Source organism: Oncorhynchus nerka, linkage group LG25, assembly GCF_034236695.1.
Source record: "Oncorhynchus nerka isolate Pitt River linkage group LG25, Oner_Uvic_2.0, whole genome shotgun sequence".
Taxonomy (NCBI): domain Eukaryota; kingdom Metazoa; phylum Chordata; class Actinopteri; order Salmoniformes; family Salmonidae; genus Oncorhynchus; species Oncorhynchus nerka.
In genome coordinates this window covers 21,618,744-21,762,922 of record NC_088420.1, presented here as the reverse complement: position 1 = coordinate 21,762,922, position 144,179 = coordinate 21,618,744, and the positions used below count along the sequence as shown (strand labels likewise).

At 42.0% G+C, this 144,179-nt stretch overlaps 7 protein-coding genes across 17 annotated transcripts; 2 read left to right on the top strand and 5 right to left on the bottom strand.

Moving 5' to 3' along the window:
- Positions 1–18,774: 18,774 nt before the first annotated feature.
- LOC115109206 (Krueppel-like factor 2) lies at positions 18,775–21,413 on the top strand. Its single transcript, XM_029633889.2, has 3 exons — positions 18,775–19,152; positions 19,433–20,363; positions 20,486–21,413. The coding sequence occupies exons 1-3, from the start codon at positions 19,075–19,077 to the stop codon at positions 20,659–20,661; spliced, it is 1,185 nt and encodes a 394-aa protein (XP_029489749.2). The 5' UTR covers positions 18,775–19,074; the 3' UTR covers positions 20,662–21,413.
- A 6,658-nt stretch (positions 21,414–28,071) lies between these two features.
- LOC115109205 (epidermal growth factor receptor substrate 15-like 1) lies at positions 28,072–63,057 on the bottom strand. 5 transcript variants are annotated; one of them, XM_029633884.2, is made up of 25 exons: positions 63,003–63,057; positions 61,865–61,906; positions 61,594–61,683; positions 60,987–61,034; positions 60,769–60,864; positions 60,423–60,488; positions 60,057–60,242; positions 59,611–59,856; positions 59,356–59,513; positions 59,090–59,267; positions 54,295–54,357; positions 53,403–53,491; positions 51,522–51,594; positions 49,590–49,751; positions 49,209–49,406; positions 47,203–47,367; positions 45,729–45,834; positions 44,768–44,824; positions 43,819–43,976; positions 43,140–43,212; positions 41,642–41,802; positions 41,189–41,282; positions 36,874–37,035; positions 32,769–32,785; positions 28,072–32,316 (listed from the first exon to the last, which is right to left on the bottom strand). In XM_029633884.2, the coding sequence occupies exons 1-25, from the start codon at positions 63,027–63,029 to the stop codon at positions 32,170–32,172; spliced, it is 2,862 nt and encodes a 953-aa protein (XP_029489744.2). In that variant the 5' UTR covers positions 63,030–63,057; the 3' UTR covers positions 28,072–32,169. The 5 variants fall into 5 exon arrangements, with proteins under 5 accessions (XP_029489744.2, XP_029489743.2, XP_029489745.2 ...); XM_029633883.2 differs by lacking the exon at positions 32,769–32,785 and having other exon boundaries at positions 36,827–37,035; XM_029633886.2 differs by lacking the exon at positions 32,769–32,785 and having other exon boundaries at positions 32,224–32,316.
- A 4,309-nt stretch (positions 63,058–67,366) lies between these two features.
- On the bottom strand, positions 67,367–78,838 carry LOC115109202 (UV excision repair protein RAD23 homolog B-like). Its single transcript, XM_029633881.2, has 10 exons — positions 77,728–78,838; positions 76,197–76,278; positions 72,409–72,488; positions 71,756–72,120; positions 71,592–71,638; positions 71,363–71,490; positions 70,913–71,054; positions 70,539–70,756; positions 70,180–70,326; positions 67,367–70,055 (listed from the first exon to the last, which is right to left on the bottom strand). The coding sequence occupies exons 1-10, from the start codon at positions 77,794–77,796 to the stop codon at positions 69,942–69,944; spliced, it is 1,392 nt and encodes a 463-aa protein (XP_029489741.1). The 5' UTR covers positions 77,797–78,838; the 3' UTR covers positions 67,367–69,941.
- A 151-nt stretch (positions 78,839–78,989) lies between these two features.
- Positions 78,990–85,785, bottom strand: LOC115109203 (calreticulin-like). Its single transcript, XM_029633882.2, has 10 exons — positions 85,764–85,785; positions 84,231–84,368; positions 83,573–83,674; positions 83,087–83,290; positions 82,662–82,756; positions 82,352–82,561; positions 81,706–81,819; positions 79,790–79,933; positions 79,613–79,705; positions 78,990–79,465 (listed from the first exon to the last, which is right to left on the bottom strand). The coding sequence occupies exons 2-10, from the start codon at positions 84,322–84,324 to the stop codon at positions 79,268–79,270; spliced, it is 1,254 nt and encodes a 417-aa protein (XP_029489742.1). The 5' UTR covers positions 84,325–84,368; positions 85,764–85,785; the 3' UTR covers positions 78,990–79,267.
- Positions 84,527–89,759, top strand: lg25h19orf44 (linkage group 25 C19orf44 homolog). 4 transcript variants are annotated; one of them, XM_029633878.2, is made up of 9 exons: positions 84,530–84,977; positions 86,242–86,400; positions 86,535–87,197; positions 87,301–87,703; positions 87,875–87,957; positions 88,157–88,637; positions 88,757–88,855; positions 89,037–89,203; positions 89,417–89,759. In XM_029633878.2, exons 2-9 carry the CDS (start codon positions 86,254–86,256, stop codon positions 89,504–89,506), a joined length of 2,133 nt encoding a protein of 710 aa, XP_029489738.1. In that variant the 5' UTR covers positions 84,530–84,977; positions 86,242–86,253; the 3' UTR covers positions 89,507–89,759. The 4 variants fall into 4 exon arrangements, with proteins under 4 accessions (XP_029489740.1, XP_029489738.1, XP_029489739.1 ...); XM_029633879.2 differs by having other exon boundaries at positions 84,530–86,051; positions 88,766–88,855; XM_029633876.2 differs by having other exon boundaries at positions 84,530–86,051.
- A 107-nt stretch (positions 89,760–89,866) lies between these two features.
- Positions 89,867–100,746, bottom strand: LOC115109200 (calcium homeostasis endoplasmic reticulum protein-like). Of its 4 annotated transcripts, none has more exons than XM_065009672.1 (18): positions 100,555–100,746; positions 99,933–100,106; positions 98,797–98,835; positions 97,951–98,114; positions 97,562–97,699; positions 97,319–97,470; positions 97,025–97,136; positions 96,843–96,932; positions 94,811–95,003; positions 93,497–93,654; positions 92,787–93,221; positions 92,345–92,599; positions 92,077–92,210; positions 91,918–92,004; positions 91,370–91,504; positions 91,055–91,210; positions 90,360–90,640; positions 89,867–90,248 (listed from the first exon to the last, which is right to left on the bottom strand). In XM_065009672.1, exons 1-18 carry the CDS (start codon positions 100,577–100,579, stop codon positions 90,211–90,213), a joined length of 2,766 nt encoding a protein of 921 aa, XP_064865744.1. In that variant the 5' UTR covers positions 100,580–100,746; the 3' UTR covers positions 89,867–90,210. The 4 variants fall into 4 exon arrangements, with proteins under 4 accessions (XP_064865744.1, XP_029489731.1, XP_064865743.1 ...); XM_029633871.2 differs by having other exon boundaries at positions 92,345–92,592; positions 92,786–93,242; positions 100,555–100,745; XM_065009671.1 differs by having other exon boundaries at positions 92,787–93,242; positions 100,555–100,745.
- A 6,696-nt stretch (positions 100,747–107,442) lies between these two features.
- LOC115109199 (retinal homeobox protein Rx1-like) lies at positions 107,443–129,717 on the bottom strand. The gene is made up of 4 exons (XM_029633869.2): positions 129,420–129,717; positions 122,219–122,605; positions 114,815–115,068; positions 107,443–112,501 (listed from the first exon to the last, which is right to left on the bottom strand). The coding sequence occupies exons 2-4, from the start codon at positions 122,490–122,492 to the stop codon at positions 112,058–112,060; spliced, it is 972 nt and encodes a 323-aa protein (XP_029489729.2). The 5' UTR covers positions 122,493–122,605; positions 129,420–129,717; the 3' UTR covers positions 107,443–112,057.
- Positions 129,718–144,179: the final 14,462 nt, after the last annotated feature.

Genomic DNA, 144,179 nt, shown 5'->3' with positions numbered 1-144,179 from the left:
GTGGGAACAGCAGACTGGTATAGGGATTGATTGAATATGTCCGTAAACACACCGGCCAGCTGGTCTGCGCATGCTCTGAGGGCGCGGCTGGGGATGCCGTCTGGGCCTGCAGCCTTGCGAGGGTTAACACGTTTAAATGTCTTACTCACCTCGGCTGCAGTGAAGGAGAGACCGCATGTTTTCGTTGCAGGCCGTGTCAGTGGCACTGTATTGTCCTCAAAGCGGGCAAAAAAGTTATTTAGTCTGCCTGGGAGCAAGACTGGTTTTGTAGTAGTGCTTGGCCACGCAGCCGTGGGTGAACAGGGAGTACAGGAGGGGACTAAGCATGCACCCCTGAAGGGCCCGCGGGTTGAGGGTCATGTGTTGTTGCCAACCCTCACCACCTGAGGGTGGCCCGTCAGGAAGTCCAGGATCCAGTTGAAGAGGGAGGTGTTCAGTCTCAAGGTCCTGAGCTTGGATGGCACTATGGTGCCCCTTTTTGGGGCAACCCGACAAAATTCACATGTGAGTTAGAGATCTGTCATTCTCATTGAAAGCAAGTCTAAGAAGCACTAGATCTGTTCTGTCTATACTTCCCATTTCTAAGTTTTGTTTTGCTTCTTTTACTTTCGTTTTTGTACACCAGCTTCAAATATACAATATTTTTGGTTATGGAAAATATATTTCACAGCGGTTTAGATAGTACAATGATTCTCTACACTATACTTGTTTGTTTTGTAACATAAACTGAAATTAGGCTAACTATTAGAATTTTACAACCAGGAAATGGTGGAGTGATTTCTGCATAGTGCAACGTAACTTAAACATTGTATGCATGTCATCACAACTGAGCATATTTAGGGTTTTGGAAACCTATATTTTGAAAAGTATCCACACTGTTCCCACAAGCTAATTAAATGTTCTGGGAACCTTTAAAGAACAGACGCAACAAAGCATCCTTCACTCATGCTGCCAAACATACCCTTGTAAAACTGACCATCCTACCAATCCTCGACTTCTGTGATGTCATTTACAAAATAGCCTCCAATACCCTACTCAATAAATTGGATGCAGTCTATCACAGTGCAATCCGTTTTGTCACCAAAGCCCCATATACTACCCACCATTGCGACCTGTACGCTCTCGTTGGCTGGCCCTCGCTTCATACTCATACTCATTCTTTGGCCGCCTCTCCTTCCAGTTCTCTGCTGCCAATGACTGGAACGAACTACAAAAATCTCTGAAACTGGAAACACTTATCTCCCTCACTAGCTTTAAGCACCAACTGTCAGAGCAGCTCACAGATTACCGCACCTGTACATAGCCCACCTATAATTTAGCCAAAACAACTACCTCTTTCCCTACTGTATTTATTTTATTTATTTTGCTCCTTTGCACCCCATTATTTTTATTTCTACTTTGCACATTCTTCTACTGCAAATCTACCATTCCAGTGTTTTACTTGCTATATTGTATTTACTTTGCCACCATGGCCTTTTTTGCCTTTACCTCCCTTATCTCACCTCATTTGCTCACATCGTATATAGACTTGTTTATACTGTATTATTGACTGTATGTTTGTTTTACTTCATGTGTAACTCTGTGTCGTTGTATGTGTCGAACTGCTTTGCTTTATCTTGGCCAGGTCGCAATTGTAAATGAGAACTTGTTCTCAACTGGTTAAATAAAGGTGGAAAAAATATATAATAATTCAACCAACTTTTTTAACCTATTAAAAATCATAAAATGTGTTTTCTTTGCATTTAAAACAAGTTTCAGCTGTATAAAAGACCCTTGTAATATCTTAACATCTGTCTCCAATAGTGATAATGCTTGGTCAGCCGTTGAAGCGATAGAGTACATGACAGTGTCATCAGCATATAAATTAATTTGACACTTTCTTATCTCATCACCGATATTGTTTATGTAGAGTGAACAGTAATGGACCAAGTATAGAACCTTGTGCGACCCCTTTAACCAACTCCAATGGCTCTGACTGGATGCCGTCGACTCTAATAGCCTGACTTCTATCCTTTAGATAGTTATGAAACCAACGACAGGCATCCAGTCCCAGTCCTATTGATGACAGCTTACCCAAAAGTTTTGCATCGTCTACAGTGTCAAAAGCATTAGATAAATATATGAACAAGGCGGCACAGTACTTTCTATTATCTAGGGCATTAGTAATATCATTTACATTTACATTTACAACACGTACAGTGGCTGTAATAGTACTGTGTTTAGGTCTAAAGCCAGATTGATTACTAGAAAGAATATTGTTAACAGTAAAAAAAAAAGATTGTAGTTGCCTATTCACCAGTGACTCTAGAATTTTAGCCAAACAGGAGAGCTTAGAGATGGGCCGATAATTATCCAACTCACTACCATCACCTCCCTTGAGGAGTTGTAAAACAAAAGTGTTTTCCCAAGATTTAGGAATCTTTCCTACGACAAATGTTTGATAAAAAATATGCGTCACTATACCAGCAATAATAGGTGCCGCACACTTGAGTAAATATGGATCCAGATTGTCAGCGCCTAATGATTTCTTAGAATCTATAGCAGATAGTGCAGATAAGACCTCATCTTCTGTGACTTTTGAAAATGAAAAACCGTCTTACTGTTTTCCACATCAGCTAAAGGCAGAGGGGCTGAAACAATAGACCGGTCAAGATCATGTTGGCCATTTTTTCTTTCAAAAATAAAACCAGCAGAAATAAAATGCTTATTAAAAACATCACAAATTTCAGTTCGGTCACTGATGATCCCAGATTCCGATGTAATTTGCTTCGGCAGGGATGTCAAGGAGTTTCCTCGTTTAAGTGAGTTAACAGTTTTCCAGAATTCCAGATCACCAGCCGACTCTGTCAGAGCATCAAGAAAATACCTAGATTTAGCCTTTTTTATTCCTCCAGTCCATTTATTTCTCAATTGCCTAAAAAAACAGCCAATCAGCTGTTTCACCAGTTTTCCTTGACAAGGCCCATGCTTGATTCTTTTGCAGAAAAAGGATTTTCAAATCACGGGAGAACCAAGGATTAGTTAGATTTTTTACCCTAAGTCGCTTTAACGGGGCGTGTTGATCAGCCATGAAGGTAAAAATGTATGAAAAGAAAGAGAACGTTAAAACTGGGTCCATTATGCAGTTTACGGATAAAAGCTCTGAATAATAAAGGTCATGGATAAAGGCTTGCTCTGAGAAGTGTTTATAGTTTCTCTTTAGAATTATACGTGGGTCAGGGTTTTTTAGCCTAGTATCTCTGATACATGCAATAGGGCAGTGGTCACTGTCATTAGCAAATAACCCACTAGTTATATATTTGTGAGGTGTATTTGTTAAGATAAGGTCTATTAATGTAGATTTTTGGGGGTCTTTTGGATTAGGACGGGTAATTCAGAGTTTAATTCTGAGTTTACATAATTAGACATTAACTCAAACAATTTGCTTAGTGCAGATACCGGAGCTGAGGGTGGGCGATAAACTCCCGCTAGCGTTAATAGTGCATTATGACCAAGGACCATATTTAGAACTAAGCATTCATACTGTTTCGGAACAGAAGTTGAAATGGACACAGTGACATCTAGGTTGCATTTAACATATATGGCAATACCTCCTCCTCTACCCACTCTGTCTGCTCTGTAGACATTATACCCAGCTAACAGAACATCTGAGTCTGGAACAGAGACACACAGCCAGGATTCAGATATAATCATTATGTCAACATGTGATTGTGAGACCAGTATTTCAATCAAATCAAAGGTAATATTAGATGAGTGACGCTTCCTTGTGTAACTACTGACAGGCCTGAGTTGGATGGAAATAATATTACTTCTAACAATACCCCTCTGCCTGTGCGAGGAAGTGGCAACAAGGTACCTTGACAGTAGTGTAACAATAACATAAAGTCCATCAAAGGTTTCATCCATGTTATCAGCACCTGTAGAGCTATTTAAAGCTATAGGGGGAGCAGTCAGTATAGCCTGATGGGGAATCAACCAATTCCGAGTATCAACCCCCAGTGTACCTGTGTTCTGAGTTTGTCTGTTGCCAGTTCATTTTGTTAGTCAAACCTTATGGACTCTGATCTGGATTACTGCGGTGAGGTCGCTAATGTGATAGGGGAGTATAAGCCCATTTGCAAAAATGGTTTCAACAATGTGTTGTTGGTCTCTTCCACAGATGGTATCTAGATGCATGTAAGGGATAATATGAATGAGAACAGTGTGAGCCTCACCCCCTCTAAAACCAGCTGAAGTGATGGCTACAATGGCGTTCACTATGGCCCTGTCCTTCACCACTTCTACCTGAGACCTGAGTCAGTCAACCTGTGCACAGCATCCAGTCAAAGTTATCCACTGCCTTTTCTCTCAGGAGTGTGACAGGAGTCCAAGTGAAGTGAGCATGGAGAAAGATCCTGTCCAAACTTCTCTCATGCTGCTGGTGTACTGGTCGGTAAATGGACAAGACATAATGGACCGTAAAGGATGGTGGCGACTCAGGTGAGATATTTGTCTGCTTGGCATATTTGTCTGCAATATTCCCCAGATATTGGGATAAGGACATTATCAAGGGCCATCCACTTTGAACATGTGCCATTGGGAGGACGAACTGAAACACTACCTGAAGAAGAACATGAAGAAATGCCAGAAGAATGAGTGCCAGGAAGGAGGGGGATGATCAACCGTGCCCGTAATTGATTTAGGCTTGTCCAAAATTGTTTGTTTGGGGTATCAGGTTGATTGTGGAGGTCTGCACACTGAGAAATGTATAGTAATTTAGAATAAAATGCATTGAGATACCGATCTGTCATTAACATGCACACGCAACAAAAGCGCCAGCTGAAATGTCATTGCCAGAATCCATCAATTAAATTGTGAAATGAAGCATATGTGTAACTGTATGACCTATGGACATAATCTGAGTCTACAGATCCCTTGTATCTATTTTAAATTGTACAACACAGAGTGAAATGTTTGAAAGGATGAAGTGTCTGGTTTTATGTGTTGATTTCACTTACTTTGATAAAAGTACAGAACCTCCTTTTGATAGAAGCTTTAATCTAATGCTTACCTTAATATTTAACGATAATGATCACATGGTGATAAGAGGAGGGAATGTGAAGGAAAATGTTATGTTTGTGCTTTTCTCATAACCAATTTGACTGGGTTAATGCAAGTGACTGATTGGTCGTGCCTGAGAGGAATCCTCACTATCAGTATAAGCAATTTGGCAGTACACCCAAGAAATTGCTTTGAGAACCGAAAGGTGTATCTCAGTTTCAAGGTCTCAACTTGGAGAGAGGAAGCCTCGTGGGGAATTGGTTGGTCACATGCATGAACCAAACGTTAATGATGAATTAATGATGAATAACTAAAAATGTAAATCATGCGAATAAAACAGGCGAATGTTGTATACAAACATTGTCTATTCATCAGTACGACTGGACAGTTTTTGTGTTATGTGAACATTTGCTGGAATCTAACGAATGTTCTGTGAACTTTCACAGAACCAATTTTGGTTTGCCGGGAAAACATTACTGGTACATTGTGTTATTACATTACCTGGAAACCTATCTGTGGTTGTTGTTACAGATGTTGTGTACAACATTTTTGTGAATATTCCAAGGATATTTAATTTAAAACACATTTATTTATCATTTTTTTGTACTTTTCCTCCTAAATTTTGTGATAACCAATTGGTAGTTACAGTCTTGTCCGATCACTGCAACTCCCCTACGGACTTAGGAGAGGTGAAGGTAAAGACATGCATCCTCCGAAACACAATCCTGCCAAGCCGCACTGCTTCTTGACACACTGCTCGCTTAACCCGGAAGCCAGCCGCACCAATGTGTTGGAGGAAACATCGTCCAGCTGGCGACTGAAGTCAGATTGCAGGCACCCGGCCCATCACAAGGAGTCAATAGAGCACGATGAGACAAGGAAATCCCGGCCGGCACAGGGCCAATTGTGTGTCGCCTCATGGGTCTCCCGGTCACGGCCGGCTGTAACACAGCATGGGATCAAACACAGGTCTCTAGTGATGCCTCAAGCACTGTGATGCAGTGCCTTAGACCTCTGCGCCACTTGGGAGGCTCTTAAATCATTTTTGGGGAGAGAAAACAAGATTGTCATCCTAATGTTAGATAAAACTCTAACTAGAAATGGAAATCTTAGCTAATGTTCTATTACTACTGACATTTTTAAAAATGTTAAATTTCATCTTTATTTAACCAGGTAGGCCAGTTGAGAACAAGTTCTCATTTACAACTGCGACCTGGCCAAGATAAAGCAAAGAGCTGCAACACAAACAACACAGAGTTACACATGGGATAAACAAACGTACAGTCAATAACACAATAGCAAAATATATATATACAGTGTGTGCAAATGTAGTAAGATTAGTGAGGTAAGCCAATAAATAGGCCATAGTGGCGAAATAATTACAATTTAGCAATTAAACACTAGAGTGATAGATGTGCAGAAGATGATTGTGCAAGTAGAGATTCTGGGGTGCAAAGGAGCAAAAAATAAATAAGAATATGGGGATGAGTTGAGGGTGGGATATTTACAGATGGCCTGTGTATAGGTGCAATGATAGGTAAGCTGCTCTGACAGCTGATGCTTAATGTTAGTGAGGGAGATATAAGGCTTCAGTGATTTTTGCAATTCGTTCCAGTCATTGGCAGCAGAGAACTGGAAGGAAAGGCTGCCAATCGAGGAGTTGGCTTTGGGGATGACCAGTGAAATATACCTGTTGGGGTGCGTGCTATGGGTGGGTACTGCTATGGTGACCAGTGAGCGGAGATAAGGCGGGGCTTTACCTAGCAAAGACTTATAGATGACCTGGAGCCAGTGGGTTTGGCGATGAATATAAAGTGAGGGCCAGCCAACGAGAGTATACAGGTCACAGTGGTGGGTAGTATATAGGGTTTTGGTGACAAAACCGATGGCACTGTGATAGACTACATCCAATTTGCTGAGGAGAGTGTTGGAGGCTATTTTGTTAATTACATCGCTGAAGTCAAGGATCAGTAGGATAGTCAGTTTTACGAGGGTTTGTTTGGCAGCATGAGTGAAGGATGCTTTGTTTGCGAAATAGGAAGCTGATTCTAGATTTAATTTTGGATTGGCGATGCTTAATGTGAGTCTGGAAGGAGAGTTTACAGTCTAACCAGAGAAGTAGGTGGTGAACCAGGCGAGGCAGTCATTTGAGAAACCAAGGCTGTTGAGTCTGCCGATAAGAATGCAGTGGTTGACAGAGTCAAAAGCCTTGACCAGGTCAATGAATACGGCTGCAGAGTATTGTATTTTATCGATGGCAGTTATGATATCGTTTAGGACCTTGAGTGTGGCTGATGTACACCCATGACCAGCTCGGAAACCAGATTACATAGCGGAGAAGGTACGGTGGGATTCGAAATGGTCGGTGATCTGTTTGTTAACTTGGCTTTCAAAGACTTAATAGCTCCTTTATAAAATGTTTAACCTACATTAAACCGCATGATGACTTGCTGCTCTTGAGTTTGAATACTTTGACAACGATATAGATGACCAAGTAAGAAAATATAATAATATCAAAGGATCTCTCAGATAGCATTTGGAGGAGTATTCCACTAAAAGGATAAAGGGGTGTTGCAAAATTTCTCCTCCTCTGGGCCAAGGAATGTCTCCTTAATACGTGGTTTGGTAACATCAGTTTTTTAGGTGCATAAACGCCATAGTGCATTACAAGCAAGAATCGCACGATGGTGAGTTCAAAGTGGGAATCAAAAAGAACCTGTGTTTGAGTCAAGGCTATAATATTTATACAGCTGGCACAGTTTAAGGCGACATGTTCAAGTGTGTGAGAGTTTGTGGTCTTAGTTGTGTATAAAAACTCTATGCCCTGCCTCTGCTTTAGAAACTCAACTCTGCAATGTAACGAGTCGCTCTGTAATTCCCATTCCTAAATAAAAAAGAATGAGTGTTTTTGGCAGATCCTCCAGCAATCCTGTGGTTTCGAGACAGAACGGACGGGAATCTAGAGCACTGAAATTATACAAACGTTGCCAAGTTCAACTCTAAAAAATCTCAACCCAAGCTTATGATTCCCTATTCTAATTGTTGAAACCCTTTTGCTTTCAGATTCCTTGTTCCTGTTTGTATAATAGAGACTCATGTCCGCTCCACAGTATTGCTATAACGGCTGTCCAAAACAAACTGTTGAAGTTATTGCCTTTTGACTGGATCTCAGTTCACTCTCTCTCTCTAGCTTTTACCTCACCATCACGGGAAACGTCTCTGGTCATTGGACGTATGAGGATCCCCTCTTTCATATTTGTGGGATAACACCATAGCATTGCGTGACCACTATGGAAGGAGTTCTCAAACAGGCCCCGAAAGAGTTCATACAGATGTGTACATTGTTGACACACAACTCTGAGAGAAAACAGAAGGAAAACAGAAAAAAGTAAGCCTGTCTGTTTTCATTATTTCAATAGAAGGCCCCTTTTCACCTTGCGATAATGAAAACATTTCCAACAGCCAGGATTACGATATGTGTCCGTGGAAGACCTGTATGATTTGGAGTTTTAACAGCTAATAAAATTGCCTTATTCTCCCCAGTGAATAACCAAACCAATTAGATCCACATGCACCCACATGCACTCTCTAAAACATGCCAATCATGCAAGGCCTTCCGTGTTGTTCTGGCACGTCCTGTTTTGAAAGGGAAGGAGGTCTCCTTAGTGTGCAGCAAAAACAGACCTACACTGTAGTGTTTATAAAAATGCCCCAGTGTTTCACTCAAGTTCAAACCAGATACACATTTCTGAATTCAGATCGAGGTGCTGTTAAATGGCTAACCCTCCTGTTGAGTTTGCAAACCCTCCTCCAGTACACTGTCCAATTATCTGGGCCTTGTATAAATGGCCTCACACCTACGCACTACATTGAGTGGCTTAATCCAATAAAAAATCCCCCCTTTAAATACTTAATAACCTCAAATTGTTAACAGACATGTGAATCCTTAAAAACATCCCAGAGTTAAACACTATAAAATATGACAAATGAGGGACTTTTAAAACAGATCATATGTTGTTTTGGACCAATTTCACATATGAAACCATTCACTCAACTCAGCTAATAAAAAATGGTTACCTGGGGTGGTAATAACAGAATAGAAAATACACTGGCTGATTCATTTCTAACCTGTTCGCAGAATGGGCCCCTATACATTCCTTAAAACCATGAATACAGCACTGTATAACGGTAATGAACCCATCCAGTGTAACACACTACTCTCCCTCCCATTTGTTATTATGTTTTTGGACACAGAGTCTCCCGCCTGCCTCAGCAACAGTAGAGGAATCTCTCTCTCACAGACAGACAGACAGACAGACAGACAGACAGACAGACAGACAGACAGACAGACAGACAGACAGACAGACAGACAGACAGACAGACAGACAGACAGACAGACAGACAGACAGACAGACAGACAGACAGAAAGAAAGAAAGAAAGAAAGAAAGAAAGAAAGAAAGAAAGAAAGAAAGAAAGAAAGAAAGAAAAAGAAGGAAGACATGACAGACAGACAGACAGACAGACAGACAGACAGACAGACAGACAGACAGACAGACAGACAGACAGACAGAGACAGACAGACAGACAGACAGACAGACAGACAGACAGACAGACAGAAAGACAGACAGAAAGAAAGAAAGAAAGAAAGAAAGAAAGAAAGAAAGAAAGAAAGAAAGAAAGAAAGAAAGAAAGAAAGAAAGAAAAAGAAGGAAGACATGACAGACATGGCGCATGAAGGATTCCCCCAGGGACACAAAAATGTAAACAGGCGCAACCACCAGTCTGACAATTATCTGTGCCACTGTGTCAGACAGAGATACTCTGAGAGAGGTGCAATTTAAGGCCTGGAAGAGCCGCTGAGACCCGCTCTGTCAGACTCTGTACATGTGCCAGGCCAGCCTTTTGGGGAAAAATCCATCCCCCTTTTTTTCTCCTTTTTTTCCTCCTCTCGGAGCCTGGCTGTCTCAACGCTATCATTCCCTGAATCCCTTTGAATCTGCCCGCGTGTGAGCAGGATATGGAGCCAAGCGGGCTTCCTGAGCGGCCCGGAGAGGAAGCTCTGTAATAAGCCAGGGGTGTGTGTTTAAAAATAACCCTCCTATATAAGAGGCGAGCAGGAAACCCACTCACTCTCAGAACTCTTGATCGCTCTTTCTGGCTCCAGCAGTGGCTCTCTTTCACTCTCTCTCAGTCCAGCGCTCTCCATCTCCCTCTCCCCAAAGCGCACACACAGAAAACGAGACAGCCTTCCTGCCGTGCAGAGGTAGGAGGAGAAGTAGAGCAGGTGTTTCCAAGAAGTTTAACAAAGACATAAAATATGCACCGTGGGGGCCCACTTTATCCAAACCAGGCATTCATAACTCTCAGACAGTGAGAAAGTCAGAGCTGTTTCAAATAAGAAATCAGGACACAGATAACATGATTCAGCCTTTTGTAGAAATGCTTTAACATTGATTTCATTCACTTTGTACATAACCTGAGCCTTCTTTTTTTTAAAGCTGAAGAAGATGCATGGCAGCTTAGATAGTAGACCCTAGGGCTTCAAGTCCAGAGTTGTAAATCTATGTCAAAACTATGACATGGACACTCATTACCACATGTGTAAACCATCTAGCCTTTGGAGGCTCCAGCCCTTTACACATGGCAATCAACGCTGACACAAAGTGACATCACTCAAAAACACGCAAAAACATACTAAGTCAAAACCATTGGCCATCGAGTGATGTGGTGCTGCTGCCTTGGGACACTTAAAGTGCCTAAACGTACGGACACGATTATCAGTGAGGGCTATGAGGACAGATGCAGGTGGTTCAAATAGCAAATATAGTCTTTCACTTTAATGAACCACATGGTTTGGAAACACAACACGGAGGACAGAGATGGGACTCTCTTCAAGAAGATATATTGATTCTCATATGACGTGCCAGGAAACTGCCTCTATGCCAGAGCTGTAAAGCACATGCTGCAACATCACATTCATATGGTGACCAACTGGGAAAAGGTGTTCAACATGCTATCCATTAATAATACAAAAGATAGTGTCTGGGAAGTTAACTGTACATGGGAATGTACCTTTTTTTGTTGTTGCTTTTACAATGCTTATCAGAGTATGTCATGTTCTGTCCTGTTGTGCCACAGCGAAAGCAGATAATTAGCTAGAAACCCAAATGCAGCATGAATGACTAGAGATATCTCCAGTCATTCATGCTACATTTGGGTTTCTAGCTAATTATCTGCTTTCGCTGATGGATGGCGGCTTGAATAATTTACATTAAGACACCACTCAAGTAGCCTTCCCTCTGAAAGGTATGTGCCTACATTCATGTAGCACTAATCACGCTTAAGCACCGAGCAGTGAGTCAAATTCCTCCTAATCTCCAACAGTTTAGGGTTTTACCATATCAGGTCATCTATCAGAAGTTGACACTCAGGGCCAGTGAAAAAGTTCATGCTTGCTGTCTGATACTACTATGTAAGTGCTTCTGAATCTTGGACTGTATGTCGAGATTGGCTCTGTGCTCTTCAATACTGAAATTACTTATAACCTAAATAGGTTTTCAGAGATAAAAAAGGTCAGACTGGACATCATTCTAAGGAAACAAGTGAAATTGGATACACATGTGGTAACAGCTGTTACCGATACCTGTTTGCTATCAACAAAAAGATTGATACCTACCCTATGTGCTCTCCTATAGCAACTTTCATGGATAGATATAAATAAGTGAAACATTTCGAGTAGCCTAGTGACCGTAATATTCTATGGGTCATACAGATGCTTTGACTTGTGAGTCACTGATACAACTGCTCATCACTAATGTTGCACATCAATCTAACCACTCTACCAATCACGAGTTGAAGGATAACTTGTGTCCTGGTAGACGAACGTAGACGTTCACCAACCGTCTTATACACTGGAAACAATGTCTGGCCGCCAAACAAAAGTCACCCCGCATTGTAGAACATTGTTGCGAAACCTGATTTAATAGAGACATCCTTTCTAATGACGTTGGAATGTCACACATGTACGTACAGCATATGCAAACCACATCATCCCAGCCTATAATTAATACACCAAATTTATGTTGGCCTGAGGAAAGAACACATTGTGAAGTACAGATTAAAGCCTCACCGATTTGAGGTTGGCCTGAGGGAAGAACACGTTGTAAAGCACACTCCCCAGTCCCTGCCGGTGACAAGCGCAACCATAACATGATGCTGCCATCGCAATACTTGATAATAAAGTAAGGATGTATGAAAGGAGCAAAGCCCAGATAAAAAGGAAAACCCGCCTCAGTCTTCTGAAAACCTACAGTGCCTTCAGAAAGTATTCAATACCCCTTGACTTATTCCACATTTTGTAGTGTTACAGCCTGAATTTAAAATGGATTCAATATAAAATGTTTTACCCATCTACCCACCATACCCCATAATGACAAAGTGAATACATATTTCCAGAAATGTTTGCTAATTTATTTAAAATGAAATACAGAAATATCTTATTTACATAAGAATTTACACCCCTGAATGAATACATTGTAGGAGCACCTTTGGCGGCGGTAACAGCTTTGAGTCGTCTTGGGCATGTCTGTATCAGCTTTGCACGTCTGGATTTGGAGATTTTCTCCCATTCTTTCTTGACGATTTTCTTAAGCTCTAAAATTAGATGGGGATTGTCAGTGAACAGCAATATTCAAGTCTTTCCAGAGATTTTCAATGGAATTCAAGTCTGGGCTTTGGTTTGGCCACTCAAGGGATTTCACATAATTTTTCTGAAGCCATTCCAGCATTGCTTTAGCAGCATGCTTGGGGTCATTGTTTTGTTGGAACGTAAATCTTCACCCCAAGTCTAAGGTAGATTTGCACTCTTGAAGCAGGTTCTCATTAAGGATTGACCTATATTTGGCTCCATTCATTGTTCACTCTATCCTTACCAGTCTCCCAGTCAATGCCGCTGAAAACCATCTCCATAGCATGATGCTGCCACCACCATGCTTCACGGTAGGGATGGTGTTAGAAGGGTGTGAGCTGTGCAGTGTGTGGAGAATGTTGTTCTTCTGGCAGAGTCTGGGTAGTTCTATATTTTTTTCCTTTTCCCAATGATGGAGACCACTGCGCTCTTGGAAACGTTCAATAGTCTAGATATTGTTTTATACCCTTCCCTTCTTGGAGATCTATGGACAGTTCCTTGGACTTCACGGTATAGTTTCTGTTCTGACATGCACTGTCAACTCTGGGACCTTATATAGACAGGGGCGTTTCTTTCTAAAATCAGCAACAATAAAAAAAAATTAAACTCTCACTGTCAACTGCGTTTATTTTCAGCAAACTTAACATGTGTAAATATTTGTATGAACATAACAAGATTCAACAACTGAGACATAAACTAAACAAGTTCCACAGGCATGTGACTAACAGAAATTGAATAATGTGTCCCTGAACAAAGGGGGGGGTCAAAACCAAAAGTAACAGTCAGTATCTGGTGTGGCCACCTGCTGCATTAAGTACTGCAGTGCATCTCCTCCTCATGGACTGCACCAGATTTGCCAGTTGAGAGTGTTACCCATACTCTTCCACCAAGGCACCTGCAAGTTCCCGAACATTTCTGGGGGGAATGGCCCTAGCCCTCACCCTCCGATCCAACAGGTCCCAGACGTGCTCAATGGGATTGAGATCCGGTCTCTTCGCTGGCCATGGCAGAACACTGACATTCCTGTCTTGCAGGAAATCACGCACAGAACAAGCAGTATGGCTGGTGGCATTGTCATGCTGGAGGGTCATGTCAGGATGAGCCTGCAGGAAGGGTACCACATGAAGGGAGGAGGATGTCTTCCCTGTAACGCACAGCATTGAGATTGCCTGCAATGACAACAAGCTCAGTCCGATGATTCTGTGACACACCGCCCCAGACCATGACTGACCCTCCACCTCCATATTGAGCCCGCTCCAGAGTACAGACCTCGGTGTAATGCTCATTCCTTCGATGATAAACGCGAATCCAACCATCGCCCCTGGTAAGACAGAAAACCGCGACTCGTCAGTGAAGAGCACTTTTTGCCTGTCCTGTCTGGTCCAGCGACAGTGTGTTTGTGCCCATAGGCGACGTTGTTGCCGGTGATGTCTGGTGAGGACCTGCCTTACAACAGACCTACAAGTCCTCAGTCCAGCCTCTCCAGCCTATTTCGGACAGTCTGAGCACTGATGGAGGGATTGTGCGTTCCTGGTTTAACTCGGGCAGTTGTTGTTGCCATCCTGTACCTGTCCCGCAGGTGTGATGTTCGGAGGTACCGATCCTGTGCAGGTGTTGTTACACGTGGTCTGGCACTGCGAGGACGATCAGCTGCCCGTCCTGTCTCCCTGTAGCGCTGTCTTAGGCGTCTCACAGTACGGACATTGGAATTTATTGCCCTGGCCAAATCTGCAGTCCTCATGCCTCCCAGCAGCATGCCTAAGGCGCATTCACGCAGATGAGCAGGGACCCTGGGCATCTTTCTTTTGGTGTTTTTCAGAGTCAGGAGAAAGACCTCTTTAGTATCCTAAGTTTTCATAACTGTGACCTTAATTGCCTACCGTCTGTAAGTGTCTTAACGACCGTTCCACAGATGCATGTTCATTAATTGTTCATGGTTCATTGAACAAGCATGGGAAACAGTGTTTTAATCCTTAACAATGAAGATCTGTGAAGTTATTTAGATTTTTACGAATTATCTTTTTACGAATGAATTGGCCACAGGCGGACTCCAATCAATTTGTAGTGATCTCTCAAGGATGATCAAAGTAATTTGGATGCACCTGGGCTCAATTTGGAGTGTCATAACAAATTGGTATGAATACTAATGTAAATTAGATATTTCTGTATTCCATTTTCAGTACATTTGCAAAAATGTCTAAAAACATGTTTTCACTTTGTCCTTATGGGGTATTGTGTGTAAATGGGTGAGACAAAAATGTAATGATTTTTTAATTCAGGCTGTAACAAAACAAATGTGGAATAAGTCGAAGGGGTATGAAAACCTTCTTAAGACACTGTAACCCTGGGATAAAGTTGTATTTTTCAGCGGGACAATTACACATTTTTTTATGCCAAAGACACACTACAATGGCTTTCCAAGAGATGCTGAGTGTTCATGAGTGGTGCAGTCTCAATACTGTCTTAAATTTGCTTGAAAATCAGAGACAAGGTTTGAATATTGCTTGCCCATGAATGACTTCCAACCAAATTTACTGAGCTTGAGAAATTTTGACAAAACCATTGGATAAATGTTCCTCTAAAAGTTATTCAAAATGATTCACAGCTGTGATGACTACCAAAGGTGCTTCAACCAAGTATTATTAAGTGTGATGACATATGTGTGAGCACCAAGTGTGTTCCACCAAGTGTGATGACATATGTGTGACCACCAAGTGTGTTCCACCAAGTGTGATGACATATGTGTGACCACCAAGTGTGTTCCACCAAGTGTGATGACATATGTGTGACCACCAAGTGTGTTCCACCAAGTGTGATGACATATGTGTGACCACCAAGTGTGTTCCACCAAGTGTGATGACATATGTGTGACCACCAAGTGTGTTCCACCAAGTGTGTTCCACCAAGTGTGATGACATGTGTGACCACCAAGTGTGTTCCACCAAGTGTGATGACATATGTGTGACCACCAAGTGTGTTCCACCAAGTGTGATGACATATGTGTGACCACCAAGTGTGTGACCACCAAGTGTGTTCCACCAAGTGTGATGACATATGTGTGACCACCAAGTGTGTTCCACCAAGTGTGTTCCACCAAGTGTGATGACATATGTGTGACCACCAAGTGTGACGACATATGCAATCAATACTTTTTTTATTCAATTTGGACAGTTTATATTTCTTTCACCTTGAAAATGTGCAGTATGTTGTGTAGATCGATAGGAATTAAATGAAATGTATCCCCTTTTGAGATGTAATTTTGAGGCAGAAAAATGTGAGGACTGTGCAAGGAAAATGTGAGGACTGTGCAAGGAAAATGTGAGGACTGTGCAAGGAAAATGTGAGGACTGTGCAAGGAAAATGTGAGGACTGTGCAAGGAAAATGTGAGGACTGTGCAAGGAAAATGTGAGGACTGTGCAAGGAAAATGTGAAAAGGAAAATGTGAGGACTGTGCAAGGAAAATGTGAGGACTGTGCAGGGAAAATGTGAGGACTGTGCAAGGAAAATGTGAGGACTGTGCAGGGAAAATGTGAGGACTGTGCAAGGAAAATGTGAGGACTGTGCAAGGAAAATGTGAGGACTGTGCAAGGAAAATGTGAGGACTGTGCAAGGAAAATGTGAAGACTGTTCATCAACGCACTCCCACTAAATGCAGTGAGGACTGGAAGTGTAGAGAGAAGTAGATGTGTCTAAAGGTGCAGGTTTACTGGGAACCTTTAGAAATATCCTACAAACCTCAAGATGAGCAGAACAATGTTTCTAGAATCTAGCAAAAGCTCAATAAACCACAACTATGAATTGCTGTCTAGGAAAAAACCTATGTATTAGGTAGGTACAAATAAAGAAAACAAATACATGTTTGTTTACTCCAGTCCATTCTAAAACATTGTTGCGACACCTAATAGAGTGATACAATATGTATGACATTCTTACTAGTGATGTTGGAATGTCACACATGTACCTACAGCGTATGCAAACCACATCATCCTCGCCAAATGCAATGATAATCTGTACCATACAACATGTTCTTTCCTCAGGTCGAATAATATGGCCTATGGCCTGAGGAAAGAACACACTGTAAAGTACAGACTGAAGCCACACCCATGTTTCTTTAGTTGTATGCTTGTTGTTCACAATATCATTTATATAATAGAAGTGTAACTAACCGCTGCTCCTTCGTGCCACAATCAGATCATTTCTATATGTTCTTTATGTCTCTCATTTGTTGAAAGACTTTACAAGGGTTTTCATGCATGGTTGACTAGGGGTGTTTCAATTGAGGAACAGAAGCAGTTACCATGTTTTGGTAACTGGTTTGCTGGGAAATCTTGTATAAATAAGTAATTGGCCAAAACCAAACTCTGAATTGCCAATCAGTTAAGCCAAAATGTAATGGCACAAAGGAACCAACATTAGCAGGAGCACTTTGGCATTTTAAATGAGTCCTACAAGATAAACAGGCAAATAAAACTTTAAATGGCAGTGGTTACTTGTAGACTTACGGCATCGGAAGGACCATATTTGGTTGGTTGATTAGGGAAACTCAGATTACTCATTACATGGCGTTTATGGTTTAGGTTTAGAAGGATGTGGATTATGTAAGAATGATGATAAGGTATTCATTTACTGACCTTCCCCAACTATTCACTGTAAACAGAAGAACAGATAGAAAGTGAGAATAGTACTCACACATGCACACATGTGACATAGAACCAAAAACACTTCCGCCCAATTGTGAGAAAGGAAAGGTATCATCCTGGTACACCTGCATGGACATGGATGTTACAATATACGTAACAAAACAATTATCTGCATTTAGCTGAAGACTGTTTTGTGAAACTGGCGCAAGAAACCCGATACCAATGTGAATACGTCGCTGGACAAAGCAGGCTCAACAGCCGCTCATTCAGCCTCATTATTTGCACATGAATGGTGCTTCATAGAGGTTAAATGCTTTATTAGCGCGTGTTTACGGGAGCGTTTGAAGAGGTGAAAAGTTTCTGATGAAGGCCTACCTGGCGCCTGGTGGCTGCGCCGTTTCGAAACGCCTGTTGCGTTGGGTAACTGGGTTTATCACAGGCTGATAATGATTGGCAAATGACCTGAGAAGACCGAGGAGTTGATCAGGTGATGGGAAGCCAACTGATCTGCCAAATTAAAGGTATTATATATAGGCCTATGAGAAAAACGAATATGGGGTTATTTTTTTATATATATATTTTTTATATATACTTTAAATGTGACTTTATGGAATAAAATGCAGTGTATTCATATTACAATGTTTAGTCTATTATCGATAACGCAAAACATTACCAATAGCCTATCCTGTCGGCCTTACCTCACGTGTTGTCCTAAATATGCTGCTCGGAAAACATCCATGCACCTTGGACATGTCTTTCATATGTGTTTGGAGATAAAACATGAGTGTCGGTTTTTGTGTTTGTTATTTATATTGGGTTGAATGATAATATATGTAATATGAATTTCCTAATGTTAGCCTATTTTGAAAGAAAAGCTGTGCTTAATAATATTCTATCCAAATGGGTAACTTTGTCTCTAGTGTTCATATTTTGGTTACCTTACCCTATTCGTGACACATGCATTTACATTTCATATATCGTATGCTACTCTGATTATTACCTATGCATAGTCACTTTACACCTACCTACATGTAGATATTATCTCAATTACCTCGACTAACCCGTACCCCTGCACATTCTCTCGGTATCGGTACCCCTTGTATATAGCCCCGTTATTCTTATTTTATTGTGTTACTTTTTTCCCTTGAGTTTATATAGCATTTTTTTTAAACGTTTTTTTCTAACTCGACATTGTTGGTTAAGGGCTCGTAAGTAAGCATTTCACCTGTTGTATTCGGCGCATAATATTTTATTTTATTTGCCATAATATGTTAATTGCTTACTAGATGAAGTTCTGCAAGGGGCGGTCTTTGCCTAGCGCGTCATTACGGGTTATACTTGTTAAACTCGTTTCTATGCAGGAAGGGGCGTGTGTATATGTGGCTTTAAGACTTTAAAGCTCGCACAAGCGCATGAGGGAAAGCAAAGAGACTGCAAGGCTCACTGGCTTAATATAGGTGCCTGTTTCCTCCGCTTCGTACAATAGGTCCAGCTTTTCAGCTACAATATTTATAAGGTATATAGGAACTCCTACCAATCAAACTTGCACATGACACTGAAACACTATTTCAAGTGAGGAGATATAGTGATTTACTACTACAACTAGTTTCTCGCGTGGACTCTACATCGCTTTTGCTGATATTCATAGACAGAAAGAACGTTTTTTGTTCAAGAAAAAAACTAATTTATTTTGTCATTACAACGTATGGAAATGTCCTTAACCGGGACCATTTTACCATCCATCGCCACATTTGCGAATCAAAAGGAAAAATGCTGGGAATATGTAAGTATACTGGTTTATGTATTTAGAGATTTTTGGGGTTGTTTTACCTGTAGTTGATATATGAATCTAGTATATATTTGGTGTAGTTAGAATAAAGCAATAGCATTTCAGTCCAGATGTAGAGTGAACCCGTATGCTGTATCAGTTAGGCTTCTTACTTATTATTTGGTTACATATTGCTTTTACAGTTTTTTTATGTAACAAATATGAATGTTCCATTTTTTGTACAGAGTATTTTTTTACATGATCTTTTCACTAATGGCATATTGTACTATTGCAGAGGTGGAAGGGCGAGATGGACAGGTCGGTTCATTCCAGCTGTGCCGTGGCTGAGGGCATGGACATCTGCATGGGCATAAAAGACGAAGAGGAGCTAGATAAATTCCTGGATCTGGAGTTTATTCTCTCTAACTCCACTGGCACAGACAGCAACACTCCATCCTCCGGGACAGAGGGAGAGTACAGGCTAGCAGAGCAGAACAACATGTATCACTCCGTGATGCAGTCTACCTACACGGTGCCCGAGATAAACATTCCACCTCCGCCGTACAACAGCCTGATGGCTGAGCTCCTGCGCAATGAGCTTGACAGCAGCTTCTGCCACCAACCCTCTGACAACAGCGTCCATGGGAGATTTCTAGTCAGTTCGTCTGCTTTCCCAAATCAGGACTTTCCAGACAACATTAAGGTCGAGCAATCCATGGACAGTTACCGACCAGTTATGGAAATGGTACCTCAGAGCTGCCCAAAAATCAAGCAGGAGGGGAACGTTTCGTGCATGATGTCCTTCGAGCATCCGAGACTAGCCAACTCTCCGCAATCTGCGGGGAACATGACACCACCTCTCAGCCCAGACGACCTGATGAGCTCCGAGTGTCAGACCCAGATGTGCCACTCCCTGACTTTCCCGCAGAGCTACCGCTCCGCAGCGTGCTACCCTCACTCTCACCCGCCCCCACAGATGCAGCTCTCGTACCAGAGCGCACATCAGTTCGGGATGTACGAAGACGGAATGGGTATACAGCACACCAATCAGAGAGCGCTGCTCACTCCACCGTCCTCTCCGTTGGAGATGATGGACTCAAAGCCAAAAAGGGGTCGGCGTTCCTGGCCAAGGAAGCGCACAGCGAGTCACACTTGCACTTTCGCTGGATGCGCGAAAACCTACACCAAGAGCTCGCACTTGAAAGCGCACCACAGAACGCACACAGGTAAGGAACATTCCTCAATGTCTTTGTGCTTTTTGGAAACTAGAAATATTTGGCTATATGTTCCAAATGACTGTATTTTCTGTCAGTATACCCATGGTATTTTCCCCTTTGTCGTTCAACAGGAGAGAAACCATACCATTGCAGTTGGGAGGGTTGTGGCTGGAAGTTCGCCCGCTCTGACGAGCTGACGCGCCATTTCCGTAAGCACACTGGACACAGGCCGTTCCAGTGCCACCTGTGCGAGCGCGCCTTCTCCAGGTCCGACCACCTGGCGCTGCACATGAAGCGACACATGTGAGAAATCACATACGATTGAGAACTTTGCCAAATGAACCAAGAACGACATCAAGAAAGATATCTCCAAAAATATGTATTTTGTATTTTTGTTTGTTTATTTAACGTTTTTTGAGGAATAGGAAAACAGCATATGAAAATAAAACATCGTCATAGGAATTCTATATACAAATACTATTTTAAAAATATGTAGCTGGTACTACTTTGTTATTTTTTATCGAATAATATTTTGTAAAAGGCTTTAAAAAGTGCATTACACGGAGTTGGCATTTGTGAATTCAAGTCAACATATCAGGTTGGCTCTAAGTACACCCCTGACACAACTGGAATCTTACAATAACATTGTTTAATATGATGTGTTTTGATATTCAAGATAGTGCCTTCTATTATATGCATCCTACGAGTGCCATATTTTTTACTGGCAAAAAAGCAACGTTTATCTATGTGTTATAACTGTAAACAGCACATGAAATAAGCTTTAAGACAATGTTTTGATCTAAAACTGCCTTTCAGTCTTCAGAGGCTTGAATTGAATGTTCTGTGTGTGCATTTACCTGTTGAATAACATTTAATGTCAGGGTCTTTAAAACTATGGAAATAAGAGTAACCATCTCAACATGACAAAGGGCTAAAAGTTTTGTGACTTAATGTTCTTTTTGGTTTTCTGAGTAAATGTATTATTGCCATGTAAATATATTTTATATAATGTAAATAGTTTATTTTAATGTACATATTAAACTAAACTGAACAACATAATTCTTCACTTTGAGTAAAAATCCTTGTGGCTTTGGAAAATGGAACAGCCCTGACATCTGTGTATCATTATCACACCATACTGTAACATCACACCAGTCATAAACTCCTCAACAATACATCCATCTCTTTACATCAACCATGATCTTTACATCAACCATGAACCAGCTATCCTACAGCACCAGTTCAGGCCTGAGCAGTTTATAATATGATTTCTGAGTGCAGGGTTTTCCAGCTGTCACAGGGCCACTGCCAGAGTCTTGCGGCTCATGCAGCCTATAAATACAAACATTACATTTACATAATTATAGAGATTCAATATAGATGTCCCCTCTCTGGGTCTGGGCACAGGGGCACACCGCACTGAAAGAGAGAGGAATCCTGGTCGCTGCCTAAATGACAAGACCCAATGGGACAGGATGGAAAGTTCAGTGGGGATGATAAGAGAGAGTGACACAAAGGTTATACATCTGGTAGCCTGAATTTGAGTCTCACAATGAATGTATTCTGTAAAATCAAAGCTTTCACTTCCAGTAGTCCCCTGGGTTATGTCTTATTGTCTTGTTACTTCAATGTTCATAAAGCATGAAGCAATATTAAACAGCTATCACTTAAACATGGTTGCATATTCTTAAAAGTGCATTTTTAGGTTGGTATGCTACCCAACAACAAAGCACCTCCACTGTGGAAGGAGAAATATGTTAAACGAAGAGGCTCAGAAAACCAATATTTTACCCATGATCCATCTCTTAATCAGGGGCCTTCAGCCTGTGTATCTGGGTCACATGACAGCATCCCTGCACAATAAAGTTAGGTGTAGTTGCCTTCAGAATAAACTCCTATTCACTGTGTTAGGGGCCTAATTATGTCACTTGACTACTGTATGTGTAAAAACAGGCAGAGAGAGAGAGAGAGAGAGAGAGAGAGAGAGAGAGAATTCACTGTGTTATGGGCCTAATTATGTACTTTGGCTACTGTATGTGTAAAAACAGACAGAGAGTGGGAGAAATAGAGAACGAGAGAGAATTCCCTGTGTTATGGGCCTAATTATGTACTTTGGCTACTGTATGTGTAAAAACTGAGCGAGAGAGCGAGCAAGAGAGGAGAAAGGGTCCACCTTTGTGAACTCTGAAAGTCCACAACAATTTCTTCACATTGGCTCTATGGGGAAGCATAAAAGAGAACCCTTTTCTTAAAGTGTTATAACTTTTTAGGGACCGCATCATCTTCTGGATGCCCCTGCCAGTTTAGAGAAAAGAGGAAATAAGAATGCCTCTATGAATAGCCCATATACTCAAGTGAAAAATGGAACATTCTCATTTCACTTTTTGCTCTTGGTGTAATAATAACTTCTGGAGAGAGTGTGGGAAGATTGAACCATGAGTTAGGGCTCAGAGGTAATATCATATGGTTTATCCATTCGGTCAGCCATGCCTGTCTATCTATAAACAAAACAGATAGCATGTTTTCCGCATGCATTCATTGCTATCCGGTTTCCCCTTTAGAAGTCTCAAATGACAGGCTTTACTAAATGTTTACATTTATACCTCCTCACATATACAGCACAGTAATTCAGAATCATCTCTGAATCTGAATGATAACCCTCAAGTTACTCTGCTCCCGTTTCAACCGAAGATGATCTGTATTTCCTAGTATGAAACCATTCATAATCATAACACGCAGCATTCGCTGGCTCTTTGCCATGGCACACCTGAAACTCCATGACAGAGATCCAAAATACCACTAACAGAGCCAAGACAACCAAATTCTGCTCTACCTACTTTATTTGTGAATTAAGAGGGTGTATAAAAGCTGTAAATCCAGTTGCAAGGACTGTTCTTAAAGGTCACAGGAGGTTATTATCATAGTTTGGGGACTAATGTCAACATGATATAAGCAGATATCTCTTAAAGTTACCATCTTTTATGCAAATGTATCTAGGCCTATTCACATTTCTTTCATATTAGATATACTTTAGCCTGAAGTGAGCATCAGGTCAGAGAAACTGTCCTTATCAAGCAGAAATACTTTACACAGAGTATCTTCAAAAACAACAGCATCATTTTAAACAATTCTACAAGGACGGTTACATAAAAAGGCAATAAAGAAGTAAGTCCGTAGAGAGAACATGGAGAAGACAGCTTTTTAAAGCTCTACAGTACAAGCTAGATACGTATGATTGAGCTTTATATGAAATCTCTGAAAGAGGTGAGAGTATTAACTGCTGAAAATCAAGGGAGCAGTTCAGTGTGTGTGTGTGTGTGTGTGTGTGTGTGTGTGTGTGTGTGTGTGTGTGTGTGTGTGTGTGTGTGTGTGTGTGTGTGTGTGTGTGTGTGTGTGTGTGTGTGTGTGTGTGTGTGTGTGTGTGTGTCTGTGTGTCTGTGTGTCTGTGTGTGTGTGTTTGTGGAGATACATATCACAGTTGGCCCCCAATGGGCAACAGAACACACACAAGTGCCCAAATTTCAGTTTCCAGTAATAACGCTCAACAGGATATTCACCAAGATTTTGAGAGACACAACAGGCCTGGCCTCCATATTCAATGTAAAGCCCCAACATCTCATACTAAGATCCTGTCTGAGTCAAATGTATAACATCGATTATACCAGGAAAGAGTTGATCTCCTAGACTTCACGGCAGCCAGAAGCCAATTACCATGTGTGGGAAAAGTGGGAATGTCAAAGGATGAGTACACCATCTACTGGAGCTGTTTGGAAGCTCCTCAGTGGAAGATGCTCATCTGGTCTATGGATGAACAACATGGATTAACATTGGTACTGGCTAAATACAGTCCTATGTAGAATGATACTGTGTGGAGTGAAAGAGTGGGGTCCTTTGCCAACAGACACATGGTGAGCACAGTCACCACTATCACTTGAGGCCGGAAATGCACAACTCAATTTCTAAGGCACTTGATATATACAGCATATTTTTGTTCCTTGATAAATATGTTCATGTCTCGGTTCATTTCGGGAAAAACACTTCCATACCAACATCAACTTCGTTGTATATTTACGATACAAAAACCATCTCCCCTCCCCAGCTGTATGTAGTCCTAGTACTGCTTCAGTGCATACCACAATATATATTTCTCAAAGATAAGCATCAGACTAATGGTGAATTATATGGAGTGACAGAGTACCAGAGAGGGTCCATCTGGACTGTTTTAGTCAGCATTCCTCCCCTGACAGTCAGTCATATTGGAAAACATGAACACTTTCCCCTGGTCTGTACCACAACATTCATGGGTCAGCCAGGCCAGGCAGCCCTGCTCTAGAGCAGCAAGCCCCACTCCTTCCCTCACCAACAGCTGATTAAATAGACTGGGCCAACGGGACTGGGTCTGCTACTCCTCAGGTCCAGGGCAGATTATTTATTAACTATGGCAGATTGGTTAAAGGAGACGGGGTTCTCTTAACTGCTTTCCTAGGCTTTTCTAGCATTGGGGTGGCAGGTAGCCTAGTGGTTAGAGTGTTGGGCCAGTAACCGAAAGGTTGCTAGATTGAATTCCTGAGCTGACAAGGTAAAAATCTGTCATTTTACCCCTGAACAAGGCAGTTAACCCACTGTCCCTAGGCCATCATTGTTCTTAACAGACTTGCCTAGTTAAATACAGGTTCAATTAAATTCTAGCTCTTGGAACTAAGGCTAAAAAACAGAATGCCCCCCAGCTAGCTGTCAGAGAGTTGGGGTCTCCATGTATCGGCCCCAACAGGGAGAAGGCATACGGGAGATCCCCTTACAGATACCTCTGACAACTATGGACCCCCAACTCCCCTATAAGGGTGTGTGTGTGTGCACATGTGGAGTGTAAGCATTCTCCAACATCATGAAGCATTAAACTAGCACTGGAGACCCTCCACAGCTGGCAAGGCATATCCCATTATTTCCAGAAATGCTCTTTAAAGAGGGGGTAGCACAATTGTCCTAGTGAAAACACGTGCTTTCTGCTCTTAACATGTCAATTCAGTCACTCGTTGAAAAAGTAAAAGACAACACTAGTAAATACCCCAAAAAGAATGCACAAATATAGATACAAATATTGGAGGGGCAATTTGTGAGACGAGCATATCTTCATTACGTCTCCATGTCCCATTTTCATCCTTAAAGGCAAACAGCATTTCATTTCCGTACTTCCATTAGTATAAGGTAAATACAAACTTACCTAGGAATTTCCTGTTATTTCATACGGAGACAGTTAACATTCCGAACACAGGACTTGCTTGGGTTTCAAGTAATATGTCCAGAAATGAGTGGTCTGTTGGCACAGAATTATTTTCACACGTGTAGCTGTATCCTTGAAATATAGACGGCTGTAATTCACAGCCCATTTTATTGCCTGGTGTTGCTTTTTGGCAGGTCTGGCGTTTGGGGGACCATCAATGAGCATCTTGTCTAGTGGTTTAGATCTACAGTATTTACTAATTTGAGGGAGTTTTAATTCAAAAGGTCAAGAAGTATGAACCAACACCCCTGGGGTGTATTTCAGATTCTTCAAAGTATCCACCCTTTGCCTTGATGACTGCTCTGCACACTCTTAGCATTCTCTCAACCAGCTGCAGGAGGTAGTCACCTGGAATGCATTTCAATTAACAGGTGTGCCTTGTTAAATATTAATTTGTGAAATTTATTTCCTTCGTAATACATTTGAGCCTATTTGAGCCAGTTGTGTTGTGACAAGGTAGGGGTGTATACAGAAGATAGCCCTATTTGGTAAAAGATCAAGTCCATATTATGGCAAGAACAGCTCAAATAAGCAAAAAGAAATGACAGTCAATCATTACTTTAAGACATGTAGGTTGGTCAATACGGAAAATTTCAAGAAGTTTCTTCAAGTGCAGTCTCAAAACCCATCAAGCGCTATGATGAAACTGGCTTTCGTGAGGACCGCCACAGGAAAGGAAGACCCTGTGTTACCTCTGCTGTAGAGGAGTTACCAGCCTCAGAAATTGCACCCCAAACAAATGCTTCACAGAGTTCAAGCAACAGACACATCATAACATAAACTGTTCAGAGACTGAGTGAATCAGGCCTTCATGGTAGAATTGCTGCAAAGAAACCACTACTAAACGACACTAATAAGAAGAGACTTGCTTGGGCCAAGAACACAAGCAATGGACCGGTGAAAATCTGTCCTTTGGTATGATGAGTCTAAATTTGAGATTTAGACTCATGCTTCACGGTGGGAACCACACATGCGGAGATCGTCTCAAGACACTTGTGAGACTCGGATGATCTCCGCATGTGTGGTTCCCACCGTGAAGCATGGAGGAGGTGGTGTGATGGTGCTTTGCTGGACACTGTCAGTGATTTATTTAGAAGTAAAGGCACACTTAACCAGCATGGCTACCACAGCATTCTATAGCGATACGCCATCCCATCTGGTTTGCACCTGTTTTTCAACAGGACAATGACCCAAAACATACCTTCAGGCTGTGTAAGGGCTATTTGACCAAGAAGGAGAGTGATGGAATTGCTGCATCAGATAACCGACCTCCACAATCACCAGACCTCAACCCAATTGAGATGGTTTGGGATGAGTTGGACCGCAGAGTGAAGGAAAAGCAGCCAACAAGTACTCAGCATATGTGGGAACTCCTTCAAGACTGTTGGAGGGACCGCTGAGTGCTGAAGCGCGAAGCAACACTCACTACCGAGTTCAAAACTGGAAGCAACGTCAGCACAAGAGCTGTTCGTCGGGAGCTTCATGAAATTAGTTTCCATAGCTGAGCAGCTTTTTTCCGGATGTCCCAAACAATCGGAAAGGGGATTCATCAGAGAAAATTACTTTACCCCAGTCCTCAGCAGTCCAATCCCTGTACCTTTTGCAGAATATCAGTCTGTCCCTGATGTTTTGTCTGGAGAGAAGTGGCTTCTTTGCTGCCCTTCTTGACACCAGGCCATCCTCCAAAAGTCTTTGCCTCACTGTGCGTGCAGATGCACTCACTCCTGCCTGCTGCTATTCCTGAGCAAGCTCTGTTCTGGTGGTGCCCCGATCCTGCAGTTGAATCAACTTTCAGAGACGGTCCTGGCGCTTGCTGGACTCTCTTGGGCGCCCTGAAGCCTTCTTCACAACAAATAAACCGCTCTCCTTGAAGTGCTTGATGATCCGATAAATGGTTGATTTAGGTGCAATCTTACTGGCAGCAAAATCCTTGCCTGTGAAGCCCTTTTTGTGCAAAGCAATGATGACGGCACATGTTTCCTTGCAGGTAACCATGCTTGACAGAGGAAGAACAATGATTCCAAGCACCACCCTCCTTTTGAAGCTTCCAGTCTGTTATTCGAACTCAATCCGCATGACAGAGTGATCTCCAGCCTTGTCCTCGTCAACACTCACACCTGTGTTAACGATTGAATCACTGACATGATGTCAGCTGGTCCTTTTGTGGCAGGGCTGAAATGCAGTGGAAATGTTTTTGGGGGATTCAGTTAATTTGCATGGCAAAGAGAGACTTTGCAATTAATTGCAATTCATCTGATCACTCTTCATAACATTCTGGAATATATTCAAATTGCCATCATAAAAACTGAGGCAGCAGACTTTGTGAAAATGTATATTTGTGTCATTCTCAAAACTTTTGGCCACAACTGTACTCAGTGCACGTGCAAAAGGAAAATCAATTAAATAAAAAAACACCACAAAAAAACATGAGACCTATTTATTTAAATGAAATGTTTATTCTAGTAAACAATGACCATGTACATAGGATTAACATTTAAAATAAATCCAAGCATTAGTGTATAGTCATATATCCTCAAAATGTTTTAAGTTGTACATTTTTTCACTTCTTATGGGACAAATATAACAGACATAATATACCGTTTAAGACAGCTTTGATTATTTATTCTCATCTACAGCGGAAAGACAATTAAAGGCAGACCAAAAGAAAAAGGAATGCATCGAGCTTCAGAAGACAGATCAGTTGTCAGAAAAACAAAAGATAAGTCCTCTACAATCTCTACAATCTGTTTAGGCTTGTATTAGGCCTCTGCATGTACCTCTGAATGTATGATCAAACTCAGCCAAGTTGGGGCAGAGGGCACTCGTTTTAAAAGCATAGACATATTAAAAGTCCAATGGGATTCACAGGTGTTTTCAGCACACGAACAACGAGAAAAATACGAAATAAAATCTATTGCACGATGTAGGTATCAAATACAAAATACAGCATGAGTGGTAAGTATGTAGAGAACACTAGGTAGTGTTGGGCCCTATTTCAATACTCTCAAAATGCATCCTTCCATCCTAATCTGACATGATTGGTTGGGTGATTGGGATACATAATGGAACCCTTTCTTTCACCAATCCAACAGTGTCAGATCAAGGGAAGACCTATTCAGTTGCACAACTGACTGATTTCAATCTAAATGTGTCATCCGCATTTAACCCAACCCCTCTGAATCAGAGAGGTGCTGCCTTAATTGACATCATCGGCGTCCGGGGAGCAGTTGTTGTTGGGGGTTAACTATCTTACTTAAGGGCATAATGACAGATTTGTTTCCACCTTGGGGATTTGAACCAGCAACCTTTCAGTTACTGGCCCAATGCTCTTAACCGCTAGGCTAACTTCAAAGAATGGAGTAAGAAATTATGGATGTATTTTCAAGGCATACAAAAAGGGCCATGAAATGACCAATGAACAGAGAGCTGTGGCTGAGTCTCCGGCCAACCAAACACCCTCACTGTGGATTTCCCCTAACCTGAAGGTACACTACAGGGGTTCTGACATACAGCATGCTGGGTAAGGGCGGGAGTGTTGGCATCCCAAGCTTCGAGAGTCTGACCTGTGATTAAAACACCACAGGTAGGGCCAAAAAGGTCAAGGGTCAAATGCAGACGACCACAGGTTACCTCCCCACTGTGCACAGACATCAGTTCAACGTCTAGTTTTGATTTACATTTGGTTGAGTTGTCAACTAACATGAATTCAACAACAAAAATTCAACATGTCATTCGATTTACGTTAAAAGTTAGGGTTAGGGGTACCCTTAACTCCTCCTCCACATTTACTGGATTGGTTGAACAGTGCAGAAGAGAACCTCCCCCAACAGTTTTTTTTCTTCTCGTCAAGACCAGTGCATCTTGTTTCAGGCGTTTCTTTTACCCCTGCTTCGTTAGGTTACCCTATCCTTAACCCAAAAGACCAAATTCCCTCACGTTGATTACTTTTTTCTACGTTGACTCAATGTCATCACATACATTTTTTTGTTAAAATGGAAACAACATTGATTCAACGTGGAAACAACATTGATTCAACCAGTTTTTGCCCAGTGAGTCAGCTATATACAGCAGCACAGTTAAAGGTCAGATCTGTACCAGAACAGGTTTTTCACATATAATATAATTACACTGTTTTAACCACTAAAGCAAAGAAGTTTGATATGTAAACATTAACAAATAAATGTTGAGAGATGGTTTCTATTTCCACCTTGTGGCAGTGTTAATGGCCCATACCACTGAATTGTAACTTAAATCATGTCCTTTCCCAACCCAAAGGGGATGTAACTTTCATAATGCATTTTCACAACATCCCATATAGTTAGGTGAGGTCTTTTCACTCAGACTAGTACAATAGTAGGTGACAACAATGACATTACATGGAAGCTTATAAAAGTCAATGTAGGACACATACAGTTCAGTACAACAGGAAAAGACAGAACACAGGGGCAATTAATGTAAGTGTCCTTTTCATATGGTTAGGACCTCAGCTGCTATTATCATCATCTCTATTCAGTTCAATTCAAAGCTTAATTAAGGTGAAAGTGAAGTAAAACCCACAGATGTAATGTGCTAAGCAGGCAGTACCATCAGCAAGGAGTTTCAAGTAAAAGACAAAGCAGCTATAAATAAAAGTGGTTGAGCCCAAGTTGTAACATCAAACTATGACACACTGTACCGTAAACAGCGGAATATTCCAGTTATAGCTGTGAAACTCATGTGACCTAATGAATTTGCATATTATTGATGGTTAGCTGAAAAAAACCACAGGCCATTTCTAACTTTCTTTAACCTCTGCAGCTTGTGCTTGTAGGTTTGTAATTTTTGGCAGCTTTTTTTCAACTAGAATCGTAATAAACAAAATGTTTCTGTCTTTTAACAAATAATACATAAAATAATAAAATAACACATCACATAGTGAAAAAAAATATTATAAAAAAACTCTATAATAAAACTTGAAATAATTTCCCTCATCTCGCCTTTTTTGGTTGTTGTTTGATATACATCACAGCTTTGTGAACTTACTTGAACTTTCAGAGGAGGCACAGCTAAGTACCCATTCCTTCTTCCTATCTATGTTCGCTGAAGAAGCACTGAATTATTGTCAAAACAATGCATCTACTATCTCACACTCAAAGAGAAAGAAAATATATCTGTACAGTTTGTTCTGGTCCATACAGACCTCTCTCTCACACAACACTTACAGTAGCCAGTCAAAGAAGAACCCTGCCACTGGCTTGCCACATTCACATAATAAACCAATACTAAAATAATGTCTCAATCTTAATAAGCATTCCAGCATAACCTTTAGGTATTCCCTTCTTCACATCTGTCAGAGCTCCAGCTGCGATTCATGCTCATTCACCAAACCAACACATATTATGTTCATCTTTACATCTTTCATGTTGAGCCAGCCTCTATAGTGCATTTAAACAGTGCATCAGTTAATTCTAAAACCACGGGTCATCATCTTTTCCCCTCCCCACCTATCAATTAAAAACAGTAAGAGAGATTGTGATTGTTGGCTTCAATCTCCCACTCCAACTCCAACCTACCACCGTAAAGTCAAATCCAGTTCCATTTCCACCAGTGATGTAGTGGTAAAAATATAGGTTGGTAAACTCTGATCACCGGTCGTGGTGAAAAAAGTAATGCATTTGTCCGCAAAAGGTGGATTAACTGTCACAAAAAAATAAAAAAGGTTGGTAAACTGCATTTACTTGCGTTTCCCCTCCACTACACCACCACACCACTGGTTTCCACAGGGCCCAGGATAACCCCAAAAGTTCTGTTTTGTATTTTTTTTTGCTTTGAGAGTTTGTCCATCCAGAGATTGTGTGGTGAGGTGTGTGTTTCTGTGTGTGCGTATCAGATGGTGTGTGTATGTGTGTTGTGGCGGTGGTGTGTGTCTGTGTGTGTGGTTAAGGAAGCGGACATGTGTTGGGCACATCGGCCCTGAGAGAAATGGCCAGCTCCAGGTCCTTCACAGTGTGATGGGGTATGGTGTGTGAGTCGTACACGCATGTGTATGTGCACGAGTAATGCTAGTAAGAGTATGTCTATCTGTGTGTTTGTCTATATGTGTCTGTATCTCTATGTGTGTGTTTCTCTATATGTGTCTGTGTCTGTATCTCTATGTGTGTGTTTATCTATATGTGTCTGTATCTCTATGTGTGTGTTTGTCTATATGTGTCTGTGTCTGTATCTCTATGTGCGTGGGCATCCCACTGGGCACAGAATTCAGTTCAACGTCTAGTTTTGATTTACATTTCTTCAAGTTGTCAACTAACGTGAACTCAACATGAAATCAACAAAAAATATGTCATTGGATTGGATTTAGGTTAAAAGTTAGTTGAAAAAAAATACTAAATACCCTTATGTTACTGACTTTTTACAAATCCAATGAGTTTTCAACATTAATTCAATGTCATCACATGTATTTATTTTTTGTTGAAATGATGTGGAAACAACGTTGATTCAACCAGTTTTTGTGCAGTGGGATGTGTGTGTGTGTGTGGGTGTCCAGTCCAGTCCAGGTCACCCGTGGGACATCTCGGCCTTGCTGAGAGCGATGGCCAGCTCTAAGTCCTCTTGCTCCTGCTGCCGGAGCCTCTTCAGCCGCTCCCGCTCCGCTCGCTCACTCTCTCTCTTCGCCCACTCCAGTTGCTGAGCCTCATTTCCAAACTACAGAGAGAACAGGAGAGAGGCATTTAACATACAAATGATTCATCCCTCACACCATATACAAAACACATACATTAGAAGGTGTCTTGACAGATTATTGCATTTTAGTGAACCTTACACTGTATATAAAGGGTAAACTTCCATGTTTGCCTGGCTACAGTAAGAGGATATACATGACTGTAGATTTCATAGTCACCATCTAATCTGCTCTTATAACTATACACACATATTAACACACATCAGCACACACACAAAATATACACACCACTAGACACACACTAACTGACCTATCCCTATCCTTACTTTAATATTCAATTCAAGTGTGTTCTGCTGTTGGAGGAAAGGTGCTTCTTATTGTTAAACCTAAGTGGTTGTGCTCAGAGCCTAAAGTATGAGACCAAAACACAAAACAAGCCACTATTCAATTTGACCGCATGTTCAAACATTCTTACCTTAACCTTTTCTGGCCCTGCGAGAGAAAAATGAATGATAAAACACCAAAGAAATAATTCACCAATCGCACATCACCATCCATTTTACACCGAGCACACTTCGAAACACCACAAGATACAACTAACTATGACAAAGCAACATGGAGGACTTTTCAGTTTGGTCCCAAGTGACAATGAACAAGCAACTAAAAGCATATTTAAGATATCATGCAACAGTGACATGCAGGGAGAAAATGGAAAGGAAGAAAGTGACATTTTCCTAATCTGTTAAATTGATAGTATGAGATCTAGCCTGTGTAAGGATCACAGCAAAGTCGAGCTAGGAACTCTCCCATGCATACCAAAACACACATATCAGGAGACACTGCTTTACCAACCTTAGATCTGATTCAGATGTCAGACTCAAATGAGCGCCTTCAATTCTGACTCACCAAAATAAGTATGGAACAGAATCCATTGAGGCGTTTAATAGATACATTACATTTGTTTCAAATGATTCATCATTCAATTCAGGGGCCAAGTTAATATATGATTATTATATTATTATATGATATGGTATTTTTCTAGATAATATCTTTATTGTGGAACACCATGCCTCTTTAGTTTCAATAAAATCCAGGCAGCTGATTCTGTTCAAAATGTTTTGGTTACTTTGGGAGTAATTTGGCACAAGTCAGAGATGGTAAAGTAGGATCTATGCTACCAATGTCATGCAGCAGACCAACACTAACCAGGCTGAGCAAACTAAGCCTCAAGAAAAGACAAACTGATACTGCATCTACACACTAGTAGGACACACATCACTGATACACACCATAGACATGCTGGGTAAGAACTCAGGACTGAGAGCTGAGTAGTGATACTGCTGCTTCCCATGTCAACAGATCCCACAGCCAGACCAGTGACCTGGAGCTGTCAGTCACTAAACCACACCGGATTGGCTTCCCTCTCTGGCCTAGCCTGGCATTAGGGCACACACTGACTCACTGACTTACTCACTGAATGACTTAATAAGGGACTGACTTACTGACTTACTGACTGAATGACTTAATAAGTGACTGACTGACTGACTGGCTGACTGAGTGACTGATTGACTGACTGCTGATGATTGGAGCTAAGTATTCAAATATGAGTATGCTGGATTATGGCTTCACTGAGTACATTTACATGCACACTAATCATTTTAGATTAAACTGATTATGGTAGTAGGCCGAGTATGGTAATAGTCATGTAAACACTTTACTCTGCTTATCTTAATTGGCGTAAAATTAAAAAAATAAAAAACGAAGTAAGCATACGCCGCTTATAACACCTAGTGCAAGCCTCCCTCTTATCTGCGAGTGAGTTCAAAAAACTGAATTATGCATCTTAGAAACACACTACATGGCCAAATGTATGTGGATACCACCTCAAATGAGTGGATTTGGCTATTTCAGCCACACTCGTTGTTGACAGGTGTATAAAATCTAGCAGACAGCCATGCAATCTCCATAGACAAACATTGGCAGTAGAATAACCTTACTGTAGAGCTCAGTGACTTTCAATGTGGCACCGTCATAGGATGCCACCTTTCCAACAAATCAGTTTGTTAAATTTCTGCCCTGCTAGAGCTGCCCCGGTCAACTGTAAATGCTGTTATTGTGAAGCGGAAATGTTTAGGAGCAAAAACAGCTCAACCGCGAAGTGGTAGGCCAAACATAAGCTCACAGAACGGGACTGCTGAAGTGCGTAAAAATAATCTGTTCTCGGTTGCAACACTCTCTACCGAGTTCAAAACATTCTCTGGAAGCAATGTCAGCACAAGAACTCTTAGTCAGGAGCTTAATGAAATGGTTTTCCATGGCCAAGCAGCCGCACACAAGCCTAAGATCATAATGTGCAATGCCAAGCTTTGGCTGGAGTGGTGTAAAGCTCCTCGCCATTGGACTCTGGAGCAGTGGAAACGCATTCTCTGGAGTAATGAATCACGTTTCACCATCTGGAATTCCGAAAGGACGAATCTGAGTTTGGCGGATGCCAGGAGAAAGCTACCTGCCCCAATGCATAGTGCCAACTGTAAAGTTTGGTGGAGGAGGTTCAGGCTCCTTAGTTCCAGTGAAGGGAAATCTTAACGCTACAGTATACTATTAGATTCTAGACGATTCTGTGCTTCCAACTTTGTGGCAACAGTTTGAGGAAGGCCCTTTCCTGTTTCAGCATGACAATGCACCCGTGCAGAAAGCAAGGTCCATACAGAAATGGTGTGGAAGAACTTGACTGGCCTGTACAGAGCCCTGACCTCAATCCCATCAAACACCTTTGGGATGAATTGGAACGCCAACTGCGAGCCAGGCCTGATCGCCCAACATCAGTGCCTGACCTCACTAATTCTCTTATGGCTAAATAGAAGAAAGTCCCCGCAGCAATGTTCCAACATCTAGTGAAAAACCTTCCTAGAAGAGTGGAGGCTGTTATAGCAGCAATGTTCCAACATCTAGTGGAAAACCTTCCTAGAAGAGTGGAGACTGTTATAGCAGCAATGTTCCAACATCTAGTGGAAAACCTTCCTAGAAGAGTGGAGGCTGTTATAGCAGCAATGTTCCAACATCTAGTGGAAAACCTTCCTAGAAGAGTGGAGACTGTTATAGCAGCAATGTTCCAACATCTAGTGGAAAACCTTCCTAGAAGAGTGGAGGCTGTTATAGCAGCAATGTTCCAACATCTAGTGGAAAACCTTCCTAGAAGAGTGGAGGCTGTTATAGCAGCAAAAGGGGGGACCAACTCCATATTAATGCCCATGATTTTAGAATGAGATGTTTGACGAGACACTACTTTTGTCCATGTAGTGTCGTTTTCACATATAAACTTTATATGTCCGAACTCAGATTCAAATAGGCTTTGCAAAAATAACATGGTCACTGTGGTAGAACATTTATTGTGATTGCCAATTATCCGTATTTATTTAAGTCCCATCAGGTAGCCTGATTTCAGATGTGTCCATGGAAACAGGATTATTAGGGAAATTGTTCTTCTTGCAAAGCATGCAAACGTTTTAAACAAAGTATTATATTAATATGACTATCCACAATAATAATAGTGTGAATGTAACTGTACTCACAGACAGCCCAGGCCATAGCACAACACTGATTTTAAAGCAACCATTGGCTGGTTGAATAATAATTCACACTCTGCCAGAATCCACTTATTGAACTGCCAGATAGGATTGCCAGAGATATAATACTTTCCAATTGCGCTTGTTTTAGCCCTCAAACTCAACTCTGGACCTCAAAGCCAGTTCAACTGCGTTTTTTAAAATTGTTCCCCTCTAATCAGGGTGTAATTATTTATCAGGTAGAACAGAAAACCAGCAGGCTCCGTATCTCATAGGACAAAAGTTGAATACCCCTGCGCTATAGCATGCTAACTAGCAGCAAACAAAATATATTTGTATTTGTTTAAATGTTCCGATCGCAGCGTACACATCAAACCACAAAAATGTCTGACACCCTTGCCTGCATGAGTACTGGGTATCACTTCTTCAATGCAGCTCCTGTGCTTTACTGCACAACATCAAATGCATTGTAGGTGGTGTGCAACCAACTACAATGCATGTGTTGAGAGAAATCCCCCCCCAGAATCAGAACACAGTACAGAAAAGTGAGCCTTCTTCAACAGGAAACAGCTAGTGTCAACATCTTAGATATGAGGTAGGGTTGGAACGCACGCTCAGATGATCAGTGATCATGAACAGTAGTTATTGCTATGGATTATGCCATAGGTCTGAACAGTTAGCCTGTTACATGGTGGTTAATATGCCATGGGTCTGATTGGACAGATGCCTGGCTCTGGTCTTTGTGTGGAGTGAAGGTAGGTTATTCACAAACAGAGACATCTGCACAGTGAAGGGGAGGCCAGGATGAGATGCAGCAGAAAGGTCTAGATAGACAGGCTGAGCCTTGTCGTCTGCTCTTCTCTAGATCCTTCAGTTAAACGTTGTGGGAGCTAGAAGTAGCGAGGTAGTGGCTAGGTATATAAAGACTGGTCTGGACAGAGAGAGAGTATCACTGAGCTCAACTTACAGAACTGAAGTCTGCAAAACCCAAGGAAGAGTCTTTAGAGGCTTTACTTGAGGCAGAAGGAGCAAAAGGGTCTTTGCCACTAAAGGGGTCTCCGACCACCTTTTTACTCTGAAATGGGTCGATGGCGTCACTGCCGAACGGCTGGAAGGGGTCGCAGGGCTTGGCCAAGTCACCCGCTCCTCCAGGCAAGTTGACAGGGCTGCTTTTACCTGAAGACATTGAGACAGTAAGGACACAGTCATTTCCCCAACAGATATGGTGTACTCCCATTTGAACTATAAATGTTACACTGATGTCTCAAAGATTAAATATGTGGTTACGGGGACAACTTGAGGTATTAAGTGATGGTTTGATAACTTTTACCACAGAAATGTGAAGTTTTTCTTTATCACTGTCTGCACCAAAAGCCACACGCAGCTCAACTTAAGCGAAACAGAGAGAGTAGACAAACAACACCATCGCATACACACAAAATTGTAATGAAACAATATGCCAGCATGGTATGAATTAAACACATTCAATTAGATGGGCCATATAGTATATTGCATGAACCCAGCACCAAAATACACGGCGAGAGCAATTTCCTCTTTTATGCTCGGTTTTATGGCGAGCAGATGGGTAGAGTTTCTGCCCACATAACCAACAGAGGATTCAGTTCACAAGTTCATCAGATCTCTCCTTGGTGGGTGATGCCACTCCAAGGCCCTAGGGACGGCAGTGTTTTCTGACTACACTTTCTTTTTAAGATTCCAAAAGGGTTATTTGGCTGTCCCCAAAGGAGAACCCTTTTTGGTTCCAGGTAGAACCTTTTTTGGTTCCAAGTAGAACCCTTTTGGGTTCCATGTAGAACCCTCTGTGGAAAGCGTTTTATATGGAACCTGGTAATGTCAGGAAAAACTCCTGGTCTTATTTATGCCAACTTATTGTATCCTCATACCTTTATTTCCACATATAAATATATAAATAATTTCACAAAGAACTGAAACTACTCTAAAATAGGCTCATGTTAACATGGTAGTGATGTTTCTCTGTAGGCCAACCTCGGCTGGCACAGTCAGTGGGCCATGGGAACATAGTGCTGGTTGTTGTTGCTTCTGAAGGTGTTGACCACATTTCCAATCAAACTGTTATTTATACCCGGCTTGTCAAGGTTAGCAGTTCACAGCCCCACTGAACAGCCAGGCATTCAGTTTCTCTTTCGCGTAATGGAACATAGTCTTTACCATATACCATCAGCTCCACCCTGTTCCAAAATACCAGCACATCATTAGTGCTACCTATCAATGTAATGCACAAGGCACAACTCAGAACCCCACAAACAAAGGTTCTGACATGATTATCATAACATAAATCACATGGACTGTATCTCGTAAAAATCTAAAGTATTGCTATGTAATGACTTCAGAAACCACCTAGAAACATTAAGATATCAGCATCAAACTACCACACTACGCTAGTGACCTTTCACTTATCTACTGTATGTTGCAGATTCTTCTCTACCCATATTATTTCATTTCCATGGTTCTATAAAACCAGGTGTGAAAGGTGTTTATTGGCCAGGGCACAGAGTGTGACCTGAGTCGGGCAAGAGGTCGCCAAAAAGCCACACTTCTCACCCGAGTGTGCACACACACACACACACACACACACACACACACACACACACACACACACACACACACACACACACACACACACACACACACACACACACACACACAGAGTGGAAAGAGAGGAAGTGGGGAAGGGTGGGGTTGAGAACATTGTTGTTCTTACTCATCATCTCCTGTGAGACCTGATGCTCTGTGTTCTCCCTGCAGCTTGGCATCAAATAATAATGTCAAGTAAGGATTCTAAAGATAGGGGATTTTTAGTTACAATTCATTTCTTAATTTTAATTTAATTTCATGCATGTAATTCAGCACATAAACCACTCATATGCATCTAAGTTCTACTTTGTAATAAATACATTGCATATTGAATATATGGTTTACCATGAGGGGGGACCACTTTAATAATAGTAAGTGGTGAAATCCTGAATACCCTGGTCCATTCAACTTCCTTTGGGAGGCTTAAATGGTGACATAACACTTTTACTAACTAACGTTCTGGCTAAAAATGCATATTAAGCCTAGCTACATTGCTACTAAGTTGAGCAGAGCTACTGCATAGTCAACTGGACTCATCTCTTTGCAAAACTGATCTGTTTATTCGATCTTCAAAAGGAGAATGAGATGATCAACTCTTCTTATCTGTTCTCATGAAGATCCTATCATGTTTTCTAAGCTGCATTGACCATCGCTGTTTGATCTATGACTACGGACTAGCATACTCTACTCTACTCATGCGGAGGTAAGAGAGGAGGCGACACCAGCTGAGTGTTACCTACGGGCACAGACGTCAATTCAACGTCTATTCCACGTTGGTTCAACGTAATTTTGTTGAAATGACATGGAAACAACGTTGATTCAACCAGCGTGTGCCTAGTGGGTATTCAGGGCCCTTACAAATCCTTCTAGTCAACTAGGCTCTAACAGTCAGAAGATATGTGATGAGCCACGCCATTCATCCTCACAAGCTTCTTCGGAGTATGTCACTAGAAGATCCAAGCAAAAGAGGGCAACACTTACAATGAGACGAGAAAGACCATTAATAATCTTGAAACTAGGGGGCACTATTTTTATTTTTGGAAAAATAACGTTCCCAAAGTAAACCGCCTATTAGAAGCACCGAGCGGGAAAAGGAAAATGGTGTACGTATGTATGGGTGTGGGTGGTATGTATGTATGTATGTGTGTGTATGTATGTGTGTACGCGTATATATGTGTATATGCATGTGTGTATGTATATGTATGTGTGTGTATGTATATGTATGTGTGTGTATGTATATGTATGTGTGTGTATGTATATATATATATAATTATATTATATATATATGTGCGTAGGTATGTGTAAGTGAGTGCTGTTTTTTGGTGTGCTTTGTCTCTGTTGTTGTATCTCTTAATATGGGTGAAAATTGTGAAATTCCAATAACAATACTGTTACAAAAAAGAAGTAAACCGCCTATTTTTCAGAACCAGATGCTAGAATATGCATATAATTGACAGCTTAGGATAGAAAACACTCTAAAGTTTCCAAAACTGTCAAAATATTGTCTGTGAGTACAACAGAACTGATATTGCAGGCGAAACCCTGAGGAAAATCCAATCAGGAAGTGCCTCTTATTTTGAAACCATTGTATTCCTATGCACCCCTATTGGCCATTGAAAGGGATATCAACCAGATTCCTTTTTCTACGTATTCCCTAAGGTGTCTACAGCATTTTGACGTAGTTTCACCCCTTTATGTTGAAGAATGAGCGCAAACGACTACATTGCGTAAGTGGCAAGCTGAGGGCTCTCAGAGTGATTATTGCGTAAAAGACAGAGGTAGTCATTTCTCCTTTCGCTCCTACTGAAAAGCCAATTGTCCCGGTTGATATATTATCGAATAGATATTTGAAAAACACCTTGAGGATTGATTATAAAAAACGTTTGCCATGTTTCTGTCGATATTATGGATATCATTTGGAATTTGTTTCGGCGTTTCCGGTGGATTTCTCAACATAACGTGACCAACAAACGGAGGTATTTTGGGTATAAAAATTATCTTTATGGAACAAAAGGAACATTTGCTGTCTAACTGGGAGTCTCGTGAGTAAAAACATCCGAAGCTCATCAAAGGTAAACAAATAATTTGATTGATTTTCTGATTTTCGTGACCAAGCTTCCTGCTGCTAGCTGGACATAATGCTATGCTAGGCTATCGATAAACTTACACAAACGCTTGTCTTGCTTTGGCTGTAAAGCATCATTTCAAAATCTGAGATGACAGGGTGATTATTAACAAAAGGCTAAGCTGTGTTTCACTATATTTCACTTGTGATTTCATGAATATGAATATTTTCTAGTAATATTTTTTGACCGTTGCGCTTTGCTAATTAGTGTAGTTGATGACAATTCTCCCGGATCCGGGATGGGTAGTTCCAAGAGGTTCAGGGGAAGTGGCCAAGGGATACTAAACCATCACAATTCTATAACACAGAACCAAGATCAAATTGACCTATATTGCGAAATGTACTGTTAATCAAGGTACAAGGTGTTAAGTAGTATTATTCATAGTGAAACCTAGGAGGTAGGCACTACCCATCCTTGGTTAACGCACTACGCGTCCTTGGTTAACCCACAACCTCACCCTCCTCTAGTTTTTTTTCCTTCTCTCTCCCTCTCTCTGTTTCTCATTCTCTATCTGCCCCTCGTCTCTCTCTCTCCTACACCTCCACTCCACCTCTATTTCTCCCTGTTTCCCCTCGGGCCTCACTCACCACTGGGAGGTTTGGGTCTGGGGGGAACACTCATCTTGGGCGGCAGAGCTGGGCCGTCCTGATTCCTACTGAATGGGTCCTCCACAAACCCCGACTGGAAGGAGAGAGAGAGAAGAGAAGAGACGAGAAGAGGAGGGAGAGAGAGAGAGAGAGAGGGAGAGAGAGGAAGAGAGGGAGAGAGGGAGGGAGGGAGAGAGAGAGAGGGAGGGAGAGAGGGACGGAGGGAGAAAAGGAGAGAGGGAGAAAGGGAGAGAATATATGAGTCTTCAGATGCCAAAGCTGAAGCTAATAGCAGTAACTTCACAACTATCCATAAGTTCCAAATCATATCAAGACTGATGTGCAGTGAAGGTGTTAAATCAGGAAGTTAGAAAAATACCTCTGGATAGGAATTGTGCAGTCTAATGATTAAATAAATAAAATGTAAAAGTTCATAGTCTTTAGTAGAAATACCTGCTGGTATTCTGGGAAACCTCCTCTTCCTTCCATTGGGTCTCTGATCTTTGACATTTGGCTGAAGTCTGCGAACCCACTGTTACTGATACTGCCAAATGAGCTGTTACTGCCTCCAAAAGCAGTGCTGCTTCCAAAGGGGTCCAGAGTACCAAAGAGATCTGAGCAAATATCAACATGAGATGTTCAAGAAACGTTAGTCCAGGGTTTAGGTTACACAGCACAAATACACAAATATTCACAGTATTCGAACGGGTGCTGTATGAAACGTAATCAAAATGGGAACCCTGGCATTCTCCCAGAAGCTTGCCTGGTGGGTAAAAACCGCATTCAGACAAACAAAAAAGTGTATTGGGTCCGCACTCAAAAAGACGTTGCATAAAGCTAACTTCATTATTAGATTTTTTAAAAACAAGACAGATATGAGTTGTGCTTCCAGAGTCATTACTCAAAGGTTGGCACACTGTTGCATCTATGTTTCACTGTTTCACCCCTGACTGTGTAGAAACCCTGTGTAGTTTCAGTCAAGAGTGACAAAATGAGCTGGCGAAAAGATTTGAATTTCAAGTATCCAAGTTCAATAGGCAAACTAACATGAAAACCTGATCCTACAAATATCCAACTGCCACAGCCTGCCCTGTGTTCTAGCACGGCGATGTTATTGCAGTACTGCATGGTGTAATGTGTTTATATGGACTACAGCAATTTCCTAGGGAAAATAAAAAGAGGACTTTCTTGCGCAACGCTAGAGAAGTGAAGGGGTTGATTGAGAATGGGACCTACACACTTGCACAGTTACAGATGGCCCTGGCCAAGGTCTCTCTGGGGCTATTTCAGATGCCACGAGCCATCCTCTGGGCCCAAGCCACAATGCATCTCTTGTTTTCACAGGGACTGTTTCAAGTGGTTCATGTGCTGCTAAGAATGGGAACCTTAGGAAAATATCACATCAAACAATAACCTCAACTGTTTCCCTCTTAAAACCATTAGGGTCAACATTTTACCCATCTTATCCATACAAATTCTATTTGAGGTAATGTGTTATTTTACACTGATATTTGTTAACCACCAGCACCCAAACACAGACTAAGACCTACCCTGTGTTCAAAAACTTGAAGGGGAAAAAAAGGGTTGGAGGGTTTAAACGGATTGTCAAAGATGGGAACTATTTCCAGTGCTTCTCGTCACCTGCTCTGCGGGTTAAGACAGCTCACAACGCCAAAGGCCTATAGGCTTATACACAGACAACAGTAGGCTGGGCCAAAAAGGTGTGGGTGCTCTTGTGCAACTCACCGGAAAATGAATCACCTTTATTCACCAAATACATTTGCAAGTAAAGAAGTGTGACTTTCCACATCACTAGTGTATATCTCTCTATCTCTGAATACAGAAAGCAGACTTATACATGACAAAGAAAGAGATGGGGAGAGAGGTAGTCAAAAAACAACTTGGGGTGAGGAGGAATAGGAGAATAGGAAAAAGAGATTAGAGCATGTACCTGGTCCTGGGCCTCTGGTGGGTTTTGGGCTAATGGATAAGAAAGGGTCTGCGCTGCTTGTAAAATGACTTGTCTGCAAGAACAAGCAGAAAGAAACAGTTACATACATACACTGCGTATACCAAACATTAGGAACATTAGGAAGCTATGATCCCTTATCTATTTTATTTAGTTAAATCCACTTCAATCAGTGTAGATGAAGGGGAGGAGAAAGGTTAAAGAAGGATTTCAAGCCTTGAGACAACTAAGACATGGATTGTGTATGTGTGTCATTCAGAGGATGAATGAGCAAGACAAAATATGTAAGTGCCTTTGAACGGGGTATGGTAGTAGGTGCCAGGCGCACTGGTTTGTGTCAAGAACTGCAACGCTGCTGGGTTTTTCACGCTCAACAGTTTCCGGTGTGTATCAAGAATGGTCCAACACACAAAGGACATCCAGCCAACTTGGCACATCTGTGGGAAGCATTGGAGTCAACATGGGCCAGCATCCCTGTTGAATGCTTTCGACACCTTGTAGAGTCCACGCCCCGACTAGTTGAGGCTGTTCTAAGGGGAAAAGGGGGGGTTGCAACTCAATATTAAGAAAGTGTTCTTAATGTTTTGTATACTCAGTCTATACACCCATATATAAAATATACTCAGTGTGGTTAGAAGGTGCCATGATGGCTTCCCTGTACCTTGGTGGGGAGGGTGGCACTTTTACTGAAAGGGTCGGTGGTGCTGAAGGGGTCTGCCTTGATGGTGGTCTTCTTGAAGAAGTCTTCTGACGAGGCCTTGAAGGGGTCCGTCTCTTTGAAGGGGTCCCCTCCAAAGGGGTCTGGGTGGAGAGAGAGATCTAGGAGAGCAGACTGTGGATCAGACATGACCTTTCCTTCACACAGGCCAGTCTGACTGGTCTGTAAACCTCACACAGCTACGCTATATGAATCAGGTGTACTGTGTAGTCTAAAGCATATAGTGGCTGAGATAATGTCTCATTTGGTTAACCTTTTCAGTAAGACTCATTTAACCACGTTCAGGCACTATATTCTATGCATATTGTTTATATCAGTTCAAAATGATGTGTGTTCAACTCTCATTGACTACTATAGTCAACATTGAGAACGTAGCCATTCTCCATTACGCAAGACAAACACAACAAGTGTCTACAGATATTTGGCAATCACCATTTAGATAACATTCAATATCCAGCAAATATTGTCTTTGGAATCTATCTTATAATTACAGTTAGGAGTAAACGAGGTGAGTGCTGGAATGAAAACATCAGTGTTTTTTTTTGCCTCATCGTAGAGATAAGGGAACAGAAATGTCACAATATTACAAAGAGAGAAGTGTGACGGTGAAAGCCTGTTTCACAGCTCCATAGTTTCATTAACATAACAAGAGGATGGCATTGTATGTCCATCAGTGGAGGCTGCTGAGGGGAGGACGGCTCATAATAATGTCTGGAACGGAACTAATGGAATGGTATCAAACACCTGGAAACCATGTGTTTGATGTGTTGATACCATTCCACCTAATCCGCTCCAGTCATTACCACGAGCCCCTCCTCCCCAATTAAGGTGCCACCAAACTCCTGTGATGTCCATGTATAATTAAACTCATGTGTTGTGAATAAATAAATACCTGCAGCGGATGGTAGTGATGACTGCTTTGCAAAAGGGTCATTTTGGAAGGGGTCACCTATAGGAGAAGAATCAGGTGGGGGGGAATCAGAAGCTATGCCAAAGAGGACAAAAGCTAAAACGCTGGAATTGGTCATCTAAAAAGAGAGAGAGAGAGAGAGAGAGAGAGAGAGAGAGAGACAGAGAGACAGAGAGAAAAAGAGACAAGCGAGAGGAAAAAGAGAGAGGGACAGGAGAGAGAGGGAGAGGAAAGAGAGAATTTTGGAAGGGGTCACCTATAGGAGAAGAATCACGTGGGGGGGGATCAGAAGCTATGCCAAAGAGGACAAAAGCTAAAACGCTGAAATTGGTCATCTAAAGAGAGAGAGAGAGAGAGAGAGAGAGAGAGAGAGACAGAGAGACAGAGAGAAAAAGAGACAAGCGAGAGGAAAAAGAGAGAGGGACAGGAGAGAGAGGGAGAGGAAAGAGAGAGAAGGAGAGGAAAGAGAGAGAGGGAGAGGAAAGAGAGAGAGAGAGGGAGAGGAGATGGAGGGAGTGGAAAGAGAGAGACAGAGGGGAAAGAGAGGGAGGGAGAGGAAAGAGAGAGAGGGAGAAGAAAGAGAGCGAGGGAGAGAAAAGAGAGTGGAGATGGAGGCAGAAGAAAGAGAGAGAGGGGGAAAGAGAGAGAGGGAGAGAAAAAGAGAGAGGGGGAGAGGAAAGAGAGCGAGGAGGAGGAAAGAGAGAGAGGGAGAGGAAAGAGAGGGAGAGAAAAGAGAGAGGGAGAGGAAAGAGAGCGAGGAGGAGGAAAGAGAGAGAGGGAGAGGAAAGAGAGGGAGAGAAAAGAGAGAGGGAGAGGAAAGAGAGAGGGACAGGAAAGAGAGAGAGGGACAGGAAAGAGAGAGAGGGACGGGAAAGAGAGAGAGGGTGAGGAAAGAGAGAGGGACAGGAAAGAGAGAGAGGGAGAAGAAAGAGAGAATCAGCACCTTTGAACGGGTCTGTCTTGAAGGGGTCTTCGGAGTGAAAAGGGTCTGTGTGCATCTCCTGAGGGACGCTATTGAACCCAGATGTATTCACCTTGAACGGGTCCTCCTGAGAAGGGGAGAAAAATAGGGATTTTGATGTCTGTCTGGCTCTGGAGAGCTTCGGTTTATTTACTCTTAAAATGCTGCCACCATCTCCAACCATTTTCCCCTCAGACAGGCATTAAGGAGATAAACCAAGTCAGATCGACTCCATTGTTTATTCAGTCGACCGCTAAGTCTCGCCAAGCTGCCAAACACGATGGCCATCAAATCAAATACTTCACATTTCAATTATGGCTCACTCAGGTTCAAGTGGAGGAATTTGAGTTCAACAACACTAACAGAGACCTCGGAGAGATGAATGTGTGCCTTTAGAGAAGCCCCACTATGACTGCCTGGTTCCAGACCAGACCAGAGCCCCCTGAGCTTGAGTTTCACTTTAATAACACACAGGCAATTTTCATTCTCCTGCAATTTGTCCATTCGGTGTCTGCTGCGCCCCACTGCACTCAGCTGGTCCCAATGAAAAAGCCCCCGAGTCAGTAGGAAACACACCTCTTATTAGGGCCCACATTCTTCAGGGTGTCGGGTTTCTCTAGAAAACCTGCCTTCACGGGCCAGACGAGCCCTGGCTATGAAAATGCTTACTTGTTATGTTTCATTAGCAGGACTTCTCATTTCAATAAGAAGTCTGACCATGATCCCTGTATTCAGTCCACCATGACATTCAATGCTGCCTAGAATTAGGACTAAGAATAAGAGCTAAGTGTCCGAGCCCTTTCAAAACGCACAGGTAATAAAGCTTAAGATGGAATAACAGAGGGCTGCCAGGTAAAATAACTGTGCGAGAGTATTTAAGGCAAGATAATTACATTATGCGGAAAGCAAATCAAATATAACCAAACTATGGGATTAATCCATTTAAGATTGTGGAGTCGCACATTTGATTGGAATATTTCTGATGCTAAATCATGGAAGTGATATCTCCTTTCTCTGCAGGTGAAGGTTTTGCATATTCCCATCATCGTCTCTTTAGCTGCAGCTTTCTGCAGCTGTTCAAAGTGGTGACAAGCAGATTAATTTCACACCCAGGCCAGCAGGTTTCAATGACTCATCATATTACCATTCCCTGAAATTAACTACAACATTACACTAGGGCTGCAATCCATTGTTCAAGTCCAAATGTACCAGCTGTGTTCAGTAGAGTAGAATGAGAGCCTTTTGTAGGTTTAACCAGTTTTCCACTAGACACCAACCATTCAACCTCAATTTACCTCTCGTAAATATGACTTCTACAGGCTTGCAATGCACTTAGGTACTACTACTATAGGTTTACAAATAGAGCCAGATGACGTGGTCAGGAAAGAAACTGTGGGCCGTAGTAATAAGGACTTCATTCAACCTCCTGTCCTTTTAAACAGTATGGTGTCCTCACCACGGCGCCGAAGTCTCCGTTCTCGCGGTCGGGGAATCCCTCGCTCATGTCAGCCAGGTTGGTCATGCTGCCTCTGTGTGTCCCATTTAAGGTGCTGTTGTACTGCTCAATGCTCTTATTCATCTCCTGCTGGCTGTCCTGGATCTGAGACAGCTTACTGCGAGCCTGGAGGAACAGCACAACACATACACAGTAGGTTAATGTAGAGTTTCTTTCAACACAGAGAATGTCATGGTTGTTAGGGTAACAACACCGTCCTATGTGAATGCAGGATGCTGTGGTCCATGTGCTGAGCTGGCTTTAGACTTTTTGGGGTCCTAAGTGAGATTTGGTTGGCCCCCCCCCACCCAATCTCGTAGGTAAAATCTCGTGGCCCCCCTGTTGACCGTTGAGAAAACATTTAAAAGTTTTGAAGTTCATTTCCTGAAATTTTACACAATTTGCCATAAGGCAAGGAGAAAATGTTGCCCTTTTAAAGCAGGTTTTATGAAATTCTACACATTTTGCCATAACTTTTGCAATGGTAAAATAATATCTAAGTGACAGTAGCTAAGAAAATCCATGGGGGCCACCTGGAGGTCAGGGCCCCTGGGCATGTGCCCTTCATGTCTGGTCGGTAATTCGGACATGATTACTACAAGTTTTGATAATTGGCTAGACTAATTTACCAATCAAAAAAATGTTAGCGTGTGACAATTGAGTGACTGTCATTGACTGACATAACAAAAGGAAAACTGCTGATGCACAACCAAATATCAAAACTTCACCTTGTGCATTCTACTATTCTAACTTGTGGCTGGGGCCCTAAGAGACCACTTCCGTCACTTGTGCTTGGAGCCAGCCATGTCCAAGTGTTTGTACATAAGGTTGTGATGACTTTTTCCATTTTATTTCAATATGTCCTTGAGAGACTAAACCAAAAAGAGCCAACACAACAAAAATAATCATAAAGTGGCTACAGCTGAGTACTGGTATTCCCCTTGGCTCCTCACAGATGGTGGGCTGAGAATACAACATAAACTATGGTGGTATAATCTCAATATAATTCAAATATACTGAGAGAAGAGTGACGAATTCTGATATTAGAGTCAATATGATTTGGTCCTGATGAGTATGGAAGTGCTGCCATTTGTTTATGAGAGTAGATGAGAACGGATCATCTTTCACTTACTTCGATGCAATGGCAAGGACGTCCCCACCTATAAAAGACAACACAGCCATCTATGGCTCAGCATCCTTTCTCGGGTGATATGAGAGATGTGAGATCTGAGGCGTGGGCTGTGGCATGTGGGAAGTCATGTCAGATATGATGATTCAGATGATGCAGAAAGCAGAGGTAAAACAGCTGGTTCTCTAACTGAAACTGCCACACCCAAACCTGGCAGAGGACTGAGAACCAGCTGATATCTCCAAATTAATTCAAGAGGGGTTGGCGACGATGACATGCACTTTAAAATATAATAACGGAATATATTACATTTCTCTCTAAAACAACTTCCCTAGAACTTCACTGAAAATGAAGTATGCCTTAAATGTCCAGTTTATGCTGAATATCTTTCAGAGAAATGAGAGGACAGAACTCAAGGGGGAATGAACCGAGCCCAAATTGAATCTGGTTGTTTCCGCCATTCATGACACAGTCTCCCCCTGGTGGTCACATTAGAAAGTGTCTTGCAACAGGTCCTCTCACATCCCAGACACATCAGCCTGGTTCACACCACAGGACAAAACAGAGTCAAGCCATGCTGAGCTGAATTGCCTGGTTATGCATCCACCATAGATAGCTGTGCTGAAACCATGCAAGGAAAGGATAGTGCGACAATGAAATATCAGAGCCAGCATGGTTCGGGTTAGATCTATTGTGTGAATCAGGTAAGGTTGTGGTCCTTGTCCTTAGCCCGATCCCCAACAGGACATTACTGTGTATGGGACCTCTGCATATCTGACTGGGAACATTCCTGTTCCTTCTCCTCTCTCACTACCTGGCCCCAGTGGTTCTCTCTCACCTGGTTGATCTCGTCCTGGGTAGCTTTGAGGGACCTGATGATGGTCTCCAGCTGGAACTTGCCGGCAGTCAGGCTCTGTTCCATCTGGCTCTCCTCCAACTGCAGCCGGTTCAGGTCTGCTTTAGCCCGGCTCAGTTCCTCCTCCTGGCTCTGCAGGTCTGTCTCCTGGGAGTGGATCTGGTTCTGCAGAGATGAGATCTGAGGTAGAGAAAGAGATTGAGAGCAACAGACAGAGGGGAAGAAAGAAAAAGTGGACAATGTAAGCTTTGTCCACCAATGCAAGGATGGAAGGTCTGTCTACCAGATTGATAGTGAAAAGTAGCTATGGATATGTTTCATATTGATTCCACGGCTACTACATGACCCCTCCATCCCTCTCACCATTTGGGACTCCTCGTTGCACTGGATCCTGACGTCGTTAAGCATGTCCTCCAGCTTGGCCTTCTGCTGGTCCATCTCCTCCAGCCGCTCCTGGGCATCCTGCTTCTGGGCCTCCAGCTCCTGCAGACTGCACGTCTCTCTGTCCAGGTCGTTCTGCATCTCCTGATGGACAGATGGGGGGAAAGAAGAGGATATTGGTTTGGGGGAAGATTCATTTCATAATTGAAATAGTGTGTTTTGGATAAACTGTACATTCCTGATTCATCACAATACTTCAATTTGGAGAACCACCATATCACATTTAAATATACACTGCTCAAAAAAATAAAAGGAATACTAAAATAACACATCCTAGATCTGAATGAATGAAATATTCTTATTAAATACTTTTTTCTTTACATAGTTGAATGTGCTGACAACAAAATCACACAAAAATGATCAATGGAAATCAAATTTATCAACCCATGGAGGTCTGGATTTGGAGTCACACTCAAAATTAAAGTGGAGAACCACACTACAGGCTGATCCAACTTTGATGTAATGTCCTTAAAACTAGTCAAAATGAGGCTCAGTAGTGTGTGTGGCCTCCACGTGCCTGTATGACCTCCCTACAACGCCTGGGCATGCTCCTGATGAGGTGGCGGATGGTCTCCTGAGGGATCTCCACCCAGACCTGGACTAAAGCATCCGCCAACTCCTGGACAGTATGTGGTGCAACGTGGCGTTGGTGGATGGAGCGAGAAATTATGTCCCAGATGTGCTCAATTGGATTCAGGTCTGGGGAACGGGCGGGCCAGTCCATAGCATCAATGCCTTCCTCTTGCAGGAACTGCTGACACACTCCAGCCACATGAGGTCTAGCATTTTCTTGCATTAGGAGGAACCCAGGGCCAACCGCACCAGCATATGGTCTCACAAGGGGTCTGAGGATCTCATCTCGGTACCTAATGGCAGTCAGGCTACCTCTGGCGAGCACATGGAAGGCTGTGCGGCCCCACTAAGAAATGCCACCCCACATCCTGACTGACCCACCGCCAAACCGGTCATGCTGGAGGATGTTGCAGGCAGCAGACTCTGTCACGTCTGTCACATGTGCTCAGTGTGAACCTGCTTTCATCTGTGAAGAGCACAGGGCGCCAGTGGCGAATTTGCCAATCTTGGTGTTCTCTGGCATATGCCAAACGTCCTGCACGGTGTTGGACTGTAAGCACAACCCCCACCTGTGGACGTCGGGCCCTCATAGCACCCTCATGGAGTCTGTTTCTGACCGTTTGAGCAGACACATGCACATTTGTGGCCTGCTGGAGGTCATTTTGCAGGGCCCTGGCAGTGCTCCTCCTGCTCCTCCTTGCACAAAGGCGGAGGTAGCGGTCCTGCTGCTGGGTTGTTGCCCTCCTACGGCCTCCTCCACGTCTCCTGATGTAATGGCCTGTCTCCTGGTAGCGCCTCCATGCTCTGGACACTACGCTGACAGACACAGCAAACCTTCTTGCCACAGCTCGCATTGATGTTCCATCCTGGATGAGCTGCACTACCTGAGCCACTTGTGTGGGTTGTAGACTCCGTCACATGCTACCACTAGAGTGAAAGCACCGCCAGCATTCAAAAGTGACCAAAACATCAGCCAGGAAGCATAGGAACTGAGAAGTGGTGTATGGTCACCACCTGCAGAACCACTCCTTTATTGGGGGTGTCTTGCTAATTGCCTATAATTTCCACCTGTTGTCTATTCCATTTGCACAACAGCATGTGAAATGCATTGTCAATCAGTGTTGCTTCCTAAGTAGACAGTTTGATTTCACAGAAGTGTGATTGACTTGGAGTTACATTGTGTTGTTTAAGTGTTCCCTTTATTTTTTGAGCAGTGTATATACTGTACATATGTGAAAACTCCTGAGTCCCCTTTTAATAAAAAGTGGTATGCCTGCTCACCTGCACCTCTGAGGACTTGTGTCTGATGGCCTCCTCAGCATCTCTAATGTCCTGCTCCAGGGTGAATTTCTCCCTGAAAGAGAGACAAACACACACAACCATCAACCAACAGCGCCACAGGGTAGAACCAGACAGTCTCCCCCTCCTCCTTCCTTCTCTCCTCCTCCTCCCTCTCCTCCTCCTTCCTTCTCTCCTACTCCTCCCTCTCCTCCTCCTTCCTTCTCTCTTCCTCCTTCCTTCTCTCCCACTCCTCCCTCTCCTCCTCCTCAATCTCCTTCCTTCCCTCCTCCTTCCTTCTCTCCTACTCCTCCCTCTCCTCCTCCTTCCTTCCCTCCTCCTCAATCTCCTCCTCCTTCCTTCTCTTCTCCTCCTCCCTCTCCTTCCTTCTCTCCCACTCCTCCCTCTCCTCCTCCTCAATCTCCTTCCTTCCCTCCTCCTCCTTCCTTCTCTCCTACTTCTCCCTCTCCTCCTCCTTCCTTCCCTCCTCCTCAATCTCCTCCTCCTCCCTTCTCTCCTACACCTCCCTCTCCTCCTCCTCCCTCTCCACCTCCTTCATTCTCTCCTCCTCCTCCCTTCTCTCCTACACATCCCTCTCCTCCTCCTCCCTCTCCACCTCCTTCCTTCTCTCCTTCTCCTTCCTTCCCTCCTCCACTCCTCCCCCTCCTTTCCTTCCCTCCTCCTCCACACAAAACAACAAAAGAAAAAGGACAGACTGTGACAGCAAAGAGAGGGTTACCTGAGAGCATTCCAGTGTGTAAAAGCAAGATTTCTGACGCAGCATGTAAAGTATGTGGTGAAAACAAAAGATTGATAAAATACACACAGTAAATGAAGGTTGGAGGGGAGGGGGGGTGAGAGGGGATGAGGTGGGATGAGCGGAGATGAGGTGGGATGAGAGGGGATGAGGGAAGGAACACCAGCTGTGACCTGTCTTCTCCTTTGAAGTGTGCATTTTATGCCCTGAGTTCTAGTGTGTAGATAGCATAACGATATATTAAAACACAAAACAGTATACAGATGTAGAATCTTAATTCGAGTCAGTTTGCTGCAGCAGGAAAATAATCCTTTAGCAACAGGAAATTATTATTATTATAATTAATGGACTTATTATTTTATTTTTCATATTTTATTTTATATTTTATCAACAATACAAAACATACACATACAAATGACAACATCATACAAACATCAACAACATCACACCTGTCCAGACCCACTAGCACACACCCCCATCTTCAGCGTCCGCATCACTTTCTACCACATGGTGTCAAACTGCACCCCGTTGCCCACGCACTTTCCATTTTTAGATAATAAAGCAATTGACCTTTCCATTGCATTAATGACGAAGGATTGGTTAATTTCCAGTTTTAAGTATATGTTGTTTTAAGATGATAATGAATTGAATTTTGTAGGTGGTTCTGCAGGGGTTGATACATTTTCGTAAGGGACATTTCAAAGTGGAAATGTCAAACTTCAGAAGCCTTTTAAAACCTCAAATAAACTTTGCAGGAAAGTTATCTTGCAACAGGGTGATCAAATTAAGATCCTACACCTGTAGTTGCTACTTTTATTGCGTTTAGGTTAAACTACTGCTGTAAAACCGCAATGTCTAACTAAATCAAGTCAGAGCTATGTTGAGTGATGATTGATGAAAAGGAAATGAAGAGAGGATCTCATACAGGGTGACATAAGCTGGATATGACATAACTAAGCAAAAAATATCTGAAAAAACGACATCCCTAAAGACGGTGTGTTTTTAAGGTACGGAATTCTGGATCATTGTCAGTGGCACAAATGTTGCATGATGAGAAATAAATTACAATTTTAGATCACTTTGAAAGAAAATAACCCCTTTGATGTCTCCACAGTGTTGTGAATTACCTCTGCAGCTGAGCGATCTCTTGACTGATGTCATCAAGCTCCTTGATTCCAGTGAACTCTGACCCTGACCCAACAGAACTGGAGCTGTCCTGTGGATGGTCAGAAAGAGAAAAAGAAGAAGAGAAAGAGAAAGAGAAGAAGAGAAAGAAAGTTAGCCCTATTCTTAGATAACCTGAAAGCCAGAATGCCACGACATCAAACCATCCAGACCAAACCAGAGGGTAGATAGAGAGAGAGATCACAGGGAAGGAAGCATCACAGAGGGACGGGCGACGGGACGAGTGCAACAATGTCTGAGGGGAGCCGGTCACCATCGCCATGGTTAGGAAACTCAGGAGGTCAAGTCACACCACCGTTCACAGCCAGAGTTCTCACAAATGCTTTTCATCATTGGGTTTCTGTCTCGTGAGCCATCGAAAGCATTTGTCGAGTTTTACCAGTTACCTACCCAGAACTTGAACATTATTTGCTGATACAGAGATATAACCCAGAAAGCGGCATTCAGCAGCGTTTAGGTTAGGGTAAAGAAGAAAAGAGTGTGCAGTAAGCTACTGGTAGGGTCTAAGCACCAGACTGGAGCAGGATCGCAGCAGTCTACACACACAAAGCACATCACAATTCCGAACCACGGTTCCGAACCATTGCGATTCCAAACCATATAAATATAATTTCACACCAAATCAATCAATGAATAGTTATGTCCATCAAGAGGATACTCTCTCCACAGCTCAATAATGTAGTTACATAACACTCCCTGGCTGCCAAAACAAGTCTTTCTTATCAGAGGATCAAAGTCCCTCCCTCCACGCTTTTAAACCAAGCACCTGGAAGCAGGGCCATGGAAAATGCTAACACATTTTCAAAAAGCAAAATATGGGAGGACGTCACTCACCCGCCTCATCTCAGACAGAGCAGCCATCTCAGAGCTCACAGGGGTCACATACCCAGACATACTCTGTGGATAGAAACAAGGGATGAAGACTTCCTACTGAACACAAGAATGATTCCTAGCCATGAGACACATTGAGTGTCAATCCCATAAATGAATACAGGATTAGATATTTTTTTAACTGTGTTATATGTCTAAAAGTGTATAAACATAAAGAAAGAAAGTTGCACACTCTATATATGCTCCCAACAATTTCATTGGTAAACCTAATATCCTTTTTCTCAAAGTGGAAATACAAGTACTTTAAGCATGTCTCTGCACCAAAATAGGTTGTTTTCAATAAAACATCACAATAAGGTGTAGAGCAGTGGTCACCAACCGGTCGATCGTCACTGGTGGATCTCCAAGCCATTCCTAGTCGATCACCAAACATTTCTGTTAAAAACCCAATAATAAAGCCTTAAGTTCCTATTTTTGTATTTGTTTCGTGCTGTTGGCGGTATGTGCACTTGATTCAGCAGCCCTAGTTCCGGGAAGGCACAGTGTTCCCATTATGAACCATTTCATGTGTCTGAAGGTAGAACTCCGGCTACCTGGCAGGCCTAGTGAGCAAATCAAGTGCACCTATGTGTATTTGTATTTATTATGGATCCCCATTGCCAGCAGCTACTCTTTCTGGGGTCCAGCAAAATTAAGGCAGTTTATACAATTTAAATTATACAATTAAAATACATTCACAGATTTCACAACACACTGTGTGCCCTCAGGCCCCTACTCCACCACTACCACATACTTCCAGTTCTAAATCCATGTGCATGTATAGTGCCTACGGCTGGCCAATCATATAGCTCAGACCACCGTGTCTGCAGTTTCCTCGCGCCATAGACTTTAAAAAGAAGCCTCGAACGCACAGCAAAGTTTATAATGTGAGATTTCAAAACTTTTAAAACCATGACTTGAGAGAGACTCAATGAATACAGCAAATAGCTGCTGTTTTTATGGGTAAATTCATATTTAAGTTGTTATTCAGCACTGTCAACACTTTTATGAGCCATAAAATGTGCATTCTCCCTACTTCCACTCAAGCTACAACCAGCACTGCAGCTGCAATTAATGACTATAGCAAAGTGTTTCAAAAAGCTTGCGTTGATATTTGCAGCTTGTGTCTTTTTTAATATCGAGGAATATTTCACTTTCTCTGGTCATAGAAGTAACAACATAAATTGGTGCATGAGGCAGAAATAATGCTGTGCGACTTAAGTTTTGCGATCAACTGGAAGACTGTGTCCACTTTTCTCAGTGGAGGGAGGGAGCGAGGTGGGACGGTAAGTCGGGTGAGAAGCAGCCTCACAGCTGCTCCCTCCCCTCAGACTGGCCATCAGATGCAGGCCATCAGTCCAGTAAAATAAATAAGCTAATTATTATGCTCACTCAGCTGTGCCTCACAAGTAATACAACAAATGATAAATTACCAGTGTGATCATATACCTAAAATGTTGAAATATAATTTCAAAATGGTCTGAGAAGAACAACTGTCACGCCCTGATCTTAGAGATCCTTATTATTCTCTATGTTGATTGGGTCAGGGTGTGACTCGGGTGGGAAAGTCTATGTTTTCTATATCTTTGTTTTTGGCCACGTGTGGTTCCCAATCCCAGCTGTCTATCTTTGTCTCTGATTGGGGATCTTATATATAACTTGTAATTTTCCTTTTGGGTTTTGTGGGATCTTGTTTTTCTGTTTAGTGTCTGGGCCTGACAGAACTGTGAGCTTTCGTTTTCACGTTTGTTATTTTGTTTGAGTGTTTTTAGAATATTAAAATCATGAACACTTTCCACGCTGTACCTTGGTCCACTCTTCATTCCACAAACGAGAGCCGTTACAACAACATTGGCAGGGAAATTCAAATGTAGACAATATACAGTGATAATATATTGGGCCAAAGCCTATTTCACAAACTTCATTGCTACAAAACTGTTTTTAATTGGTTAAAGTTGCATAGGCTTAAGTTTTTGAAGTCCTGTTTAAAAACAAATCTGAGCGGTAGATCTCAGCTTGCATTTTGCCTCAGAAGTGATCTTGACACTGGTGTAGAGCGTTCGATTTGCCTACTGGGGAACACACAGCTCAGCTAAAACCATTGAGCATAGTCAGACCTACGAATTTCAGATTATTCTATGCAAAACAATTGCGCACATTTATCTCTATCATCAGAGTTATACAGAAAGTACCTGCCTGCTTATCATGATCAGTAAACATCAATGGTCATTTCAGATACATAGAGTAGCCTCACGATATCTCTCAATATTTGCCACCATTAACTGGATAGTTGAGAGATATAAACTAAACCTGACAAGTATGAGTGGTTTAGGTTCATTTCCAATATTTTGTGTGCTGTGTCTGTAAGCTACCTCTAGAAATGTTGCACAGTTGGCTAAACATATGCAGTGGGGCAAAAAAGTATTTAGTCAGCCACCAATTGTGCAAGTTCACCCACTTAAAAAGATGAGAGAGGCCTGTAATTTTCATCATAGGTACACTTCAACTATGACAGACAAAATGAGGGAATCAAATCCAGAAAATCACATTGTAGGATTTTTAATGAATTTATTTGCAAATTATGGTGGAAAATAAGTATTTGGTCACCTACAAACAAGCAAGATTTCTGGCTCTCACAGACCTGTAACTTGTTCTTTAAGAGGTTCCTCTGTCCTCCACTCATTACCTGTATTAATGGCACCTGTTTGAACTTGTTATCAGTATAAAAGACATCTGTCCACAACCTCAAACAGTCACACTCCAAACTCCACTATGGCCAAGACCAAAGAGCTGTCAAAGGACACCAGAAACAAAATTGTAGACCTGCACCAGGCTGGGAAGACTGAATCTGCAATAGGTAAGCAGCATGGTTTGAAGAAATCAACTGTGGGAGCAATTATTAGGAAGTGGAAGACATACAAGACCACTGATAATCTCCCTTGATCTGGGGCTCCACGAAAGATCTCACCCCGTGGGGTCAAAATGATCACAAGAACGGTGAGCAAAAATCCCAGAACCACACGGGGGGACCTAGTGAATGACCTGCAGAGAGCTGGGACAAAGTAACAAAGCCTACCATCAGTAACACACTATGCCGCCAGGGACTCAAATCCTGCAGTGCCAGACGTGTCCCCCTGCTTAAGCCAGTCCAGGCCCGTCTGAAGTTTGCTAGAGAGCATTTGGATGATCCAGAAGAAGATTGGGAGAATGTCATATGGTCAGATGAAACCAAAATAGAACTTTTTGGTAAAAACTCAACTCGTCGTGTTTGGAGGACAAAGAATGCTGAGTTGCATCCAAAGAACACCATACCTACTGTGAAGCATGGGGGTGGAAACATCATGCTTTGGGGTTGTTTTTCTGCAAAAGGGACCAGGACGACTGATCTGTGTAAAGGAAAGAATGAATGGGGCCATGTATTGTGAGATTTTGAGAGAAAACCTTCTATCATCAGCAAGGGCATTGAAGATGAAACATGGCTGGGTCTTTCAGCATGACAATGATCAAAACACCCTGCCCGGGCAACGAAGGAGTGGCTTCGTAAGAAGCATTTCAAGGTCCTGGAGTGGCCTAGCCAGTCTCCAGATCTCAACCCCATAGAAAATCTTTGGAGGGAGTTGAAAGTCTGTGTTGCCCAACAACAGCCCCAAAACATCACTGCTCTAGAGGAGATCTGCATGGAGGAATGGGCCAAAATACCAGCAACAGTGTGTGAAAACCTTGTGAAGACTTACAGAAAACGTTTGACCTCTGTCATTGCCAACAAAGGGTATATAACAAAGTATTGAGATAAACTTTTGTTATTGACCAAATACTTATTTTCCACCATAATTTGCAAATAAATTCATTAAAAATCCTACAATGTGATTTTCTGGATTTTTTTTCTTCTCATTTTGTCTGTCATAGTTGAAGTGTACGTATGATGAAAATTACAGGCCTCTCTCATCTTTTTAGGTGGGAGAACTTGCACATTTGGTGGCTGAATAAATACTTTTTTGCCCCACTGTATAGTGGTAAGTAGACCTAATGTACTTTTTTCTCCAGACGATGGAGGCCTACCTAGCGAAGTTAGCATTGTTTTTAAGAGGGTTTAATTACAATTACTTCTGACAGACATGATATAGACTACATAGATTGATGGACCAAGTCAAATTGGCTAGCTAGTTAATAACAGATCACGTCAATATAGCTAGTTAACAAGCTAACTTTCAGGGGATAAACTAGATGGCTATATTAAAACATTGTTTGATTTGCTTGCCATTTATAGTGGTGATGACAGGAGTCCGACTGACAGCTTTACCAGGACGAGGACTTGTCGATGTCAAGCTCTTTTCAAAAGCCTAATGTCTGATGAAGCAAGCTAAATTATGTTGTTTGCTTAGCTTGCCACATGCCAAATGGATAGGTCCCTTTACATATCTGAAATGACATGATCATTGACGTTTACTGATCATGATAAGAAGGCAGGTACTTTCTGTAAACTCTGATGACAGAGATAAATGTGCTTTGCATGGAATAATCTGAAACTTGTAGTTCTGACTATGCTCAATAGGTGATTTATTTAAACCAAATAGTTATAACATTTATTTAACATTTATTTAACAATCCCTTGAAAGCGGTACATAGTTATCAATGCTTTTAGCGAAGCTGGGGGTCTCCTTGCCCCCCAACAGCCAAATCGAATGTATTGTGACGCTTTATTGAAAACAACCTATAGAAAGAGTGTGTGTGTGTGTGTGTGTGGTGCATGAATGCGTACATGGGAGGGAGTGGTACACACTGGAACGGGAGTGCCCCTCTCTGAAGGAGGGATCATGTCAGGGGTCAGGGCCTGAGGAGGGTCCATGCCTTTGCTGACTTTCTGCTGGATGAAGTGCATGGCCAGAGCAAACTGCTCCCGCGTCAGCTTCCCCATCTGCCTGGTGTCTGCCAGGGCCCTGGACACACAATAATAACAACATGAGTAATACAGTCAACTTCAGTCCGGTAATCAGGTGGCATCAGCCATCAGTCAGTCTCTCCTACCATATATGTGCCAGTAGATTCTGGGGCAGCCCTGAGTGCATGAAGATGTCCTTGACTTCCATTCCGCTGACAAAGCCATCCAGATCCAAGTCTGTCTTCAGGAAGATTTCATCAAAGCGTCCTCTGTCTGTCACCGGGACCACCCAGTTCACTGAGTGCTGACATGGAGAAGAGATTACACGCATTATCACACACATATCTCACATGTTAAATGTTTTTGTGTGTATGTGTGTGTGTGTGTGTGTGTGTGTTTACCTGCGCGGATTTGAGTGTGTGTTTGGGGGAAAGGCTGCCGGCACTGTTGAGGGAGTTCATGCTGCCGTGGGAAGGGGTGGAGCGCAGGCTATCCTTGGGGGGCGGGGGGCTGGCGGGCAGCACAGGCACGGTGCCAGGGAGGGAGCCAACCAGAGACTTCTTCCTCTTGTTAGGAGGGATGAGAGATGAGGGGAGAACAGAGGGGACCGGCTCCTTCTCCAGGGCCCGATAGACCAGGTGCATGGCCTGGACAACAGAGGGGAAAGAACAAAGTCAACTAGTCATTACAAATGCTATTACAAGTAAGCCTTATTACCAATGTTATTAGACAGTTATTATGTTTTACTATTGTGTCAGTTATAATCTTATACACATGTGAAGGTGAGCTGTGAAATATTTGTTTATTCAGATCTAGTCATTCCACAATTTACTGGAGTACACCTTACCACAGCAAACTCATCTCGATCCAGATGTCCATCTTTATCAATGTCACTAAGATCCCAAACCTTTCCTAACACGTCCAGAGGTAGTTTTGAGTTGATTAGAACTGGTTTTACTTTGTCACCAGAGAGCAGTCCACTGACTGGTGCAAGACTTTCAAATATCCCATCGAATTTACTCTTTTCTTCGGGCTGGAATAAAAAATGAACAAAAATAACAATGAGTGATTGATAAACAAAGGTAAACTCATTGTTGATGATTCTCTGAATTCAGTGTTTTGGATGATAAAAAAAAAAAAGTATAAGATACAAATCTAAAATATGTCTGTATCAACCAAGCATATGGTCCTGGGGTGTTTCAACATGACTCACCCTCACAGCCCAGTGGGGTTCACTAGAGACCGATGATGTGCTTAGCGATGGGCTGCTAGTGTCCTTCTATAACAAAACAATTTTAAAAATAACTTCACCTTCACGCTTACTTTACAATCTCCCAACCAAACATATAAACATATAGAGTTTGAGAAAATAAACGCATCATAAAACTATCATGAAACATGTGTGTAGTTAGGAATGTACTAGTTAGGAATGTACTAGTTAGGATTGTACTAGTTAGGACTGTACTCTTTAGAATTGTACTAGGTAGGATTGTACTAGTTAGGATTGTACTAGGTAGGATTGTACTTGTTAGGATTGTACTAGTTAGGATTATACTCACAAATTTTGGGGGAGGGATAGTGAGGTTCAGACTAGTGAGGCTGACGTCTTGTCCGCTCTGTGCACAGGCCACCAACCGCAGAGCTACATAGAACCCCTATTAGACAAGACAGGACAACATAATTGTTTATGGGAACCATACAAATACCAGCTCAATTGCCCTCAAGGGCCACAGAATCAAAGGCATCACACAAAGAGAGGAAATTATTAGTTCTCTACCTGTTTGTCCAAGAACCCTTTCCCATCTGGGTCTGCCAAATCCCAGATCTGAGGGGAGACAAACACAAACAAGATGATCAACTAAGGAAACATCAATTAAAGCATCAATGTGCAACAATCATTATGGAATGTGTACAAAGTAAAGTAAATAACAATCAATGTGCATAACAGTTCCAGATAACCAGCTGAATGTGATGGTGAGATAGAATAGGCTAAGACTCAAAGCAGAGTATGACATAAACAGACCAAGGTAACACGTAAAACAAAAGATGGGTACAAACGGTACACCAAATATAGCTGAAACAAGTACACACCTTAAAGGTTCTGATAAAGAGAAAGGAACGACATTGATCAAATCAGACCAGGCAATGACGTAAGATGTGGTCATCTTTTCCAGTTATATTCCTCTGGGAGTACTGAAGCATGCCTGTGTGGAGGTGCTCGTATTACTCCTTAATGACAGAGACACTCCAATAAACATAACTTCCTGCTGGTTGCTTTCAGAACAGTTTATCCGTCTACAGTGTCCGAGACTATTCCCTTGAGTCTGCCACTCTGCCCAAGGTTTCAGAGGCCGGCAGTGCTACACAGTACCAGTGCTACCCACCTTTCCCAAGGTGACATCAGGAAGGCCAGATTTCTTCAGGAACAACGCAGCTTCCGTGGGCCCTACTCTCCCCGTGTTTCCTGGGTCCACCTTGCAACAAGCACACAGCAAACCAAATTATGAAATGTTTCTATCCACACCTTCACTCTATACTGTTGAATGTGTTTAGCGTTGTCTTAATGCATCCATTGAACAATAAAGACATTTAATGATCCCCAATCTATGTAGATAATATGACTATGTGATAACCAAACTTAAAAATGTATTTTACCTGTCTATAAAAGTTCTCGTACACAGGGTTCCCACTTGACAGCTGATTGGGGAAAGGTTTTTCAGATTACTATTTCAAATAGCTGCTGGAAACCATTGTCTTACGTCAAATAGTGTGACACACCCCACCAAACTACTACTGACATCTGGACCCATCCTTTAAAAAGGCACTTAAGGGTCTATCACAAACAATAGCCAGAGAGGGATTTCCTGTCCCATGACATCAAATATGAATGTCCTCTAATAGGCCATAGCCAAGTTGTTGAGTACCTTTTGTGAGCTCTTTAAACTTAAAGCGTTGTGTGAATTATAAGATGGCAAAAGGTGTTATAAATCCATGTTCTCCAATAACACTAAAAGCCTATCTTTGTTATGTTTTAATGGAATAACTAGAAGCATCATGTAGCCTAGCTAATGTGATTGACACAAAACTGGTCCTCTCTGCAATCTTACTTAAAATGCAAAGTACCCAGCATCGACATAAGCGCACAAGCTGGTCAGTCATCATTCATCACATCTAGTAGGTAGCTGCAGGCATTACGGTATCACTACTCACTTCATAGCTATCACAGTGTAGCAGTGTATTAATATGTATATATTAATACACTGTTATTACAGTAACTGTTCGTGTTATTACAATGTTATAATAGTCAAATTATGTAGCTTGCTAGCTAGTATTGTTTAGCTGGCAAGCTATCTAAGCTTACCTAGCTAACTATATATAGCTAGCCTTCTAGCTCGCTATAGCTAACTAACGTTGAAATATGTTGGTATGTTTTGGTTGCATACCTCCTGCTCTTCTGTCTTGTATCTACATCTAAATATTTATGAAATATATCTCAAAATATCTTTCCTCAAATGAGCATTAACGTTAGCTAGCTTGTTCATTTTTCAAGAAAGCTAACGGTAGCTAGCCCACTAGCCAGGCTAGCTAACTAGCTTTCTAACGGTACTCTCTTCAAGCTTACTGTCAAGGCCTTGTCCCATCCAGCTAGCAAGCTAAATACCTTCGGTATTTGTCTTCTTTCTTATACAAATTGGATAAAGAGCACACCACTAAAAACGGCAGGTCATCAGCATGCACAACAGCTAGACTGAAAGTCCACTGCATAATATTGAATACATTGCAGTAACATTACCTGGGTGAGAGATGTGAGTGCTGCCATCTTCCCTGTTGCTGCGGGAACGCACACACCCTCCAGTTTGTAGACAACACCACCTCCTAGTGAACAAGCTTGTGCATGGCACTTATGATTGAAATGATAGTCTTTCAAACGTGTGTAAATTGTCATATTGTTTCAAGCAGTAATGTAAAGTACTTAAGTATAAAAATGTAAAGTACCACTTAAGTAGTTTTTAGGGTATCTGTACTTTAGTTTACAATTTTTTGTATTTTTGACAACTTTTACATTTACTTCACTACATTCCTAAAGAAAATGTTTTACTTTTTAATTTATTTTCCCTGACAGCCAAAAGTACTCTTCACATTTTGAATGCTTAGCAGGACAGGAAAAGTGTCTAATTTACACACTTATCAAGAGAACATCGCTGGTCATCCTTACTACCTCTGATCTTACACTCTCACTAAACACACATGCTTTGATTGTAAATTGTTGGAGTGCCCTGGCTTTCCGTACAATAAAAAAACAAGAAAGTGTTGCAGTCTGGTTTGCCCTCAAATAAGGAATTTGAAACTATTTATCCTTTTACTTTTTTAGCAATTATATTATATACTTTTGATACTTAGTATTCAGACCCGTTGACGTTTTCCACATTTTGTTCCATTACAACCTTATACAAAAAAATCTAGCATCAATCTACATAATGACAAAGCAAAAACTGAGCAAAAACTGATTTTCAGACATTTTTTGCAAATGTATAAAACATTTAAAACGGAAATATTCCGACCATTTACTCAATACTTTGTTGAAGCACCTTTGGCAGCGATTGCAGCCTCAAGTCTTCTTGGGTTTGGGGCGGCAGTGTAGCCTAGTGGTTAGAGTGTTGGACCAGGACCAAAGGTTGCAAGTTCAAATCCACAAGCTGACAAGGTACAAATCTGTTGTTCTGCCCCTAAACAAGGCAGTTAACCCACTGTTCCTAGGCTGTCATTGAAAATAAGAATTTGTTCTTAACTGACTTGCCTAGTTAAATAAAGGTTTTTAAAAAGAAAAGTATTCTTTGGTTTGACGCTACAAGCTTGGCACACCTGTATTTGGGGAGTTTCTCCCAAACTCAGCAGATCCTCTCAAGCTCTGTCAGGTTGGATGGGGAGCGTCGCTGCACAGCTATTTTCAGGTCTCTCCTAATATGTTCGATCAGGTTTAAGTCCGGGCTCTGGCTGGGCCACTCAAGGACATTCAGAGACTTGTCGCGAAGCCACTACTGCATTGTCTTGGCTGTGTGTTTTTGGTCGTTGTCCTGTTAGAAGGTGATCCAGTCTGAGGTCCTGAGCTCTCTGGAGCAGGTTTTCATCAAGGATCTCTCTGTAGTTTGCTCTGTTCATCTTTCCCTCAAGCCTGACTAGTCTCCCAGTCCCTGCCGCTGAAAAGCATTGCCACTGCATGATGCTGCCACAACCATGCTTCACTGTAGGGATGGTCCCAGGTTTCCTCCAGGCGTGACGCTTGGCATTCAGGCCAAAGAGTTCAATCTTGGTTTCATCAGACTAGAGAAACTTATTTCACATGGTCTGAGAGTCCACATGGTCTGAGAGTCCTTAACTCCAAACAGGATGTCATGTGCCTTTTACTGAGGAGTGGCTTCTGTCTGGCCACTCTACCATAAAGGCCTGATTGGTGGAGTGCTGAAGAGATGCTTGTCCTTCTGGAAGGTTCTCCCATCTCAACAGAGGAACTCTGGAGCTCTGTCAGAGTGACCATTGGGTTCTTGGTCACCTCCCTGACCAAGGCCCTTCTCCCCCGATTGCTCAGTTTGGCAGGGAGGCTAGCTCTAGGAAGAGTCTTGGTGGTTCCAAACTTCTTCCATTTAAGAATGATGGAGGCCACTGTGTTCTTGGGGACCTTCAATGCTGCAGAAATAGTTTGATATCCTTCCCCAGATCTGTGCCTCGACACAATCCTGTCTCAGAGCTCTACGGATAATTCCTTTGACTTCATGGCTTGGTTTTTGCTCTGACAAGCACTGTCAACTGACATGCACTGTCAATATGTCAAATTAATTGAATTTGATGGACTCCAATCAAGTTGTAGAAACATCTCAAAGATGATCAATGGAAACAGGATACACCTGAGCTCAATTCCGAGTCTCATAGAAAAGGGTCTGGATAGTTATGTAAATAAGGAAAAAAATAATAATAATTCTGTTTTCACTTTGTCGTTATAGGGTATTGTGTGCAAATTGATGAGGAAATGTAATTTAAAATTAGAATAAGGCTGTAACTTAACAAAATGTGGAAAAAGGGAAGGGGTCTGAATACTTTCCAAATGCACTGTAAGTAAACTCAGCAACAATAGAAAAACATCCTCTAGCTGTCAACTGTGTTTATTTTCAGCAAACTTAACATGCGAAAATATTTGTATGAACATAACAAGATTCAACAACTGAGACATAAACTGAACAAGTTCCACAGACGTGATTAACATAAATGGAATAATTTGTCCCTGAACAAAGGGGGGGGGGTCAAAATCAAAAGTAACAGTCTGGTGTGGCCACCAGCTGCATTAAGTACTGCAGTGCATCTTCTCCTCGTGGACTGCACCAGATTAGCCAGTTCTTGCTGTGAGATGTTACCCCAATCATCCACCAAGGCACCTGCAAGTTCCCGGACATTTCTAGGGGGAATGACCGTAGCCCTCACCCTCCGATCCAACAGGTCCCAGACGTGCTCAATGGGATTGAGAATCAGGCTCTTCGCTGGCCATGGCAGAACACTGACATTCCTATCTTGCAGGAAATCATGCACAGAATGAGCAGTATGGCTGGTGGCATTGTCATACTGGAGGGTCATGTCAGGATGAGCCTGCAGGAAGAGTATCACATGAGTTAGGAGGATGTCTTTCATGTAACGCATAGCGTTGAGATTGCCTGCAATGACAACAAGCTCAGTCCGATGATTCTGTGACACACCGCCCCAGGCCATGACGGACCCTCCATCTCCAAATCGATCCGTCTCCAGAGTACAGGCCTCGTTGTAACACTCATTCCTTTGACGATAAACGTGAATCTGACCATCACCCCTGGTGAGACAAAACCTCGACTCGTCAGTCAAGAACAATTTTTGCCAGTCCTGTCTGGTCCAGCGATGGTGGGTTTGTGCCCATAGGCGACGTTGTTGCCGGTGATGCCGGTGACATTCAATTTATTTCCCTGGCCACATCTGCAGTCCTCATGCCTCCTTGCAGCATGCCTAAGGCACGTTCATGCAGATGAGCAGGGACCCTGGTCACCTTTCTTTTGGTGTTTTTCAGAGTCAGTAGAAAGGCCTTTTTAGTGTCCTAAGTTTTCATAACTGTGACCTTAATTGCCTACCATCTGTAAGCTGTTAGTGTCTTAATGACTTTTCCACAGGTGCATATTCATTAATTGTTTATGGTTCATTGAACACGCATGGGAAACAGTGTTTAAACCCTTTACAATGAAGATCTGTGAAGTAATTATCTTTGAAAGACAGGGTCCTGAAAAAGGGACGTTTCTTTCTTTTTTTTTGCTGAGTTTATGTTTAAAATCAAATACTTTTAGACTTTTACTCAAGTAATATTTTACTGGGTGACTTTCACTTTTAGTTTAGTCATTTTCTATTAAAGTATCTTTACTTTTAGTCAAGAATGACAATTGGGTACTTTTTCCACCATTGGATTCAAGATGCATAGTCTTGTGTAATCATAACCAATGACACAATTTTAAAGCTTTGAAAACATATTTATTGTACATAACGCTGAAACAATAACCTTAAAAAAACATTCAGCAAACCTTCAAGTGGTGCATTTAAGGCTAAATCCCTATGCTTTATTGTAGTTTCAAATAAGAAAAAACAAAAAGTTAAACAACAAAATAGGATGATAAAAATGAATATCATCACTCCTGTGGTTCCACAGCATGCCATAGCTCAGCTTAAGCCTCTGTTATAAAACTCATGCAATCAACCAACCAACCTACATCGCTCAGAGCAACAGTCTTCACAATAAAGTGTCTTATTTTGCAAAAGCTGAAATCAACTCCATGTACATTATGATACAGAAAGTCAGCTGGGTCAATCTTTCTCGTCTACACACAAGAGAAAAGAAAAAGCAGAGGCCTGTGTTGCGTGTTGTTCACACAAAACTGGGTGGTTTCTAGCACTTCCACAACTTCACTGCACTTTTAACACCCTTTATATGATGGCTGTTTGATTATGATAGTCAATATAAATCCTATGGCACTCATCTATGAATAATTAAAAGACACATTTTGACTAACCATGGACCTATAAAAAAATCTGCACACAATTTTGCACAAACAAACAATTAATCTTCAACAAAATGAGACTAACCTCAAGGCATGGTAGAGTGGATAAAAAAAACGTACAGCATGATTTATTTTGACATGATACATTAAGGATCAGGGGCAATCAAAACACACAAGAAATAGTTCAGGGAGAACAGAATCAGATGTGCATAACATGCTTATGAAATAATAACAAAGGGACATGGCTCAAATGGCATTCAGCTCAAACTAAAAATCAAATCAAAATATAGATGAAAACTCTCTTGGTAAATAGTGTGGTCTACAGCTTATCATTAGAACTAGCTTTCAAGTGTTGAGCAAGTATTTGTAAAAAACAACTATGTTGCTCAAACTGCATTTAGTGCAGTCATATGGTACCTTACAGTGAAACTACACTGGGACACATCTGGAACCAAATCCAGGATTACTCATCATGTCTCATCCTACAGTGAAACTATACTGGGACACATCTGGAACCACTGCTGCTACTCTGTTTACCATATATGCATAGTCACTTTAACTATACATTCATGTACATACTACCTCAATTAGCCCGACTAACCGGGGCCCCCGCACATTGGCTACCGGGACTATCTGCATTGTGTCCCGCCACCCGCCAACCCCTCTTTTTCGCTACTGCTACTCTCTGTTCATCATACTTGCATAGTCACTTTAACCATACCTACATGTACATACTACCTCAATCAGCCTGACTAACCGGTGCCTGTATATAGCCTCACTGCTGTTATAGCCTCACTACTGTTATTATTCACTGCCTTTCATTGTTGTTTTGTATTTCCTTACTTATCTATTGTTAACCTAATACCTATTTTCTACACTGTTGGTTAGGGCCTGTAACTAAGCATTTCACTCTAAGGTTGTATTCGGCACACGTGACAAATAAACTTTGAATTTATTTGATCTGAAATCCAGGATTACTCATCATGTCTCATCTTACAGTGAAACTACACTGGGACACATCTGGAACCAAATCCAGGATTTCTCATTATGTCTCATCTTACAGTGTTATCACATTTCAATATGATGACACTTATCAATAACATAACTTCCTTATCTTTTACACAAATGATTATACATAAACAATAGAAACATTAATTCTGTAAAAGTAAAATAAAGTGCCAAAGTAACTTTCCAACATTGATATGACATTTAATTTACAAAATATCTGAGTTACCTTTATATGAAAAAACAAACAATAAACAAGTTCCATGGCCATTTTGCTGGTTTTGTCACTTTATCACGGGAAACTCAAGTATATTCTCCCAAGAGATGAGGCCCACATAGCAAACACAAATCAAAGTATGTTTGGGGTTTCCTTTAAGAGAGGTTGAAAAGCAATATATGATGAGGCAAACATCCACTGTAACTCTGGATGGAACCGGCACAAGCAGCAGTGATAACAGCAGTAATAGCAGCAGGGATAGCAGCAGTGATAGCAGCAGTAATAGCAGCAGTGATAGCAGCAGTGATAGCAGCAGTGATAGCCAGCAGTGATAGCCGCAGTAATAGCAGCAGTGATAGCAGCAGTGATAGCAGCAGTAATAGCAGCAGTGATAGCAGCAGTGATAGCAGCAGTAATAGCAGCAGTGATAGCAGCAGTGATAGCAGCAGTAATAGCAGCAGTGATAGCAGCAGTAATAGCAGCAGTGATAACAGCAGTGATAGCAGCAGTAATAGCAGCAGTGATAGCAGCAGTGATAGCAGCAGTAATAGCAGCAGTGATAGCAGCAGTGATAGCAGCAGTAATAGCAGCAGTGACAGGAGCAGTGATAGCAGCAGTGATAGCAGCAGTGATAGCAGCAGTAATAGCAGCAGTGATAGCAGCAGTGATAGCCGCAGTAATAGCAGCAGTGATAGCAGCAGTAATAGCAGCAGTGATAGCAGCAGTAATAGCAGCAGTAATAGCAGCAGTGATAGCAGCAGTGATAGCAGCAGTAATAGCAGCAGTGACAGGAGCAGTGATAGCAGCAGTAATAGCAGCAGTGATAGCAGCAGTGATAGCAGTAGTAATACAGCAGTGATAGCAGCAGTAATAGCAGTAGTAATAGCAGCAGTGATAGCAGCAGTGATAGCAGTAGTAATACAGCAGTGATAGCAGCAGTAATAGCAGTAGTAATACAGTAGTGATAGCAGCAGTTATAGCAGCAGTGATAGCAGTAGTGACAGCAGCAGTAATAGCAGCAGTAATAGCAGCTGTAATAGCAGCAGTAATAGCAGCAGTGATAGCAGTAGTAATAGCAGCAGTGATAGCAGTAGTAATAGCAGCAGTAATAGCAGCAGTAATAGCAGCAATGGTCGCAGTGATAGCAGCAGTAATAGCAGCAGTAATAGCAGCAGTGATAGCAGCAGTAATAGCAGCAGTGATAGCAGCAGTAATAGCAGCAGTGATAGCAGCAGTAATAGCACCAGTGAGCAAGAGAGACCACTGAGAGCCAACATACTCAGAGAGAATGGAGAAGGCATAGCTTACAGTAACTAAACATCACGTCTTTGTCCAATGACAAGTCACTTTTGGTAACCTTTTCCACTCCTTCCTTCCAAATCACATTTTGTAGCACTATCACTCGTTCTCTAGCCCTCCATTCTTCCCCTTCATGCTGACGCATGCACATTCACTCGTCATCAAATGTTTGTTGGAGCAGGAAATTAGCAGCTAAATTCTCGTTCTTCTCACATGCGAAATATGCTTGAATGACAAGTCCCTCTGGAAATCCCAAGGCTTTTAACTGTAATCAAAACACATAGGCAATTGTCAGCTCAGAAACACATAACCAATGACACAGCGAGCTTCGCATTGAGAAAGTGATATAAATGAGTTCAATCTCAATTATTAAACATAAATACTCATACCCTCTCGATGGCCTCCTTCTCTTGTGGGGTGACCTGGATGTAGTTAGTCTGTGGCGCCCCCTGGGACTGAACTCCCTCCTCTACCATCTCTCCTCCTTGGGGCTCGTTCAGCATCTGCACAAACCGCTCCTGGTGCTGGGTAATTTGCTGCAAAGAAAGAACATCATCATATAAACCCTTACGAATACAAATAATGATTTCCTTTTTAGTAGGTTAAGCCAAAACAGAATCTAAAGGGCAGAATATTTACAACCTCCCATAAAACCAGATTGGGTCTGGAAAGCCAAGCCGATGAGCATGGCTACGTGGATGGAGAGAGACTGCATGCAGTCACTGGGATGTCCAGTCTCCCCACTGACCTGCAGCAGCTGGGGGTTGTCTCTGCCTAGCTGCTGGAGCAGGGCAGGAAGGAGAGCTGGGTTCTGCTGGATGACCTGTCTCATCTGCTGGAACTGTGGCTGGTTCCTCAAAAACTCCAGGGGGTTCTCACCCCCAGTACTTCCACCAGTACCACCAGTAAGCCCACCAGTCAGCCCACCAGGTGAGGGGGGCTGCTGGGTTGAAGACACTGTGCCTGCTGCAAAACAAGAATTAATGGACAGAGAGTTCAAAGACCTCTATGAAACACAGTACTGAGCTGACAATGTGCGTCCAGAGAAATGATTGGTTGGTATGAGAGACACATGGGCTTGGTAAAAGAACAAGAGTAGAGTGGACGGGTGGGTGGTCTCACTCGTGGCTGCTGGTGGGGGCTGGGCTCTATCTGTGGCTGGAGCAGGGGCTGGGGCAGGAGCAGGGGCAGTGGGGTTGAGGTTGGCCAGAGCTGTGTGTAGGAACGCCTCCGGTGGCAGAAGGTCAGCCTCGGCTGGAATCCCCTGGATGAAGTAGAGATAAGAATTTATGATGCCTCGGGAAAATTAAATAATAATAATGAAGTGCATTTATATTGCTCTCTCCTAAGTTCTCAAAGCGCTTTGCATTGTAAGGGAGACAGATGGATAAACACACAATGAACTGTATACAGCTTTGAGACTGAAAATCATTTTTTATTCTATGTGCATACAGAATATGCACACTGTCAGTTTGTGGAAAAGAGTGTGGTGGAGCATAGGAATTAGCTCCACTGCTCCCAGGTCATAATACACTCATCTACCATTAAATCACTGATAGGATGGAAACTCACCATTAGCAGGTACTCCACGGCTCTGTCTGGGTTGTTGTAACTGGCTCGCAGCGCCGCAATAACCTGCTCCCTTTCATATCCCATAGACATGATTTCAGACACTAGATTCTCATATGCCTGTCCTGTCACTGTCTCATGAAGAGAGGGGGGAAAGATACAGGGTCATAAATCAATGGGAAGATGAAGCATGATATTTTGATGTGAAAGATTCGACTAGTCTCTTGATTACCCAGTATTGACGCTGCTTCTTCCAGGAGACTTAAGTCATCAACAAGGCTGTGAGAGAATTTTTTGTTGTTGATCAAAACAGACACATTTATGAACTAAAAACATGTTTGCCATACACATCTTTAAACAATCTAAGATATAAAATATTTGATCAGAAGTCAATACCTGGAGGAGGAGAGGGCTGGTGGTGTAGCAAAGGGCTGTTCAGGGTGCTCCCCCTCAGGCTTGACCTCTGAGTGGGAGGATGCTGCTGCAGCTGGGGCTGCACTCGTCCCCAGGGCTGCAGGGGGAATAGAAGCAGGGGCTGGTGCAGGGGGTGTGAAGAACTCCACTGCTTGTGTGAGGCTTGAGGCAGGGGCAGGTGTGGATGTAGGGGACAGGGTGGAGATCTCCATGGGGGCAGGGGATGAGGTAGGTCGGGCAATGTCAGAGAGGGACAGCCCAGAAACAGCAGGAGGTGCAAGGGCAGAAGCAGGGGTAGAGGCTGGGGCTGCCAGGGGAGAAATCTGTGGAGTAGCTGGAGGTTTGGGCTGTAGGGAGACAACAAACAAGACTGCCCAGAGATGACCACTGTGACTACAGACAACTACCTCATCTTTAGACATCAATGAATAATATATTTCTACAAATACAAATGACTAAGTCCTGCTTCCACTGTCATTAATGCTGTAATGACAGTATTATAAGCACATAAATGATCTTGTACGTCCTTTGTCAAAGTTTACTATCAATTAATCAATAAAATGAGGAACTCGTATAATATCCTCACATATGAATGGCTACCAAAAAAATCCATTAAAACAGTGTTGAAATCTTACCTTTGTAACCATGACCACCAGAAAGTTGTTCTCATCAATTCTGTAGTCTTTTAGAGGTATGTCATCATTCAAGATTTTGCCTACCAAAACACAACAAGAAGAACCTGCTCAATAACACTGAACAAAAATATAAAATGCAACATGCATGCAACGATTTTACTGGGTTACAGTTCATATAAGGAAATAAATCATCTTAAATGAATTTATTAGGCCCTAATCTATTGATTTCACATGACTGGGAATACAGATATGCATCTGTTGGTCACAGATACCTTAAAAAAAGGTAGTGGGTGTGAATCAGAAAACCAGTCAGTATCTGGTGTGACCACCATTTGCCTAATGCCGCGCGACATACAGTGGGGCAAAAAAGTATTTAGTCAGCCAGCAATTGTGCAAATTCTCCCACTTAAAAAGATGAGAGAGGCCTGTCATTTTCATCATAGGTACACTTCAACTATGACAGACAAAATGAGAAAAAAATCCAGAGAATCACATTGTAGGATTTTTAATGAATTTATTTGCAAATGATGGTGGAAAATAAGTATTTGGTCAATAACAAAAGTTTATCTCAATACTTTGTTATATACCCTTTGTTGGCAATGACAGAGGTCAAACGTTTTCTGTAAGTCTTCACAAGGTTTTCACACACTGTTGCTGGTATTTTGGCCCATTCCTCCATGCAGATCTTCTCTAGAGCAGTGATGTTTTGGGGCTGTTGCTGGGCAACACGGACTTTCAACTCCCTCCAAAGATTTTCTATGGGGTTGAGATCTGGAGACTGGCTAGGCCACTCCAGGACCTTGAAATGCTTCTTACGAAGCCACTCCTTCGTTGCCCGGGCGGTGTGTTTGGGATCATTGTCATGCTGAAAGACCCAGCCACGTTTCATCTTCAATGCCCTTGCTGATGGTAGGCTTTGTTACTTTGGTCCACACTCAACGTCAACAAAACTAAGGAGATGATTGTGGACTTCAGGAAACAGCAGAGGGAACACCCCCCTATCCACATCGATGGATCAGTAGTGGAGAGGGTAGCAAGTTTTAAGTTCCTCGGCATACACATCACAGACAAACTGAATTGGTCCACTCACACTGACAGCGTCGTGAAGAAGGCGCAGCAGCGCCTCTTCAACCTCAGGAGGCTGAAGAAATTCGGCTTGTCACCAAAAGCACTCACAAACTTCTACAGATGCACAATCGAGAGCATCCTGGCGGGCTGTATCACTGCCTGGTACGGCAACTGCTCCGCCCTCAACCGTAAGGCTCTCCAGAGGGTAGTGAGGTCTGCACAACGCATCACCGGGGGCAAACTACCTGCCCTCCAGGACACCTACATCACCCGATGTTACAGGAAGGCCATAAAGATCATCAAGGACATCAACCACCCGAACCACTGCCTGTTCACCCCGCTATCATCCAGAAGGCGAGGTCAGTACAGGTGCATCAAAGCTGGGACCGAGAGACTGAAAAACAGCTTCTATCTCAAGGCCATCAGACTGTTAAACAGCCACCACTAACATTGAGTGGCTGCTGCCAACACACTGTCATTGACACTGACCCAACTCCAGCCACTTTAATAATGGGAATTGATGGGAAATGATGTAAATATATCACTAGCCACTTTAAACAATGCTACCTTATATAATGTTACTTACCCTACATTATTCATCTCATATGCATACGTATATACTGTACTCTAGATCATCGACTGCATCCTTATGTCACTAGCCACTTTAACTATGCCACTTTGTTTACTTTGTCTACATACTCATCTCATATGTATATACTGTACTCGATACCATCTACTGTATGCTGCTCTGTACCATCACTCATTCATATATCCTTATGTACATATTCCTTATCCCCTTACACTGTGTATAAGACAGTAGTTTTGGAATTGTTAGTTAGATTACTTGTTGGTTATCACTGCATTGTCGGAACTAGAAGCACAAGCATTTCGCTACACTCGCATTAACATCTGCTAACCATGTGTATGTGACAAATAAAATTTGATTTGATTGGATTTGATTTGATTTATTGCAGATTCAGTCTTCCCAGCCTGGTGCAGGTCTACAATTTTGTTTCTGGTGTCCTTTGATAGCTCTTTGGTCTTGGCCATAGTGGAGTTTGGAGTGTGACTGTTTGAGGTTGTGGACAGATGTATTTTATACTGATAACAAGTTCAAACAGGTGCCATTAATACAGGTAATGAGTGGAGGACAGAGGAGCCTCTTAAAGAAGAAGTTACAGGTCTGTGAGAGCCAGAAATCTTGCTTGTATGTAGGTGACCAAATACTTATTTTCCACCATAATTTGCAAATAATTTCATTAAAAATCCTACAATGTGATTTTCTGGATTTTTTTTCTCATTTTGTCTGTCATAGTTGAAGTGTACCTATGATGAAAATTACAGGCCTCTCTCATATTTTTAAGTGGGAGAACTTGCACAATTGGTGGTTGACTAAATACTTTTTTGCCCCACTGTATCTCCTTTGCATAGAGTCATCAGGCTGTTGATTGTGGCCTGTGAATGTTGTCCCACTCCTCTTCAATGGCTGTGTGAATTTACTGGAAATTGGCGGGAACTGGAACATGCTGTCGTACACGTCGATCCAGAGCATCCCAAACATTCTCAATGGGTGACATCTGGTGAGTATGCAGGCCGTGGAAGAACTGTGACATTTTCAGCTTTCAGGAATTGTGTACAGATCCTTGTGACATGGGGCCCTGCATTATCATGCTGAAACATGAGGTGATGGCGGTGGATGAATGGCACGACCATGGGCCTTAGGATCTCATCATGGTATCTCTGTGTATTCAAATTGCCAAATTGCCAAAATGCAATTGTGTCCATTGTCCGTAGCTTATGCCTGCCCATACCATAACCCCACCACCACCATGGGGCACTCTGTTCAGCAAACCGCTCGCCTACACAACATCATACACGCTGTCTGCCATCTACCCGGTACAGTTGAAACCGGGATTCATCCATGAAGAGCACACTTCTCCAGCGTGCCAGTGGCCTTTGAAGGTGAGCATTTCCCCACTAAAGTATGTTATGACGCCGAACTGCAGTCAGGTCAAGACCCTGGTGAGGGTAACAAGCATGCAGATGAGCTTCTCTGAGACGGTTTTGACAGTTTGTGCAGAAATCTTTCGGTTGTGCAAACCCACAGTTTCATCAGCTGTCCGGGAGGCTGGTCTCAGATGATCCCGCAGGTGAAGAAGCCGGATGTGGAGGTCCTGGGCTGGCGGGTTACACATGATCTGCGGTTGTGAGGCCGTTTGGACGTACTGACAAATTCTCTGAAACGACGGTTTATGGTAGAGAAATGAACATTCAATTCTCTAGCTACAGCTCTGGTGAACATTCATGCTGTCAGCATGCCAATTGCATGCTCCCTCAAAACTTGAGACATCTGTGTCATTGTGTTGTGTGAAAAAACTGCACATTTTAGAGTGGCCTTTTATTGTGTCCAACACAAAGTGCACCTGTGTAATGATTATGCTGTTTAATCATCTTCTTGAAATGCCACACCTGTCAGATGGATGGATTATCTTGGCAAAGGAGAAATGCTCACTAACAGGGATGTAAACAAATTTGAGAGAAATACTATTTTCGTGCATATGGAAATTTTGTGGGATCTTTTATTTAGGCTCATGAAATATAGGACCAACACTTTATATGTTGCGTTTATATTTTTGTTCAGTCTAGATCTATAGGCTACAACAATCCTGATGTGTCCGATAGATATTCAAGATGCAGTTAGTGATTAACTGCTGTTTTACCTGCGTAGATTAACTTTTGCCCTGTGGCTGGATAGCCATCCTTCCCTTTTTCAGTCTCAATCTTCTCCTTCAGGGCTTTTACCTGCCAATAACATAACATAATGACAAGCTGTTAAATAGGACTAGAGATAGAACACATTTAGTTTGATCTCTACGGGCAGGGCATTCTTCTGATTAGTTCTCTGAGGAGAGCACCTCTCCGGGACCTCCTGAACCTAATGAGGTGACACATTATACTGTATGTCTCCGTCATAAAGCAGAATCTTTGAGGATTATGGGATTGGAAGTGGAAAGCTGTGAGCCTGTGATTCACATTCTGCCATTACTTCACCCTGTTGTGAGTGCTTCAAGGCAGTAAACAGATATTTTTTATAGACAGATGCATTTCAATGGCTCTACATTCCCTTATGTGATACACCATACATGTATTTAAGTTGACACACTATACACAAGTTAATGATACAGTAATACATGTTCCAGTTTTAAAACTGAGCTGTAGAGTTGCTCACCAGACAGTGTTATTACCAGCAATGTAATATATCTCTCAGTCAATTAGCAATACAGGTCTAGGGAAATAATTTGTAAAGCAGATGCCATAGCTTGTACACAGTCGTACTACTATTTACATTTCTATTAAGGTTGAGTGTTACTCAATCTTGGTCCTGTGGAACCTCAGGGGATGCAGGCTTTTGTTCCATCCCAGTGCTACTGCTAATTACTAACACACCTGATTCAACAAATCAGGGTCTTGCTAATCAGATGTTTGTCTCTAAACCATTTTCCCAGGTGAGTTGACTGAGAAAGCATTCTCATTGACAGCAGTACTATAGTAGAAAGCTGCTCTAAAGGTAGAACCCTAAAGGTCACTGCTATGTAAGGGGCTATGGTAGTTGCATTCTAAAGGGGAAACGTCACCTGTGAATTAAGCCAAGTATAGAGCAGATAAATATGCAAAGACGATGTGTTGACATTGGAAAGGTAATGAAAACAGCAAACAATCATAATATTGTGTAAGAAACCATTTTAAAATACATTTTAATAATCAAGAGCCCCCCAATGTATAGTCTACGTTATTTTAATAAAGACAATTGTTGTAGAATATCTCAAATGCATTAAATAATGTATATTGTTATTAACCTTATCTTTCTATTGTTAATTTTACAGCCTCTCAAACAGTTTTTTCAATGGTACAGTGTATAAACAAATATAGCATAACAAATGTACATAACGCCCCCCTCCACCCGATTCCTATAGTCCAAAAAAGGGGGTATACGAGATCCGCTCTATGGTATCGAGACCTGGGTTTGTCAAATCTTGCGTCATCATTCATGAGAATACAGCCAGGCAATCTCAGGCGCCACGAATATCGCCATTTGACAACACCTGTTACAATGTGACATGAGGAATGACAACATATAAAATAGCATCCCCCTCTCCAGATTAAATTGCATTGTCCAAGGCCCTGGTTGCTCCCAGCCCCTCGGCCTCAAGCATTTTTACTGGAGTCACTAACTTAACTTCCACTACTTACCGTTAGTTCTGGATCTATTTCTATTTTAAACGTTTGCTGCTGAAGAGTCTTCAACGTTATCGACAGCATCTTCAAGACGATTCCCGATAATTGCCAGACGCTAAAGGGCTCTACACCAGTTTCTGTAGGCTACTGTTGCCACAGTAGGACCTAGTTGTGTGACTCAGCTATCACTGTATTGGTTGTGTTGTAGTCAGACGCCATCTACTTGCTGCCTGAGACAAGACATACTGCTGGGGCTACGGCTATACCACGTGAATCTAAATGATTGTGCATATGATTTACCCAATATCAAATGCTGTTCTAGTCTCACCTCATACAACAAAATTACTTTGTAAATTATTTAGTGGGTTTTCAACAAGCATTTAAAACATGACTGACGGAGACATTAATTTACAAAATGATCAGTTACGGAATTGTACAATTATTAGAAAGCAAACAATTTCAGTGGTTTCTTTCTACTGAAAATGTTGTGTAGTGTTACTGACAAACGTGCATGTATTGCTGTATCTGGGTATGGATTGTTCCAGAACATGGTTTAGAGAAAAGGCCCACCGCCCTGTCCCGAGTGTCCTCAGAGAGGCAGAGACCTGCCATCGCCCTGTCCTGAGTGTCCTAAGAGGCAGTGACCTGAAATAAAACACACGGTCAAGAGTACCTCTCCTCATTGTGTCTACAACACCAAATTAGAACGGTTACAACAAACCCATCCATATCACAAAATCAGTAAGAATCTAACCTTTCTGGAATGTAAGTCTCCTGAAAATACTTTTATTGAAATAAAAAGCTTAATTTATTCACTGAAATTTAAACAGTACTCTGTGAGGACAGTGACATGTTTAAGATTGTGAGTCACAGTTTAGATCCTTTAGTCTGATAGTCATGTCTGCAGCTGCCATACAACTAAAGCAAGGTCTGAGACAGCAACATGTACAAAATAGATCATGGGAGAGTTATGAATGGTGGACAAACAGGATGATTGTAACGAGGGAATAAATTAAAAGGATGTTGATTATAATAATTTATAGTACTGCATACAACTGTATAAAAATAAATCAAACAAACTACAACTGATATGCACCCAATTTGTTTCCCAAAATAGACAGCATCAGATAAGATTGATGACAATAATGTGGGGAATAATCCTTTGCTTTGACACTGAAGGGATGAACTGATTGTAGCTGATGATAAAAGCAAGGAAGTCAGTGGCAGCACCACCTAGAGCAACTGTAGGACACATGGACAGGACAGACCACATTCTGAACAAAGGGGGAAATTATCCTAAATTAAATCACTCACAGAAACATAAAACTTACACCCAGTTATTCAACCCTAAACACCTATTTAAAAAAAAAATGTTTAAGAAAAATGGAACCTCTAAGGCAAACATTGCCTGCCCCTTTCCCACCCCTACACCTGAAAAATAGGTTGCCACAGGAAGGGCAAGTCCATAGGGTATTACTCAATGTGATGATGCACAGCAGTCAGTCCATTGGAGAGAAGATAGGGCGGGACAGAAACATCTTCTGTTCAGTTTAATTTACAACTCGTCCTTGTCCTTCTTGGGAGTTTCCTCTTCCCCTTCTTCCGTTGGGCTGTCCTCTTCCTTTGACTCATCCTCCTCATCATCATCATCATCTCCCTCATCGTCAGCAGTCTCCTTCTTGCTCTTCTCCTCATCTTCTCTCGCTTTCCTCTCCTCCTCCTCCTGTGAATCTTTCATTTTCTTTTCTGGTTCCTATTTTACAAATAAGGAAAATGGGTCATTGAGAGAACATTGTGGGTCAGTTGTATTTTGGTCTAACATTTGAAGAGGAATAGCAAATTGAACTCATACTAACTTATGCCAAAATAGAAACGTATCATGAAAATAACAAAATCTTACCTTTGTAGTTCCCCAGGTTTCATTTCCAAACTCCTCCGCCTCCTTTACATCATCACCAATCAGGAAGTTGTCAAAGATGGTGCCAGACTTCACCTACAGAAAGACAGACAAACAAATGTAACATCAAGCCCATAATTACCCTTCAGCTACAAATTTCTCATTCATTGTCTAACATACCTGCCACAGGTCCAGACCCAGCACTCCAATGTTGTCAAACTTGTAGATTGAGGTGTCGGCTGTGTAATCAGGGTTATCAATCTCAGGATGCACCCAGGTACCTTTGTAGTCGGGGTTGTCAATCTGCTTTGGATTCCACTCTCCCTGAAAAGACAAGGCCAGATATTAGACTACCGGTGGTGACCAACTAGCTGTATAATGCAGCTCATGGAAGGATAACACTCTGTCATGACTGTCTTGATCAGGTCAGGTTACAGGAGACCACAACCCTACAGATTATCTCTCAACCCCAACAGAGGAGGAGAGATCTAGGGGTCTGAAGACGTGGGGGTTTTATGGCCCCCACTCCCCTGGTAAATCTCAGGCCACAGACAAATTCCTTTGTCTTGTCACTATGAAGAACCAGCCTCAGAACATTAAACATGAAATAAAGGGACTTTGGAACAATGGTTTCCGTCAGCCACAATGGTGGTCATGACAATAGATGGACTATGAAAATGTATGTCATTTTTGTTCGGTTATTAAAGGTTAATAGATTATGTTATTACGAAAACATTGTAATGTGAAGGGTTTTCCTAGTATACGTTTGATGTTTATACATTGTACGTTGTATGGAAAATATTCAAATCAAAGAGAATGTTTTGGGGAAGATGAAATGTTAAGTTAGTTGTCTAAAATGGGATTTGAGAAAAATCTAGCCCTTGCCTCATTAACTTGGTACGCCCAGAGAATTGCCCTAGAGGCGGCTACGCCCACTTCTGACCCAAGGGTATAAAACCTGTGAGTATAGAATTTACAACAGGACTACGTGACCCCAGCTGCAGCAGGGTCTTAAAAAGTTAACAAACCCAGAATGCAACGCAAGTTTGAGGACAAAGAAATCATTTTCTACCCAAGCTACGGATGAGTAGCTGTGTCTAAGCGGGTGAATTCAAGTCGAACCGCCTACCCTCCATCTCCCATCGAATCGTGGTATCTAAAGGGTTTCATTCCTATGCTGTGAGCTCTGAGCTACAGAGCCGTCTGTCCTCAGAAGACCCCTTCCAGAGAAAGGGGTGGGGGAACAGACTCGTAAGCCAAAAAGGACACTCACACCGGGAGGACGCGCAGGAGAAGTGCATCATCGAACCGTGGAACGGTCCACGCAGAGAATCCACGGAGATAATCACCACGTAATTACATCATTATATTCTGACCCATAAGAACGGCAGTTTGAGGCAAAGCTAGGGTTATAATTGCATAGCTGACAAATTCACCCAAATGCATATTTCTCGTGTACTTCTTTCTGTTCCCTCTCTTTTGAAATTCCCATTGTGGGTAACACGCACCATAGTGTGTTGGCCTGTTATACTAAGTTCTAATCAATAGCCTAAAATGTGTTTTGTGTATGTGTATGTTTTATCATCATTTTAGCTTTTAGTAAATAAATATTCCATTAAGATTGGTGTGGTACGATTTCATTAGTGGGACCCGGGTCCGTGCAGATTCACAGGCTATACGACATTCAGAACGAGACTGTCAAGAGGCAACTGGTTAATTAGCGGCTGTTGTAAAAATCGATATTCCGATATTCTTTGAGTTAATTTGGGAAATAGAATCTCAATAAAACTTAGTTTTCCCATGGTGCTCCAGGTTAATGAGTTAATACTTGCTTGATTCAGTTAATCACGTAATTAGAAACTTGTAATCATTCGATGAGCAACAGTCGTCACATTAACTAATACAACGTCACAACAACTCTATAATAACTTGTATTAATAAACTATTTGTAAGTATTGTATATGCTATGAAAGCATGAAGAGTATATTAACATAATAAGCTTCATCAGCATTTACATAAGCTGTTATAAATGCTTATAAATTAATAATTGAAGTTATTTAAGTGCTGTTAGCCACTGGTTCAAACTAAGTGTGTACCTGATACTCCGGGTTGGGGATCACAGGAGGCTCCCACTCTCCATCCATTTCCACATCCCAGTCATCAGGCTTCTTAGCATCAGGGTCAGGGATGTTCTCAGGCTTCTCCCAGCCCTAGTGAGAAAGTTCAAGATTAGTTGGCCAGTGACAGAACTTAAAGTGCTTTGGACAAAGAGAGAGAACTCCTGAAATGGTGTAACTAAACCAGGACCACAGAAAGCTCAAGCTCTTTGGCTTTAATAGTCAAATTACTGTTAATATTAGGAAGAAAGATCATACAACATTTTCTAAGCACAAATGGGCCCATAATATGGTAGAATGAAATGTGATAGCCATCAAATTCTTAAAAATGGTTTTACCATTATGTAAGAGTAACTAGCCTTGGGGAAACTTTGGGATCTGTCCATTTTACAGTGGATTGATGGAACGGTGTTTCCTGACTAGATGCATTGGGCCGAATAGGGAAACAGCGCTGACTAGACACCAATGCAAAAAAAGGGCTGAGCCTCTTCAGCACATTGTCATTCCCAGTAACAGCTTATAAACTTCTTTTAACTTGTATTACGTTTCTCAATCGGGATTCTGATATTCCCTATATCAATGCTGGTTTACTTTTGATCAAATGTCTTCAATCAAAGAGGCTCACCTCTGGCTTGGTGTCTGTAGGATCGTCAATCTTGGGCCTGTCATCCCAGTCCTCTGGCTTCTTGGCCTCAGGGTCCTTGATGGTCTTTGCGGGCAGAATGTCCCAGTCCTCCTCCAAAGTGCCTGACTCCACCTTCTCATTGTTGATCTTCACCTCGTATGTCTGGTCCGGGTTCAGGATCAGAGTGTACAGGTGTGTCAGCTCGTCATCCTGAAGGGACAAAGTGGAGAACAGCAGGGGTCAGGTTAGAGGCAAAGAAAGGCAATATGCAGTAACAGAATTCAATGCTGAGGAATTTAAAATGTCTTACCTTGCATTTGATTTCTTTCTTGATGAGGTGGTTCTTGCCTTTATAGTTAAAGATGACGTGAACCTTCTTGGTGCTGTAGCCACAGATGTCTGGCCCTGTGGGATGGATGGGTAGAAAGCATTTAATATAATGATTGTTATATCAATAAAACACAGAATCTACCTTAAAATCCACACGTTTCTGAAAATGACCAAGGGTCACAAAAGCCATTTTTATTGGTCGCATACACATATTTAGCAGATGTTATTGCGGGTGTTGCGAAATGCTTGCTTGTGTTCCTAGCTCCAACAGTGTCGTAATATCTAACAATTCACACAAATCTAAAACTAAAAGAATGGAATTAACAAATATACACAGAGGAATTCATCTCTGACCAAAAATCATTCCTCAGTCAGAAAAACTAGTGGTGCTCTGCACCCACTCACCAAACATGATGTAGTACTGCGAGTCTCCGTGCATAGCTGCCTGGTCTAGGTCTGCTGGGAAGATTTTGACATATCCGCCGCCACAGTCGATCTTCTGCTCGTGTTTGACAGTGAACTGGACCACCAGGGGCTTGCCCTCGTTGCTGAAGGGTTCAAACCGGCTGGACATAGCATAGAAACGGGCATCCTGGCTGGTCTGGAGGCCTGTGGAACAGGTAAGAAGAGAATACATTAACATCAGTAGGTATAAGGGATAGGAGGCGAGTGATGTATAGTGAGTTTACAGTACTGTATGTCATGTGGATTACACTTTGATTAGTGTTGGCGAGAATACGCTTTACATGTGCATTTACAACAATCCACAATCTAAGGGAGCCATTTGCAACCATTTGGCATATGCAAACTCAGACTCAGTGAAGGAATTGGGCATAAATCCATATTGAAACATCTTGTGATCAAACTACTGTATATCCCTATTCAGCTCACCTTTATCGGCCTCAGCATCGCCATAAAACTTCCCAGCAGTCAGTTGCCACTCTCCATAGTCAGTCTTGTGCTTTGATACAAGCCACCGGCTCTTCCATGCATCTGAAACCAACATTTACATTCTTATCAGTCAGGATCTAGGGGAAGTTACATGGATGAGTAAGGATGGTAGGAAATCAACGAACAAATCAAAAGTGAAAGAATCAATAATGACAATAATGGATTTCACCTTGATACTATGTCAAAAGTTATCTTGATACATACAAATGGTGCGTCTTCTACACACAGTGTAAAAAGTCTGACCATGATGATATTTTATGTCAATTCACTTTCAAATAGATTTTATGCAACAACAAAAAAAATCCAATAAAACTCAAACTTCCTTGACGCACAAGGTGTAATCTCATGTTCCACATTACAGAAAACTTGTATTTTAACAGAAACTACACAATGGAGGTTTTTCCAAGCAATAGCCTAGATACCAAAGTGATTGACTACCACATGCAGGAAGAACATTGAAAATGTAATTAAAGACCGTAAAGACCAAAACACTACGTTATAGGGTACGGTATGGGCACTTGATTAGATCATCCCCAAAACATAATCCATCACATATAAACGTTTAAGCAACGATCAGTAAGACAAAAGTCGCATTTACCTCCATCCTGAAATTGTTCCTTGAAGTATACAGTAGCGTCGATGATGACAGCTACCGATGCAAAAACGGAAAATATTGCCACTGCGACCCTCATGCTTCCACCGTCCCGCTGTCCAAGTTAACTGTGTCGTTTAGCTCCTTGAAACCCAGTAATAAACGCTCAAAGAATAAGGAAACAGGTTATATGATCATTTCTAACTCCGTATTCCTTCACAGATGGCCGCAGCTCATTGGATGTGATCCTGTCCAATGAAATGAGACCACGAGTTATTTTTCGGAAGTGCTCGGATTACACACAGAGAGGAAGAGTCAAAGAGAGAGGCTCAACTCGACGGAAAATCTGTCTCCCTCCATCCATCAGGTTACGTTTTTTCGACCACCAAGCAAAGGAGTTTTTGTATGGAGGTCAATGAGCGAGTGTCGAATTTGGTCAACAAAAAACGAATGATTTATTTGCTACGTGAAGTTTATTTGATCGAATAGAAGTTTTGTAATGTTTAGGTTGTCATGAGTGTAGTGATAAAGTAGGACACGTGACATTCCGGCATCTTGCGTTGTCTCGAGATGGCTATTGCATATTTATTGTATGAGGCTAGTAGCATAGCATCTTTCCATCCAATACAGGCGGTTGACGTCAACAACCCTCGTCAAATATTCAAGAGTGTTAAAATAATTAGATTTATCAGCAGCAAGATTTGTGACCTGTTGCCACAAGAAAAGGGCAACCAGTGAAGAACAAACACCATTGTAAATACAACCCATTTTTATGCTTATTTATTTTCCCTTGTGTACTTTAACCATTTGCACATGGGTACAACACTATATATACACATAATGACATGTGTAATGTCTTTATTGTTTTGAAACTTCTATGTGTAATGTTTACTGTTAATTTATATGGTTTATTTCATTTTTGTATGTTATCTACCTCACTTGCTTTGGCAATGTTAACACATGTTTCCCATGCCAATAAAGCCCCTTGAATTGAATTGTATCCACCGATCCAAAGAAAGAATAGGCGGGAGCTTTGTTGTCCACAAAGCAGCCCGCTGTACTGTTTTGTGGACAACAACTGCCACTATTAGGGGGGAGAGAAGCATCTTATCAGTATATCCATCATCTTTGTTTACACATCGTCTCGAGGTCTAGGATGAGTTTGCCCAATCCCAAACCCTAGATTTAACGGCATGGGGGATACAAAAATATCTGATTCTGAACCAGATGTTAGAGGCAACCTCTTCAACACCGAGTGGGCCATATTTTCAATAATTTCTCTGAATTTGTAAGAGCAGCAATAATAGGGGACGAGAGGGAAACAATTTAGTTTATGTTGTGGATAGGTTTGTAAAATTGTGAAAAACATGTTCACCTATTCTGAGAACCAAGTGGGCTATTCAAATGTCTAAATGCACCTTTCCACACAGTTACATAGCAAAATAAACGTCCCTCCAATGTTGACACACACATCCACTAGGCTTACCAAATGCCTCGTTTAATGCAATAACAATCAAATATGGACATTGCATGACATACCTCTGAAAGCCCGTGCCTCTTAGCTTTCCGTAGAATGGCGCGTTTAAATGATGTCATGTGAGTAAACTGCGATTCGTCCCATGGATACGAGGGACGCTGTTTACAGTGAAACGTTGGATACATTGTAGCGATCGTGGCTGATCGATCCATGGTCAAATCATGTTGTTGCTACAATTTTAATTTGAAAACGGACACATCTAATCAAATGCATATGTCGTATGCATTCGTCTACTTGTTTTGTACACGACTGCAAAGCAGATATATTCTTGCTAGCAGCCCCGTGTAAATGTAGGTCACTGTGTTTTTTTAAACTGCTTAGAACTACTTATGATGAACATAGCTTTGTTGTTTTTTTGTTGTTGAATTCCTGCATTTATTTTTCTATTTCATATGATAAAAAATGACAACGCAGATGTTTTGCAAATATCCAATTGTTGAACAGCTAATCTAACATTCATTTGAATGTGTTTCTAACAAGCTAATAGATAGAATGTGGAATCGTTGTGGCATGAGTTCAGCTCTGGAAAGAGCACAGGCACAGCTCTCAGAGAGGAGAATTACCAAAAACACTGCTGACTCGAAGGATAACCCAGAGCGTTATGTGGCCAAAGGAACAGTTAAAACCCATGGAGATCCAGTAAGTTCAAGTTAATTTATTTTATACCTTACACCCAATGGTTGTTCATTAGCTAAGCTACCCAGAACTGCAAGAATGGTGAGTGCAAAGTATTCACAGAATGTTTTGCATTTCTATTGCAATTTTCTCCCCAGGGATATGTGGACACCATTGCCAATAGGATAAACACCTCACAAGCCAGACAAACCCCACTCCAGGACCTGAGCGACCTATCGTTATCCTTAGAGGACGACTCACCACCAGAGAGCGTTGGGGCTGGTTGGGGGAGCAGGTTCATCAAGAAAGCCCCTCCACCTGCTACCAGCCAACCTCCAGCCCAGAGCAGGACCCAGACACAGCCGGTCGAGCCCAAATATGTGACCACATGCCAGAGGAGCTCACAGAGCGCGGCCCTGAGCCGACTGGCCCTCATAGAGAACCGCATCCGAAACCGGCAACAAGCCAGAGATGGACTAGCACTGTCTAATAGGAGTACACCACCAGCCCCCCAGGAGAGGGAGACGCCCCTAACCCTATCTGACCAGTCCAGCAGTGACCTCAGCATGAAGGGAAAACGCTTCCTGAAGAAGTCAGTGAATGCATCACCTACAGCTGCTGTAGTTCCCAAGGAGAAAGGCCCAGATCTGGATCTCATGCCATTGGGTGGTTTCAAAGCCCCTACTCCTCCAGTGGCCAGTCGTGGTGTGACTCTGGACAGTGATGAGGAGGATATGAGGAAGCTCCTGGGAGGCTCTTTTGAGTTGTCAGAGGATAGCCTGCACAAAGAAGCAAGAGTGTCCTCACAGACAACTAGAAAGGTACCTCACTGCCTTACTAAGAGTGGTATTATGTATTAATAGCAATTTAGTACCAGCAATGTGCAAACTAACCACCATCTCTCCTTTTGCTTGTATTCCACAGTCCTTTGTCAAAAGAAGCCAAAAGGTTTCACCCTCACCCCCACTGGTAGACTGGCTATCCTCAGTCAGAGCACTGTCCCGCTCCCCACCCTTTCCTCAACGACTCGGGTCCCCCAATCGCTTCTCCAGCCGAGGCCTGGCACAGCATAGCCCTTCTCTCTCCATCCGCAGTGCCTCAGTTGTCCTCTCTCCATCGCCCTCTCCCCCCAACACTCCCGCCCCAGGCAGACAGGGCTCCCCCCGGGCCAGACACCTCAGGTGCTCCCGGTCCTCAGTGTCAGCCCTCAGCGAGGTGCGCTCCCTGGAGGAGCTCTTCCCTGAGGCCTTGGGCTCCCTGGTGGAACTCTACCCTGAGGACCTGCCCTCTGACGATGCCATCAGTGAGAAAAGTGGGGTCTCTGATGGTAAGATGTCATGCGTTAAATATCTGTAGTCTGAGTTGTAGTGAAAAGCAATATAGAAATGAGTAGTGTTTTTCTATATTGTTTTGAGTGTGAAGGCTAAACAGTGATCGAGAGCGCTTTAATATAATTTACAAAATTCTGTTGATTTATTAAGTCATGTTTTCTCTACAGAATTCAAGCTTAACATTATGTCATTGGACGACCTGGCACCGGTTATCACGCTTGAAGTGTCTGAGAACAAAAAAATGTATAAGGTTGGTAATAATGGCAGCCAGCCACACAGGAAGAGGCTCGCAGAGCTACAGCGCTCTGTACAGGGCCTGATAGTGTTGAAGCACAGATCCCCTACTTTGTTTTAATTATGAAAATACTTAATGTTTTGCACTCTTTTATATTTAGTAAGTAGATGCATGATTTTTTTTTCTTCATTTCTGATGAGGTTTTGTTTTCCAGAAAGAAACCAAAGCGGTCAAGGACCCTGCCGCTAGATCATTTATGGAGGAAGTTTCCAGTGAGGAGCAGATCCCATCAGAGGAGCCCAGGAAGGACTATGAGAGTGACTTTGAGAGTGAGATCAGGACTGAGACAGACAGGAGTAGGGTGAGTGAGATCTCTGAGCACCTGGGATACGGGGACAAGGACATGTCGGAGGTCAGGAACTACATCGTCTCGGACATATCCCGGCAAGACAAGTACTCCAGTGTCTCGGAGGGAGACAGTTACGACACCCACACAGACTACAGTAGAACCGCTGATTCATTTACTGGCAGAAGCAGCAAGGGTTCCTATTCCCGATCACCATCTCGCTCCCCCTCTGTGGCTGACACCATCACGCCGTCTAGTGTGTGGAAAAGACGCTCGCCCAGCAGGAGGGGCGTGAGAGAGGCTGCGGTGCAGACCCAAGCAGACGGACTGGCCTACACCTGGTCCTCCGGTTTGTCCACTAACTAACTGCAGTAATATTTGTAACAGCAAAAACAATATTGCCATTTTAGTCAGTGTAATGTAGTAATGGCTACTTGTCCGTCATACCTTTCCTTACATAACTGTCAGTCTGTGTAGGTATGGCCGCCCTGGGTCCAGCGGTGGGGATGGCCTACGTGGATCCAACCCCTGTTGCAAGTCACACCGTCAGTGCAGAGGCTGTGGAGGGTATGTCCTTATAGCCACAGTTCAGTGACAAATTCTCACTCATGCTAGTCGACGCATTGTTTCACCCACCTCATTGTCACCATCGTTAACACAATGCCTGAGGCCTAATCTCTTATCTACAGGAAAGGTTCATGTCTTCAACCTACTGACCACACCTATATTGTGTCTACCTCCTCCCAAGCCCTCAGTGCATACAGCCCTGCTGTGTTTGTCCTTAACGACATGCTGAGGCAGCAGCTGGCCCTCACCAAACACTTTGTCCAGACCAGTCGCCACCTCCACTCCTCCTTGCTGCAGTCCCTGGGCCCTGCAGACTACACCTACACCACTCTGGAGGACACCAAGGAGGTAGGCTACTCTATTGCCCAATCCTAAATTCATTCCTACACATTTACAGAAGGTATAATTGATAGTCAAACACCCCCCCATTGATACCTATCCTCTTATGAGGGGCTCTCAGTTGTAGTCATAATCCAAGACAAAGATTGGCATTTTCAGATTTTGTTAAACTTTTCCTTAGTTGTAGTGGGATTCAATCAACCTGTGCGATCTTTGTTATAGTTCATTCGCTGTCACAAGTCTCCCCAGCTGACCATGGAAGAGGCCTTGGAGGAGGTTCTTCAGGAAATGAGAGAGTATCACTATATCTGACAACCAGGAGCTGCCTTGACTGCACTCAGCGCTGGAAATGTATGGACACTTTACATGGTACTATTAACATTTTATACCAGATCATTTTTGTAATGAAATGTATTAGTTGATGCATGTGAGACTGACCTACAGATCAGGACATCCTTATGACAAGATAATTTACTGAGTGTCATGTTCAAAAGAATGTACCGCTTTTATATTCAGATCAATGAGGACATGTAATGCTGTTCAATAAAAAGTTGAAGAACTGGAATCATGTTTTTTTTTTTAAATCTTGATATTAAATGGACCATCTTTGATGCTTGATTCTGAAGGGACCATTTTTGTCTTGTTATTTACAGTGTACATTTAAGTTCAAGCGGAGACTAACAGTGCATTTATTCAAACAAATGAAAACATTAACCACACGCTGTAAAGATTTTTTTAGAGGGTCATTTTGATTCACATTTGACATTACATCAGTGGGTGAATTCCACAAATGTATTTTATTTTTCTTACAAAAGAGCAACAATACTTTATATCCATTTCCAAGTCATCAAAACTGGAACATAAGAAAATACATGAATGAGTATCACAAAAAAGCAACATTCAAAACCTTCTGGTATGTGAGGATTTTTCAAACATACTATAAGAACATTATTCTGTACAAAAAACTGACTGAAGAGGTATGTTCTGGGTTAGGTTTGTTTGCTTTACGATGCACATTATTCAGTGGGAGGGGGCTCTTGTGGTTCCCGATTCACTGAAATAAAGAAGACCTTGTTATATTTTAGTTTGTCATATCACCTAAAAAATATACCTATCCACTACATCAGGATTTCATTGCAACAGTTTAAAAAAAGAACACTCCTACCTTCCTCCCTTGCTTTCATGCGAGCTACAAAGTTGTAGCTCTTGTTCCTGCGGTAGTTCTCATAAGGGTCATCCAGAGACACCCCCACTCCTTTATACTGGTCCCACTTGTCCCGGAGTTCTCCCCCCTTGATGGGGTCCTGGATGCCCTGCTCCTTTGCTCCAAGCCCCCCAGTCCCACTCCAGCCCATTTTCATGAGCAGCTGATGGCCCTTGTTCTCCTCTCCCAGCCTGCTGTCTGGAGGCAGGACCGAGGGGGCTGCGCCCAGACCAGACGTAGCTCTGTGGAGATACATTCAGTAAAGACTAAATCTACAGCAGGGTTCCCAACACTCTCCCCAGGCCCCCTCAGATGTTTCACATTTTTGTTTTAACCCTTAACAATTAGTCAAAGGCTTGATGATTAGTTGACTGAATCAGGTGTGCCAGTTTAGGGTTAAAACAAAAATGTGAAATGTCTGGGTGGGGCCCAGAGGAGAGGGTTGAGGAACCCTGATCTACAGCCTTCAATGCTCTGCTTTAACTTTTCAATGTGACAGTGACGGCCTCGATTATCTCAATGGCGCAGTTACTATTTGGTCTCTACCTTCCCAAAAAACCTAGCCCTATTATATACACAGATATGCAAGCAATATGTCAGAGGGAATAGACTGTGTGGACAGCAGAATACAGTGCATGCGGAGATGAGGGACTTACGGAGGAGAGGGGCTACGGGACTTCTGGGAGGCAGGGGCAGAGGCTGGGTCAGAGGCTGGGGCAGGCCTCTCTTGCCGTCTCTTGTCAGGAGAGCGAGATCTGGAGCGAGACCTAGAACGAGAGCGACTGCGGGACGACCTGGATCGGCTCATGCTCCTGTGGAGGTGAAAGACAAAAAGTCATAAGCATCAATGTCTCCTTAACGGTCTGTCATGTTGGTGGTGCAATTAGACATCAACTATCATCTAACATAATTTGAATTTCAGAGGTCAAGAATTCCTGTTAAAAATCAGGAAGAATCCTATCTGTGCGTACCTGGAGCGAGATCGGGAGTAGGAGCGAGATCGGGACCGGGAGGAGGAGCGGGAGGACTTGGAGGATCTTGAGCTGGATTCAGACGAGGAGCGACCCTGACTATGAGAACGGCTGTGTGAACGACTACCGTGTGCACTGGGAGAGACAGAGAAACCACATTGTTAACACACTCATCTCTCATACAGTTTTTACACTTACCACAAGCGGCCAGCGGCACATTAATTGGGGAGGACGGGCCAATAATAATGGCTGGAACGGAATAAATGCTATGGCATCGAACACAAACACATGGTTTTCGATGAGTTTGATTCTATTCACGCCATTCTCCAGCCATTATTTTGAGCAGTCCTCCCATCAGCAGGCTCCTGTGACACAGATGGGAAAAAATACAGACTTACAAAGCATTTGTATTTACCTGCTGATTTCAAAAGGCACATTTATTTTATGTTAATAGACACCCAAAGTCTCCTTATACTACAGATACACGTGTGTGTGCGTGTGTGTGTGTGTGTGAGACATAAGGCTGGTCAGCAGGCAGACGGTCTCACCTGTTGTGTTTCTCCTGGCCCTTTCGCCTCCTGGCTCTCATCTTGGCTCTGAAGAACTCATACAGGCCGTTCTGTTCCCAGCCCTCACTGACAAACACATTGCAATCAATAGAGCACATATTGCATTGATCACATAAAGTGAAAATGTTTACGTTTTACCTGTTCCTGGGTCCGTCATGGGAGGGGGGGCTGTAGAAGGCCTCCACAGCAGCTAGCAGGCGTTCACTGGGGGGCATTGGGGGAGGCAGACGGATGTCTTTAGGATCCAGTGCTTTGTAGTCATAGTCTTCCAGCTAATGCACATAAACAGGTAGAGAACACAATTGTTTAGACCACTGTGGTCAAGAAATATATGCATCTCCATAGTGAGCTGTGGAAAAAATGTATCCGTGAAAAGAAATAGACATCTTCATCCCTTTCTACTCACTTTGACTAGAGGGGCCATGAGTCCAGCGGGCAGGTCAAAGTAGGGGACGTTGGGGACCAGGCTGGGGTCATCCTGGTTGACGTGAGCCGGGGCCGGACGCTGTCTCATGTGGGGGGACTGGCCGTTGAAGCCGTGGGATGGGGGGCCAAAGTCTGGGTGCTGGTTACCCCCCCAGGGAGGGTGCTCTCCTCCCCCCATACCCGGAGGAGGGATCCTCTGGCTAGGGTGGTGGTGCGGAGGGCCCATGTCTTGGTCAACACGCAGGGGCATGGGGAGATACTCAGTTAAATTACATGTTGCAGCCAGTACTTTCAGTTACTGATGTAAATCGCTACATGATGGTGGTCAGGGAACTAAACCAGAGAGGTGCTCATATACAATAGTCATAGAAAAAACAGTGAATATTGAGCTCCCATGGTGGGACCTGTTCTGGATTCTTACCTCCAGGGAAGTCTCCCTGTGGGTAGTCAAAGCGGTGTGTAGGGTAGGGAGGCCTTTCAAAATGGTGCCTGGGTGGAAAGTCATCCTGCATGTAGCGCGGCGGGAACCGGCCGAAGTTGTGGGGAGGCGGGGGCGGCTGGTTAAAGGGAGGGGGACCTGGCTGGTGGGGCGTGAAGGGCCCTCTGAAGTGGGGGGGCCTCTGCATACGGGGGAAGGGGTGCTCTCTCTGGCCCCAGGGGGGCTGGTCAGGTCCCTGGTTGCTCCAGGGGGGCTGGTCGTACTGACCGCTCCAGTTGGGAGGGGGCTCATTCTGTCCTCCCCCTCCGCTCCAGGGACCCCCCTCCCCCCTTGGAGGGCCTCCGCTCCAGCTGGGGTCCCCCCTCTGCTCGTTCCAGATGCCCTCGTGGCTGTTCCAGGGGGGGCACGGTGGGGGAGCCTGGGTGGGGTCAAACGGAGGCTGAGAGGGGACAAAAATAAAACTGGTGTTTCGACGGAGTCTCATCTTCCATGTTACTGTACCTTCACCACCACTCACTCATCAACTCAACAGTTTGTTATCATGGGACTGATTCAATAGATAGGAACATCAGTCATTCCGTTCAACTCTACGACAACAATAAACCTGTAAGTATATCCACACAGAATATTCCTTATAGTTTTACATAAGGGAAAAGTCACACTACACACAAACACATTAGGAGAGCAGCTTACTGGCTGATTGGGGTTCCAACCTCCAGACATGTGTTGTGGGTCGAACCAGGGTTTAGAGGAGGCGTTATCAGAGTGGCCACTGTTGGCACCGGGGTCCGATCTGGACTGGGCGCCGTCATAATCACCAGGAGGGCCAGACATGGACGACTTCACCTCTCCTGTGGTTAAGTTTTGTCACATGCACAAGTACAATGAAATACCTTTGACACCACAAGACAGTCAGAAGGATATTTGGTTAAAGGGTAAATATGGCAGATGAAGAATCTACCCATAATCAACATGTAAACAAAATCCTGAAGTGCTTGGGTCTGTGTGTACACAAGAAACAGCCTAAAAGTCAATCAAATATTTCACCCACTTCTCTACGGTGCGATTTTGCTAACAATACCCTCAACATAACTCATTATTATTCGACCATGCTGGTCATTTATGAACATTTGAACATCTTGGCCATGTTCTGTTATAATCTCCACCCGGCACAGCCAGAAGAGGACTGGCCACCCCACATAGCCTGGTTCCTCTCTAGGTTTCTTCCTAGGTTTTGGCCTTTCTAGGGAGTTTTTCCTAGCCACCGTGCTTCTACACCTGCATTGCTTGCTGTTTGGGGTTTTAGGCTGGGTTTCTGTACAGCACTTTGAGATATCAGCTGACGTACGAAGGGCTATATAAATACATTTGAATTGATTTGATAACGAAGTGCCTGGTGTGTTTTTGTGTGAGAGAAGTGGTGTAAATTACTTAAGTAGTACTTTAAAGTATTTTTAGTTAAGTAATTTTATTGAGTATCTGTACTTTACTATTTATATTATTTTTTGACAACTTTTAATTTACTACATTCCGAAAGAAAATAATGTACTTTTTACTACATACATTTTCCTTGACACCCAAAAGTATGCACTACATTCTGAATGCTTAGAAGCACAGGGAAATGGCCCAATTCACACACTTATCAAGAGAACATCCTTGGTCCTCCTCACTGCCCCTGATTTGGCAGATTCACCAAAGACAAATGCTGTATTTGTAAATGATGTCTGAGTGTTGGAGTGTGCCCATGGCTAACCATAAATATTTTAAAAAAACAAGAATTGTGCTGTCTGGTTTGCTTGACATAAGGAATATTTTATACTTTTGATACTTAAGTATATTTAAAACCAAATACTTTTACGCAAGTAGTATTTTACTGGGTGACTTTCACTTTTGAATCATTTTCTATCAAGGTATGTTTACTTTTACCACCACTGTGTGTGTGCATGCATGAGAATGTGTGTTTATGCATGTGTGTACAAGTATGTTCTTCTCTCTCTACCCTCTCACCAGGCTGAGTGGTGACTGCCTTAATGTCAGGCTCTGCTGCAGCTAGCTGGCTCACTGCTGCTGCAGCCTGCTGCTGCTGAACCGCCAGGTTGGCCACAAACTCCTCATGCTGCGTCTTCAGGGTCTGGATCTGTTGCTGGAAGGCCAGCTGAATGGGCTGCACCACCGCAGCGTACTCTGTGATCAGAGAGGCCTGGGAGAGAGAGAGGAGATGAGCAGGAAGATGGCATTGTTAGTGCTGCAGACAACACTAGGGGTGAATATCCTGGCTGGAGTGAATAAAATAATTAAAATTAAACCAATACGCTGTAAATGTTTAATATTTTGATGGACCTTCTTGTGCGGCATGGGGCAGGATACATATACAGTGGGGCAAAAAAAGTATTTAGTCAGCCACCAATTGTGCAAGTTCTCCCACTTAAAAAGATGAGGCCTGTAATTTTCATCATAGGTACACTTCAACTATGACAGACAAAATGAGAAAAAAAATCCAGAAAATCACATTGTAGGATTTTTAATGAATTTATTTGCAAATTATGGTGGAAAATAAGTATTTGGTCACCTACAAACAAGCAAGATTTCTGGCTCTCACAGACCTGTAACTTCTTCTTTAAGAGGCTCCTCTGTCCTCCACTCGTTACCTGTATTAATGGCACCTGTTTGAACTTGTTATCAGTATAAAAGACCTGTCCACAACCTCAAACAGTCACACTCCAAACTCCACTATGGCCAAGACAAAAGAGCTGTCAAAGGACACCAGAAACAAAATTGTAGACTTGCACCAGGCTGGGAAGACTGAATCTGCAATAGGTAAGCAGCTTGGTTTGAAGAAATCAACTGTGGGAGCAATTATTAGGAAATGGAAGACATACAAGACCACTGATAATCTCCCTCAATCTGGGGCTCCACGCAAGATCTCACCCCGTGGGGTCAAAATTATCACAAGAACCGTAAGCAAAAATCCCAGAACCACACAGGGGGACCTAGTGAATGACCTGCAGAGAGCTGGGACCAAAGTAACAAAGCCTACTATCAGTAACACACTACGCCGCCAGGGACTCAAATCCTGCAGTGCCAGACGTGTCCCCCTGCTTAAGCCAGTCCAGGCCCGTCTGAAGTTTGCTAGAGAGCATTTGGATGATCTAGAAGAAGTTTGGGAGAATGTCATATGGTCAGATGAAACCAAAATATAATATTTTTTGGTAAAAACTCAACTCGTCGTGTTTGGAGAACAAAGAATCCTGAGTTGCATACAAAGAACACCATACCTACTGTGAAGCATGGGGGTGAAACATCATGCTTTGGGGCTGTTTTTCTGCAAAGGGACCAGGACGACTGATCCGTGTAAAGGAAAGAATGAATGGGGCCATGTATCGTGAGATTTTGAGCGAAAACCTCCTTCCATCAGCAAGGGCATTGAAACGTGAAACGTGGCTGGGTCTTTCAGCATGACAATGATCCCAAACACACCGCCCGGGCAACGAAGGAGTGGCTTCGTAAGAAGCATTTCAAGGTGCTGGAGTGGCCTAGCCAGTCTCCAGATCTCAACCCCATAGAGAATCTTTGGAGGGAGTTGAAAGTCCGTGTTGCCCAGCAACAGCCCCAAAACATCACTGCTCTAGAGGAGATCTGCATGGAGGAATGGGCCAAAATACCAGCAACAGTGTGTGAAGACTTACAGAAAACATTTGACCTCTGTCATTGCCAACAAAGGGTATATAACAAAGTATTGAGATAAATTGTTGTTATTGACCAAATACTTATTTTCCACCATAATTTGCAAATAAATTCATTAAAAATCCTACAATGTGATTTTCTGGATTTTTTTTCTCATTTTGTCTGTCATAGTTGAAGTGTACCTATGATGAAAATTACAGGCCTCATCTTTTTAAGTGGGAGATCTTGCACAATTGGTGGCTGACTAAATACTTTTTTGCCCCACTGTATGTGGTTGACTTCTAAGTCCAAGGCTTTTAACTGTCAGACAACTTGCAGTATTTCACTTTACTAGGCCACTAGCCTCAGTCCTCACCTGATACTGGCCCAGGCCCACAGCTGGACTCTGTAACTGCTGGATCGTCACCCCGTCGAAGTAGCCATTCTTTTCCCAGAGTTGTAGAAGCTGTGAGAGAAACAGGAAAATAAAGGGTGTCATTCAACCACAGGTAACATCTATATGGCGCAATGTCTACATTGAACAGGAAGCCCACTGACACGTGTGATCTTCTGCTGCTTGTCCTCCTCTACAGCCAAGAAGCTGGTGCAGTAGATGGGCACCACCACCTTCTGTAGCGCTGCTAGCAGGTCCCTCTGCTGCTTCCTCTGACTGGTGGTACACAATACAAGTATCATGTAATTAACCATGAATACAATGCATGACATAATTACTAACATTATCTATAACAGGTGTATTTTATCAGTTTAAAATGCACATAGATTGACACTCACATAATGAAAAAAGTGCATTATGAGGATAAAAACAAAGCCTCATTTCCACCATGCTTTTACCAGTGATGGAGGACATCATTGGTGAGATAGATGAGGTGTAGGCGGAGTTCGAAGTGAGCTGTGTCGGCTGTGATGCGGTTCCGGAGGTGTGAGCACATCAGCTCACAGTGCAGTGGGCCCTTGGCGTTGTTGAACATCCAGTTCTTACCAGCCTGGGAGGAACCAGAGAGAAACATACTACTGACTAAACATACCAGACCCTTCTCCTGCTCATGTTGTGTTAACCTGGTGTCATGAACCTACCGAGATGGCGTCTTTAGTGCAGGTGTCAATGATGGGCTGCAGCAGGTTGTCAAATTCAGATATGTCCTGCTGAGTCTCCGCCAGCAGCTTCTGGGTCTGCTGCTCCATGGCCAGAGCTATAGCTGCAGTCACTTGCTCCTGGAATCAAACGACAACCAGTTTTGGACATTAGGAAAAACAACAGCTGTCAAATGTATTTGCTTTGAAACTTCATGTACTCTGTCTCATACATTTTATGACCAGAGAATATAAGATATGGTAACGTTGGTCAGTCTGCACCATGGAGGGCCAGTGTGTGCAGGCATTTTCTCCAGCCCTGCACTAACACAACTGATTCAACTAATTATGGTCTAGAGGACTCAACGACCCTGGGGTAAGGTGACCCGTACCTGTCTGAGAGTGAGCAGCTGCTGTTCTTGCTGCTGCAGGTTCCATTGGCTCTGCTGGATGAGCTCATCTAGAGATGGCGTGGCAGGGGCGATGGGGGGCGGGGCCAGGATGGCGATTGGTGGAGGGACGTCTAGGACTTCCGTACCAGATGGATTATAAAGATCTGCAAAACAAGGTCAAAATATCTAATAAAAGACAAACATGATAAAGAACATTGTAGTAGTGATGCCTTTTGTCATTTGCACACGCAGACGTCTATGTGGCCTAAAAAAATGTAATTCATAATTGAATGAAATTCTGGAAAAGCTAAGCCAGTACCAGAATAATACAATTTTGACATGCAACTATCTTCATGCAACATCAAGGAATGCTCTCATCTTCATTTAACTAAATTTCTTTATACTTCAAAGAAGTTGATATTGAAAAACATATAAAGCGTTTTGCAGCACCTTCGAAACTGAAATAAAAAACAGGAGTGTGTGGATTATTAAGTCACAAAAACTTTGCAGCAGCATTGAAACAATCACAAGCGACAGACAAAAATGATCTCAAAAAGCATTAAGAATATCAAGAACTTTCTCTAAAAACTGACATACATAAGGCATCGCAAAGTACAAACTTGAATTGTGGTTGAAACATCAAAAATACAATGTTTAGATAACGACTAAAATATAAGTATTTTTAGATGAACACCAGCAGTAAGGGTCTCCCCCCCTATCTCAAAATCATCATGATTGAAAAATATCAACACATTAAACGCAATACAAAAACAAAGCCTTTGAATCACTGCTGATACAACATGTGCAGGTTGGTACTAGAATTGCACTTTTCTATCCAGTAAATACCTTCCAACTTATACTCCTCACATTCGTGGGTAGTAGGATCTATGTGGAGAGAAGACACATTACAATACAGCTGGCAAACAAACAGCCACACATCATAATACAGCTGGCAAACAAACAGCCACACATTTAAATAGTGTTGTCCATAGCTGCAGGAAGTATGGGTGCTGCATGGTGTTGTCACAATACTAGTATCAAAATAGTACAAATCTACGATACAAGATTGTACTTGGCAAAAAGAACACAGACGCTGTGAAGCAGACTTTACTCTATGATCCTTTTCTAACTTTTTTGGGCTTCTAAGTGGCGCAGCGATTTAAGACACTGCATCTCAGTGCTAGAGACTCTGGTTCGATTCCAGGCTGTATCACAACCGGCCGTGAATGGGAGTCCCATAGGGCAGCGCACAATTGACCCAGCGTCTTCCGGGTTAGGCCATCATTGTAAATAGGAATTTGTTCTTAACTGACTTGCCTAGTTAAATAAAGGATAAATAAAAATAACCTAATTGTGTAAAATATTGGGAGCTATAGCTTGCTAAATAAACACATTTGACTGGTTGAGAACATAAGGCAGTTTTTTCCCAACATTGGGACTGTTTTCCATAAGAAATGAAGTCTGCTTCATGTTGTGTTTCCTTCCTTAGCCTACTTCCTAGTATCGTGATACAAAGTATAGTAACAACCCTATATCTAATTTGACAGAAATACACGCAGGTCTTCTTCCTGCAATGACTAGAAAGATGGGAGCAGATGTCACAAGTTATGCGACAACATCTGCACGTTGTGGTGGTTGTGCTCCAAAACCTGCTGCAAAATGGACTAAAGACTTTTTGTTACCTATGCAGTCACTTCGCCCCCACCTACATGTACAGATTATCTCAACTAGCCTGTACCCCTGCACACGGACTCGGTACAGGTGCCACCTGAATATATCCTCGTTATTGTGTTACTTTTTATTTTAGCCTACTTGGTAAATATTTTCTGCTTCTTGAACTGCACTGTTGGTTAAAGGCTTGTAAGTAAGCATTTCACGGTAAAGTCTACACTTGTTGTATTCGGCGCATGTGGCAAATACAGTTTGATTTGAATCTAGGATAAGACTATTTGAATGGATAGCTAGCTATATGTGCTACATACGCTGGTGTTGTTCCATTGCAAGCTTGCACCGGTAATAGGCGAAGAAGTCCCCTCCAAACAGAAAAGAGAATTTGGAATTGTCCTTCTGTTTCTCCATTGTCATCTTCTCAAACTCAGGGCCATTTCGAGCCACAAACTGGGCCAGTTTGTCAATTACATTTTTCAGCTCTTGGTCTGTGGAGGAAAACAATACGGACATTTGTATGGTGAGTCACATACACCATACATACTGTACACAGCGGTCTCTTATTGTTACGTTAGTTAACTAAACGTCAAAGCAGAATTACCCCCAGTTATGTACTGCAAAAGGTAACTGTGTAGGGGAGAAAAGTAGTCAAGCAAAAGGGACATTATCGACGCATGCGCGACTAACGTTATAGCTAGCTGTAGCCAGGCGTATCAGTCAAAACAGTCCAGATAGTTCCCTAACCTAAGTATAAATATACTAATTTACTGATCAAAAAGCTAATAAAAAGTATAGCATTCTAGCTTAGTAACGACAACCATGTGCCTGACTAGCTTTGGATAAACTAGCTAAGTTAGCTGCGTAGCTTAATTGCACAGCATGCTAAGTTAGCTAGCACATTGGCATTGCTAGTTATTCAAAATTAAAGATACAAACCCTCAGGAGCTGTAGGAATATCCATGTTTGTCTTCAATAAATTAACAGCGAGTCCACTGAACCACAAAGACACACAGATTAATTTGTAAAAAATGTTATCTAGCTATGTGGTTTAAGGAAAATACAGCAGCATTCCAAAATGTTAGAGACATTCCGGCACCGGAAGTACTTCGATGACTTCATAATTCAGGGCGCCACTGGAATAAAGCAGCTACAACGCTCCCCCAGTGGCGTACCAAGCACTTGTATGACTGACAGGATACACAGGAAGTTTAGCAACAAGAAAAAAATTGTTATGATGATCAATTGTTTTCACCCTCCCAAAACTATGATGACTCCAGTTTACTTTTACCTTCTTCTTTTTTGCACTGCCTACATAAGGAAGCAGTCACACATGTTTGTTCCCCTAAATATTCCTAAGAAACTCTCTAACTAGTCTAACACACTGTCCTTGGATTACATGTACAATGAGTATATTTGTGTATATAGACATAAGTGGTCTTGTCTTGAAACTCTGTTCCACTCAGCTGAGCGGTGTCTTCTGCTCTGTCTTTCAGCGGTCCCTGTATACATTGGAAATTCCATCTCTATGTAAAAAAGCTATTGTTGTATGTACCTGTACCAAAAACCTCTCATCCATCTGCATCAAAGGATTACAGACCTGTCACTCTTACCCCTCTCTTGATTAAATCTTTTGAAAAGATCATCAAGGCATACATAATCAACACCACCAGACACCTTCTTGACCCCCTCCAATTTGCATACCGGTCAGAGAGAGGGACAGATGATGCCATCCTCGCTCTTACATCTGGTGTACATGCATTTGGAGGGCAGTAAAACCCATGTGCCTATCAGGTTAGCAGATTTCTCCTCGGCATTTAACACAATCAATTGGTTGGTCCTCGCGGACAGACTGAAAGGAGACTTCGGACTTGATGCTATGCTTATCACATGGATCACCAACTTCCTAACTGATAGGTCTCAGCAGGTACGAGTTGGCAACACACTCGCTGAGGTGCGCACTACTTCAGTATGGAACCCCACAGGGCAGTGTTCTTTCACCAGTACTATACATACAGACAGCTGCCGGAGCCGTTTCCCAGGGCGTCACCTGATCAAATATGCCGATGATACTGCTTTGGTCAGTCTTCTCAAAGGGGATGAGACGGAGGACGGACCTGCTCTGAATGATTTTACTGTCTGGTGTGAGTCCTCCCATTTAAAATGACATACATAAAAAACAAAGGACACAGTGATTTACATTCGAAGGAACACTACCATACACACAGTCAGCAGCATACCACCCTGCTTCCCATTTTTGGCTTTCTTCTGAAGCTAAGCAGGGTTGGTCCTGGTTGATTGCTAGATGGGAGGCCAGATGCTGCTGGAAGTTGTGTTGGAGGGCCAGTAGGAGGCACTATTTCCTCTGGTCTGAAAAATAATATCCCAATTTCCCAGAGCAGTGATTAGGGCCATTGCCCAGTGTAGGGTGCTGTCTTTTGGGTGGGATGTTAAACAGATGTCCTGACTCTCTGTGTTCATTAAGGATCCCATGGCACTTATCGTAAGAGTATGGGTGTTAACCCTGGTGTCCTGGCTAAATTCCCAATCTGGCCCTTGTACCATCATATTCACCTAATCATCCCCAGTTTACAATTGGCTGTTTCAACTATTCCCCATGTCATTGCTGTAAATGAATGTTTTCTCAGTCAACTTACCATGTAAAATAAGGGTTAAAAAAAAACACCATCACTGATAAAAGGTGAGCCCATTGAAATAGTGGAGGAGTACAAATATGTTGGGCTAGTCAGTGACAACAAGCTGTCCTGGGATCATTTTACTGATGCTATTTTTAAGGAAGGCCAGCAGGGACTGTATTTCCTACGGACACTGCACTTTTAAAATTTTGATCTAACCATCATGGTTCTCTTTTATGAATCATTTATTGAGAGCATCCTATCCTACTGCTTGACCTGCTGGTTTGGAAATGTCAAGGTTACACAGAAAAATAGGTGGGCAAGATCTGCCATCTCTCTACCTGGGGAGAGCCCTCCATAAGGCAAATAAAATAGCGGTTGACTCTTGCCATCCACTAAACCCTGAATTCCAGTTCCTTCCCCCTGGCCATAAGTACAGACTACCTAAGGTTAAAAAAGGGCCAAGTACTCTTTTATTCCGAATGCAATTCTTCAATTTAACAATTTGCTCTTAGCACTTGCACTATGAAACTGAAGTTACCCTGCATATTTGCTTGTAAATATCCATTGCTATTCATTTACATTTTTTACATGTGTTATGTTTTATGACTGCTGCAAGATGAATTGCTGAGGACAATAAAGTTTTCTGACTCTGAATAGACAAGTGAGTGATAAACCATACATTGATATTAACAATCTCAGCAAATTAGTTGAATATAGGAGATGTTTTCCAAATGCCAACCATAGTTGGCGCTAGTAATCTCTTTTACATGCTGTCCAGTCTGGTGGCCAGAGCAAATACCCTTGGCAATTGCCATAGTTCACAAATATATAAAATGGAAAACCAATATTTTGAGGATGAGATCTTTCATATTCTAGTTGTGGGGTGAGGAGAATGCATGTGGATTATATTTTTGGATTTACTATAGTGTCGACTGAATAGCTTGTCTGTCTCTCCTCCCCTGTGATAGATTATAGTGTAACCAGATTATACAAACACAATGAGCAGACCAATTATATCAGGTGTGTTTTCCTGAACAGTTCCTGCACAGTGCATTATGGTGTGTGTGTGTTTGTGTTGCGCACATGCATGTGTGATCTACATTTGAAACAATCTGGGGTTATCGGGAGTTGTTTCACGTGCATTATAATAATTGTTATAAAATAGCAGAGCAGAAGTGACAATCTCACACCGAATGTATAGCAGGCCCTTGCAACAGCTTATCCACATGTGTGCTATCTGGTGAATGAGAGCCTATGAAGGTTTACAACAAGATACTTTTGGTATTGTAGTGTATGTGGACACCTGCTCATCGAACATCTCATTCCAAAATGATGGGCATTGTCATGCTGAAACAGGAAAGGGCCTTCCCCAAAATGTCCCAAGCAGGGCAGAAATTTGATGAACTGACGTGTTGGAAAGGTGGCATCCTATGACGGTGCCAAGTTTAAAGTCACTGAGCTCTTCAGTAAGGCCATTCTACTGCCAATATTTGTCTGTGGAGATTGCATGGCTGTGTGCTCGATTTGATACACCTATCAGCAATGGGTCTGAAATAGCCGAATTCACTAATTTGAAGGGGTGTCCACATACACAAGTGGGGGGGGCAACAACAAACACTGGCACCAGCCAACATATCCTCCACTCACAACCCCCTATCTCACACTGACTTCCAATTATGTCATGTGAAAAAGCTGTGTCCCATTGAAAAGCTCCCTTAATCAAACCCAATTAATTCTGCTCCTTTCCCTTATTATCCCCACGCGTCCTCCCAATCAGCCTGTTAACTCCAGCCCTGGGCCCTTTAGAGGCAATGGAGTAAGGAACAAAATAATATATTATGTAATTATTTAGTCATCAGAGACTTAATTGTTCTTAATGAATACAATAGGTCTGTGAGTAGTAACAAGTGAGTGAGTGATTCATGGAGTAAGCCTTGTTTTTTTTGGTGCGCTCCACTAATCTTGCCGGTCAGCCACCTTCGGGTTTCCCATCTTTATTCCATTGCTGTAACCATGACATTTTGTGTTTACAGAGCATAAGATACGGAGATAACAAGGGTCAACGAAGAGGGGATCCGCAACACAAAAAACTTTACAGATTGGAGAACCTTATCCTTGGGCAAAAGACAGAAGCATCATGTAAGAAAAGACAAATAATTATGCGATATATATGTATACACAGTACCAGTCAAAGGTTTGCACACTTACTCACTCAAGGTTTTTAAATTTAAAAAAAACTATTTTCTACATTGTAGAATAATAGTGAAGACATCAAAACTATGAAATAACACACATGGAATCATGTAGTAACTAAAATATATTTAATATTTGAGAATCTTCAAAGTTACCACCCTTTGCCTTGGTGACAGCTTTGCACTCTCTTGGCATTCTCTCAACCAGCTTCTGGAATGCTTTTCAATTAACAGATGTGCCTTGTTAAAAGTTATCTTGTGGAATTTCTTCCCTTACTGCGTCTGAGCTAGTCAGTTGTGTTGTGACAAGGTAGGGGTGTATACAGAAGATAGCCCTATTTGGTAAAAGACCAAGTCCATATTATGTCAGAAACAGCTCAAATAAGCAAAGAGAAACAACAGTCAATCATTACTTTAAGACATGAAGGTCGGTCAATACTGAACATTTCAAGAACTCTTAAAGTTTCTCCAAGTGCAGTCGCAAAACCATCAAGCTCTACGATGAAACTGGCTCTCATGAAAAGAAGAGTTACCTCTGCTGCAGAGGATAAGTTCATTAGAGTTACCAGCCTCACAAATTGCAGCCCAAATAAATGCTTCACAAAGTTCAAGTAACAGACACATCTCAACATCAACTGTTCAGTGGAGACTGTGAGAATCAGGGCTTCATGGTAGAATTGCTGCAAAGAAACCACTACTAAAGGACACCAATAAGAAGAAGACTTGCTTGGGCCAAGAAACATTAGCAATGGACATTAGACCGGTGGAAATCTGTCCTTTGGTCTGGAGTACAAATTGGAGATTTTTGGTTCCAACCACTGTGTGTCTGTCAGATGCAGAGTAGGTGAACGGATGATATCCGCATGTGTGGTTTTCACTGTGAAGCATGGAGGAGGTGTGATGGTGTGGGGGTGCTTTGCTGGTGACAATGTCTGTTATTTACTTAGAATTCAAGGCACACTTAACCAGCATGGCTACCACAGCATTCTGCAGCGATACGCTATCCCATTTGGTTTTTCAACATGACAATGACCCAACACACCTCCAGGCTGTGTAAGGGCTATTTGACCAAGAAGGAGAGTGATGGAGTGCTGCATCAGATGACCTGGCCTCTAGAATCACCCGACCTCAACCCAATTGAGATGGTTTGGGATGAGTTGGACCGCAGAGTGAAGGAAAAGCAGCCAACAAGTGCTCAGCATATGTGGGAACTCCTTCAAGACTGTTGGAAAAGCATTCCAGGTGAAGCTGGTTGAGAGAATGCCAAGAGTGTAGAAAGTTGTCATTAAGGCAAAGGATGGCTACTTTGAAGAATCTCAAATATAAATTATATTTTTATTTGTTTAACACTGTTTTGGTTACTACATGATTCCATATGTATTATTTCATAGTTTTGACGTCTTCACTATTATTGTAGAATGTAGAATATAGTCAAAATATAGAAAAACCCTTGAATGAGTAGGTGTGTCCAAACTTTAGACTGGTACTGTATACTGTATTTTTTTTAAAATTAATTGCTGGGGGTCAGTTATAGAAGCGTTCCCAACACTCGTGTGAGGACAACTCAGCATGTTGACTATAAATCAGAGACACACGGAAGGCCTAAACTGTGTTGGGCTCGGATTCAAAATGTGAACGACATTGGAGGAGATGGTTGAATTTTGCACAACAAAAGCTTCTACGTTGATCTGCTGCTCTTTTCCCATCCTTTTCTTTGTGCCACTCACTCCATCTCAACGCATGCCTACCCCGGCCCTGGCTGCGCCGTGCCAAGATGTCCAGCAGTCAGTGTCTGCTCAGGCCCGGCCTGGCCACTAATCCCTGAGTTGTCAGAGAACCACGCTCTGAACTCATCCTGGTCCTCAGGAAAAGGCTCTAATTGGGAGATTTTCTACATCATTAACTCTGATGAGCAGCCATCCCACCCTTACTACAACCCTTCTCTCTCTCTCTCTCTCTCTCTCTCTCTCTCACTTCTACGCTCTCTCTCTCTTTCTTCTTGCTTCCACACTCACGTCTCTCTCTCTCTTTCTTTCTCTCTCTTGCTTACACTCTCTCTCTCTTGTTCCCTCTGCCCCCTCCACCCCCACCCCCACTCTATCCCCTCACGATTAGGATGTCCTCCCACGGCAAGAGAAAAAATTGTTTTACAGTGCAGTTTTCTCATCCACACAGTGTTGTTTGTTGAAGAACACTGGATAGATAGGATCTCCAAGAACAATATAACAGCATGTGTGCAGTGAGCTGTTCTTTAATGATGAGAGAGACTACTACTTGTTGCCATCAAAGGAAAACCTGTTTTATTAAGAATCCCCTATAACCACACTACTTTTGAAGATGAATCTTTTGGCTTACTTGTTCATTTGATTGCCAAATCCTAACACTTTCTCCAAAGTTTTGCTTAGAATCAGTCAAAGGACGTGAGTCATTAAATTACCTCTATAAAAAAACACCAGGTAGTTGAAATTTATAACACACACAGATCCAAAAAGAACCTTCATAGCAAAATCAAGTTTTTTTCTAACATTCTGTTGTGTTCACTCTTTTTTGGCCCCAGATGGCCCCGATGATAGGTTCTCCGGGCTCCCATCTGACAGGGAGTGTGGTTCACACGATGGGGAGGCGAGTGCGGCAGGACCAGCCCACTGTGAACATGTGCTGCAGCGGCAGCGCCCGGGGGCAATTAGGGAGCAGCGGCCCCTGTAGACCCCCCCCCGGGAGCCTGATTGATTGGAGCCTCATCATTCTAACGGGCTGGCACCAAGCCACCAGCCAGAGATCAGGGGACATGAGGGTGTGGGGGGGAGGCTACTATTCACTGTGTGTTAGATCCCATCCTCTATACTATAGTAAGCCTACTGCTACAGAGCTGTATTATCCTACTTCAGAAACCATACTGTAGTGTCAACCGTTTACATTCAAAGATTACAGTAGATCGATATTCACAGTCAGTGGATTTATAGAGTAGGTAGGATAACGGAGCCAGGAGACAAATATGATATCAAACTATATTTGTTTATTTTTTAAGTAGATATGACATTTTTCCAGAACATGGACATCAACATTTCAGACAAAATCAAAGTAAACAGTAGGAGAACAAGAACACATTACAAATGGATTGTTATACAGGGAATTAAAAAGTGTCCTGTATATTTTCAGATATGAATCTAAAATGAACTTCTGAAGTTTCTAGTGCATTTTTTAAACAATATCTAAACTTTGGCTTATTCTTGGTCCCAGTACCACATAATGAAAAAACATTTCTAAACATATCTTTTAATGTGCAAACTAACCCTGTTTCTCTGTTGGGCGTGAGGTCCCAAAAATATCTGACAAGAGTTAAGAGCTAAAGAAAACAACATAAGACATAAAAACTAGACAACTGCAAGTAAATTAGGAAAAAATGAACAGCCTATTTACAGTTGAAGTCGGAAGTTTACATATACCTTAGCCATATATATATATTTCAACTCAGTTTTGCACAATTCCTGACATTTAATCATAGTAAGGATTCCCTGTCTTAGGTCAGTTAGGATCACCACTTTATTTTAAGAATGTGAAATGTCAGAATAATAGTAGAGAGAATTATTTATTTCAGCTTTAATTTTTTACATCACATTCCCAGTGGGTCAGAAGTTTACATAGACTCAATTAGTATTTGGTAGCATTGCCTTTAAATTGTTTAACATAGGGAGAAACATTTTGGGTCGTCTTCCACAAGCTTCCCACAATAAGTTGGGTGAATTTTGTCCCATTCCTCCTAACAGAGCTGGTGTAACTTAGTCAGGTTTGTAGGCCTCCTTGCTCGCACACACTTTTTCAGTTCTGCCCAAAGATTTTCTATAGGATTGAGGTCAGGGCTTGTGATGGCCACTCCAATACCTTGACTTTGTTGTCCTTAAGCCATTTTGCCACAACTTTGGAAGTATGCTTGGGGTCATTATCCATTTGGAAGACCCATTTGCGACCAAGCTTTAACTTCCTGACTGATGTCTTGAGATGTTGCATCAATATATCCACGTAATTTTCCTCCTCATGATGCCATCTATTTTGTGAAGTGCACCAGTCCCTCCTGCAGCAAAGCACCCCCACAACATGATGCTGCCACCCCCGTGCTTCACGGTTGGGATGGTGTTCTTCTGCTTTTTCCTCCAAACATAACAATCATTATGGCCAAACAGTTCTATTATTGTTTCATCAGACCAGAGGACATTTCTCCAAAAAGTACAATCTTTGTCCCCATGTACAGTTGCAAACCGTAGTCTGGCTTTTTTATTGCGGTTTTGGAGCAGTGGCTTCTTCCTTGCTGAGCGGCCTTTCAGGTTATGTCGATATAGGACTCGTTTTTACTGTGGATATAGATACTTTTGTACCTGTTTCCTCCAGCATCTTCACAAGGTCCTTTGCTGTTGTTCTGGGATTGATTTGCACTTTTTGCACCAAAGTACGTTCATCTCTAGGAGACAGAACGCATCTCCTTCCTGAGCCGTGTGACGGCTGTGTGGTCCCATGGTGTTTATACTTACATACTATTGTTTGTAAAGATGAACATGGTACCTTCAGGCGTTTGGAAATTGCTCCCAAGGATGAACCAGACTTGTGGAGGTCTACAATGTTTTTCTGAGGTCTTGGCTGATTTCTTCTGATTTTCCCATGATGTCAAGCAAAGAGGCACTGAGTTTGAAGGTAGGCCTTGAAATACATCCACAGGTACACCTCCAATTGACTCAAATTATGTAAATTAGCCAGAAGCTTCTAAAGCCATGCCATAATTTTATGGAATTTTCCAAGTTGTTTAAAAGCACCGTCAACTTAGTGTATTATGTACACTTCTGACCCACTGGAATTGTGATACAGTGAAATAATCTGTCTGTAAACAATTGTTGTAAAAATTACTTGTGTCATGCACAAAGTAGATGTCCTTACCAACTTGCAAAAACTATAGTTTGTTAAAAAGACATTTGTGGAGTGGTTGAAAATGAGTTTGAATGACTCCAACCTAAGTGTATGTAAACTTCCAACTTCAACTGTATTAGGGCATAATTAGCAAAACAACAATGATGATAGTGAGAGTTTATCATAGAATCCCATAACACACCAGTAAAAAATATATATATATTATTTTAAGTATTGTCCGATGGTGCTATTACCGTCTATGACAAAAAGACAGCTTTATAGGTGCAGTAATACATTGAAAATACTTTGGAAAATTCACAGTAAGTTGGATGAATTGACAAGTCTGTGGTGAGTCTGCAACTTTTTCAAACAGTTGTTCTCTGTTAGTCTGGAAGCAAAGCCATTTTGAGGTTCCTTTTAAATCAAATGCTGCAACAATATACATTTTGTGTAAAGGAATTGATTTCCTTCATATTGTAATAGTCTAAAAAATATCACTGAAATTAAAATAATTAAATGTTATCCCTCGTGCCTATTCAATTACATTAGGATAAATAATGTTAATATCTGTAAAAAGTATCAGAAAAATCTAATTGCTAAATTATTTTCCATCAGAAATGATTCATTCTACCTAGCCCTATATATGACATATTGTCATTTTACAATGTGCCGTATACAGGGGTGGTTGGAGTAAAAAAAGTTTTACCATACACAAACCAGTTAATGGGGACCCAATCTCCCCAATGCCATATTAAATATACATGCAGTCATTATCAAAACATAATGCCACATTGGACCTGTACACCCCATGTAGTAGCTCATCTCTTGGACGTAGAATTACAAAAAAACATTCATGATAAAATAGACAAATCATGCTCTTTTTTCATTCCCAGAGGCCTATTTAGTGCAGTCTGACCATTTTCCCCCTTGAACTTTAGACAAAGAAGATGGTCTTGGATCAATTGTGCCAACAAAGACAAAACTATGTGTGGTGACATCAGACCATTCTCCTTCTGCTGCTCTGCATGTACACACAGTGACGGAAGGCCAAGCTGCCTTCTCCAACAGCCACTGAGACAAAAATAGGTTACTTTAGTGGCCACTTCGCTCTGTCCCCCTGTCCTCTTCCAAACCCTACTGTGTAAGAAGGAGGTCACCTGGCTTCCATTCTCTCTCTGTACGAGGCTTACGCCATAGAACTCTCTGTTTGACTGACCCAAACATGTTTAACAGCTCCAATCCAAAACTAAAACAGATATTTTCTTCCTCAGTTAATCAAGATGTCACACACTGAGGGTGCCATACAATTCAGAGATTGGATTTTGATATGTACCACTCCTCAAGACCCATTCTCAAGGAACAAGAGCCTCACGTTGTTTGACTTGCCAGCATTTCTGTGAAAGAAGTTGTTGATATCAGTGTGTGTGCTGTCTGGGGTGTTTGTGTGTGTATGCAGTCTGGAGTTAGTCTCAGGACAATCATAATTTTAGTCAATTAAGACTAAATCATTTTCAGTTGAGTTGATTGAGTGTTAAAACATGTTCACGTCTTTTCAAATGAAATAGCATGACAGATTGTCTTACGCATCCTCAGCTGAAAGCGTAATCCAGCCAGAGCCAGGACATATCAACCATGACCCCACAACCCACAGTGTGGACAGAGGCTCTCCACTGTAACTGCAGTTACCACAGACAGAAATATAGTGGTCTTCGGGGAGGTGGCCCTTGTTTTCTTTTTCTTCAGGTGTTGAAATAACCTGACCATCATAACTAGATGAATGATTATGTTTTTCAGGGTCATAGACATAGTGATTCACACCGCCGCAACCTTCAACTACTATTATGGGAGACATGGCATGTCCAATCACAAATACTGAGAGAATGACTGGTTAATTGACCCATAACATTCATGACAAATTAGACATTTGGATTAATTACAAAAATACACAAACCTTAATTTGCAGAGTTAAATGTGACCGTGTGTGAGCACTACAAAATGTATTTTGTGAAAGGATCTGGAGGGGACTTCATTATTAGATTCATGGCTAACAGCAAGGTACAAAATATTAAAACTACTCTTACAAAAAGTTAAATAATGAGTAACAAAATTAACACATGGACAGTCTGAGTTGTCTGCATTACAAACTTAACTAGCGTGTACAGGCTTTGCATTTTTACAGGAATATTGAGGAAGTATGTGTTGCCTTGGTTACGGCATCCAAACTTTGAGATAAGGATCCAAATCAAAAAGTTGCCATAAAGGGCAATTAGTGTCTAGTGGAATCGTTGTTCCAGTTGCTTCATAAAAGTTCATCTTAAAAAACAACATACAAAATCAAGTAACACGTGTGTCTCGCTGCCTTCCACCATAACTTAGTTAAAAAAGTCCTTGCAGTCCTTTTGGAAAATGCTTGCTTGTTAATTTACATTTGCGAGGCCATTCTTGACATTCTGAGTCATAGGGTACTTTCTGGGTGGTGGCACACAAAATATGCATCAATTTCCAATCCTTCACATTACTAGTAGAAAAGGAACTCAAAACAGAGACCAAGAACCATTCTAATATAAAGGTCGCTGGTGCTGGAAATCTTAGATATATCAGGAGTCATAACTGTGCATTTCTCGGTGCCATCACTGCAATCCTGTCGCATGGAAAAAGGCATTAGCATGGACCCAAAATCCCAATCAGGCCTGCAAACACAGTGTCAATATCCCATCACATGGGCTGCCAGGTTTTGTCCATGGAATGGATGTGTTCCTTGGCTTTCATCCTCAGCGCTGCGATGCTGGAGCTCCTCTGGTCCACGTCCTCCATTGGATACTTGTCGGTGAAGGGACCGGAACACTGGTACGGAGGAGGTGTCATGGATTGCATCCCCTGGCCCATGGGTGAAGGGCTGTTGAGGAAGCTGTGGCTGGGGTAGCCTCCCTGCAGTCCCTGGCCTGTGCCCATGAAGCCTGGGATGCTGTGAACTGGGGTGACGCTGGACAGAGGGGAGGTCAGCCAAGGGTCCAGGGGCAGGGAGTTGCTCATGGGCCCCATATTGCTGTGCATGGGCGGCCGGTTAAATGAGAGCATGGGTGAGTCGTGCAACTTCATGGTGGTGGCGTCAAGCTTCTCCTGGCGCCTCCATTTGGCTCTGCGGTTCTGAAACCAAACCTAGAAGAAGGTAGAGGGTTTGGATTTATAGGGTAGAGTATTTACAGCACAGAGCATTTCAACTGATGCCAAATGGGATTAGTTTAGTGCTAATATTAGCATTATCAAGCTACCTATTTTGGAGGCTTGGTATCAAATAAATTAATAAACTATTACTAAATGTAATTGTTCTGAGACCAGTTAGGGTTGCAAAATTCTGTAATATTTCAATAAATTCTCTGTTTTTTCCGAAATCCCGGTTGGAATCAGGAGGGAGTAAGCATGAAATCCCAAATCCTCCAAACAGGATTTCTGGAAACCAGGGAATTTATTGAAAGTTCCTGAAATATTGCAACACTAAGAGACCTTCAATTGCCTTGGCCTTCACATTTATCCTCCCCCCTGCTGTAACACTTTGCACATTTTCTGGGATGTCCCTAAAGCAGGGTTTCCCAATTCTTAGAATTTTCATTGTTGGACATAGACTGTAAAAACACCTGGAAATCAGTGATTTTAATTTAGGAAATCTGTTCCCAAGTATTCCCACGCATGATAGAGAGACATGTGATCATATACAAATGCAGGCAAGGCTTGAAATTATTATGTTTTAGTCAAATATTATATCTGTTTGGGCTCCATGCGGTCAATTTGCAGTCTGCAAATTATGTTTAATTATGTTCCAGCCCCCCGACCATCCGCTCAACAAAAAATCATCCCGCGGCTGAATTTACTTGATGATCCTTGCCCTAGAGAACCTGGGACCCGATCCATTGTCAGCAAGGCTTGGACAGTGACACCTATGGGCATGGTAATCTGCTGATTTTTTATTTTTACCTGTATTTATTTTTTTTTAAATCTCATTGAGATAACATCTCTTTTCCAAGAGAGACCTGGTCCAATAGCAGCAAGGGGAACAACGTTTCAGACAAAACAACTTACATACACTAACACAACATTAAACAAAACTATAAACACACATACAGTACAACAATTACATATTACATTGAAAACACAAACATCTTGACTAAAAACAGCTGGCCTTAGAGGCCTTAACAGGAGCATCTTAGAGGCCTTAAGTAAAATGTCCTATCAATACTCAGCAGCAGAAGACCATAATGTCAATGAGGCCTGTGTGCACAACAGCTATAGTTATATTTACAGCATGAGGTATTTAACCTGTACAGGCCAATCTTAAATCATTTCAACCTGCTTTAATACTTTGCCCTTAGACTCTACTATAAGACTGCCCTTAGACTCTACTAGAAGACTGCCCGTAGACTCTACTAGAAGACTGCCCTTAGACTCTACTAGAAGACTGCCCTTAGACTCTACTATAAGACGGCCCTTAGACTCTACTATAAGACGGCCCTTAGACTCTACTATAAGACTGCCCTTAGACTCTACTATAAGACTGCCCTTAGACTCTACTATAAGACTGCCCTTAGACTCTACTATAAGACTGCCCTTAGACTCTACTATAAGACTGCCCTTAGACTCTACTATAAGACGGCCCTTAGACTCTACTATAAGACGGCCCTTAGACTCTACTATAAGACTGCCCGTAGACTCTACTATAAGACTGCCCGTAGACTCTACTATAAGACTGCCCTTAGACTATACTATAAGACTGCCCTTAGACTCTACTATAAGACTGCCCTTAGACTCTACTATAAGACTGCCCTTAGACTCTACTATAAGACTGCCCTTAGACTCTACTATAAGACTGCCCTTAGACTCTACTATAAGACGGCCCTTAGACTCTACTATAAGACTGCCCGTAGACTCTACTATAAGACTGCCCTTAGACTCTACTATAAGACTGCCCTTAGACTCTACTATAAGACTGCCCTTAGACTCTACTATAAGACGGCCCTTAGACTCTACTATAAGACGGCCCTCTGCCATGCTAAGACAAGCTTCTAATGTCTATCCTCAGGAAACCAGAGACCTGAGCCATTGGGGACACGACATGGCTTTCTTTGTCACTTGTATTTATAATGCAACGTATGCTGTGAGAGACCCCGAAGCTCCTGAGGATCTAGAAATCTGCCCTAAAGTCCTGTCATCACTCATGATTATTATCTAAAGATTGAAAAGATGTATTTCTGACCCAGTGATGTTTTTTTATACGAAAGCATAAGCAATTTGTCCACTGTATTCAGCTCTAAACAACTTAACTAGGGGAAAAATTCACATTGGACCAAGGTTGTACCTGATCAGATTTGTACGAATGTGAGCTCACTACTGACTGCTGTTGTCACAATGATTTGCTAGAAAGTCAGAGGAGTTGACCAGAGCACAGCACAGTAACAGTATAGTGGTGGACAAACCTACCTGAACTCTGACTTCAGGGAGGTTAACCTTCATGGCCAGCTCCTCGCGGCTGTACACATCAGGGTAGTGGGACTTCTCAAAGGCACGCTCCAGCTCGTGCAGCTGGTAGGTGGTAAAGGTGGTGCGGTTGCGTCGGTGCTTCTTCTTGGGCCGCTCTTCCTCGCAGGGCACTGGACTCTTCCCACCGTTGCTGTCCACATTCTTCCTCAGCTCACTCATGTCCCCATCACACTTATCTGAGTACAGTACTGAATCTGTAGAGCCGATAGGGAGAAAGAAGAGATTCAAATATGTTTAATACATTAACAAAGTTACTTTGACTCCTTTTGATTTACCCAAACAAGCTTGTTTGACTTTCTCTGTGTAAATGTAAGTTGTTATTTTTTAAAGCTTTACCCAGTTAAGTATCCTTAGCTTGTTAGCCAACTGTTGGCTTTAAGCTCCCCTATCATCAGCCTTATGTTATGTCTAATCAACATGTCTGTCTTGGCTAGACAGAGATTTTTCACAATTTCTGTAATCACGTGTGAGTGAATGGCCAATGGGAATGACCATTCAATGAAAGGTCTAGCTGTTGAAGGGTTAGGGTTGGACAAAAGCTGAAAACATGGGATATTCAAATGAGCTCCACAACCCATTAATAACTTGACCAGTGTATGTTCTGACAACTTTCCAGTAGAGCACACATTGATTTGACACCTGCAACAATAGGCTACTGTAGGTCATTGAAGCTGAAGTTGACAAAAGGAGGTTGACCAATATACTTCAATGTGACACTTAAAAACACCCCTTAGCAAATTGATGGAGATTAAAATAGTCTGCGGTAGACCTATAGGCTGGTATCTAGGTTAGCAGTAGCACAGTACAGAAAACCAGTGGAGAAGATGAAGAGGCAATCCCAGGTTCCTGTAAATCTAAAGAAAGGAATATCATCTGATATGGATATGTTGTAGTTTATAACGAGTTATGTCAGATTACTGTAAATTGCACGTGTCAAAGCAGTGTGTCTTACTCTATGCATGCAAAGACAAGTTGATTATCCTTCAGCCTTGTAACAAAGCATGCTTGCACAGCATACAGATGTAGGATCTTAATTTGAGACAGTCCTGCAGCAATAGGAAATGTGAATTGTTATGTGGATTATATTTCATGGACATTTTTGTAAGGGTTGATGTATTTTTTGTAAGGGAAAATCAAGTCTGACATTTCTAAGTGGAAATTACAAACTTCTGAATTATTTTTAAACCTCAAACACACTACAAGTTAGAAATTTCCTGCATTGCATTTCCTGCAACAGGGTGATCAAATTAAGATCCTACATCTGTACGTGTCACTGACTTGCTAAGGCCTTCACTGCAGATTTCCCTCTTCAGAGGGAAACAGATGCACCCTGTTATTTCCTCTGATGGCGCCCACGTATACTTAACTCTAATCTACGCAGGACATTCATTTGTATCAGTTTCATAATCAGGAGAATACTGTAATCATTGCAAGGAAATGGGTAAAGCCGTAACATGCTGGCTGAATTAGCTTTAGTCAAAGGGTAATCAAATTTAAATCAGGCACAAAGATGACCATCAGATCAGTTGCCCCCTCTACGCATCTGTCATCATAGCAGTGATCTATGCATTAGTCCTGTACTGTATAATAAATTATCGGTAAACAAATTATCTATTGGGACACTTCAAACACGTCAATTCTGTAATTTTCCCCAGACATAAAAGTAAGAGTGTGTCAGTTTGGGTTAATATTGTGGGTGATATTCATTATCAGTTCACATTGACCATATAACTTTATAACTACCCATTTGGCACATGGAGGGAAAGGGATTCTTTGGGGGCTTCGTTTTACAATACTTAGCCAAAACTTTCTTGCTCCGTCACCAAACCAAATATGGCTAGCCCCAGCCCAGTTCAAACCCATGACCCAGTAGGAACCAACTTTAAACCCACTAGTGGATTCCGACCATTATCAAATCCTGCTAAATGAATCTTAATATCGAACCAGTGCCTGATAGAATCCAGACAGAAAGCCAAGCAAAACCTTAAATTAACAGACAGGGGCAGCTAGAAGTATTTTGGGGTCCATTGATCTTTCTCTCATTAACAGCCTATGACAATGCCCATAGTGACACAATGGAGAGGTCAGGCTGGGTTCAGTGACCAGCTCACTGCCTGTCAGCCTGTTGGAACCACCCGTCTAAAGATCTTGACATGTTAACAGTCCAGCAGTAAACCTCAATGTGGAGGGAACAAAGTGATGCAATGTAGTACGAAGTGCCCATTCAGACGGAACAGGGGTGACTAACAAGTTAGTTATGTGTTAAGGACATGTAAATTAGTACTGAATACCAAGTGCTCAGTTGGTAGAGCATCTCACTTGCATCTCCAGCTTTGTGGATTCGATTCCTACGGGGACCAATACGAAAGAGCACGAAAATATATGCACTCAGTACTATAAGTCGCTCAAGATAAGGGCATCTGCTAAATGACTAAAATGTAAATGTAATGTAAATTAAACATTAATGATAATATTTTATAGTAAATTGGTACAACCATAACAAAAGACATGAGTCATGACAAATGCTGATTTGTGCTGCGTGTTTCATCAAACTTTTTGTTTTTTTGATCCCATAGAACCAGAATATCAAAACTGGCAGAGATAAAAAGATGTCCCACATTTCATGCAGAGATAAAATGTTAATAAAATGTAACTGCACTACTGTACAATATCATGTGTCCAACAGAAGATTAGGGGAATTCCACAAGGGAATGGGGTTTGGGTGAAACACCCTGACCATCTTGTTTTGTAGTTTATCTCTCAATATCAGCATGATTTCACAGTTTTTGCAAGGTACAGCAACATGTCATGTACAATACCCCTATAGAGATACAATATAATGTGAGAGAAACAGACTGTCTGCAGGGCTACAACTCATGCAGCCATTGAGGTCATCTTTGCCTCAACGCATTGATGCAATGGAAATAATAAAATCTTACTGACTTAAGTAAATCATTACATCACTAAAAGGGAAGTGTGCAAGTTCAGGCGTCCTCCTACGCACTTTGTGGTCCACTAAGGAGAAATGAAGGGTTAGTATTAAAGGTTCGGTTTATTTTTTTTCCATTGGTTGGACGTTAGCACGTTGGACTCGCCAATTGGTGTCACTTCGTTAGTCAGTATGTGATACACCTGCTCTGATCTCGTTAATCAGAAGGTGTTGTGATATAGGCTAGGGGGCAGTATTTTGATGTTTGGATGAAAAACATGCCCAAAGTAAACTGCTTATTTCTCAGGCCCAGAAACTAGAATATGCATATAATTGGCAGATTAGGATAGAAAACAATTCACCGGATCTAGACGAAAATGATCCCGCTAAAGGGATCTGAGCGGCAAGAGGATTTATTAAGAGCAGCTGGCACAGTGCTCCAGTTGGCTTGAGCGATGTGGAACCTTTTAGTTGGCTCTCCCTATTTGATTTCTAAAAAAACAATCCTGTATCTGATCTTCCCTGTTCTAATTTTGCTCTACTTTTTGGATTGCAAACAAAATTGCAATTGTTTGCCAAGAGGCAAACAAAATTAAAACCCACCCCAAATTTAAAGATGGGAAGCGGGTGGGTATAATTTGTGGAATGTTCCAACAGGAATCTGTTCCAAAAACTTTGAAAATAATGATGCCAACAAACAACGCATACAAAGTAGCATGATCAATTCACCTAGCTAACTAGCTGCCGAATAGGCCTCAACTCACCACATAGTTCATTCTTAATTTTTTATTTTTGTTGAACCTTTATTTAACTAAGCAAGTCAGTTAAGAACAAATTCATATTTACAATGACGGTCTAGGAACAGTGGGTTAACTGCCTTGTTCAGGGTCAGAATTACATTTTTACCATGCCAGCGCAGGGATTCAATCTAGCAAACTTTCGGTTACTCGCCTAATGCTCAAACCACTAGGCTACCTGCCGCCCCAATAATGTTTGTCCATAGGCTACCAGAGTGAGGACAGACATTTTTCTGAATAAACGTGGTGAGTGAAAACTTAACTAAATTGCCCACTCCCTACCTGGTATCTTATTGCCACTATACAACTTTGTATGCGTTGTTTGTTGGCAACCTTGCTATTTGCAAAGTTTTTGGAACGGATTCCAGTTGGAACATTCCACAAATTATACCCACCCGCTTCCCATCTTTAAATTTGGGGTGGGTTTTAATTTTGTTTGCCTCTTGGGCAAATTTTGTGGCCGCTCATGGTGGGTGTCTTTCAGGTCCCATTTGTTGCTAATCAACTTTCAAACCTCTCCTAGAACTCCACCTGTTTCGTTGTGGTTGTTTTTTGTTAGTTCCCCCATCTCTTTGAGCGGGAACAAAAACAGCTGCACTCAAATTATTATGTTTGGTATGGTTACACAAGACAGAAAAAAAGAAGGTAGAACATCTAGCAACCCCAAACGGGTTGCATGTTCGAATATCATCTGACAACTTTATTATTTTTGCAACTACTTACAACTTTTTTGTTATTTTGCAACTACTTAACATGTCAGCTCTTCCCCCAACCGTAACCCCAGTGCCATCTCTCACTCTCACATGCCACACCTCTTATTTCTCACGCATCGAAAAGAGTACTGCTTTAATTTTCTAATCAATTCAGTGAGTTCTTTCAACTGTACCTCCTAAGGTTATTATAACCGCAGCAGCTTCTCCTAAGATAGACATAATTTTCCTGCCACTGCACTGAACTGCGGCACACTGAAGTGTCTGATTGGTTTAGTAAGGGTCCGGGACCAAGGGGATGTGATGCGCGTTTGCAAATAAAACACCCCCACGGTTAGAGTGGAGCAGACAGCCATGGCAGACTGGATAGGCACATGTGGAGCAGACAGCCATGGCAGACTGGATAGACACATGTGGAGCAGACAGCCATGGCAGACTGGATAGACACATGTGGAGCAGACAGCCATGGCAGACTGGATAGGCACATGTGGAGCAGACAGCCATGGCAGACTGGATAGACACATGTGGAGCAGACAGCCATGGCAGACTGGATAGACACATGTGGAGCAGACAGCCATGGCAGACTGGATAGGCACATGTGGAGCAGACAGCCATGGCAGACTGGCATAGGACACATGTGGACACATGCAGACAGCCATGGCAGACTGATAGGCACATGTGGAGCAGACAGCCATGGCAGACTGGATAGGCACATGTGGAGCAGACAGCCATGGCAGACTGGATAGGCACATGTGGAGCAGACAGCCATGGCAGACTGGATAGGCACATGTGGAGCAGACAGCCATGGCAGACTGGATAGGCACATGTGGAGCAGACAGCCATGGCAGACTGGATAGACACATATGGAGCAGACAGCCATGGCAGACTGGATAGGCACATGTGGAGCAGACAGCCATGGCAGACTGGATAGGCACATGTGGAGCAGACAGCCATGGCAGACTGGATAGGCACATTCGTTCTAATCTAGGCCTACTTAACCAAGTTTATGAACTCAATTTTCAAAAGAGCAGCATGGCAACTTGTAGTGTGGTTTTTAGACAATTGTCAACATTATTTCTGTCACTCCTGTCCCAGAATGCTTTCTTTTGACAGCATGTGATACTAGTGATGTAATCCACATGAGCCCAGATCCATAGGCTATATTATTCATCTTGTTTGGTCGGTCATTGGCAATTTAGCACTAGGTTCATTAAGCTGTAACATCGAAAAGGCAGCATTCAGCATGAATTTTGTCCGAGTGACCTGATTTGTCTGACTATGAACATGATTTTTCCCAAACAGATTGTGAACCCAAATGTGTAACTGATTCTCGTAGGCGGACACTACATTGAAAGATAATTTGGGTTGGATGTAAGGGCAGACTGTGGCTACGTCATATTGTCTTCAGGAGATTTACTTTTAAATTCATTTGCTCTTTCACCATAGCTGATGTAAGTCATTAGAACAATTCCGATCCCCTATAATGGGCTAACATATATAATAATTAGTGTGAAAGAACAATACTGTTATTCCCCATACTGGTATTATTTTATTTGTATTAAAAAATATATATTTGGAGATGGCAATGCATTCTTGTCAAATTTGAAGGAGAGCCGCACACTCTAATAATAACCTAATATCGACAGACAAGCTGTCTTCATCAGGGTATATATATAATGCATTATTGTAAGCATTTATGGGCAGTGTTGAATATAGGCTACATAAAATGAGAAAAGGCTATTTTGAAATACCCCTTGCCTCAAATATCCTGTTTTGTCATTTTAGTATTGTGCACAAGCTGCTAGACAGAAATGGCAGGCATACATGCAAAATATCTTGCCTATGTAAGATGTTGGCAAGGTTTTACAAGCCTCAACCACCTGAAAATTGATATTCATTAGATTTTTAATGAATGTGGGGTAATTTGTAAAACAAATCTAATATCACATGAACATATTCAATCCCAGAGGATTTGGGAAACATAAATCCAGGGTGGCCTAAAGCCTCTTGGAGAGCTACCTCTATTTTAAAGGGATGAATTACATGTTTGTTTCTTGTGGACTAGGAGAGACTTCAATCCATCCTATGGTTAGCCACTGCCACCACCTGTTAATATTAGCATTTTCTAACAAAAACCAATGTAAATCAATGTCCCTCAATTAGCATACTCTAAATCATGCCCAAATAATCTCAAAGTATCTTCAAACCAAGTGGACCCCCAGAATAGGGGATAGAGCCACTGACATTCACGATAGGAAATTTCACTCCAAGCTATGTTCAAAAGTTGGCAGCCCTGTAACCCTAACCTTAGTCCTTTAACCTAACTCCTAACCTTATCTAGCTAATGTTAGCCAATTGGAATTCGGAACATATACATTTAGCAAATTCGTAACATATTGCACGAATTGCAATTCACAACATATACGAATTGTAATTCGTATTATGTATGAAATGGATGATGGACATCCACAAATTAATATATAAATTAATATATAAAACATATAATATTAATTGGAGTATACCGGATCTACTACTGTATATTACGTGTACCCCTGAGTCCAGGTTGGAATAATGTGAGCAATACCTCTCATGCCATCTTCCCCTATCCATATTGTATGTGTAAATGTTTTTATAAATGCATTGTGTGTTATTATAATGCCTATGACAGATACATTTCCCCCTTGGGCTGATGGTAAATGAAGTAAATTCCTTGCACTTATCCTGCATTAGCTGCTTTCTACATTCAACATGTTCCTATCAGATGGGGCTTGATAACTTATGAAGACCAGCAAATTTGTCAGTGTGTTATGTCCTTATACATTCTGAGCCATGCGTAAATGCCACAGAATCAGAACTGTGATGTACAGTTTGCCCAATGAAGTGTTTATCTCTCTACTGGGAGACTCACCATGGTAGGACCTTTGTTCTGAGAGGTGCCCATAGGGGTGTGACTGGTCCTGCTTCCCAGGGTCCCCCAGGCCATCCACGCCCACTTTGTGTGGTCCTGGACCCTCAGAGGGGGTGAGCAGGGGGTCCTGGTCTTTGCTGAAGCCCAGGATGACATCAATGCTGTGGACGCGGCCGCCCATCGCCACCCCTCCTCCTTTCACCATCTCGTGGAAGTTACTGGGCGAGAGGCAGCTGTCATCCACCACACTCATGGTATCCAATGATAAATGCATTCAAACGTTTGGACGCTTTCTCTATACTTTAGCAGGGAAAAGTAGACTTGGCTCAGCTTCGTGAAGGAACAGGTCCAAGGATGAGTTTTAAAGTGATGTCCTCCACAAGTTCTCTGCACATGCAAAACACAATCCAAGTCATCACATGATCAGAAGCAAGTCTGCCGTTTAGTAGAGCCACATGAAAATATTCAAACACTCTCACAACCACTACTATTCTGATGATAATAATATATAATCATTTGATTAACATAGTCTATTCAATATCAACAAAATTTCAGACACAAAATGGTTTTGAAACTCTGAGCAATAGTTAAAGGGGTATATGGTATGTGTGTTTATCAAAATATGTATCGATCACTGGAGTTGATCTTTTAATGAGACATATTATTCAATTAATAAAAAGCAGATCATGTAATGCATCTTTATTCTATTGCATAAACTCATTATCAAGGATATTGAATGAATTGAGATTGATAGAAGTGTGGTTGATTGACTTTACTGTATTATGGATCCTTCTACGAAAATTGTGTCTTTCCTGTCCCACCACCAGGAAAAGCACTTAAAAATGTCAGATAATGACACAAAATATGTTTTTGTTAATTGTTATTTGATAACAAAACATATGTTAGACAAATATATTCCAAACAATGTTTTTTAAACAGTATACCATAGAACATGGCAATTTGATGATTCATTTGTTAGTTTCATGTAAAGCCTTCAGGTCACACTGGTATAAAGGATTTGGAGACAGGCGCAGGAATACGTAATAGGGGTTTTTAATACACCCAAAACAAACACGTATACAAAAACACTGGGCTGTACCCAAACAAAAGAGCGAGGGTAAAGATTGTTGAACGACACGAGACGATACCTGTAATACACCATATACAGCTGAAGTCGGAAGTTGACCTTAGCCAAATACATTTAAACTCAGTTTTTCACAGTTCCTGACATTTAATCGTAGTAAAAATTGACAGAGCTGGTGTAACTGAGTCAGGTTTGTAGGCCTCCTTGCTCGCACACGCTTTTTCAGTTCTGCCCACAAATTTTCTATGGGATTGAGGTCAGTGCATTGTGATGGCCACTCCAATACATTGACTTTGTTGTCCTTAAGCCATTTTGTGGTCAAATGGCTTGTGGACATTGTCCATTTGGAAGACCCATTTGCGACCTTCCTGACTGATGTCTTGATGTTGCTTCAATATATCCAAGGCTTTCGACTCTGTCAATCACCACATTCTGATTGGCAGACACAATAGCCTTGGTTTTTCAAATGATTGCCTGGCTTGGTTCACCAACTACTTCTCTGATAGAGTTCAGTGTGTCAAATCGGAGGGTCTGTTGTCCGGACCTCTTGCAGTCTCTATGGGGTTGCCACAGGGTTCAATTCTCGGGCCAACTCTCTTCTCTGTATGCATCAATGATGTCGCTCTCGCTGCTGGTGATTCTCTGATGCACCTCTACGCAGGCGACACCATTCTGTATACATCTGGCCCTTCCTTGGACACTGTGTTAACTAACCTCCAGATGAGCTTCAATGCCATACAACACTCCTTCCGTGACCTCCAACTGCTCTTAAATACAAGTAAAACTAAATGCATGCTCTTCAACCGATCACTGCCCGCACCTGCCCGCCTGTCCAGTATCACTACTCTGGACGGTTCTGACTTAGAATATGTGGATGACTACAAATACCTAGGTGTCTGGTTAGACCGTAAACTCTCCTTTCAGACTCACATTAAGCATCTCCAATCCAAAATTAAATCTAGAATCGGCTTCCTATTTCGCAAACAAAGCATCCTTCACTCATGCTGCCAAACATACTGACCATCCTCCGATCTTCGACTTCGGCGATGTCATTTATAAAATAGCCTCTCATGCTGCCAAACATACCCTTGTAAAACTGACCATCCTACCAATCCTCGACTTTGGCGATGTCATTTACAAAATAGCCTCCAATACCCTACTCAACAAATTGGATGCAGTCTATCACAGTGCAATCCGTTTTGTCACCAAAGCCCCATATACTACTAAATTAAATCTAGAATCGGCTTCCTATTTCGCAACAAAGCATCCTTCACTCATGCTGCCAAACATACTGACCATCCTACCGATCTTTGACTTCGGCGATGTCATTTATAAAATAGCCTCTCATGCTGCCAAACATACCCTTGTAAAACTGACCATCCTACCAATCCTCGACTTTGGCGATGTCATTTACAAAATAGCCTCCAATACCCTACTCAACAAAGTGGATGCAGTCTATCACAGTGCAATCCGTTTTGTCACCAAAGCACCATATACTACCCACCATTGCGACCTGTACGCTCTCGTTGGCAGGCCCTCGCTTCATACTTGTCGCCAAACCCACTGGCTCCATGTCATCTACAAGACCCTGCTAGGTAAAGTCCCCCCTTATCTCAGCTCACTGGTCACCATAGCATCTCCCACCTGTAGCACACGCTCCAGCAGGTATATCTCTCTAGTCACCCCCAAAACCAATTCTTTCTTTGGCCGCCTCTCCTTCCAGTTCTCTGCTGCCAATGACTGTAACGAACTACAAAAATCTCTGAAACTGGAAACACTTATCTCCCTCACTAGCTTTAAGCACCAACTGTCAGAGCAGCTCACAGATTACTGCACCTGTACATAACCCACCTATAATTTAGCCCAAACAACTACCTCTTTCCCTACTGTATTTAATTAATTAATTTATTTTGCTCATTTGCACCCCATTATTTTTATTTCTACTTTGCACATTCTTCCATTGCAAATCTACCATTCCAGTGTTTTACTTGCTATATTGTATTTACTTTGCCACCATGGCCTTTTTTTGCCTTTACCTCCCTTATCTCACCTCATTTGCTCACATCGTATATAGACTTGTTTATACTGTATTATTGACTGTATGTTTGTTTTACTCCATGTGTAACTCTGTGTCGTTGTATGTGTCGAACTGCTTTGCTTTATCTTGGCCAGGTCGCAATTGTAAAGGAGAACTTGTTCTCAACTTGCCTACCTGGTTAAATAAAGGTGAAATAAAAATAAATTAAAAAGTCTTTGCTAGGTAAAGCCCCGCCTTATCTCAGTTCACTGGTCACTATAACAGCACCCACCCACAGCACGCGCTCCAGCAGGTATATCTCACTGGTCACCCCCAAAGCCAATTCCTCCTTTGGCCGCCTCTCCTTCCAGTTCTCTGCTGCCAATGACTGAAACAAACTGCAAAAATCTCTGAAGCTGGAGACTCTTACAGACTCTTATAGCTCATTTGTAATTAGCCCATCCAACCTACCTCATCCCCATACTGCATTTATTTATCTTGCTCCTTTGCACCCCAGTATCTCTACTTGCACATTCATCTTCTGTACATCCTATCATTCCAGTGTTTAATTGCTATATTGTAATTACTTTGCCACCATGGCCTATTTAATGCCTTTACCTCTCTTATCCTACCTCATTTGCACATGCTGTATACAGATTTTTCTACTTATATTTTTGATTGTATGTTTGTTTATTCCATGTGTAACTCTGTGTTGTTGTATGTGTCAAACTGCTTTGCTATATCTTGGCCAGGTCGCAGTTGCTGGTTAAATAAAGGTGAAATAAAAAATAATAATAAATATCCACGTACTTTTCCATCCTCATGATGTCATCTATTTTGTGAAGTGCACCAGTCCCTCCTGCCAAAAAGCACCCCCATAACATGATGCTGCCACCCCTGTGCTTCACGGTTGGGATGGTGTTCTTCGGCTTGCAAGCGTCCCCCTTTTTCCTCCAAACAAAACGATGGTCATTATGGCCAAACAGTTCTATTTTTGTTTCATCAGACCAGAGGACATTTCTCCAAAAGTATGATCTTTGTCCCCATGTACAGTTGCAAACAGTAGTCTGGCTTTTTTAATGGCGGTTTTGGAGCAGTGGCTTCTACCTTGCTGAGCAGCCTTTCAGGTTATGTCGATATAGGACTTGTTTAACTGTGGATATAGATACTTTTGAAGTTATTTATTTCCAATTTAAGAAGTGTGGTTTGAGTTACAGTGGTCACCATCTTAGATGTTATATATTTTCTGCAGATTTGTCACTGGTGTTAGCATCACTGGTGTTACTGTTCCTGCTGCTTTTAACAGGATAGTTTGAAGATTTGTCACTGGTGTTACCTTCACTGGTGTTATTATAGAAATATGTTTTTTTTAAAGTAAATTATTACTCATCCAAAACATTTCTTAATATTATCATGAACCTTTTCTGTCTTTGATTATTTATGCAAATTATATAGTCAAATAACATTCTGGAAAGCCTGAATTGTCATTAAAATATAGGTAACTCCAGTGACAGAGGCAACACATGCATTTTTTATTTAAGCTGTCATTCATGTTGATTTACAATGTTAAGGGGTTTAATGAACTTTTATCTGACACTTTTTGTTGAAAAAAAAACACAATAATTTATATATTAAATGTACAGTACCAGTCAAAAGTTTGGACACACTCATTCAAGGGTTTTTCTTTATTTGTACTATTTTCTACATTGAAGAATAATAATGAATACATCAAAACTATGAAATAACACATATGGAATCATGTCGTAACCCAAAAAGTGTTAAACAAATCAAAATATATTTTACATTCATCAAAGTAGCCACCCTTTGCCTTGATGACATCTTTGCACACTCTTGGCATTCTCTCAACCAGCTTCACCTGAAGGAGTTCCCACATATGCTGAGCACTTGTTGGCTGCTTTTCCTTCACTCTGCAGTTCAATTCTTCCCAAACCACCTCAACTGGGTGATTGTGGAGGCCAGGTCATCTGATGCAGCACTCCATCACTCTCCTTCTTGGTCAAATAGCCCTTACACAGCCTGGAGGTGTGTTGGCTCATTGTCATGTTGAAAAACAAATGGTAGTCCCACTAAGTGCAAACCACATGGGATGGTGTATCACTGCAGAACGCTGTGGTAACCATGCTGGTTAAGTGTGCCTTGAATTCTAAATCAATCACAGACCGTGTCACCAGTAAAGCACACCCACACATCACACCTCCTCCATGCTTCATAGTGGGAACCACACATGCAGAGATCATCCGTTCACCTACTCTGCGTCTCACAAAGACATGGTGGTTGGAACCAAACATCTCACATTTGGACTCATCAGCGCAAAGGACAGATTTCCACCGGTCTAATGTCCATTGCTCGTGTTTCTTGGGCCAAGCGGTCTTTTCTTCTTATTGGTGTCCTTTAGTAGTGGTTTCTTTGCAGCAATTTGACCATGAAGGCTTGATTCATGGAGTCTCCTCTGAACAGTTGATGTTGAGATGTTTCTGTTACTTGAACTTTGTGAAGCATTTATTTGGGCTGTAACATGAGGTGCTTCGATCACACCAACAGCGTCATTGCATTTTGGTACACCAGAATCACATTAATTTCCAATGAAACGCTGCGTTTGCCTTGCAGCATTGCGTTGCAGAGGCAGTTGCAGTGCGTTCTGTGTGGTGCATACGTTGGACTTATCGAAGGTATGCGTCAAACTGTATGCATAGACGGCTTGACAGAAACGGTAGCAGAAGGTGAATGTTGAACTTTTGTTGCATACATATCCAGATGATGCTGCATCTATTTTGCACAATGACGCTGTCGGTGTGTTCGAAGAGTAATGAACTTATCCTCTGAAGCAATGGTAACTCTGGGTCTTCCTTTCCTGTGGCTGTCCTCATGAGAGCCAGTTTAATCATAGCGCATGATGGTTTTTGCGACTGCACTTGAAGACACTTTCAACGTTTTTGAAATGTTCAGTATTGACTGACCTTCATGTCTTAAAGTAATGATGGACTGTCATGTATCTTTGCTTATTTAAGCTATTCTTGTCATAACATGGACTTGGTCTATTACCAAATAGGGCTACTTCCTGTATATCAACCCTACCTTGTCACAACACAATTGATTGGCTCAAACGCATTAAGAAGGAAAGAAATTCCACAAATAAACTTTTAACAAGGCACACCTGTTAATTCAAATGGATTTCAGGTGACTACCTCAACACTTTTTTGGTTACTACATGATTCCATATGTATTATTTCATAGTTTTGATGTCTTCACTATTATTCTTCAATGTAGAAAATAGTAAAAAATAAAGAAAAACCCTTGAATGTGTCCAAAATTTTGACGGGTACTGAATATATATATTTTTTAATTGGCTGGTCAAAAGGACACCATTGTCGTAGTAGAACCACCCGGTATTACTGTAACATGTCAAATCACGTCTATTCCAGTTGCTCTCTGAAATATCTTATTTAGGGCTACATATATTTATAATGAGATTGACAGGTTTACAAGTTTATAATGAGATTGACAGGTCCACACCTTAAAGTTTAGGACAATAGTTCAATTTGATGGAGAAAAAAAACGATATATGGGTATAAGGAACCATATATCATTTTTTGTATTGTCATAAATGGCTTTGTACAGTAGAGATAAGAGACTACTATACTGATTAAATATGCAAAAACGTAAATGGTCCAAATGTGAAATTGAATTAGGCTTTACATATTAGAAATGTGCATAGTTATATTGTATTCAATATATATACAGTTGAATGACATTCAATAGTACTTGTTTAGAGTTTATTTAAGCACTAGTATCATTACTGTAGTAAAATATACAAATTAGCCTACAATGCAAAGTTCTTAAAATGCACAATCTTTGTCTTTATATTTCACTGATAAGTTACTGTAAAACAAATCTATACTCTGTGGAAAAGAAGCGTCGTTTCCAATGCTAACAACATTCTCACTGTCAGTGTCCATTTCATAAGATTTAAATGTCATGTAGAGACACTGTATGGCGAATATTGTTTAAAATGTTCCTCTTTATTTTATAGTAGGCTAAATGTCACAACAAAGGAAAGAGTCATTTCGGTTTGAACCTACCTCTGAAGAAATGACATGCGTTTAGCACGAACTGTCAAAATTCCACCTGTTTCCTCCAATACCGCACTCTTCAATTACTGAGGCGGCTCATGCCGGCGTCCTGTACACTGCACACCAAAGCCGTGCAAGTCTCACCCCCGGTCTATTCTTGGCTACCTTGCATCTCCTCTATATTCTCTCTTCACAAACAGTGTGCATAACATGCTGACACAAAAAGTGTGTGCATAAAACAAGCTTGACAACTAATGTGGTTTTGTTGCAGGCTATAACTTAGTCTTTCCAAAGCTCGGAGAGAGTAGTTCTGGTTGTGCTGGAGAATGGAAATAAAACGAGGGGATTAAAGAGGTTTATTAATTAGAATCCTTCCCCTTTAAGAATGATTGACAGTTGTTTTCTAGTCAAGTAATTGCACTAAATGTAGTTTGCATTCACCCCACAGGAGGAGGCCAGAGCTAATGAAGCCATGACAAGACTTTCTTTCAGAAATCTATTGTTTTAAAGACAAAGGTCTGACTGAAAGTTTTCACTAATCCCCTCATTATTAGACTACATAAAAAGTCTGGTAGGGACAATTTATACATGGTGCACAAGAGTGGGGGAGAGAGGCATCTGAAAACATGAGGCTTCTAATGTTGACACTATATTTTACCATTTTGAATTTGAATTTGAAAAAGTCAAATATGAATAACTAATGTTATTAAAATATCAAAACATCATATGTCAGTCAAAGTATGCAGTTACAATTTATTTCAGATGTATTTAAACTACAGGCAAAGTGACAGAAGATATCATCAACATTATTTATGTCACATCATCATTTCTTTGTCAAATAGCAAATAACAGTAAACAACAAGTAATCATTAAGGATTTAAACGATTTATTTTCAATTGGCTTGGACTAATTGTTGCAAGTGTTCATTCCACGAAGATTAAATCACTGTGACACATAGATCAAATGATTTGGTTTAGATCGCTAGACCCGCCCTAGCCACAGCAAGTGCTACTTTCATGTGAAAATGCCAAAATGCACCTTGTGTTTTTTGTTGGTGACCCCATAGAGATAGGTTGCAACATGTACCTGTCCAGTTATGGTGTCTGTGAGAGAGCATAGGCAGTGCCATTGAGGCCATCTCCATTTTGAAGAAGTCAATTTTAACTTCAAGACGCTCTGTTGATTTGTTTTAGGTTGCCAGCCTTGAAGAAATAAAAAAGCAGTTCTGGAAAAATGCCTGACCAAATCAGTTGTTCTCCATCTGCCATATTGTCATTGCATAGAGCTGGATAGGGGAAAACAAGCCGTTTCTGGCTTCAAAATCTCAATTTAATGCACCATCACAGTCCAAAATAAAATGTAAAGGTCATTTGGCTTGGATATGTTTAAACTGTAGATATTTAATATTGAACCTACGTATGAGTTATTACAATGCCCCCTGCCAAACCCCAATGGACAGTTAGTTAAATGAATTAACAGATTTTCACCATGTTGGTCTGAATAGTTGTTGAGTCAGAGTACATGGCAAGTGTGGACATGAATTAGTTAAGAGTGCAACTGTCTTACCTTGTCATAGTATACAACTAAATACCTCTCACTCCATTGTTTATGTTTTTGTTATAGAAGACTTTGTATTGCTTCAAATGTTTGTTTACACTATGCCGGCTAATGGAATTTCCTTGCGTACTACTAAGTACTATTTCCTTTTCTTTGGGCAGTCCCACTCCTTACGTATTTTATTGTTTATTGGGTAAACAATGCCCGGACTCAAACTCATGCTGGCAGCGGTACATGTGTTCTGGAGGCAGCGGCCTAGACCACTAGCCCACCCCAGGCCACACCAAGTGCTGTTTTGATGTGAAAATGCCAGAAGGCACCTTATGTTTTTGATGGTGACCCCATAGAGATAGTTAGAGGACACACAACATTGTATATGTCCAATTTTGGAGTCTGTGAGAGAGCATGGGCAGCGCCATTGAGACCATCTCCATTTTGAAGTAGTCAATTTTCTTATGGTTCATGAGAAGAAGGTTTTCCATCATTTCCAAGATGGGAGGAAAATCTATTCTGACTGACCTTATGGGTCCATGAAGCAAACTTTGTTCAGCATGAGAAAGACACCCACATACAAAGTCTCTAGGTCAAACTGGGAGACAGATATGAGGGTTTAAGTGAGACTGCTTATTACAGCACCCCCTATAGGCCATTTATTTTTGACCAAGTTACTCATGGCCTCTAGTTTCTGTGGGCCAAATTAGAAAAAAAAAGAATGAATTCAGACAATAACAGTAGGTTTTTACAGCTTTGTTGTGAACCCACAAATATGATGGTTGGCAGATCTATTCAAGAGGAGTCACCTCAGGCATGTTTAACAGCTCATTAAGGATTTAACCTGACTTTTGTCAATTGGCTAGGACTAATTGTTGCAAGTGTTCAATTACATGATCATATCATGGCCAATCCATGTAGGTTAAATCACTGCGACACAAAGATCAAATAAATCAAATTTCTTCACATAAAGCCACTTTCGGTGGCTACTTAAAATAAAATGTGTAATCACAGTGATAATGATTTTTATATGACTAAACTAAAAAGTCTATACAATACATTTAAACAAAAACAATTAAAGGATTTATTGTAGTAACATAATTAATATTGGTCCATCTGTAACTTTAAACAAATAAACATATACTGTTGCTGTTGCTTTAAGAGAGTATTTGCACCAGTAGGACACTCTGAAGTCTTGGATAGGCTTAGAGAGTTAAGTGTCACAGAGATCAACCCTGCCTTTAATGAGGCTAAGGTCATCTCAGGAGATTTCCTCTGTCCTCAATGAAATCTAAAGATAAGTTTAAGATGCTCTGTTGATTCAGTTTAGGTTGCCCAACTTGAAGAAATAAAAAGCAGTTCAGGACAAATGGCTCTGGCCAAATCAGTTGTTCTCCGTATGCCATATTGTCATTGCATTTTTATTAATTTATTTATCCATTATTTTACCAGGTAAGTTGACTGAGAACACATTCTCATTTGCAGCAATGACCTGGGGAATAGTTACAGGGGAGAGGAGGGGGATGAATCGGTGTGTTACGGTTTTCTTCAGGTGAAAGAGAGGAGGACCAAAATGCAGCGTGGTAATTTTGATACATGTTTAATGAACGAATAAACACGAACAATACAAAACCCGTACCGCGAAAACCTAAACAGCCTATCTGGTGCAAACAAACAGAGACAGGAACAATCACCCACGAAACACTCAAAGAATATGGCTGCCTAAATATGGTTCCCAATCAGAGACAATGATAAAACACCTGCCTCTGATTGAGAACCACTTCAGGCAACCATAGACTTTTCTAGAAAACCCCACTATACCACAATCCCAAATACCTACAAAAAAACCAAGACTAAACACACCACATAATAAACCCATGTCACACCCTGGCCTGACCAAAATAATAAAGAAAACACAAGATACTAAGACCAGGGCATGACACGGTGACCGTGATGGTTTGAGGGCCAGATTGGGAATTTAGCCAGGACACCAGGGTTAACACCCCTACTCTTACAATAAGTGCCATGGGATCTTTAATGACCTCAGAGACTCAGGACACCCGTTTAATAACATCCCATCTGAAAGGTATCACCCTACACAGGGCATTGCCCCCAATCACTGCCCTGGGGCATTGGGATATTCTTTTGAAGCAGAGGAAAGAGTGCCTCCTACTGGCCCTCCAACACCATCTAGTCTAGCATCCAGGAACTGACCAGGACCAACCCTGCTTAGATTCAGAAGCAAGCCAGCAGTGGTATGCAGGGTGGTATGCTGCTGGCATTGAGGTGGATAGGAGAAAACAGGCTGTTTTTGGCATCAAAATCTCAATTTAATGCAGCATCACAGTCCAAAAAAAGATGTAATGGTAATTTGGTTTGGATATGTTTAAACTGTAGATATTTAATATTGAACCTACTTATGAGTCATTACAATGTCAACGTGTGCCACCTGCCAAACCCCAATGGACTGTTGGTTAAAGTAATTAACAGATTTTCACCATGTTGGCCTAATCTCTTTGATTTGGTCCTGCCGTACATACCTACACGTACGCTACGGTCACAAGACGCAGGCCTCCTAATTGTCCCTAGATTTGTCCCCAGCAAACAGCTGGAGGCAGGGCTTTCTCCTATAGAGCTCCATTTTTATGGAACGGTCTGCCTACCCATGTCAGAGACGCAAACTCGGTCTCAACCTTTAAGTCTTTACTGAAGACTCATCTCTTCAGTGGGTCATATGATTGAGTGTAGTCTGGCCCAGGAGTGGGAAGGTGAACGGAAAGGCTCTGGAGCAACGAACCGCCCTTGCTGTCTCTGCCTGGCCGGTTCCCCTCTTTCCACTGGGATTCTCTGCTTCTAACCCTATTACAGGGGCTGAGTCACTAGCTTACTGGGGTTCTCTCATGCCGTCCCTGGAGGGGGTGCGTCACCTGAGTGGGTTGATTCACTGTTGTGGTCATCCTGTCTGGGTTGGCGCTCCCCCCTTGGGTTGTGCCGTGGCGGAGATCTTTGTGGGCTATACTCAGCCTTGTCTCAGGATGGTAAGTTGGTGGTTGAAGATATCCCTCTAGTGGTGTGGGGGCTGTGCTTTGGCAAAGTGGGTGCGGTTATATCCTTCCTGTTTGGCCCTGTCCGGGGGTGTCTTCGGATGGGGCCACAGTGTCTCCTGACCCCTCCTGTCTCAGCCTCCAGTATTTATGCTGCAGTAGTTTATGTGTCGGGGGGCTAGGGTCAGTTTGTTATATCTGGAGTACTTCTCCTGTCCTATTCGGTGTCCTGTGTGAATCTAAGTGTGCGTTCTCTAATTATCTCCTTCTCTCTTTCTTTCTCTCTCTCGGAGGACCTGAGCCCTAGGACCATGCCCCAGGACTACCTGACATGATGACTCCTTGCTGTCCCCAGTCCACCTGGCCATGCTGCTGCTCCAGGTTCAACTGACCTGAGCCCTAGGACCATGTCCCAGGACTACCTGACATGATGACTCCTTGCTGTCCCCAGTCCACCTGGCCATGCTGCTGCTCCAGTTTCAACTGTTCTGCCTTATTATTATTCGACCATGCTGGTCATTTATGAACATTTGAACATCTTGGCCATGTTCTGTTATAATCTCCACCCGGCACAGCCAGAAGAGGACTTGCCACCCCACATAGCCTGGTTCCTCTCTAGGTTTCTTCCTAGGTTTTGGCCTTTCTAGGGAGTTTTTCCTAGCCACCGTGCTTTTACACCTGCATTGCATGCTGTTTGGGGTTTTAGGCTGGGTTTCTGTACAGCACTTTGAGATATCAGCTGATGTACGAAGGGCTATATAAATACATTTGATTTGAAATTTGATTTGATTAATTGTCGAATCAGAGTACATGGCAAGTTTGTACATAAATTAAATTAAATTAGTGCAACTGTCTTACCTTGTCATAGTGGACAACTAATGACCATTCACTCCATTGTTTCTGTTATAGAAGACTTTGTATTGCTTCAAATATTTGTTTTACAGTAAGTAGGCTAATGTTGCTCGAATAGAATTCACTTGAGTACTACCAAGTTCTATTTTCTTTTCTTTGGGCAGCCCCACTCCTTACGTATTTTATTGGGTAGGACAGAGAGAGGTAGAGCGGAAAGGAAGGAACGTTTTTGCTGAACCACAATGGGCCGGGTTGAAACTCATGCCGGCAGTGGTACATGTGTTCTGGAGGCAGTGGTCTGGACCACTAGACCACCCCAGACTGCACCAAGTGCTGTTTTCATGTGACAATGCCAGAATGTACCTTATGTTTTTGTTGGTGACCCCATAGAGATAGTTAGAAGATGCAACATTATACCTGTCCAATTATGGAATCTGTGAGAGAGCATGAGCAGCTCAATTGAGGCCATCTCCATTTTGAAGTAGTCAATTTTCTTATGGTTCATGAGAAGTTTTTTGAAGATTTAAAAAAATGTCCAAGATGGAGGAAAATCTATCCTGACCGACCTTATGGGTCCTTGAAGCAAATTTGATCAGCATGAGGAAGACACCCATATACAAAGTTTCAAGTGTCTAGATCAAACTGGGAGACGGATCTGAGAGTTTAAGTGGGACTGCTTATAACAGCGCCCCCTATTTTCCCCCTCTGGCCAATTATTTTTGACCAAGTTACTCATGGCCTCACGTTTCTGTGTGCCAAATAAAAATGTACAAAAATGAATTCAGAAGAAAACCATACTTTTTACAGCTTTGCTGTGAACCCGTAAATGTGACAACTGGCAGACAATCTGTCCAATAGAGAAAATAAACAATTAGGGACCAGGTCGATTCAAGAGGAGTTAATCTCAGGCATGTTTAACAGCTCATTAAGGATTTAACCCGACTTGTGTCAATTGGCTTGGACTAATTGTTACAAGTGTTCATTGCATTATCATATTATGGTCAATCTACGTAGATTAAATCACTGTGACACATAGATCAAATAAATAAAATTTCTTCACATAAAGCGATTTTTGGCAGTTTATTAAAATAAAATGCGTAATCACAGTGATAATGGAAAATGATTCAAAACTGAGATTAGCATATGACTAAACTAAAAAAGTTATAAAATAGATTTAAACAAAAACAATGAAAGGATTTACTGTAGTAACAATTAATATTGGTCCATCTGTAACTATAAACAAATAAACATGTATCTGTGTCACTGGGGATATTTGGGAGGAATCTGTTGCTTTAAGAAAGTATTTGCACCAGTAGGACACTCTGAAGTCTTGGATGGGCTTAGAGAGGTAAGTGTCACAGAGATCAACCCTGCCTTTAATGAGGCTAAGGTCTTCTCAGGAGGTTTCCTCTGTCCTCAATGAAACCTAAAGATAAGTTTAAGATGCTCTGTTGATTCGGTTTAGGTTGCCCAACTTGAAGAAATAAAAAGCAGTTCAGGAGAAATGCCTTTGATCAAATCAGTTGTTCTCCGTCTGCCACACTGTCATTGTATTGATCTGGATAGAGGAAAACAGGTGGTGTCGAGTCAGAGTTCATGGCAAGTGTGGACATAAATAAAATAAAATGCGTACAACTGTCTTACCTTGTCTTAATCGATAGGTAAAGACCTCTCACTCCATTGTTTTTGTTATAGAAGACTTTGTATTGCTTCAAATATTTGTTTTAGGCTAATGTTGCTCAAATGGAATTCCCTTGAGTACTACCAAGTACTATTTTCTTTTCTTTGGGCAGCCCCACTCCTTACATATTTTATTGGGTAGGACAGAGAGAGGTAGAGTGGAAAGGTAGGAGAGTTTTTGCTGAACAGCAATGGGCTGGATTCAAACTCATGCTGGCAGCAGTACATGTGTTCTGGAGGCAGTGGCCTAGACCACCCAGGCCACACCATGTGCAATATTCATGTGAAAACGCTGGAATGCACCTTGTTTTTTTTGTTGGTGACCCCATAGAGATACAGTAGTTAGAGGACGCAACATTGTATCGTTACAATTATGGCGTCTGTTTGAGCATGGGCAGCGCAATTGAGTCCACCTCCATTTTGAAGAATCCAAATTTCTATGAGTTGGTACACAAACTGAAAAGATGCATACTGCCACCTGGAGTGATCCTTCCTTCAAAATAATGAAAGTCCTTAATTGCACAACCCATGCTGCAACAGGCTTTTGGGCACTAGAGTCCTCTATCGGTCTCTATGGATGACCCACAGGGAGTGTGGCTTTAAAGCTTAAGCCACAAAGTGAATTTTAAGATGATCTGTGAGTCATGTTTGCTAAATTGCCTTACATGAATACATTCAGGGTTATGAAAACAACTATTATTTAATATTCAGTATTTCATAGCCTCCCTACTCCATACAGTTGGCATTTGTTGAATCCTGACATTGCAACAGAGCAACTTGGACTCAGGGGTAGACATAACATAGTAAACATATAATATAACATAGCAATATGTGTATGATATGTTCCGAATTCCAATTTGTTGTGGATAACATTAGCTAGGTGGCTAACATGAGCTAGGCTAGGGGTTAGGGGTTAAGGTTAGGAGTTAGGGGTTCATGTTAAAGTCAGAGGAAAGGTAAGCTAAGATGCCAAGTATTTGCAGAGTAGCTAAAAAAGTAGTAAGTAGTTGCAAAGTTGCTAATTAGTTAACATGCTTAAATTGTCCGTGACGTTATTCAAACAATCAACCTTTGGGTTGCTAGACATTCAAGTAACCTTCTGTCTTTGCAACCATACCAAACATAACACATATTACTAATTTGAGTGTCACAGATGTATGTTTACTATGTTACGTCTTTGAGGCCAGCCTGAGAGATACTTGAAATACTCAACAGTGCAACAGTGTTTTGGTTGGAGAAGTAAGTAACCAGGAGACCTTTTTAAAACGATTATTACCTAGAAGAGATTACACTTTTTTTTTACAGCATTATGATGCAATACCGGCTACAACAACAACACTGGTGGTGAAATAACAATTACAACAACAATGTTCAGTGCCCCTTTGAGTATTAGCCAGCACATGGCACTTACAGTATAAACACACACATACATCTAATGCATCTTTGACCTTGAAGGACAAGCTAATCTGAGGATATGAGACGACTAGAGAAACTAGCAAGCCTCACCATGGTCCTGTTAATGTGAGGAGAAGTAGCCTGTGGCCATCAGAGACTGGGAGCTCACTCTTAATGTCATAGTCTGATAAAAATCAAATGTTTGTGTCAAACAGTTTTGTTATATTTCAGTCTTCTGTGATGTATATAAAGTGTAATATTGGGATGCGAACTCAAAATGGAATACATTCCAACTCTATATCTGACATGGTACAGGTGTCTTCTTTTATTAAGCCCATAACCATGTGTGTGAGGTGTATACTTTTGTTTCAAAGTAGATTTGTTTAAGATGACCAAGAATCACTGTGTAAACCTGATTTAGCCCACTGCAGTAACAGGTTAAGCCAAGGCAATCTATTTGGCGGAGTTCTTGGGTGTCAAATTAGTCATGCATTCACAGTGTCTAAATGGTTAATAACTAAATTACAAAGTGAATTGGAAACAGATGGAAACATTCAAATGGATAGAAGCCAGAGTCTTTTAAGGTCAGTGGGTTTAACAATGAATGGGCAGTGAAAATAATTATTGATTCCTTTCACTGGAATCGATTTGATTTGATTTAATTTAATTTAAGACAACAGAACTGAGTCATGCAATGGCATTTTTTGGGATGCTCTTCACTTGATAAACAATCCAGTTCGCAGTGAAGGTTAATGTCTTAACAACATCAAGAAATGACCTATTAAAGAAGCAGATTGAAGAGTCAATGCCAAATTGACAGATGTTGTCCTACGTTGCTTGGACAGGTGTCCTATGTTGCCTATCCAAATCGTCAAGGTAAAGCATGGATCTTCTAAGAACAGGCTTAGCATCCTCCTAAGACTTCTGCAGAACTACAGATGGTAAAATAACTACTAGATGTTTGAACTACTAGAATCACATTGGTGGTCTAGACCACCTTCGACATGGGCTTTGTTAGAGTACAAATCTGACCATCTGCTTCACAATGCACAGTAGACATTTTGTTGGATGGTCATTGTAGTGGGGTGTGTTTGCAATCTGCTCGCTAAAACGTTCAGATTGCAGGTACAGTCCTCAGAGTACGTTGGCCTGCTCTCTTTAACGAGACATACATTCTGCAGAACCTGCCCATAATGCAGGTTTCTGAGGATTTGCAAAAACCTGCAAATTTCAGGTATAATAATGTGTAGTGTTTGATATAGAATCAGCTAGCCTCTGGAATGGCCTGCCAGCCATACCTGTGTCACCTATTTGCACTTGTGTGTTGTTCCCTCAATCAGTCTGGCATGGTTGCTAGTGAGAGCTAATGGCCTTAGTGAAATTATACCTTATTCAGGAAGGAATCACCATGTTGCTGAGCAGCTTCTCAGGAAACCCCTGGACGGTGATGCTCATTAGGGCTGCTGGACGCCATAGAGCCAGGAATCTTACATGCGGCTAGGCGTGGAAATGCTGCAGACTGCAGGTCCTTGCAATGTCCAGAGGGATGAGGCCAAGCAGATGATATGGAAATCACTGGATCACTTGCTAAGCACTTTACCCACTATTAGTAAGCAAACATGGTGACAACGTTATCATGTGTCATCTTCATCATGTTAACATACTATACATATTTATATTGTTCATGATAACTTATCAATATCATAATATGATAGGTAGATTTCAGTTGCAGATTTTACTTCTCAGTTTAGTCTACACATAGCCTACAGTGCTGCGAAGGAAATCAAATTGTCAAGCCTTTATTATGAGAGCGACCAGTTTAATGACTGTCTTCTCAAGTAAAACAAGCAGGTAATGTGTGTGTGTGTGTGTGTCTGTGTGTGTGTGTGTGTGTGTGTGTGTGTGTGTTTGTATCAGTGTGTGTGTTTTGGGGGGCGATGGGACTCAGTTATCTTATCATGTTAATACATTCTCAGTCCATCTTCGCTTGTTTCCTCATTATCCTAATTGAGTACAAATTGGTTAAGAAGGAGCAGCGCAGTTATCAAGCTGCTTAGTTTTATCAGATGACAATGTAAGCCCTTGATCCTATTAGAGACAAAGCAGCTAACGCTTAAACACGCTATGTCAGCTTACTGAGAAGATGGATGGGGGATGGATAGCTGGATTGGCAGTGGAGTGGTATAGAGGGGGGTGTAGCAGGGTGTGAGGCTAGGGGAAGTGCACGTGATTCCCCCCTCCCGGTCCCTCTCCTCATGATTGAACACTTTTAGCATTTCCCTGAAAAGCTAAGATAGTGTTTGGGTTGGCTTGTCCCTGAGCCCTGTTCCCAATCATACAGCTTGGAGCCACTAACCCCACCTTCAACTGACGGAACTACTGAGAACCAGGAATTACAGACAGTCAACTCCTTACTGTAAAGGCAATGGTATTAGGGACCCTTGGGATCCGGACCAATTAATATCACGGAGTGGCTATGTGACCAGATTCTCTGGACACCCCTTTCCGATAGCTAAACAATCAATGTGTAAACAGGGCTAAGCTACATGTTATGTTGTCATGTAGGCTAAATGCCTTTGGTTTCACCCCACATTTAGGATAAGGGTATTGCAAAACATTTTTGTCTGCGTTCTGCTCGTGTTTGTGCTACTGAAATAGAGGTTTTACAATGCCTCTCAAAGAAGGGTACCGATTGGTAGATGGGTAAGAAAAAATAATTTGGGGCCTCCCGGGTGGGGCAGTGGTTAAGGGCGCTGTACTGCAGCGCCAGCTGTGCCAAGAGTGTGCAAAGCTGTCATCAAGGCAAAGAGTGGCTATTTGAAGAATCTCAAATATATTTGTTTAACTTTTTTGGTTATTACATGATTCCATGTGTTATTTCATAGTTGTATTGACTCAGGTGGGTGAATACTTACACTTACCAGTCAAAAGTTTTAGTGGAATGCTTTCCAACAGTCTTTATCCAAGATGGCGTAACAGTCAGATGTCTGTTTTGTGTATCTTGTCCTGTCCTGTCCTGTCTATATATAATTTTTCTTCGTATATATTTTGTATACATTTTTTTATACTTTAAATCTCAATTTCCATCTACGGACTGAACATACTATCCCGCAACCCGCCTCACCTAATGTGGTATGGATCTGCAAGTTTTATACTTCAGAACCGGAACTACCTTCAGAAGCTAGCCAGCTAACTAGCTACTAGCTAGTAGTCAGCTAGTAATCCCACCCTACCTTCTCCACTATGCAATCTGGTTTCCGAACAGGTCATGGGTGCACCTCAGCCACGCTCAAGGTTCTAAACGATATCATAACCGCCATCGATAAAAGACCGTACTGTGCAGCCGTCTTCATCGACCTGACCAAGGCTTTTGACTCCGTCAATCACCCCATTCTTATCGGCAGACTCAATAGCCTTGGTTTCTCAAATGCCTGCCTTGCCTGGTTCACCAACTACTTCTCAGATAGAGTTCAGTGTGTCAAATCGGAGGTTCTGTTGTCTGGACCTCTGGCAGTCTCTATGGGGGTGCCACAGGGTTCAATTCTCAGGTCGACTCATTTCTCTGTATATAGCAATGATGTCGCTCTTGCTGCTGGTGATTCTCTGATCCACCTCTACGCAGACGACACCATTCTGTATACATCTGGCCCTTCTTTGGACACTGTGCTAACAAACCTCCAAACGAGCTTCATTTACATTACATTACATTTAAGTCATTTAGCAGACGCTCTTATCCAGAGCGACTTACAAATTGGTGCATTCACCTTATGACATCCAGTGGAGCAGCCACTTTACAATAGTGCATCTAAATCTTTTAAGGGGGGGGGGGGGTGAGAAGGATTACTTTATCCTATCCTAGGTATTCCTTAAAGAGGTGGGGTTTCAGGTGTCTCCGGAAGGTGGTGATTGACTCCGCTGTCCTGGCGTCGTGAGGGAGTTTGTTCCACCATTGGGGGGCCAGAGCAGCGAACAGTTTTGACTGGGCTGAGCGGGAACTGTACTTCCTCAGTGGTAGGGAGGCGAGCAGGCCAGAGGTGGATGAACGCAGTGCCCTTGTTTGGGTGTAGGGCCTGATCAGAGCCTGGAGGTACTGAGGTGCCGTTCCCCTCACAGCTCCGTAGGCAAGCACCATGGTCTTGTAGCGGATGCGAGCTTCAACTGGAAGCCAGTGGAGAGAGCGGAGGAGCGGGGTGACGTGAGCTTCAATGCCATACAACACTGCTTCTGTGGCCTCCAACTGCTTTTAAATGCTAGTAAAAACAAAGTGCATGTTCTTCGACCGATTGCTGCCCGCAACCTCTCGCCCGACTAGCATCACTACTCTGGACGGTTCTGACTTAGAATATGCGGATGACTACAAATACCTAGGTGTCTGGTTAGACTGTAAACGTCATCTATAAGTCTTTGCTATGTATACAGTGGGAAGAACAAGTATTTGATACACTGCCAATTTTGCAGGTTTTCCTACTTATGTCATGCAATAAAATGCAAATGAATTGCTTAAAAATCATACAATGTGATTTTCTGGATTTTTGTTTTAGATTCTGTCTCTCACAGTTGAAGTGTACCTATGATACAATTACAGACCACTACATACTTTGTAAGTAGGAAAACCTGCAAAATCGGCAGTGTATCAAATACTTGTTCTCCCCACTGTAGCTCCACCTTATCTTAGCTCACTGGTCACCATAGCAACACCCACCCGTAGCACGTGCTCCAGCTGGTATATTTCACTGGCCATCCCCAAAGCCAACACCTCCTTTTGCCGCCCTTCCTTCCAGTTCTCTGCTGCCAATGACTGGAATGAATTGCAAAACACAAGGAGAAGGACCGACTTTGGCAGAAGTCGTGACAGTTACTTATCCTCTTGCTCTTTTGCACCCCAGTATCTCTACTTGCACCTCATCATCTGCACATCACTCCGGTGTTAATGATAAATTGTAATTATTTTGCCTCTATGGTCTATTTATTGTCTTACCTCCCTACTCTTCTACATTTGCACACACTGTACATAGATTTTTTTATTGTGTTATTGACTGTATGTTTGTTTATGTGTAACTCTGTGTTGTTGTTTTTGTCGCACTGCTTTACTTTAACTTGGCCAGGTCGCATTTGTAAATGAGAACATGTTCTCAACATTGAAGATAATATAAAAATGTATTGGAAACAATAGAACAGTCACGTTCTGACCATAGTTCTTTTGTGTTTTCTTTGTTTTAGTGTTGGTCAGGATGTGAGCTGAGTGGGCATTCTATGTTGTGTGTCTAGTTTTCCCGTTTCTATGTTTGGCCTGATATGGTTCTCAATCAGAGGCAGGTGTTAGTCATTGTCTCTGATTGGGAACCATATTTAGGTAGCCTGTTTTGTGGGTGGTTGTCTTCTGTCTTTGTGTGTCTGCACAAGACATAACTGTTTCAAACTACTTTTGTAATATAACATTAGGTATTTTTTAATGTAAATAATCAATAAAATTGAAGACTGGATGATCTGTGTTCAATACAGGAGGAAAGCAAACTGTAGCATGCTTTCTGGCCACGTGCGTCTATCTAACAGTACACTTCAAGTTACCCTCGTTCAAGGTGGCCGTACTTCTTCATTACACAAAGGAAAAACCTCAACCAATTTCTAAAGACTGGTGACATCCAGTGGAAAGGGTAGGAACTGCAAGAAGGTCCCTTAGAAAGCTGGATTCCCAATGAAAACTCCTTGAAAAGAGAGTGACCTAAAAAAAATCAGAATGTTTTGTCCTCGGAGTCTCGCCTGCTACACAAGTTCTGTTATACTCACAGACATGATTCAAACAGTTTTAGAAACTTCAGAGTGTTTTCTATCTTTTCAAATATACTAATAATATGCATATCTTATCTTCTGGGGATGAGTAGCAGGCAGTTGAATTTGGGCATGCATTTCATCCGGATGTGAAAATACTGCCCCTGTCACCAAGAAGTTAAAGGCAATGCTACCAAATACTAATTGAGTGTATGTCAACTTCTGACCCACTGGGAATGTGATGAAAGAAATAAAAGCTGATATATATATTTCTCTCTACTATTATTCTGACATTTAAAATAAAGTGATGATCCTAACTGACCCAAAACAGGGAATTTTTACTAGGAATAAATGTCAGGAATTGTGGAAAAACTGAGTTTAAATGTATTTGACTAAGGTGTATGTAAACTTCCGACTTCAACTGTGTATATAGTATGTATACACTGGATGTATAGGTCTAAGTGTTGTTGTTCACTAGTTT

Excerpts from the sequence above, each read along its gene's own strand:
- LOC115109202 (XM_029633881.2), bottom strand. The coding sequence starts at position 77,796 with ATGCTGTCGATAACGTTGAAGACTCTTCAGCAGCAAACGTTTAAAATA. Across the intron at positions 70,757-70,912 it reads GCCCCCACCAGCAGCCACGA|CAGGCACAGTGTCTTCAACC; the intron begins GTGAGACCACCC and ends CTTGTTTTGCAG. Across the intron at positions 70,056-70,179 it reads AGAAGGAGGCCATCGAGAGG|TTAAAAGCCTTGGGATTTCC; the intron begins GTATGAGTATTT and ends TTTTGATTACAG.
- lg25h19orf44 (XM_029633878.2), top strand. The coding sequence starts at position 86,254 with ATGTGGAATCGTTGTGGCATGAGTTCAGCTCTGGAAAGAGCACAGGCA. Across the intron at positions 87,198-87,300 it reads CCTCACAGACAACTAGAAAG|TCCTTTGTCAAAAGAAGCCA; the intron begins GTACCTCACTGC and ends TGTATTCCACAG. Across the intron at positions 89,204-89,416 it reads CTCTGGAGGACACCAAGGAG|TTCATTCGCTGTCACAAGTC; the intron begins GTAGGCTACTCT and ends TCTTTGTTATAG.
- LOC115109199 (XM_029633869.2), bottom strand. The coding sequence starts at position 122,492 with ATGCATTTATCATTGGATACCATGAGTGTGGTGGATGACAGCTGCCTC. Across the intron at positions 115,069-122,218 it reads AGAACAAAGGTCCTACCATG|ATTCAGTACTGTACTCAGAT; the intron begins GTGAGTCTCCCA and ends TCGGCTCTACAG. Across the intron at positions 112,502-114,814 it reads TCCCTGAAGTCAGAGTTCAG|GTTTGGTTTCAGAACCGCAG; the intron begins GTAGGTTTGTCC and ends ACCTTCTTCTAG.
- LOC115109200 (XM_065009671.1), bottom strand. The coding sequence starts at position 100,579 with ATGGATATTCCTACAGCTCCTGAGG. Across the intron at positions 98,836-99,932 it reads TGCAATGGAACAACACCAGC|ATCCTACTACCCACGAATGT; the intron begins GTATGTAGCACA and ends CTCTCCACATAG. Across the intron at positions 97,700-97,950 it reads AGCTGCTCACTCTCAGACAG|GAGCAAGTGACTGCAGCTAT; the intron begins GTACGGGTCACC and ends GTTTGATTCCAG.
- LOC115109206 (XM_029633889.2), top strand. The coding sequence starts at position 19,075 with ATGGAAATGTCCTTAACCGGGACCATTTTACCATCCATCGCCACATTT. Across the intron at positions 19,153-19,432 it reads AGGAAAAATGCTGGGAATAT|AGGTGGAAGGGCGAGATGGA; the intron begins GTAAGTATACTG and ends GTACTATTGCAG. Across the intron at positions 20,364-20,485 it reads GCACCACAGAACGCACACAG|GAGAGAAACCATACCATTGC; the intron begins GTAAGGAACATT and ends GTCGTTCAACAG.
- LOC115109203 (XM_029633882.2), bottom strand. The coding sequence starts at position 84,324 with ATGAGGGTCGCAGTGGCAATATTTTCCGTTTTTGCATCGGTAGCTGTC. Across the intron at positions 79,934-81,705 it reads TCCCCAACCCGGAGTATCAG|GGAGAGTGGAATCCAAAGCA; the intron begins GTACACACTTAG and ends TTGTCTTTTCAG. Across the intron at positions 79,706-79,789 it reads TGGGTCTGGACCTGTGGCAG|GTGAAGTCTGGCACCATCTT; the intron begins GTATGTTAGACA and ends GTCTTTCTGTAG.
- LOC115109205 (XM_029633883.2), bottom strand. The coding sequence starts at position 63,029 with ATGGCAGCACTCACATCTCTCACCCAG. Across the intron at positions 60,243-60,422 it reads AACCCCACTGGGCTGTGAGG|CCCGAAGAAAAGAGTAAATT; the intron begins GTGAGTCATGTT and ends TTTTTATTCCAG. Across the intron at positions 49,407-49,589 it reads GCAACGAGGAGTCCCAAATG|ATCTCATCTCTGCAGAACCA; the intron begins GTGAGAGGGATG and ends TCTCTACCTCAG.